This window comes from Phaseolus vulgaris, chromosome 5 (genome assembly GCF_051622355.1).
Source record: "Phaseolus vulgaris cultivar YP4 chromosome 5, ASM5162235v1, whole genome shotgun sequence".
Classification (NCBI taxonomy): Eukaryota; Viridiplantae; Streptophyta; class Magnoliopsida; order Fabales; family Fabaceae; genus Phaseolus; species Phaseolus vulgaris.
This window is the reverse complement of record NC_143502.1, coordinates 37,913,557-38,057,735: the sequence shown is the minus strand read 5'-3', so window position 1 is coordinate 38,057,735 and position 144,179 is coordinate 37,913,557. Positions and strand designations below refer to the sequence as shown.

Genomic DNA, 144,179 nt, shown 5'->3' with positions numbered 1-144,179 from the left:
CCCATCCCAGCCAAGGAGGATGCTACCCTCACAGATGACTTCGACCACACTATCAACGACTCCGATCCGTGTATATAAGCCTCGACGCTACCCGCGGATCCACCGCCGCGTCCGACGGAGACGGCGCCGTCGGTTTCTTCACCACCGCTGACGGCCGCGGTTCCCCTTGGGCGAGGGCATCGCGCGAAGCTGCCTTCCGTACGGTTACGCGATTTTGTCGCAGCCACCACGATACCGTCAAGCCCCTCTGTTCCGTCACCTCCTTCAACAGAATCCTCAGGTGTTTCGTATCCTATACATGATTTTGTGAATTGTGATTCCTTTTCTAAACATCATCAAAGTTTTCTTGCCTCTTTACACACCGAGCAGGAACCCCTGTTCTTTTCTCAAGCGGTCCGAGAACCCCGGTGGCGTGATGCTATGGCACAGGAGATTCATGCTCTCGAACTCAATGACACCTGGAAACTCACCGCTCTCCCTCCTGGAAAGAAGGCACTTGGGTGTAAATGGATCTACAAAATCAAATACAACTCGGATGGAACAATTGAAAGATTCAAGGCTCGATTGGTAATTCTTGGCAATCATCAAGTGGAGGGTTTGGATTACAACGAGACGTTTTCTCCTGTCGTAAAGACGGTAACCATTCGCACAACTCTAGCAGTAGCAGCCGCAAAAGATTGGGAGCTTCATCAGATGGACGTTCACAATGCGTTTCTCCATGGTGATCTTGATGATGAGGTTTATATGAAACTCCCTCCTGGCTTCCAAGAATCTCAACCAGGGGCAGTGTGCAAGCTTCAAAAGTCTCTATATGGCCTCCGACAGGCCCCCAGGTGTTGGTTTGCTAAACTATCTTCTTCTCTCACTCGTTACGGCTTCCAACAATCCCCGAAGGATCATTCCCTGTTTACTCTCAATAATAATGACATACAGTTGGTTGTGCTAGTCTACGTTGATGATCTTGTGATTGCAGGGAATAATGGTACTGCCATCCAATGTTTTAAAGGCTACTTAAATTGCTTTCATATGAAAGATTTAGGCCGCCTCAAGTACTTCCTGGGGGTTGAAGTTGCTCGCTCCCCCAACGGAATCTTCCTTTGTTAGAGGAAATATGCCTTAGATATCATTACTGAAGTCGGATTGTTGGGTGCGAAGCCCGCCACTACACCATGTGAAGAAAATCACAAATTGAGCTCCTTCTTTTCTTTCTGACCCGGCTACTTATCGTAGACTTGTTGGGAGGTTAATTTATCTGTGTTTCACTCGACCTGACCTTGCCTACAGTGTCCAAGCTTTATCTCAATTTATGCAAAATCCACGCTCCGAGCATTAGCAAGCTGCTCTTCGTGTTGTTCGATATTTAAAGGGGCATCCTGGACAAGGAATACTCTTTGGGTGGTGCGATTCTGATTGGGCAAGTTGTCCACTGACACAGAAATCTCTCACCGGATGGTTTATTCAACTCGGCACTTCCCCAATCTCTTGGAAAACCCAGAAACAACAAACGGTTTCTGCCTCCTCTGCTGAGGCTGAATATCGATCAATGGCTAAGACCACCCGAGAATTAAAGTGGATTAAAGACATTCTCGCTTCTCTACATGTTCCTCATCCTGACCCAATTCGTCTTTATTGTGATAGTCAAGCAGCACTTCACATTGCTAAAAAGCCGGTCTTCCACGAACGCACCAAACACATTGAAGTTGACTGCCACCTTGTTCGAGATGAAATCATTCACAAGCGCCTTCTTCCATCCTATGTGCCCACACATACACAACTAGCTGACCTTTTCACCAAAACTCTCGGTGCTAAAAAGTTTGGAGCCATCTTGGTCAAGTTGGGCATTCAAGACTTACATGCTCCAACTTGAGGGAGATATTACCGGAAAAAATCATTATTAGACTTAATTAGACTTAATTACAGGAATATAATCACTATTAATGAGTCTATAATTAGACTTAATTATAGGAATATAATCACTATTAATGGGTCTATAATTAGTCTTAATTATAGATGTTATGTTAGAAAAAGAATCTGTACGGTTCTGTACGGTTCTAATACTATGGTTATATATATGTATCATTGTTATAGATAAAAGACAGATTGAATAAAACAGAAAATATTCTTTCATATACGCTATTTAAGTTTTCATTCTTTTTAAAAGGATTGATAATAATTTAAACTAACACAAAAAGATTTCAACTCAAGAGACACCAATACATATTTGAACACCCAATGTAACACCCAAAACAGCATGAAAAACACAGAGCCATCATTTTTCTGGTCTCTTGAAAAGAGGTGAAACACGTAACCCTACAAAACATGATTTTCATATGATAATTTTCCATTACCTATGACCCACTAGCTTTTTTATGTGAAGCAGATCACACTATCAGTTATATTGCTACAATACTCAGTTCATATTAAAACAAAACCTACACATGATTATGGGTTTCGATCATATTCAGTTGCCAAGTTTACCACGTTTCACAACAATACTCATTCATGGAGGAAAAGTATTTTATTCTTAAAAAATGTTCCTTATTACTTGAAAACACAGAAATGTTCATGTATCTACATTTTTTTTATATATATAGTAACAAAAATAATTGACACATATACAAACTAAATTTTATATACAAATAAATACCCCCTAATCGAATAAATTTCAAAACATTAAAGTGGACATAAGTACTAGTTTGAAAAAGAAAAACTCGTCTTAGGATACCTAACATTGTAGTTGTGCTATTGTGAAAATCTTATGTGGGTTCACTATATCATTTCTAAAAGTTGTATTATTCATATGATTCCACTACCCCAAATAATAGCCAGTTTCATATTCCTTTTCAAAGATGATTTTTTGTTTATAATAGAAGCCTATATGAATTGGGTTAGATGCATTTTGGCATAATAGTATAGTCCATTACTATTTCGTACCCACATGTTACATCGATTCCAAACAAACATAGATTGCAATTTTACACTTGAAATGGATAAGAATAGATTATGATGTCTAGAAAAGGACTTTACTTGGATTCACACCTAATACACCAATAACATTATTATAAAAAATATTTAAACGATTTTATTTTAGAAAAAAAAAATTATTCATTCACAATGATGAAGAATAACTAGTGTAAAAACTTTGGTGTAATTAATTATATTCCAATTTAGAAACTATTTATCAATAATAAAAATTAATTTAAAAATTAATAATTTTTTAGTTTTTAAAATGGTCTATAATTTAGTCACTATAGTAACTTTTTTTTTTCTAAAATTGGTTTCTATTTTAAATATATTTTCTTGTAGTGATAGATATAAAAATAATAATTTAACCAACATAAATAAATAAAAATGGGTAGAAAATATGTTTTCTTTCTACTTATTTACCATTCTTCCCACTCACTTATTGCATTAAGAGTTGCTATTCTTAGCATGTAATTGATGCAAATATCATGGTTGCTAGAGAGCTTAGTTTATGCCACAATATTCAATTTAAAAAAAAAAATAGTATAAAATTAATGTAGGTTACACTAGATGTAGATGATGATGATGACATGATATTTTTTTTTTCTAGGTTACACTAGGTTACATTCTATTTTTCAAGCATGTTTGTCATATTTTCTTTTTTATATTTGGGAATCAATTAGCAGATTTCCATTTATGTTTACGAATTAAACAACGAAACACACAAATCTTATACCAACCAATCTATAACTAACCTTTTTTTGATAGATCAAATAATGGATCAACTGAAATAAGTCGACAATATTATCTTTTTTATTTATTTTTACTTAATATATATTGAAACTTCAATTTGGATGTTTTTGTTTATGCTTTTTCAAGTGGGGTTAAGCTGAATACTTTTTCTCTTCCAATTAAATTGGTTTTTCTGTTCATACATGGCATGGCATAGTTTTCATATTACGACAAGATACAAACATGGTTTTGGAAGGTGGAAGAAGGAAATGGTAGTGTCCAAATCAATGCTTGGCACAGAAAAGACTGACCCAGAGATATGGACAAATAAAAACCAATGGAAGGAAGACCTAAGAGTGCTTCTAAATTAAAACCATGTCATGTTACTTTCCATACCAAGAAAAGAATCTCCCAACAAATTAGGTCTCTTTCTAAAATATATTTTGTTGTGTTAATTAAAACCAATGAAACTTTGCCTTTTCAAGCCAATTTAAGCTCTGAATACATAGAGAAAATGTGAGATAAAAGAAATACTCTTTTCGTAACTACCAAAATAAATAAATTAAGACTCCAGCTAAGATTGGCCATGGGGTTTTCATGTATGAACATATAGTTGGTTGGTTATTGGTTGTTACTAAATAGACGAGGTGTTTGATGTTAATATTGTTGGATTCCTTGAGTGGACATAATTGGGAGAGTTAATAAATAATCTGAAACGTGAATTTAATGAGTTTTGAGTTATGAGTCAACATATTTATAGAAGATATTGACATCATCTTCAATCTAAAATCTTTAACGTATTATGTTTTTAGATCTTTCTCCTTTGTTCACCTCACTCAATTTCCCTCAAGTGTGAGTCTCCACATTGCAAACTCCCCTTCCACTTCGAAAGCATTCTATCCATGAGTCCTCTACATAGATTGTTGGGTTTCTCAAGTGGATGTACTAGGGAGAGTCAATAACTAACATAGGAGACTGGATTCAATGAGTCTTGAGTTATGAGTCAATCCATATATAAGAGACATTAACATCACTTTCAATTCAACCCGAGACCTTGTGCATTAGGTTTGTAGGTTTTTCTCCTTATATATTGTTCACCTAAATCATCTCCATGTGGGACTTCAGACTCCACGCTTAAAGTCCTTACAAATATAACGATAGAATAAAATAAAAATTGTGTTAAAAATATTATTTTGTTGAAATTATATAGGAACTAATTTTATTTAAAATATAAATTTAAATAAATAAAAATGTAAATTTATAAATAAAAGATATATATTTATTTTTTATTGTGTTAAATATGTTCACGAAATTGGTTTTTGTCCTTAGTTCAAACTTTAAACCATCCAAATACTTGTAGTATGGAAATGATTGGGAATGAGTTCTTCTGTATATGGAATTAGTTCAATTTAAGGTTCCACTTCATCAACCCATTAGAAGTAGTTACAATGAACATCAGTCTGCAATCAAAACAATAAGGAATTTTGAAAAAAACTATCAATTTTTAAAAAAAACTAGCAATCATTTCACATGCAAAAGGACCAATTCCAATAATTTTCATACTACAAGTACTTGAATGGTCTAAAGTTTGGACCAGGGATGAAAACCAAATTTGTGTTATAGTACAAAAACGAAAAAATATATTTAACCCTTCTTTATTTAATTAAAATTTAATTTCTAAAACTTAGATTTTCTAAACCCTCCATAAGTTTAGAGAACAACTATAACTTTATTCTTTTGTCGGATTATAATATTGAAGAGACAATAAGATAAGGAGAGAAATCAAAGTAACTCTATCTCATTTGGAATGCAATGATGATCAAGTGAAATGTGGTCGCTTTAGCAATAAGTATGACGATGTTACATGAGTTTTAGAATCTTGAAAATCATGATACTACATTAAAGCAGTTGGAAGGGATCCAATAAGTATATTGCTTAAGCATTACAAGAACACCCAATAATAAAACTGAACATGAGACCACTTAAGCAAGAAAGTATTTTATGAGATCGCTCAAACAATAGGAGCTTGCTCAAACAACAATTGGTTGTGTTGAGGGTGAATTATTTCAATATGGTTAATTGTACATATGGTTATATATATGATTAATTTTTTAAATGTATAATATATGCATGATGAGATGCTTATGGAAGAGAGTGATGTGATAAATCACATATTTGATATCTATTTTATATGTGACCTTTATGAGTGTGTGATTCTTTGTGGGTGTGTGTGATGAATACCTAGAATGGAAATGGACTTTAAAGGTTAAGAGATTGTACATGTAAGTCCATTAAGTAAAGAAAATATTTTGTGTTTATTAGAATATGATTATGCAAATTAAAATAATGTAGTGAGAAGCTAAAAGAAGTTGTTAATCTCCCTAATAGTAAGGTGTATGAACTACCTTAACCTAAGAAACTAAAATCAATTTTAATAAGTGATGTTTCCAATGGATTATGTATTAGTTTTTAATGAGAAATGCACAATCCTATGAGTATGTATTACGAAAGGTGTTATATATATATAAAAAATATATTATATATAATGTATGATCATGATGTATTATATGATATTACAACATACTAAATAAGGATTTAGAAATTATATATATTATTGTGTAAAAAATGAACTTTAGTTTGCTTTTTAATTTTAAAAATTGTAAAAAAAAGTATATAATATTTTTAATAAGTAGATTATGGTTGTGATTCAAATACTTCTAAATAGAAATATTATATGCATACCAACATAACGGGATATGAAGAATGATACCTATTATATCTTATAAAACGCAACAAGCAAAAATTTTATATTTCTAGTTAAGTGTGAAATAAAAATTCCATAAGATACCTTCAAGTTATAAAAATAACTTATAACCTATTATTCTAATCAACTATATCTTATTAAACCACAAAATATGTCCTTCAAGTTTAAGGTAAAACGTAGCAAGAAGAAATAGTATTGTTTCTTTATGGTGAAATTAGTTATTCGGAATGATTCAGATATCAGCTTTACATCTAAATCTCTTATTAAAAATTAAAATTTTAAATTTAATTCAACTTTATAGAATCAATTTATAAAATAATAAAATCTATCAGTACATTAATCTGCTTCTGTTGTTTTTTAGGTCAACCATTTGAAATGCCATTCATTACAAGTTTGCCTATGTACCATACCTGCATTATATAAAACTTTCCATATGATACAAATTAAGGATCTTTTTCATTCATAGAGTTGACATACTTGAAGATCATTTGAATTTCTTCAGTTAAGTGTTTGATATTTAATTATATCATAACCAGTTACACTCAATTCATGACTTTCGACAGTAGTAACATAATCATATATAGCAACAAAGTGTTCTAATCAGAAAATTTAGTCCCTAAAGAATGCTATTTATACATCCTTGAAGAAAGCTACAACACCAATGAAAGAAAGGAAAGAGAAAAGAACATTACCAACAGATTTCATGGACCCACTTTCTGAGATGATCTTGTCTTCTGCAAAAATATCATCACAGTCACCTTTGGGTGGAGGCAAAATTAATTAAACAAATGGAAGTAAAGTAAGAGAAAGGCTCTGTGCATATCAAGGCACTCACTGCACTCTTTTGCATGACACAAACACTTCAGCCCTACACCACAGTGGCCTTTAGGCTTTTCACACTCTTTACAAAGATCTTCCACGTGATTTCGCACATCAAAGGACATCCATGTTCTCAACACATACCCTTCAGCTTCACCATTTGAGGAGCTTCTATGCATCCAGATATAATGAGAGCAGTTCAAATGTTTAGGATGAAAGCCTTTGTCAACCTTTTCAAGATCTTCAATGACTAAACATGAATTTGGACTATTCTCTTGCTCTTGAATGGCTTCATATTCATCTCTTTTCCCTATAAATGCAACTCTTCATGAGGCTTCAGTTATCAGATTGTGAGTCATGTGGTGTGTTTTATCTCTGAGGATCACACTATATAACGATGCATAAAGGTGGATATATCGAGAATCTTCTGCTTTTGAAATCAAGTTCCAAGTTGGCTCAATAGTTAAAAGAGGTTTTACTGCTTTTGCAGGAATCATTGAGCTTATATTTTTGTGATTTTGCCATGTCTTTTGCCATGGAATACAACTAACTTGGATTCATCAACTATTGTTTATCATCAAGCTATGCATGTTCCATACCATTGATTCTCATTCTCTGCCATGTAAAAGTGGTTTTTCTATTTATGCTTCTTTAGGTAAGGCTAGTGATGATATAATCTGTGTCTTAGAATTTCTTTTACTTTTATATGAAACAAAAACTAAGTGGCTATTTGCAATGCCAAATACTAACTCCTAGAAGTATCCATCAATATAAGGCAAAAAAGTTCATCATTAATTATAATTCATAATCCATAATACTACGTGTTCAAATTGCAAGAGATGTAGTAATAACAGCTCATGACAGAACTACAGATAGCGAAACACAAGCAAAAACATACACTAAACAAATTTGAAGAGGGGAATTTTATTGCTGGAAATGTTATGTTGAAGATTATGCTGGAGCCTTGACAAGAGTAGATGGGAAATCCAGCAGCACAATGTTCTCAATGGCTGCTGAAAATGTTGTGGAGAACTCCACATGATTTGGGTGGCTTTGAAATGCAGCAAAGTCTTCTTTCTTGTTGAATGTCATTAGGAAGGCATGAGTGAAACCTTGTCTCAGCACATCTAAGCTTTCAATGTCACGCCCCCTGTTCAACATAAATGCAATCAAACATGATAAGACTCTATTCAGTATCAGAGCTAAACACTATAAACTTTTAGAATCTCCAAAATAACCAACATGGTGTAATATGATTCCTAGATGATTATATCTTTTAAGCATGTAGTTAGGGATTCAGTTCTTACCAGATTTATGTGTATGAAACAAAAAAGAAACCTTAAAAAAATCAAACTATGACTTTGGATACACAGAAAATAGTTGATGAAGTACAAGGTAACAAAACAGAAAACATATACCATTCAAAGGCCTTGACAGCATCAATCTCTGAGACCAACTTCTCCATCCCTTTTGTGAGCTCATCAACTGCCACACCTTCCTTGAACTTAACAATCACAAAGTGTTTGAATTCCCCCATTGCTAGCATACCCCAAAGCTTGTTCCTTGCAGCCACATATATATATTCACAATTTGGCTCACGTTCTTGATCTGTTCTTTGTCAGAACCCCATGACTCCTTTCATTGCTATACTAATCAATTTACCAAAAAAAAAAAGTGATGGGAGACAGCATCCACAGCTGAATCTAAGGAAAGGTACTGCTACTTTCACCTTTAGACCCACCAATGCACATCTTCTTTCCATGGCATAGTAAAAATTGTCTGGTGCCATTGTCGTGGCACATGAATGGGTCCTTGGTGTCATCACCCTAGACAAGTTTGAGTGATAATTGGCCTCATTTTGAATCACAAAACATCATGATTATACATGGAACAACTTTTCTTTCTTCACTAGCTTTTTCTTTTGTGCTATATGTGTGCAGAAAAGTGGTGTTACAGCCTCAACTTTTCTCCATGTCCTTAGCATGTGCACCGTCTACTGTAAATTATTGCCCTTGGATCAACATACTATTTCTCTACTTCACCTTTACGAATTTGAAAAATGTTACTTTCAAAATTCCAGAGACATCACTTTATAAATATAAATTAATCAATTTCAGTTTATAACTGTAAATTAATCAGTTTGATTAATAAAATCTCAAAATTGCTATATTTTACAACAAAATATCTCTCGTCAGATTGGTAACATATCAATATTCTTTAGTCGGATTGTTAACATATCAATGTTCTTTACAGATTTTACTGTCTTCAGTTTAACTTCTTCAAACAGAATTATATTTTAAATTCGTGGTAAAAAATTTAAATTCTTGTACAAAACTACTTTTTTAATATTCGTCATTTTTTAAAAATATTGAAGCTTGATATTTTATGTACTACAGGTCAATGATAAGGCTTTTTAGTATTTGTATACGGGTATTTAATTATTTTTTTTGATAAAAAAATACTAAATTTTAATCAAAAGCTTATAAATTAAACCGTAGATAGAAAGAGATACAAAAGTACAGAAAAAAAAAATCCAGTTTCTCATCTTATATTTGGATGCTAATTAAGTCTAGCATGACATTAAGGGTGAATTTCTTTACAACTGGCTTCAATCACATCCTCTTTTATTGAAATGACAACTTTAGTTCTATTATTAAAGTCTAAGAATTATTGTAACTTATTGTTAGATTTAATCAAGTTTAACCATTAAAATTTTGATGGTTAAATATCATTTTGTTTTTCATATTTAGCCTTTTCTTTTAGATTTACAATATTTAGCTGTAACTTATGTTTTAATCATTTAAGTTTACGTAGAATGATTTAAGAATACATTTTTAATTTAGTAGTCTTTTTTTTTATTGATTTATTGATCTTACATATATAACATGCCAGTAATATATAGCTTGGATATGAATATATACATTATTGTAAAATATATAGTGTAGTATATAGTTCACATATAAAGACCATGTCGCATTATACATAATCTTAACTGTAACAAATATTATATTTAGAACTCAGCTTCACAGTGAATAATAAAAGTTTATATCCTTATTTATTCATATATAGCTTAAATATTAAAAAAAATATAATTCAATTTTCACACTTTTAAATTTTATAAAAGTATTATATCAGATTAATTTGTTTAATGAATATTTTTTTGAGCATAATACACGATATTTAAAAATTGGGCTGGAAATTGAAGTAGTAAAAATACTATATTTCCAATTACTAGTTTCACCGCAGCTAAATTGTAATTGAACAATTAAGTTTATATTTTTTTCAATGTCATTGAACGTTTTCGATAATAAAAATTGAAAATTCGTATCAATGATTATCTTATATTTTTAAGATAAAAATTATTATTAATAATGTGATTCTAAAAAATATATTTTTAGTTTATTTTAAAATAGTTTAAATTAAATAAAAAAAATAAAAATGTATAGCTTTAACAATTAATAAAGTTAAAGTACCAATTCAGATAAACCTTTTAGTTTTGTTTTTTTTTAACTTATTTTTTTTTATGATTTGGACTAAGTTGTCCGGTTTACATAAAAGAAGTTACTAGAGATAACGAACTCTAAACTAAATCCTAGTGATGAAATCAATATCAATTTTTGAAATAATGGTAATATGTAATTACATTTTATATAAAACAAATGGAAGTATTTTATCTTTTTTTTCATCATAACAAACATGAACAATTAATTATTAAGTTGTATTTATATTTTAATTTATTGTGAAATATATTAAAGAACATTTATTGTCGAATTAAATGTACTTAGTGCATGATACGTCAGGCCCATAGTTAGTTGGTCTGCCAGCTGGCTCACCATTTTTTTAAAAATTTTATATTTAAAAAAAATATTTCTATATAAAATATATTTAATTATATAAATATTTTTTAAGTTTTAATTGATTAATTAATATCTATAATATGATAAATTAAAATAATAATTTTTTTACATATTAAATTACTCTAATATAATTAATAATTGAGATTTAATTTATAAGTGTTGATGATTTACGTTATCCTTTCTAAAAGAATTCATTAAATATATCTCACATATACTAACATTTAATTTAAGATTAAAATCAATAACAAGTTAAGTCGTTAATCTACAAATGTTACTATATGTAAGAACTTTCCATAAGATTCTTTTCATCTAACATTTATGTGACTTCGATTGTTAATGAAGCAAAGTAATCTTTGTTAAATAGTATGTTAATTTATTTAATACACAACAAAATTTAATGATTATATCTTCTCACATTTATAATGTCTGATTCCATATATGTATATCATTTAAATCACACTTTATTATAAGGCATCAAATTCTAAAAATAACTCATAAAACATAGATCATTATTATAATGGTTAAAAATAGTTATTTATATCGAGTTTCATTTATCCAATCATACTCACATATAACTCATAAAAAAGTTAAGACAATAAGTTACAAATCTTATGAAGACTTCAAGTTCTAAAAACAATTACTTAGCATAATTAACTGCAAAAACTTCAATTAAAATTGACAACTTCATCTCGACTCACTAAAATTATCAAAACTTCTATATCTCCTTTTTAGATTATTCCAAAGTTATGACAAAGCTAATATTTAAGGTTACAACTTTAATGAAGATTAGATAACCTAATTCATACAAATCCGTTATGTGAATTTTGACAAAAGATTTTTCTTTACTTTTATGTTTAAATTGGTTGAGCAAATTTTTCATCCATTGAAGGAATTTCTCATTGTATAACTCACTCTCCTCTCTACCTTAAATTTATTAGTAAATCTCTCTTTCTCTTTACCTTAAATCGACTAAGCGATTGAAAAATTCGACAAGAGGATTATGCAAAAAAAAATAAATAAAAAAAATAAAAATAAAAAAATAAAATTAAAAAATAAAATAAAATATATATATATATATATATATATATATATATATATATATATATATATATAAAAGTTATGCTAAGTTCAAATTACTTAAACACATTAAATTGACACCACCTTTTTTTAACTATTAATATATTGACATAAATTTTAAACAATAACTATTATTATTCAAATTAAGCATAACAACCTAAACTTAAGGAAAAACCAATAAAAAATACATATTTTCAACCCATAACATCCATTTAACATTTCTAACTCTATATTAATGGTTCCAAATAATATCAAAAGCATTTTACTATTAACATTGTCACCCAACCATCTAAATTAAAATTTAAGGATCAGATCAACAAAATAATTCATTCTAAATTTACTAACCAAACAATGCAATTCATATACATATTTAATTCCCAACCTATTATTAATATCAATTAATCTTAATCTTACACCAGCATTACAAATCCAATTTGAAAACAAAATTAAACAAATTAATTTCCCTTACCTATAATTAACTTAAAATATCACTACAAAAAAATTATTAAATAAAAATTAATTTTAAAAATAAAAAATAATTTATCATTATATTGACTAAATTAGATACTATTTTATAAACAATTTTTTTTATTGGTATCTAAAGTAATTTCTATTATTAATAGATAATTTCTAAATTGATATCTAACTAACTATCAAAGTTTTAGCTACCAATTTTAGAATTTAAATAATTGATAGCTAAGATATTGTAGCTAATTGGATACCAATTTAAAAACTATTTATCAATAATATAAATTAGTTTAGATATGAATAATTTTGTACTCTAAAATAGTATTTAATTTAGTCAATATAATGACTAATTATTTTATATCTTTAAAATTGGTTTTTATTTAATTATTATTTTTAAGTGTATAACAGATGATGAAGAACTAAGTATAGAAAAACCTAACCAAACTGATAACTATAAAACAGCCAAAACACAAATTAGAAACAATCTAATGGTCACTTGAGAATAATCAAAGTTCTCAACAACACAACTCAGAAAAAATATAAAAATCAAAGGAATTACAAAGCAAAAATGAACTTACATATTTCCAAAATTCAATTGCATAAATGTGCTTTGTATCTCGATATTGTCCAGAAAAAATGAAAGGTTATAAAGTTCATACATGAAGAACGTTATGTGAAAGTGATAAAAGAAAATTTAGATGAAAAAAGAAAGAAGAAAATAAAATAGACTCGGATTAAGTATGCTAGATTTGAGGATAAGATTGAGGTCCCTAGAGTTATTTCGGTAATTAAAGATTTAACTTGTTTGATGGAAAATTCGTCCAAAGCTTCAATGAAAAATAATATGTTGGATTTCAACGTGATTAAGTTTTTTTGGTATTAATACTCATAGTGGTAAAGTTCTTTGTCATCTTCTTGTCAGATGAAAGAGTTTCCCTCATCAGGCTGGGTTAAAATTAACATTGATGGGGTTGATAGGGGTATCCTGGTCTTGCTACTTGTAGAGGTATTTTCCGTGGGAGTATAGGAGAGTTTATTGATATTTTCTCTGCGTTTCTTGAAGTTGTTGAGTTTATCATACTACTATGGTTGTTGAGTTTTATGGAGTTATACATGCTACGAAGGAAGCTCAAAAGATGGGATTTACTAATGTCTGGCTTGAATGTGATTCTGCCTTGGTTTGTGCTGCATTTATTGTTAGGACTAATATTCCGTGGATGATTCATTATCGATGAAATACTTGTCTTTATTATTGTACGATATTGTACACAATTATATGTAATTAATTTAATAATCATAATATTCCATGATTACTTTGATATTAATTTAATAAAACCTAACTCTTTATTCATGGAATGCATACCGTATGCTATTTTTTTTTTAAAACATGTTTTTTCAGTTGTGTTTTATTGAAATATTTATAAAGGACTTTACATTACCCTTACCTTGCAGGTTCTGGTTGTTGCTAACCCAGCAAACACCAATCCATTGATCTTAAAGTTATTCGCTGCTCAATCATATATATATATATAATATCATGCAAATAGAATCACATATAGCATTTAAAAGGTTTAGTAGAAGAAAGTGGGAGAAAAAAATGTTATCCTTTATACAAAAATATCATACAAAAATTTTCGATGCATGCAAAAGATGAAGAATTGATTAAAGTTGAAGAGATGTGGACCATTATCAACCATGTCAACACTAAGGAAGGTAACTTGAGAAAAGTTTGCTACAGGGACATTGATTCTAATTCTAGCGTGTTTCGGTGGGACACAAGATATAGAAATATCTTTCAAAATGGATTTAAATCATGGCCATAAGGAAAACTCCTACATCTGTGTATTATAATTTAAATGATTTTGTTCATCATGGAGGCGAGCCACTTAATCCTGATAGGTCATCTAACTGACAAGATTTTGTCAACACAACTAACAACATTTATTGGAAACTGAGAATTCCCACTCCAATTCGCAAAGGAGGATCTCCACTCAAATGGTACCATTATAAGCTTTGTGCGTTAGGTGGTATATCAGTTTGTCATAGTTTTGGAGATAGTTATGGACGTTATGCTCATAAAGATGAAGGTCAGTACAAGGGACAGTGCGTGAGTTTATCCTATCGTGATTCATATACAGGGTTGGTTAATTTTTAATCATCTCATATTATTAATCACTAACTATAAGCTATTATATTGTGCAGGTTTGGGTGGAGATTATTGAACCAAAATAAATTGATTAAAAACAACTATTTTAATCCTGAAGGTCTAGTTACATTTGGAGTGAGAAAGTCTCTTGTATATATTTCCTATACATCTATACGCAATTATTGTATATAATTATTGTACGATATTATACGAACATTTGTTGGAAACCGAGAATTCCCACAACAATCTGCACAGGAGGCTCTCCACTCAAATTGTACCGTTACGAGATTTGTGTGTTAGGTGGTATATCGATTTGTCATAGTCTTGGAGATAGGTATGGACACTATGCTCATAAAGATGAAGTCGGTTTTGTGGGGATAGCGTGTGAGTTCATCGTGTCTTTATTCATATTTAGGTTTGTTAATTTTTAATCATCTCATATTATTAATCACTAACTATAAGCTATTATATTGTGCAGGTTTTGGCGGGTTAGTGAACTAAAATAAATTGATTAAAAACAACTATCATAATCTTGAAGGTCAAGTTACATTTAGAGTGACAAAGTCTCCATACACTTGTATATATTTCCTATACATCTATACGCAATTATTGTATATAATTATTTACGAACATTTATTGGAAACCGAGAATTTCCACAACAATCCGCACAGTAGGCTCTCCACTCAAATTGTATCGTTACGAGATTTGTGCGTTAGGTGGTATATGGGTTTGTCATAGTCTTGGAGATAGTTATGGGCACTATGCTCAAAGAGATTAAGTCAGTTTTCTGGGGATAACGCATGAGTTCTTTCTGTCTTGATTCATACAAGTTGGTTAATTTTTAATCATCTCATATTATCAATCACTAATTATAAGCTATTATATTGTGCAGGTTTGGGCGGAGGTTAGTGAACTAAAATAAATTGATTAAAAACAACTATTTTAATCCTGAATGTCAGGTTACATTTGGGATGAGAAAGCTTCCATACACTTGTATATATTTCCTATACATCTATACACAATTATTGTATATAATTATTGTACGATATTGTACAAACATTTATTGAAAATCGAAAATTCCCACAGCAGTCCGCACAGGAGGCTCTCCACTCAAATTGAATCGTTACGAGATTTGTGCATTAGGTGGTATATCGGTTTGCCTGTCATAGTCTTGGAGATAGTTATGGATGCTATGCTCATAAAGATGAAGTCAGTTTTATGGGGGATAACGCATGAGTTTATTGATAGACCTTTACTCATGCTATACTAAAACTAGGGTTATCATAAAAAACTTATGCCTTCATTCATAATGGTAAGTTTCTATATAGGGGTTTAAGGGTCATGGGCCTTACAATAGTTTTAAAATAAAGTAGCACATGAAACTGGAACAACATACTAAAATAAAATGGCATAGTAGTAAAAGCATGAGCTTAACCCAATATAAAATCTTTCATCCAATTGGGTTGTTTCTTGGGTCTTGTGCTGGTGTAATTTCTCATTCTAACATTATCCTATCTTGATTCATATATAGGTTGGTTAATTTTTAATCATCTCATATTATTAATCACTAACTATAAGCTATTATATTGTGCAGGTTTGGGCGGAGATTAGTGAATCAAAATAAATTGATTAAAAACAACTATTTTAATCCTGAAGGTCTAGTTACATTTGAAGTGAGAAAGTCTCCATACACTTGTATATATTTCCTTTACATCTATACGTAATTATTGTATATAATTATTGTATGATATTGTACGAACATTTATTGGAAGTCGAGAATTCCCACAGCAATTCACACAGGAGGCTCTCCACTCAAATTGTACCGTTACGAGATTTGTGTGTTAGGTGGTATATTGGTTTGTCATAGTCTTGGAGATAGTTATGGGCGCTATGCTCAAAGAGATTAAGTCAGTTTTCTGGGGATAACGCATGAGTTCTTTCTGTCTTGATTCATACAAGTTGGTTAATTTTTAATCATCTCATATTATCAATCACTAGTTATAAGTTATTATATTGTGCAGGTTTGGGCGGAGGTTAGTGAACCAAAATAAATTGATTAAAAACAACTATTTTAATCCTGAATGTCCGGTTACATTTGGAATGAGAAAGCTCCCATACACAATTATTGTATATAATTATTGTACGATATTGTACGAACATTTATTGAAAATCGAAAATTCCCACAACAGTCCGCACAGTAGGCTCTCCACTCAAATTGTACCATTACAAGATTTGTGCGTTAGGTGGTATATCGGTTTGTCATAGTCTTAGAGATATTTATGGACGCTATGCTCATAAAGATTAAGTCGATTTTCTGGGATAGCACGTGGGTTTATCATGTCTTGACTCATATACAGGTTGGTTAATGTTTACTCATCTCATCATATTATTAATTACATTAACTATAAGCGATTATATTGTGCAAGAATGGGAGAAGGTTAGTAAACCAAAATAAATTGATTTAAAACAACTATTTTAATTCTGAATGTCCGATTACATCTGGAGTGAGAAAGTCTTCATACACTTGTATATATTTCCTATACATCTATACACAATTATTGTATATAATTATTGTACGAACATTTATTGAAAATTCTCACAGCAATCCGCAAAGAAGGCTCTCCACTCAAATTGTACCATTACGATATTTGTGCGTTAGGTGGTATATCGATTTGTCATAATCTTGGAGATATTTATGGGCGCTATGCTCATAAAGATTAAGTAGATTTTCTGGGGATAACGCCTGATGACTTTTTATGACAAGTGCGCCGCGTTTGTCAAAAGTAATAATTTCCCTAAGGACGGATATCGATCCCACAATGAATAGTGAATTATAAGTACAATAATCGCTAAATATAAAACAAAACAATTAAAAGTGTATTTTAAGTTGTTGGGTTGGCGATGATCAATAAGAAAACAGACAAAGAATTAGTTGTTTTCAATTGGAAAAATAGGAATTAGGTTTCATATCTCTCACTCTCATGTATTTTGATTAGCATTTCAATATTAAGTTCTTTAATTGAAATTGATGACCGTATAAAAATCATTTATATCGATTCCTCGCATATAAAATCCTTAAGAACGTTCCCTAACTATCGATCCCTCGCATAATTATAAGAACAACTTAGAACGAAGCTCAGATGTTAATAGCAATTAACATTTCAAGTCTATTCCTAGCACTCAAATATGTTAAGTATTGTTGTTTAGGTCCAAACCCTAAAAATACCTCCCGGGTCAGATTTAAGATTCTCAATTTGTCACGGAAAATTAAAAGTAAAACAACAATACCAATAATCAATCAAGAACTGAATATTAATATATAAGATATCACCTCAATACATATTAATCAATCAAGAACAGAATGGGAGTTTGAGCAGATTACTCCCAATCCCAAATGGTAGAATTAGCCACGCATACTTCTATCACCTTCCATTCTCCCAATTGGGTTACAATTCACTCTATGGTGTTTTCCTTTCAATCTGGCACCCTAAGGTTGAGCTTCTAGCGCTCTATTTATCCTAGTTTTTTAGGGTTAGGTTGTTTATTGTGTCGCGCTAATGAGCTAAATGATAAAACATAAAAAAGGCCCAATCTTTTTTTGCATCTTTTTCCATTCTGGGACCTTCTATCTTTATCTTTTTAGCTCAAATCATTCATCTTTAATCCAAATCTTCAATCTTCCTTAGAACTCTGCAATTCACACCAAATTTGGGAATAAATACTCTTATTCAAATAAAGATCATAAAAAATGTAAGAAAGTATAAATTCATAAATTAGAGATTATTTTATATGTAAATTAACAATAAATCCTCATAAGTGCCTATATTTTAATATGAAATATTACTGAAATTAGACACTTATCACTCTCCCCAACTTATAATCTTGTTTGTCCTCAAGCAAAGTAAATGAATATATTTGAATTTAAATATCAAACAGCTTAATTCACTAAACAACAGATCAAATTAGAAACTTATGATGCTTCCAAATTCAAATATAGAAAATTATAGACACAATCAATTTCCAGGATCAAATCAAAACAAATAAATGACAATTCATCAAGGAATATCTTCTCATATGCTCACGGTTAAGTGTTTCTCTCTATTTTTCACTGAATCATAACAAATCACAGTTGCTTTTCATTTCATCTTCAAATCACAAACATATTAGAAACATGAATCTTGAGGTCTTTTACAGGGTTGTAATGAGGCTGGGCTTCCAAAAAATATTGGTTTTTCTTAGATAACAAAATGCACATCTTAAAGAAGAAGAACATACCTACAATTCAATTATAGAGAACATATATGTTATCTAATTACCACTTTCTTTCGATGTCACCTTTTTCCTCATTTTCTTTCTTTTCATGAAATTTTTTTCTATCTTTCTTTTTTTATTTCTTTTTTCTTCTTTTGTTTCTCTTCCTTTTTTTTGTTTTGTTTTCAATAATAGGAAAAGATTCTTCCTATTATCAACTTTTTGAACTTTCAAAATCATAACCAACCATTCCCTTTTCTATATGTATTGCATCTATGTTCTCCTTCCTTAGACATGCTAAAGGGTAGAAAATTATATCAATAAAGGTTAAGGTGCAATATTAACAAAAAATTTTTTGGCCCAAAGGGGATAAAAAAAAATGGAATTCTAATATAAAGGTTGGGTTTTTGGCCCTGGCTCCTAATTAACACAAACAAATGCCTCAATCATCTTCATGCTTTTTTATGATGCAACAAAAATAAAAATTAAGCAACCACAACTGTCAATTCATCAGTAAAACTGTTTAAGGTTCACACACTCACTTGGTTTAAATGGTCTCATTCCTTTTTGTCTTGTCATTATTTGTCCTAATCAATCATCCTGTTAAATTTTCATGTATCATAATTTTAACTACATTTGAATAGGGATTCAATCATATTTTCTTTTCTAACCTGTGTCTAATTCATCTCACTATTTAATATTTAAACACAAATTCTTTTTTTCACAATTCAAAATTAATATTCTAGCTCTTTTTTATTTGAAAAAAAAAACTAGAAAACAAACAAATTAAAACTGAAATTTAGTCAAGAAAGATAATTCAAGACTTAAAATTACCAAACTAATAAAACAGGAAATTTATTCAAAATAAGCAAAAAAAAAACAAACCAAACAAATAAGCAAATAAACAGAAAACAAAATAATCGAAAAATAAAATAAATAAAATACGAAAAAATTTAAATAACTGAAAAGAAAAGAGAATTAGAGAGATAAAACCATATTTTTGTTCAATCCTCTCTTCTTAAGAAGTCATCCAGCATTTTGTTAAAATTTTTATCTACAGTCTTGCTTCATTTGCTGGATCTGCCCCCCTGAATAATAGAACCTGTCTCCAGGTCAAAAATACATAACCTGCAAAATGATTAGGAGGCATATAGGATTTTTTATTTTTTATTTTTTATTATTATTATTTACTTTTTTTTTATATAAAATCAGCAAAGGTAATAAAACAACATAAAACTAAAATGTGGACTGGGTTGCCTCCCAGTAAGCGCTCTTTTAACGTCATATAGCTTGACGCCTATGTCTTTATGGTCATCTAAAAGGATTACCATAGTGAGTGTTTCCTATTCATTACCCAAGTAAGGCTTTACCCTCTGACCATTTACAACCCAACTTCTGTGTGCTTTTGGTTCTTCTAACTCTATTGCTCCATAAGGCTTTACCTCTTTCACAACATAAGGACCTGGCCATTTAGATTTTAACTTTCAAGGAAAAAGTTTCAATCTATAGTTGAATAAAAGCACAGATTGCCCAGGGTAAAAATTTCTTTCCACAATCTTCTTGTCATGATATTTCTTTGTGCATTCCTTATAAAGCTTTGAGGAACTATATGCGTTTAACCTCATCTCTTCAAGTTCATGGATTTGCAGTTTTCTCTTTTCCCCAGCCGCTTTAGCATCTAAATTTAGTGTTTTTAATGCCCAATATGCTTTATGCTCTAATTCCACCGGAAGATGACAGGCTTTCCCATAAATCAACTGAAATGGGGAAAGGCCAGTAGGAGTTTTAAATGTCGTTCTATACGCCCATAGAGCTTCATCAAGTTTGATTGACCAATCTTTCCTTGATGCAACCACTGTTTTCTCTAATATTTTCTTGATTTCTCTGTTAGAAACTTCTGCTTGCCCATTTGTTTGTGGGTGGTAGGCTGATGCTACTTTATGACTAACCCCATAATGCTCTAACACTTTCTTCAATTGGATATTACAAAAATGAGACCCACCGTCACTTATCAATACTCTTGGAGTGCCAAATCTGCAAAAAATGTTCCTTTTAAGAAATTTGATGACTGTCTTGGAATCTGCATGTTGTGCTGGAATTGCTTCCACCCATCTAGAAACATACTCAATTGCCACTAGTATATATTCATTTGAAAAAGAAGATGGCAAAGGCCCTATAAAATCAATGCCCCAACAATCAAAGACTTCAATTTCTTGAATATTTTGTAATGGCATCTCATGTCTTCTAGAAATGCTTCCTGTCCTTTGACACCTATCACATCTTTGTACTAATGCATGTGTATCTTTAAACAACGAAGGCCAGAAAAAACCTGATTGAAGAATTTTTGCAGCTGTCTTTTCCCCATTAAAATGTCCTCCATATGCTGAATTATGGCATTGCCATATAATTTTATTGGCTTCATCTGAAGAAACACATCTTCTCAGCAAATTATCTACACCCATTATAAACAAATGAGGATCATCCCACACATAATGATTGGCATCCTTAAAAAAATTTCTTTTTTGATGCTAGTCCAAATTCTCCGGGATTGTTCCAGTAGCTTTAAAATTGGCCATGTCTGCAAACCATGGCCTCTTTTTGATTATTAGTAGCTTCTCATCTGGAAATTCAGCAAGAACCTCTGGCTCTAATGTGGTTACCTCATCATTTGCTAGTCTTGATAAATGATATGCTACATTGTTCTCACATCCTTTCTTATCTTTGATCTCCAAATCAAATTCCTGCAACAAAAGTATCTATCGTATAAGTCTTGGCTTAGAATCTGCTTTATTCAATAAATATTTTATTGCAGCATGATCAGTGAAAACAATGACTTTAGAACCTATCAAATAAGATCGAAATTTCTCAAGTGCATACACTATAGCTAGTAGTTCTTTTTCTGTTGTGGTGTAATTACTTTGAGTTTCATTTAAAACTTTACTTGCATAGTGTATTACTTGAAAAATTCTTTCTTTCCTTTGTCCTAAAACTGCTCCTATTGCATAATCACTAGCATCACACATTATCTCAAAATTAAGTTTCCAATCAGGAACAGTTATGATAGGTGCAGAAATGAGTTTTTCTTTCAAGATATTAAAAGTAGTTAAACAATTATCATCAAATTTAAAAGGAGTATCCTTATTGAGAAGGTTGCATAGGGGCTTTGAAATCTTGGAGAAATCTTTAATAAATCTTCTGTAAAATCCAGCATGCCCTAGAAAACTTATGATTCCTTTGATGTTGACTGGTGGAGGTAACTTCTCAATGACTTCAATTTTTGCTTTATCTCCCTCCAGCCCTTTATGAGAAATTTTATGGCCTAAGACAATTCCTTCAGTGACCATGAAATGACATTTCCCCCAATTTAGCACAAGATTTGTCTCCACACATCGCTTCAGTACGAGATCAAGATTAGCTAAACAATCATCAAAAGAAGATCCAAACACAGAAAAGTCATCCATAAAAACTTCAATGCATTTCTCAATCATATCTGCGAAAATAGCAAACATACACCTTTGGAAAGTTGTTGGCGCATTACATAAACCAAATGGCATTTTTCGATAAGCAAAAACGCCAAATGGGCAAGTAAATGTTGTCTTCTCTTGATCTTCTGGATTAACCACAATTTGATTATATTCTGAATAACCATCCAAAAAACAATAATATTCTTTACCTGCCAATCTTTCTAACATTTGATCCATAAAAGGTAATGGATAATGATCTTTCCGCGTAGCTTGATTCAGTTTCCTATAATCAATGCACATCCTCCATCCTGTAACAGTTCTTGTAGGAATTAATTCATTTTTTTCGTTATAAATAACTGTCATACCTCCTTTCTTAGGTACCACCTGTACCGGACTAACCCACGCACTGTCTGAAATGGGATAAATCATTCTTGCTTCTAAAAGCTTTTGTACCTCCTTTCTAACAACCTCCTTCATGGAAGGATTTAAGCGCCTGGGTGGTTGAGCCACAGGTTTGAAATCTTGCTCCATGTGAATTTTATGCATGCAATATGCTGGGCTTATACCTTTCAAGTCAGCAAATGTCCATCCTATAACTTCTTTATTTGCCATCAACACTTTTATCAACTTTTGTTGTTCCTTTTTGGATAAATGGTTGCTTATGATAAATGGCTTCTCCCCATTTTCTTCAAGAAAAACATATTTCAAATGAGTTGGCAACTGTTTCAACTCTATTTTCTGAGGGGTGTTGGCTTTGTTCAGTTCTAATTCATCAACAATCCCTTGTTGAACTTCTTTTGTCTTTCCCAGCTCTAACAAACATTCCTTGACTTCCTTCTCCCCACAGTCCTCACAATTTTCATTATCATTTAAGACTGCTTTCATCAATGAATCATCTATAAATATTTCTCTGTGATTTTCCAAATACAGTTCATCCAGTGCATCCATCCTAAAACAATCATTCTAATCAATCGGATGTTTCATTGCTTCAAATACATCAAAGCTAACTTCTTCATCCTGCACTCGAACCTTCAACTTTCCTTCATCCACATCAATCATAATTTTTGCAGTCTTCATAAATGGGTGTCCAAGAATAAGAGATACTTCAACATCTTCCTCTATGTCCATGATCACAAAATCAACTGGGAAGTAAAATTTGTCTACCTTCACCAAAAGATCCTCTACTATCCCATGTGGATATTTTATTGATCTGTCAGCTAATTGCAGTGTCATCCTTGTAGGCAGAATTTCAACATCCCCGATTTTCTTCAACATAAATAGTGGCATCAGATTTATGCTTGCCCCAAGATCTAGTAATGCTTTGGCCACTGTAAAATTTCCTATTGTGACTGGCAAAGTAAAACTCCCAGGATCTTTAGATTTTTGTGGCAATGATTTTTGAATAATGGCACTACATCCTGCTTCTAGCTCCACAATTCCTTGTTCTTTTAATCTTCTCTTCTTGGTCAACAAATCCTTCATAAATCTGGCATAAGTAGGCATTTGTTCCAAAACTTCAATGAACGGAATACTTATCTCTAGTTGTTTTAGAATTTCACAGAATCTGATAAACTGTCCTTCTATATTCTTTCTGGAGAGAGCATGTGGATAAGGTAAATCTACAATTGGAACACTTCTTTTTTCATTCTCTTTTTCCTTTTTTTTTCTTTTCTTCCTGTACCCTCTCATTTTTTTCTTTCACTTCTCCCTCTTCACTCTTGTTTTTTTCTTCCTCTTCTTTTTTTTCTTCCCTATCAATTTTTCTTTCCTCACTCTCTATGTCTCTTTCCTTACTTTGTAGATTATCACCAATCCCCTTTCCTACAACTACTCCACTTCTTGTAGTGATTGACTTGCATTTCTCCCTGAGTTCCCTCAACCCTTGTGTAAGTTGCTTAATTTGTGTCTCAAAATTCTCAACGTTCTTCTGCACAACCAACATGGTGTGTGTAAATTTTTTTGTAGAATCTTCCATTTTGCTCATTATCTCTTGGGACACATGATCTAATAGTTGGAGTTGTTGAAAAGTTCCTTGCTTTCCTTGATCTTCCACGTAAAACGCTTTTTCTTCAAAAGAATTATTTTGGTAAGCACATTGCTCACTGGAATGCTCACCTCCACACAGTTCGCACCTTAATTCTTGATTCTGCCTTTGAATAACATGTAATTGTTGAGGCAATTTTGCCATTTGTGTGGTTAACTGCTCAACCTGTTGTGTCAAAATTTGATTTTGAGCCAATAATGTATCTTCAATCCATCCTTTCTTCCGAGTACTTCGTCCATCATACTGGTCTTGAGAATCTGTTGATGCCAATCCATTAATAATCCTTGTTTCTTGTTCGGCATCAAGAGTCACCATTGTGCCACCAGCTGCGACATCTAAGAGCATCTTCATATCAAATTTGAGACCATTAATGAATATGCTCAGTTGAGCAATGTCTTCAAACCCGTGATTTGGGCATTTTCTCAATATCATCTTAAATCTTTCCCATGTCTCACAAAAAGACTCATCTGCTCCTTGTCTGAACATAGAGATTTCAGACTTAGCTTTAATGTAGCGAGAGATTGGAAAAAATCTTTGCAGAAATTTTTCTTCTACATCCTCCCAGCTCGTCAGGCTCTGATTTGGAAGTGAACTAAGCCAATCCTTAGCTTTTCCTGCCAATGAAAAAGGAAACAAGTGCATACAAACATTATCAACATCATCTGATTCAAAGCCCATTACTCCCACCAATTCATAAAATGTATTCAAATGTGAATATGGATCTTCATGCTCCATTGCTGTGAATTGATGGGCACTGATAAGAGTAAGAAAATTGGAATTTATTTCCAAGGCCTTAGCGGTAGCAGGTATTGCGATACTAGAATAATGCCGTGGTCCTTGGTATATGACATAATCTCCAAGTGTCTTCTTGGCTTGTTCTTCTGCCATGTTGCTTTCCTAAAATATTAGTGGGAAAGAAGAAAAAAAATAGAATATATTTTTATTTTTATTTATTTATTTTTATTTTTATTTTTTTTAAGAAAAAAAAAACAAACAGAAATTTAAATTGCTAACTAAAATAAAATCAATAACAGCCTAAACTATAAATTAAACTTAAAATAAAACAAAACAAAACACTAAAATGACACTAAGAAAATAAAACAAAGATATTCAGAAAAAAAAATATATAACAAAAATAAAAATAAAAATATATAAATAAAATAAAAACTAAAACAGAATAGAAGGAAACAATGAAGACGAGAAATAACTAAAATCAAGAAATAAAAACAGAATAAAATAAATACTAGAAATAAAAACAAAATAGAATAAAACAAATAAAACAAAACATAAACAACTAACTAACTTATTTTAAAGATACTACGTAAACTAGCGTAAAAATAAAAGCTAAAACTAGTAATAGATAAATAATTAAAACAAATAAATAAAAACTACCTAAACCTAAAAAGAACTAAAATAAAATAAAATCAAAACAAAAATCAAACTAAATCTGAAAATAAATAGAAATAACTAAAATCAAAATAAGAATTAAAATAATAACAGCAAATCAGCAAACTAAAATAAAATCAAATAAATTGGTAAAAAAAAAAAATCAAAACAATTAAAATATTCATAATATTTAGGAAATTATACTCAACAAATCAAACCTGTTCTCTGGCGCCAAAAACTTGATGACTTTTTACGGCAAGTGCACCGGGTTTGTCAAAAGTAATAATTGTCCCTAAGGACGGATATCGATCCCACAAGCAACAGTGAATTATCAAGTACAATAATCGCTAAATATAAAACAAAACAATTAAAAGTGTATTGAAAGTGGTTGGGTTGGCGATGATCAATAAGAAAACAGACAAAAAATTAGTTGTTTCAATTGGAAAAATAGGGATTAGGTTTCATCTCTCTCACTCTCATGTATTTTGATTAGCATGTCAATATTAAGTTCTTTAATTGAAATTGATGCCCATATAAAAATCATTTATATCGATTCCTCGCATATAAAATCCTTAAGAATGTTCTCTAACTATCGACCCCTCGCATAATTATAAGAACAACTTAGAACGAAACTCAGACGTTAATAGTAATTAACATTTCAAGTCTATTCCTAGCACTCAAATATGTTAAGTATTGTTGTTTAGGTCAAAACCCTAAAAATACATCCCGGTCAGATTTAAGATTCTCAATTTGTCACAGAAAATTAAAAGTAAAACAACAATACCAATAATCAATCAAGAACTGAATATTAATATATAAGATATCACCTCAATATTGTGGATTATTGATTCTGGTGCCACGGAGCATGTTTGTCACAATTTGAATTACTACTTATACTAAAATTAAACCTGTCTTAATGAGTCTTCCAAATGGCCAAACTGTTTATGCCACATATTCTGGTTTAATACGTTTTTCCGATAAGTTTTATTTGTCTGATGCGTTATATATGCCTCATTTTCAATTAAACTTAATATTTGTTTCTAAACTCACACACCAACTTAAATGTACTTTAACTTTTACTTCAACCCACAGCATTATACAGGACAATCTCACCCAAAAGAGGATTGGTACAGTTAAAGCCACCGTTGACTTCTACCTTGTCACTACCTTGCCTGCTTCTAACCGTTCTAAACCGCATTGTTTTGCTCCTTTTATTAATTGTAATATCACAGACAAAACACTATGGCATTATAGACTAGGACACCCTTCACTTGAAAGATTACATGTCTTAAGCAAACAATACTCTTTTATTATTGTTGATACTCATCATGTATGTGACACTTCTAGTCGTGCAAAACAAAGAAAACTTCCTTTCACTTTAAGTAATACTGTTACCTCTGCTATTTTTTATTTTGTACACTTGATATTTGGGGACCATGTTCCATAATTTCTATGCAAGGTTTTCGTTATTTCTTGACTATTGTTGATGATTACTCGCGTTATACTTGGGTTATTCTGCTGCATAACAAATCTGAAGTGCGTCAGCACATCATTAACTTCACTGTTTTCGTTCAAAATCATTTCAAACTAATATCAAATTGATTTGCACTGACAATGGTGTTGAGTTTGCTATGTCAAATTTTTATGCTTCAAAGGGAATTATACATAAAAAATCTTGTGTTGAAACACCACAACAAAATGGCATTGTAAAACGTAAACATCAACACATACTAAATGTAACCTAGGCTTTACTTTTTCAAGCAAATCTTCCTCCTATTTTTTGGAAATTTGCTGTAAATCATGTTGTTTTCTTAATAAATGCTATTCATACTCCATTACTTAATAACATCACTCCTCATGAAAAATTGTTTGGAAAACCTTATGACATTTCCTTTCTAAAAGTGTTTGGTTGTCTCTGTTATGCTAGTACCATTACTGCACATAGGAAAAAAAAATTAGATGATAGATCTATCAAAGGTATTTTTCTTGGCTTCCCGCAAAATACAAAAGGTTATATTATCTTAAATTTAAAGTTTCATAGCATAGAGATATCAAAACATGTAATCTTTCATGAAAACCACTTTCCATATAAATTGGACAGTGGCTTGCCTAAGGACCCTAACACTTTATCTCTCCCTATTTCTAACGCATATAATTCTGCTTTTGATTTTTTTTCTGATACTGCACCTCCTGTCGAGCCATGTGCCTCTACTCCTGCACCCAATATTGTCCCTCCACCAGCCTCATTATCCTCTGATCTTCTAACAAATAGTGCCTCTGCTCCTGCATCCAACGTTGCACCTCCACCAGAATTATCATCGCCTGCATCTCCAGGAAGCACCTCACCCCAATTTCCAAGAAGATCAGCTCGTCCTCACCGACAACCTGCCTATCTTGCAAATTTCCACACTGCAACCAACACTGTAAGTAGTAGATATCCTATTCATAATTACTTGTCATACAATTCCTTATCTTCCAATTTTAGAAATGTTATTTCCTCTATCAATTCTCATCCTGAACCTCAGTCATATAACGAAGCCTCCAAACATGCTTCTTGGCAATCTGCCATGCAAGATGAGCTGCAAGCTCTTGCTGCTAACAATACTTGGCAACTTACCCCTCTCCCTCTGGGAAAGAAAACTATTAGTTGTAAATGGGTATATAAAATCAAATACTATTTTGATGGCACTATTGAGCGCCACAAAACTAGAGTTGTTTCCAAAGGGTTCACCCAACTTGAAGGACTTGATTTCTTAGACACTTTTGAACATGTTGCTAAACTCACTACCCTCCGCCTTCCCCTTACTATTGCCACTACCAAAAATTGGATTTTAAAACAATTTGATGTCAATAATGCATTTCTTCATGGTGATCTCCATGAAGAGGTATACATGACCCCCCCCCCCCCACTTGGCCTCTCTCTTCCTTCTCCCCAGCATGTTTGCAAGCTTCAACGGTTTTTGTATGATATCAGAGTCATTTCGAGCCTATCCTAGCGAGTATTTGTTGGGCTTATCAGACCACCCGCTATCGGGCTGCTATCGGACCACCCATAATATATAGTCTCACGCACGAGTTGGCAGTCTCGGCGTGAAGGGGGTGTGTTGGAGATCCCACATCTCCTAGAGATTATAGCCTTTCATTGTATATAAGTGGGTGCAAACCTCAATCTTATGAGCCGGTTTTATTAGGTTGAGTTAGGCTTAAAGTCCACTTCGTAATAGATTTTGTACGAGGATCATTTTATTGTGTGTGTAACAAGAAGATTTTTATTTTATATGGTTATGTGGTTCCTAGTGCATGAAAAGTGTGACATGGTACAACAATAAGCTTACTCTCGCAATTCGGTCACCAAGGAATTTGTGGAGTTTTCCACCAATATTTACCTATGAGATACATTTTTCTACTTCTAATGGTCATGCATTTTGGCATATTTTTAAACAAATTCAACGGCTTCCTTCATACCCACCTATATATATTGACAATGTCTTGCGTGCTCATCATATAAAAAAAGGCTTCTTCCCCTTCTTCACAAACATCCTCCATATAACCTTTATTTTGTCTCTGTGTGTTATGATTCTAGTATTTAATTATTGATTTTTTTCCTCTTTAGTTAAACCTAGAATGAGTGTACTACTTGTATATATTCAGACCATTTGTTTTGATTTCAATAACAAGAAAAAAGAGATAAGCCTAGAATGAGTGTACTACTTGTATATATTCAGGTGCGCGCCAAAACCCACTTGTCAGGTATAAAGGGTCAAATATTGGAATCCTTGATACCCCTCAATTAGGTCAGGAAGGGGCAAAATTGTTGGGAATCCCTCTTTAGTTTAATGGGAGATTATGATCAATGAATATTGGTAACACTGTTGTGGGGGAGCTGAATTATTGATACCCTCAATTAAGTCAATTAAGAGAGAGAATTGTTGGGAATCCCTCCTTAATTTAATGGAATATTATGACCAACTAATATTGGTAATTGATCCATTGAAATGATGGTCATTAAAAAGTTTTTTTGAATTGTAACTCTCTCTTGAAAATGTAATGAACATTAATATCTTTACGAAGAAGTCTTCCTCCCATTCTCTATATAAAGGGAAGGAAGAGAAAAAATGAAGCAAGAGATAGTAGATATCCACCATAGTGTGAGATTAGAAATCCTAGAGAGAGACTAGAGAGACATTTTTTGGGTGAGATTGAGTGTTTTTATTTCTCAAGTTGAGGAAGTTTTCCATGTTAAATTCTCAATATCATTATTCTATTTTTTGCTATATTTTCTATTATTTATTTATTACTTCCACAAATGCCCATTTTGTATCTACACCAAAGGGAAGAATTAATTCTGAATTTTCTGAACATTTTTTTTCTTCGAAACTTGTGACTATTTATATGATTATTATTGACTTACTATTATTGGGTCGGATTAGCGTTTAGGTCATAATTAATAGCACATTACCTAATGTTTAATGATTGTTTTAGGCTTGTTAACCCTTTGCTAAGTTTAACGGATTTAGTCATGTCGATCAACACAAACTGGATAGTGAGACCTACCATCCGGTATAGAATTATTTGGAAGATGGTGTTAAGATTTTATACTTGAATTGAGGTGTTTCGTCGGAGATTTTTAAATGATCAACTAATAATAAGATTTTTTACTATACAGGAAAAACTTAAAAGTAAGTGAAATTAATTTTATTTTAATTTCAATTTAGGTTATAGTTAATTTAAATATGAGTATTTACAAATAAAATTAGAATGAGTAGTTTTGTCGAATAATTTAGTAGGTAAAAGTAATAATTTTCTTAATTTACTCAACATATTAATTAATCCGTCAAAAAATTTAAAAATAAAAATTAAAAAAAAGGTATGTTGGCCGACCAACCTACTTGTTTGCAGGGTGACTAAAAAAGGTGATGATATCCCATTTTATCACTCCAATAAAAATTCTTGATTTTGAGATTTGTCTTATTATTTGATTTGTTGAAGGTCAACTGCAATTTTAGAATTTGAAAATTTATGTGAAAATATGTATTATTCTAATATACTTATTTTAAACATGGTTTGAGAGTTTGTTTTATTGCATTTAGCTTATTAGGTAAATAATTCTGGTTGGTGATAAATTATGTAATATTTGTCTTAATAAAATATGAAACTTTTTTATATTAGTATAAATGAAAAACCTCGCTAATATAAGAATGCATCGAAGATAAATTGGATAAAATTTGGATATTCTGTTCAAATTAAAATAAGGATTTAACTCAAGCAACACCATCTTTGTAAGATACATCATTCAAATAATATTCATTCTCTTTTTTATCTAAGTTAGTTTTAAATTATCTAAAAGTTGTGTTGTACAATTCTAATTTCCTTATTTAACGTGATTATGAATTAAAATTGTACTATGCGAGATGTGGATAGATAAATGTGTGGAACATTTATGCAATCAAATTATTAAAATTAGTGGGCGAAAATAATTACTATGCAAGTTATTTATCATTGTATAAATTGTATAAGTTAGTGTAAGCATTGGGTTATGTAATGTGTAGAATGAGATATTTAAAATTTATTCTTAACCTAAAAATCATGTAGAAGAAGGTAGTATGAGGAAACTGATGAAGATTCATATTATCTATTTGAAGGTAAAGAGTCACTAGGACTTTATAGAATTGAAAAGAGTCAACCCTAACATATGTTAGGTACTATGTAGGTTATGTAGGTCGAGAGACAACTAAATGCATTTGATTGAATGTATACAAGATTTTAAGTATAAGCTGTTTAAATATAATATACTTTTTTGGAAGAATATTTCTAATACCTATAATACTTTTGTAACTCTAGTGTGGGATGTTAATACAAGAACAAAAAGTAAAAAATGTATTAAAAAATATTATCAATTTTTATTTTATATATTGATATGAGGTGGATGACCAAGTTTTTGGACGAGTTCACTTCTTTGTTAATGAGTTGTCGAGCTTTGTTTTTGATAAAGATTGAGGTTGATCTACTTGCAGAAGACGCTCAAATTAGAAAGATGATAGAGATACATTAGTATTTAAATAATTGGATGAGATTGAGTGAGGACACTTTAGATAATAAAGCTATATTTATAAGTTTTTGGACCCTATATTAATATCCAATCAGGTTGTTATCAAATATTGAGATGATTATCTGGTTGTAATAAAATCAATTTTTAATTACATATCAGTTATTTAAATTTACATGTGGTTTAACCCTATCTCCCAAGTTTCGAAACCCAATTTTTAAGGTAATCCACTTTTATATTAAACATTTGCTTTGATGATATTTTTAATCGAGTTTCAAAAAATATCGTATTTTCACTAGCTATAAGATTTAAGTCAGATTACACAACTATTTATATAACCGAATTTAATGAACTTCATTTAATTTTAATATGAGGAGTTGAACTTAATGTAATTATAACTGAAAAAGTTTGAATTTCTATAAACATTAATGAAAAAAATTAATGAAAGATATTTATATTTAATGATAAATTTTAAGACATTATATGTTTTACCTAAATTACCTCATCAACCTTCTAAAAAAATTGAAACCATATTTTTTATGCTATACAATAGTCCGGTTAATTAGACACAAATAAGATAATTAGCAAATTATTCTAAATAAAATTATTTATAGTTAGATTAAATTCTGTGAAATTTAAGTGTGTTTACACGAAAAAAAGTTTAAAAAAATAATAAACATTAAATCTTTTACTCAATTTTCTAAAATTCTGTTAAAAAATACGATTAACATATTAAGATAATGAATCATTAAATTAAATGATTTTTATTTTTATTTTAATTACTATCAAAGTCTAATTATTATTTAAGTTTCCAATAAACTTTGTAATTGGAACCGACACTAAGGAGAATTAAACAACATATTTTTCTCAGTTTTTTGCTTTTTAATGAGAGAAGCCTCCACAAAACCAAACTTGATAAAATTGGTAAAGTGTTTCGTTCAGCTTATGTCATTTTCTGAAATGGCTTTTCGGTGCATCATCATTGCCGTCTATTTGTTTTATTGTGATTGATTTATAAGAAGGGTGTCTTTAGGTTTTGGACGAAAAATTCAAATCAATTTTTTTATTGAATATTGTGTGTTCATATATTTAATATTTTTTAATTGGTTTAAAAAAATCATCACAATAATTAAATTCTTTTTTTCCTAATTCAATTTAACTTTTTAATTAAAATTAAAATATCTACTAAAGCAAGTTGAATTCGGAAAACATTATTTTAGTAAAAATTGTCTAATTAATTTAGATTAAAATTGTTAAAAATTTAAATATGAAAAGTTAAAACAGCGTATTAAAAAAAATTCATAAATTTGTTAGTTTAACATTTTGAATTTGAATTTAATGTGAAATTAATGCTTTATTTGAATTTGACTCATAAATCATTGATATTAAAATTTTCCAATTTTTTTAAGAGAAAAATTACCAAAAATTTTCTTACTCGATAATAATATGATAACTTATGCTATAATGGTTTTTTAGTATAATCTTTATTACTTTTTAAAATAAAGTTTCAAATAGAAATTAGTTTATTTAAAATATCATTAACAACAAGTTTACTAAGAAATTCACAAAATTTAATCAAATAGAATACGAGATTCTTGGATGCAGGTGTAATCAAGGTTTTAAAAAATGTATGACAATTTTTTGTGAGAGAGACAAAGGAATGAAAAAAAAAAGATAAAAAATTAAAAAAAAAGAATATGTAAAAGTTTTTAAAGTTATTTTAGTATTTGAGATTATGATGATCTTAGCAACATTTATGTAAAAACGTAAAACAATGGACTAATATAAATAAATAAATAAATAAATAAATAATCTTAAATTAGAAGAAAAAATGTAGTAATAAAAAACAAGTATAGATACTTTAAGAATATTTTTATTATTAACTTTTAGTGATAATAATTGGTAGGAGAATATGGTTGACTTGACGAGATGGTAATAGGAGACGTTGACTTGAAAAAACATGTCAAAAGCATACATACTCATTACAAAAGTCAATGGCACACGTGGAGTTAAATTGGTAAGCAATTAAAATGGGACCACGCAGAGAAAATACGTTTTTGCTTTTTTTAGTGTTTAAATTATATTTATGCACACATTTTTGGGTAAGAAAATAGTGTCTTTTTCTTTTAGAACAAAAATTTTATTTAAGAAAAATTTAGAAGAATGTTTTACATATACTATTTGCTGTCGTTGACTTTAAAAGTCTGGTTCATCACGAATGCCACTATCATTCATCATTTTTTCATCAAATTGGGCTTTTATTCCATATTTGCATCTATATGCGACGAATCTCCACGCAAGAAACATAAACATAAACATGTGTAACTCTCATTGTTACTATAATTGTTATTATAATCATGTGTTTTTTCATAAATGTTTTTTTTTTCATAAAAACAGTATATTTTTTTTTCCTAAATTATGATTTTGGATATAAAAAAAATACGAAATAGGTAAGTGATATATTAGATGAATGATTGTAGAGTGAAACTCATACATAACCCGTACGATTATAGTGTAATAAAAATTGTATGATTTTAATTGTATTGTTTTATACTTAAAATTGTATATTAGGTACGAATTCAATTATTTTTACATTAAAATTGTACAAAATTATATATGTTACGTATACTTCTTTTAAAATTAATTTTAAATTCAATCAAAATAGTCAGCTTCTATTTGATAAAATTGGTAAAGTTGGATTTTTCAACCTAAAGTCATATACATATAATAATACTTTTACAAGTCATCCATATATGTAAGACTTACTGTTTTTTAAAAAATAATTTACTCAAAATTATAATTCATGAAAAAAATACACTACTTTCGTATAAAAACTATAATTATATCATTTATATTTTATGTATATTTCTTCATAACAATTAATATACTCATTTATATTATTATATAAAATTAACTTAATTATGTTATTGAGTTGACACCTGGGATAAAATAGCAAGTCAAACTCATAATTTTGATACAAAATTCGGCGTTGAAATCGGTTCAATTAGTCAACAACAAAATTTGGATGCCACATTCCTAAAATTGACGAAAGATCACACGCGTTGACATGATCATAGTATTTTGTATAAAAAAAGGTTAAAGGAATGTTTCCAACACCAATTTAACGTGGAAATTTTCGTATTTTCACGCTCCACTTGTTTTCCCTTGTAGTCAGAACCATTCACACCACGAGCTTGATGAGTCAGATTTCCGTGATGCTTTTCGACACAACTCTAACTATTTCGTATGCTTTTTTTTCTGTTTTCTACCTTCATTATGTATAACAAAATAAATAATATTATAACAAAATATTCTATGTATATATCGACATAACAGTAATCACATTTAGTTTTATATTTCCACTAAAGAATAACATTAAATTAGAGTGATAGGTAATTCAATAATACAAAAAGAATAAAAAAATTTAAAGATAAAAAAATTACTTATTATATTAATTAAATTAAATATTATTTTAAAATTAAAAGTTATTGATATATAAAATAATTTTTATTATTAATACATTTTTATTATTAAATTGATATGTAATATAATATCAATTCAAAAATGTATCCCTTCTTTTTATTGTTATCTTCCTTTACATTTTTTTTTCACTTTATGCTTCTACTTTTCTTTGTTTTTACATTTCTTCTTAGTTTTTTTTAATTGGTCTGTGCTTGGAGAATTGACATTACTATTACATAGACTAAAAACTAGTTTATAAATTTTATTAATAAGAATTATTTTAGATATTAATAATATTTTTAGTTTTTAAAATAATATTTAATTTATCAAAACATAGTGTTTCAAGTTGTTGGAGGAGCATCTTCCTATTTTCCGACGAGCTTTCCACGGTTTACGATCCTGCAGAACGGCTTCTGTTTTTTTCTTCTTTTTTTTTAGTTTTTAAACTTTTTGTTGGAGATCCCACATCGACTAGAGATAAGGACATTTCATAATATATAAGTGGGTGCAAACCTCAACCCTATGAGCCGGTTTTATGGGGTTGAGTTAGGCTTAAAGTCCACTTTGTAACATGGTATCAGAGTCATTTTCGAGCCTATCCTAGCGAGTGTTTGTGTTGGGCCTATCATAGTATATAAGTGGGTGCAAACCTCATCCCATTGAGCCGGTTTTATGGGGTTGAGTTAGGCTTAAAGTCCATTTTGTAATATTCTCCAACACTTTTCCCTTTGCCTAGTCACCAGACTACTCCAAAACACATAATCCAAGTTTCTTTATTTATTCTTTATAAAATATTTTTAGTGATATTCTCTTTAATTCCATTTTCTGATATCCTGAGTTTTATACTCTTCAAAAATTACTTATTAGTTTTGATATCCTTGTATTATGAAAAAAATTCCTATTACATTAGGCAGTACATTACAGATAAGTCATTACAAAATTACCACGCTTTAGAAAATCAACAGCTTTTATTTACTACAAACTTCTAATAAACTATAATTAATTTTATTATAGGATATTTTTTTTTATCGGATCATGTCTCAAGCAAATATTATTTTCTAAACGAGAAAAGAAGAAAAAGTTGTAACGTGTGTCATGCTCCGCTTTGTACCGTCCCATATTCTTGTCGGATGTGAAAATTAACTTTCGAGAAATGATATACTGTACATAATTTTTAATGTGGTTAATTTAAATATAAATATATATAATAAAAGATAAATTTATAATTAAATATTCTAAATAAATATTAAAATAATAATATTAAAAGTTGTAATGTAATTGTATAAAAAAAATAAAAATAGAATTGTGAATATATTATTACCTTAACTTTCTATCATATATTATTACCTTAACTTTCTATCATATAAGTGTACTTTCTATCATATAGATCGTCAAAGTATCATTTCCATCATCTTATAATGTCAATTAACATCCATATTCCTTTCCAACATAAAACAAAGTTTAGACTTAGAATTCAAGGTTCGTAAATAATTATGTCTTCTTCTGTTAACTTCATGCACTTGCAAGTGAATGAATTTGGTTCCATAAATGTGTAGCGCGTTTTCCTCGTGCTTTTTCCAAACCTAGTTAGCATATCTTTCTCTTTCCAGTTCTGTATATATTGGTTAAAGAGAAATGAAATTCTACTACTCTTCTTAGTGTATTTATATACATAACGCATTCTTCAACCTACTCATCTACGTCAACTCTATTATTCTTCATCATCATCATCATGGATGTAACCATGAACAGAGTGGAGACCGAATGTTCTTATTACTACTCTCTCTCTTCATCACCATCACCCACTTCTTCTCAAAGCCAACTCTGCAACCCCAATTCTCCATCGGACAATTCACCATTTCAAGCAGAAGCAACAAAACCAGCGTTGAGTTCTCACAAGAGGAAAGCTGGGAGAAAAAAGTTTCGCGAGACACGACATCCAGTGTATAGAGGAGTTCGTCAGAGAAACGGTGACAGATGGGTGTGCGAAGTTCGTGAACCCAACAAGAAATCAAGGATATGGCTTGGGACATACTCCACGCCAGAAATGGCAGCTAGGGCACACGACGTGGCTGTCCTAGCACTTAAGGGCACCTCTGCGGTGTTGAACTTCCCTGATTCTCATTCCGTTTCTCTTCTTCCAGTTGCAAAGTCATCTTCAGCTGCAGACATCAGACTGGCTGCAGCAAAACTTTCCGAGGTTTTTCCACCTTCTTCATCCTCTACAAATGATTCAAGGGTTAAAATTGAAACTAACCCTTGTTCACTGGAGGCTGTTGCTGATTTTGCCAACACTTTGAACAATGATGACGGGTTCAACAAATCAATGTTTTTTGACGAAGAGGCCATTTATAACATGCCAGGTTTGTTAGATAGTATGGCAGAAGGTCTTCTCATTACTCCACCTTCTATGAGGAGATTTGATTGGGACGAGGTTGATTGTGAAACAGATCTCACTCTCTGGACTTATTAACAACATTAGAGTGCAGATTCTACGTAGCATGTAACATTTCTGTCTGGTTATTCAGAGACTTAAGACCGTAGGTTAAATTACAATTTTTAAGTTGAGGATTTTCTGGCTTACAAGAATTTAACTAGTTATATTGCATTACGATCAGAGAAAGTGGAAATAATGACAGATACATGTAGAGAGCTTCACTTGAAGGATTTTTCAAAAATGTCAAATTCTTCACCACCATAATAGCAAGCAGTGCCATTGACAAATTCTTCACTACCATAATAGCAAGCAGTGCCATTGACAAAGATGACAACACAAATAATAATAATAATTTAATGCAAATTATGGATCACAAGGCTGATAGTATGATCAAAGTTTGCCAAACTAAAAGTGATTAAATAAAAAGTTAAATATCCTAATAATATAAAGCGAAATTTATTTTTTTTAATAATCCAAACTATAAACTTTATATTAAGATAATTATTTTGAACTAACCATTATAAAAAATATCTTGATATATCTTCATCGACATGTCGTATCGTATATGCGCCAGAATTCATTGAATCTATAATTAGTTTTTACAAATTAAAAGATTTAAGCAGTTAGAAAAACTGAAAATCATAAACACACGAATTGAAGGAGGGGGCGTTTGTGGTTATTACTTACCCAGAAAACAAAAAGACATTGTCGTAGGTGGTCCTCCAAGGAGTGGCCGGTGGATTCTATAATTGTGACACGAGTGGACCAGAAGCATCTTCCCTCATATGGAAAGCTTGGTGGCGATGTAAGATGTAATATCCCAAACTAGAGCAAATTTATTATTATTAATTTTCTTATTATTTTATCGTATAATCATACTAATACGTTCAATAAAAATTTAATCTTTAATTAATTTATGTTGACATTTATATTCCCCTTGTAGGTTAGGTGTGTCGAGTTTTGTCACTTGATTTGACACATTTGTCTGTTGGCAAAGATCCTGTTTAGGTATGTGGTACATGCCCTTATGCCCTTATTTTGAGAGTGTGAACTCATGGTGGGTCGACATAACTATACTTGTTGGATTTCTATTTCTCATACTGGTTTATTTTGGTTGATTTATAGTGTATCCTGGGTTGATAGGGTGTTAGGAAACTTGTTTTGAGTATTTTGTATAAGGGTTAGGACACCCTGAAGTGTCTCATTTTATTTTATTTATTTTTTCTGATAAAAAATAAAATTATATATATATATATATATATATATATATATATATATATATATATATATATATATATAGACACATGGATGTTAAAAAACTTATATGAAAACGTTTTTAATTCAAGTGAAAAAAGTTCGGTACTCAGATATGGTTCTAAGTTTCTCTTTGAAATCTATGCGTGTTTTTTTTTTTTTTTTACCAGCTGAAATCCATGGTTCAATAGTAGGGTTTGACATTTTCATCAGTTTGTCTAAAGATGTTTTGTTTTACTGGTAAAAACATTTCACATCTCCTATGAGATCTTGGTAAAATATCTCTTAGTCACACAAATAGTCAACTTTCATTATCAATAAAATCATTTATATCAGTATTTTTCCACACAATATGGATGAACATAGTTCTATGATGTAATTCATTACATTAGTGCACCTCTCACACGCGCATATGAACGTAGTCACCATTTTGTAGTTAAATCTCTACTACAGTTTATGTCATCTTGGGCCTATCCAGAATTTGGGAAGGGTCGTGATCATGTGGGTGTACGAAAAAATCCGTACATGATGTGAATTTTGAATGACTGTTATGTTGAATAATAATCAAAGGTAATGTTACAGGAAGGGATTCAAGCGATTAAGAAGTCACTAAGTAAAAAATATTAATCGCTCTAAAATCTCATCTAGAAGGAGGGATCACGGGAAAATATTCATTTTATCTCGATTGTATTTATGGAATAACAACCCTCTCAAACATAATTTTAGTAAAAGATCCATAACTAACTCTTTAGAAAAAAAATCCATAACTAACTCTTTAGAAGATAATTATTTTGTTTTAGTGCTATTTTTTTCTAGAATTAATGCAAGTTGTAGATCCTCTTTAAAAAGAAATCTCATTAAGGGAAAAAGAGATCGAAAAAATAATTATGGGTTGGTTCAAGGGAAAAACTCAACTCTTTAATCACTCTATAACTCAGAAAAGCCTTTGAACCAGAACACTCTTTTTTTTATATGAATATGTTGTTGCAAAAAACGGATAATTTTCCTATTAAAACAGAATCCTAACAGAGCTACCCGACAAATAATATTGAATAAACAGAGCGGAATAATAAAATAGATAAAGAGAAAAAAACACACCAGAAAATTGTTAACGAAGTTCGGCCAATTTAACTTAATCTCCGAGCACAGCTGAAACCGCGCACTTTTATTATTATGGGAGAAGATATTACAATTTGGGATATATAACAGTGAAGGAGGAGAGTTAAATTTATAACCCTCAAACCTCCTTCCCAAACAATGAACCCACCGATGTGGGACTTGGGATTAAGCCAAAATCAACAAATCTCCACATTGACTTAATTTCAAGTCCCACCTAAAACAAATCTTCTCAAAACATAACAAAAACAAACTTTGCAGTGCTTCAAATTTGCGCCTCCGGGCGCCAACTTCAAATGTGCAAGATATTAACCAAGTCTAAACAGTGTTCAAACTTAGTTCTTGTAACCACCTTGATGAGCATATCTGCAGGATTCTCCGTAGTGTGAATCTTCTGGAGAACAATCTCCTCTTCTTCGAGAATCTCACGCACAAAGTGATAACGAACATCAATGTGTTTCGTCGTCCGTGCATGAAAGACTTGATTCTTTGCTAAATGAATAGCACTCTGACTGTCAGAATATAACTCAAGTTGTTTCTGACCAACCCCCAAGTCTTTAAGCAATCCATGAAGTCAAATTGCTTCCTTCACAGCCTATGTAATTGCCATATACTTTGCCTCTGTCGTAGACAAAGCTACCGTAGACTGCAAGGTAGACTTCCAACTAACTGGCGCTTTTGCTAAAGTGAACAAATAGTCAGTTGTAGACCGTCGCTTATCCAAATCACCTGCATAATCAGAATCACAATATCCAACTATGCATTGACCAAGTGATTCATCTTGCCCAAATACCAATCCAACATCTAAGGTACTTTGGAGGTACCATAGAATCCATCTCACAGCTTGCCAATGACCCTTGCCCGGGTCATGCATGTACCTGCTAACAACACTCACAGCCTGTGAAATATCTGGTCTCGTACACACCATTGCATACATCAAGCTTCCAACTGCATTTGCATATGGGACTTTCGCCATGTATTCTCGTTCTTCATCAGTCGTCGGAGATAAACGACTACTCAATTTCAAATGAGGAGCAAGTGGGGTACTTACGGGTTTTGTATCTTCGTGTATACCAAAACGTTGTAGTACCTTCTGCAAATACTGCTTCTGTGACTGCCAAAGTTTTCCCCTCTCTCTGTCCCTGTTTATCTCCATGCCGAGAATCTTCTTGGCTTCCCCCAAATCCTTCATCTCGAACTCTTTACTCAACTGAGCCTTTAACATATCAATCTCAACTTGGCTCTTTGTTGCAATCAGCATATCATCAACATATAAGAGTAAGTAAATGTAGGAACCATCTTCAAGTCTGTGCAAATACATACAGTGATCATATTTGCTTCTCTTGTACTTCTGATCCTTCATGAACTTATCAAATCGTTTGTACCACTGTCTCGGAGATTGTTTCAGTCCATACAACAATTTGCTAAGTTTACAAACCCAATCTTCTTTACCAGCAACCTTGTATCCTTTTGGTTGAGTCATATAGATTTCCTCCTTCAAATCACCATGTAGGAACGCGGTCTTTACATCAAGTTGAGCTAGTTCCAAATTCAACTGTACTACCAAGGCCAACAAAATTTGAATGGAGGAATGTTTAACAACTGGAGTAAATACCTCATTATAATCAATTCCCTCCCTCTGAGCAAAGCCTTTAGCAACCAACCTTTCCTTGTAGCGAATGATAAGTGTCTAATTTCAGTAATATTTCATATTAAAATATAGGCACTTATGAGAATTTATTGCTAATTTACATATAAAATAATCCCTAATTTATGAATTTATACCTTTTTACATTTTTTATGATCTTTATTTGAATAAGAGTATTTTATTCCCAAATTTGGTGTTAATTGCAGATTTTTAAGGAAGATTGGAGATTTAGATTAAAGATGAATGATTTGAGCTAAAAAGATAAAGATAGAAGGTCACAGAATGGAAAAAGATGCAAAGAAAGATTGGGCCTTTTTTATGTTTTATCATTTAGCCCATTAGCGCGACACAATAAACAACCTAACCCTAGAAAACTAGGATAAATAGAGGGCTAAAGGCTCAACCTTAGGGTGCCAGATTGAGAAGAAAACACCATAGAGTGAATTGTAACCCAATTGGGAGAATGAAAGGTGCTAGAAGTATGCGTGGCTAATTCTACCCTTTGGGATTGGGAGTAATATGCTCAAACTCTTATGTATTGAGGTGATATCTTATATATTAATATTCAGTTCTTGATTGATTATTGGTATTGTTGTTTTACTTTTAATTTTCCGTGACAAATTGAGAATCTTAAATCTGACCGGGAGGTATTTTTAGAGTTCGGACCTAAACAACAATACTTAACATATTTGAGTGTTAGAAATAGACTTGAAATGTTAATTGCTATTAAACGTCTGAGCTTCCTTCTAAGTTGTTCTTATAATTATGCGAGGTATCGATAGTTAGGGGACATTCTTAAAGATTTTATATGCGAGGAATCGATATAAATGATTTTTATACGAGCATCAATTTCAATCAAAGAACTTAATATTGACATGCTAATCAAAATACTTGAGAGTGAGAGAGATGAAACTAATCCTTATTTTTCCAATTGAAACAACTAATTCTTTGTCTGTTTTCTTATTGATCAGTGCCAACACAATTAATTCAAAACTCTTTTAATTGTTCTATTTTTATATTTAGCGATTATTGTACTCGATAATTCATTGTTCCTTGTGGGATCGATATCCGTCCTTAGGGACAATTATTACTTCTGACAAACGCGGTGCACTTGCCGTAAAAAGTCATCAGCGAACATCTTCTTTATTAGGAAATCCTTCTTTCTTTGCAAATACCCATTTGCACCCAATTGCCTTCTTACCTTTTGGTAATTGTGCCAGCTTCCATGTCTTGTTCTTCTTCAAAGACTGCATCTCCTGTTCCATCGCACTTACCCAATTCCCACTCTCTAAACTCATAATGGCTTCTGGGTAAGTGGATGGAATGTCATCAACAACTGGAAGTGCATAGGCAACCATATCCATGAAACAAGCAGGCTTCTGAATATCTCGTCTCTGTCTTCTAACTGTAATTGGCGCTGATTGCTGTTGAGATTCTTGGGTAGGAACCTCTTCCTCATCTGACTCTTCTTCTGCCATAGGAGAGTCACTTGTGGTATTTCGTGTTGGGATCACCACTGTCGGCTCTAACTCCACCTGCTTCCGGGCACACTCCACCTGTTGTGGAGTACTATCAGTTCCTTCTGGACTTACCTTCTTTAACATGGAAGATTCATCAAAGGTAACATCCCTGCTAATAATCATCTTTTTTGCCTCTAGACACCACAAACGGTATCCCTTCACTCCAGGACTAAAGCCCATGAAAAGAGCCTTCTTTGCCCGTGGATCCAACTTTGATTCAATCACATGATAATATGCAATAGAACCAAAAACATGCAAAGAATCATAATCAGTTGCAGGTTTTCCAGACCATACCTCTAACAGGGTTTTGCAATCTATAGCAGATGATGGCAAACGATTGACGAGATGTTGAGCGTATGTCATAGCCTCAGCCCAAAACTCTCTGCCTAACTCAGCATTAGACAACATACAACGAACTTTCTCCACAAGTGTCTTGTTCATACGCTCCGACACCCCATTCTGCTGTGGTATTTTTCTAACAGTGAAGTGCCGAACTATGCCACAATCTTGGCATCCCTTCAGGAACAGATCACTCTTGTATTCTCCTCCATTGTCTGTTCGGAGAACCTTAATCTTCCTTCCTGTCTGGTTTTCAACTTGAGCTTTCCACTTAAGGAAAATTTCAAGCACATCATTTTTGTTCTTCATAGTAAACACCGAAACTCTCCTGGAAAAATCATCCACAAAAGTGACAAAATAATGCCTACCTCCGATTGACGGAGTCTTGGCAGGTCCCCACACATCTGAATGCACATAATCCAGAATACCCTTGTTATTGTGAATTGCAGTGCCAAACTTCACTCTTCGTTGTTTTCCCAGAACACAATGCTCACACAATTCAAGTTTGTAAGCCTTCGTACCTTTCAACAATCCCTGCTTGGTAAGAATTTGCAAGTATTTCTCTCCAGCATGTCCTAACCTCATATGCACAACTTCGTTGCCTCGACATCCTTCTTAGTGCTAGAAGTTGCTACCGCTACTGTCCCCACCACTCTACTACCTTGATAGTAATATAGATTGTTCTTCCTCACGCCTTTCAACATCACCAGTGCTCTTGAAGTTGCTTTAAGAATTCCATCTCGCATCGTCACAACTAAGCCTTTAGATTCTAAAGCCCCCAATGAGATGAGTTTCTTCTTCAACTTTGGCACGTACCGTACATCCCGCAAAATTCTGGTGGATCCATCATGATTCCGCAGCTTGATTGAACCTATCCCAGTTGTCTTACATGGATTATCATTACCCATGTAAATAACCTCGCCATCAAGTTCTTGAAATTCAAAGAACCATTCCCGAATAGGTACAACCTGAATCCAATATCCACTCATCTGGATAAGATGATGCTAAAAGCGAGACAATTAAAGAAATATCTGATTCCACATCATTTTTGCATTCTGCAACATTTGCATCTTGCGGAGCCTTCCCTTTCTTCTGTAGTTTTGGACAATCTTTCTTCTAGTGTCCTTTCTCATGACAGAAAGCACACTCATCTTTGGCAACGGCTCGACCTTTAGACTTAGACCTCCCTCTTCTCCCCTTTGTCTGGCTTTGCTGACGACCTCTTGCCACCAATGCTTCTTCTGATGTCGTTGATTTAGTTTTCATCTTATCCTGCTTTCTCAATTCATGACTATATAAAGCAGAACAAACAGCATCTAACGACACATTCTCCTTCCCGTGAAGGAGCGTAGTCTCCAAATGTTCAAATTCATCAGGAAGAGATGATAACAACATCAAAGCCAAATCCTCATCCTCAAACTTCACATCTAAATTCAACAAGTCTGCTACTAATTGATTAAAAATAGTGATGTGTGCATTCATAGTAGTACCTTGTTGGTAGTCAAATCGGAACAACCTTTTCTTCATCAGGAGCTTGTTCTGACCACTCTTCTTCAGAAACTTGTCCTCCAATGCCTTCCACAGTTTGTGTGCAGAAGTCTCGTTTTTTACAGCATACTTCTGCTCTCTGGACAGGCAGGATCGAATAATTTCGCATGCCAATCGGTTGATGATGCTCCAGTCTTTCTCCTTTACCTCTTCTGGTTTATCTCCTTCAATAGCAATATCAAAACCTTGCTGAAAAAGAGAGTCCAAGACCTCTCCTTGCCACATGCCAAAATGTCCAGTGCCATCAAATATTTTCACCGCCAATTTCAAAGTGGACACCGGGAACCTTGAACATGATGACGAGGAGCCCAACACTCTAGATACATCATTCGCTTATTCTTCTTGATTTGCCATTACAAACTCAAAATATAATATTCAATATTACAAATAATTTCAAACAACCCAATGGTGAACCTTCGGCTCTTGATATCACTTGCTGGAAAAACGGGTAATTTTCTCACTAAAACAGAACCCTAACAGAGCTACCCGACAAATAATATTGAATAAACAGAGCGGAATAATAAAAGAGATAAAGAGGAAAAAACACACCAGAAAATTGTTAACGGAGTTCGGCCAATTTAGCCTAATCTCCGAGCACAGCTGAAACAACCCACTTTTATTATTATGAGAGAAGATATTACAAATTGGGATATATAACAGTGAAGGAGGAGAGTTAAATTTATAACCCTCAAACCTCCTACCCAAACAATGAACCCACCGATGTGGGACTTGGGATTAAGCCAAAATCAACATATGTCTCTCACACTTATGAGATGCAATCATACCCTTATGCTTGAACCTTTGGTACAATTTTTTATGAGCGCATCTTTTACACTAATGTGGACGTAACCACGCCCTAGTGGTTGAAACTTTGATGTAATTTTCTATATGAGCATTCCTTCCACACCCATGTGGTTGAACTTCTGGTGCAATTTTCTACATGAACACTCTTTCCTCCCCATGTGGAATCAGTCACAACCCTATGGTTGAACATCTAGTGTAGTTTTCCATATGTTCATGCCTCCACACCCATGTGAACGTATACACCCTTGTGGTTGAACTATTGGAATTGTAGGCCTAAAACAAGAGGGGGGTGAATTGTTTTTAAACGTTTTTCGCAAACTTTGAAGGTATGAAGAAAGCCAATGAAGAATCAAAGCCACAAGTTACAAAACTGTTTTAGTTGATTTCCAGAAAATCAACCGGTTGTTTTTATTAGTAGTTTATAAAAACAATTTAAAACATATATAGTTGAGATTAGGGAAAGAGAGAATCACACAAACAAATTTATATTGGTTCACTCTTACACCAAGAGCTACATCCAGTCCGCAAAAACCATTAGGTATTCCACTATGTAATCAACCACACACACCAAAGAAGTGATCTTGAACCCCCAAGAACACACACTTCCTTTGGTAATACAACACACCACAAATCAAAACAACCTTTGACTCTATGAATCACAACTCTTTACAGAAATACAGATCAAGAGAGAATAAGGAAAGATTACACAATAGTCTTATTCCACTCTTGGCAAGTTCAATCAAAGTTTGATGTAAATCTTGGAGAAAACTGTTTTCAAAAGATTAATCTCATATCATTACTACCTGGAGCATTAAACAACCTATTTAAACTCCAAAAGGTAGTTAAAATCATTTAATGAAGGAGCCAAAACAGTTTTGAATCAATTAAAACAGATTTACCAAACTTAATATATTATGTTAAGAGTTTTCAAAAAACAATCGGTTGAATTGTCGAAATAACCGATTGAATTGGCTTGACAACAAAGTTAACCCATTTAAGTTTTGTCAAACCTGTTTCAAAAACACTAAGTGTCAAACAACCGATTGAAACGATAAAACAACTGGTTGTTTTTTCATTTCTTTGTAAAACACTCATTTCCAAAAGGATTTGATTTAAACCAACTTTGAATCCTAACTAAGAGTGGATTTACAATTCAAACTACTTAGAACACACACACAAGCTACATCCAGCCTTCAAGCAATCTATAGAGATTTGGAGACATCAAAGTCTTTTTCAACATGAACCTCTAATGTAATTTTATATACTAGTGCTCCTTCTACGTTCAGATAAACAGAGTTACACCCTTGTGATCAAACCTCTAGTGTAATTTTCTTTATTAATGTTAAAAAAGTGTAAGGTTGATATACCACTTTGTCGAGGTCAACTTATGTCTAACAACATATCAAACACACCAAACATTAAATATTTAACCTTTATAAAAGTGTAGTAGCTCTAAACTATATTAAAAGTTGTAAAACAATTATATTAAGAGTGTAATCACTCTAAATTGAACAACAAATTATATTGAGAGTTTGATCGCTTTAAATTATACTAAAGTAAAGTAGTGCAACAATTTATAGTAATAGTTTCATAATTTGAAGTTGTACAACTATTTCTATCAAAAGTTTAACTACTCTAAAATGTGTTAAAAGTGGTATAGTGATCTATATTAAGAATTTAATCTCTAAAATGTGTTAAAAGTGGTATAGTGATCTATATTAAGAATTTAATCCCTCTTTGGTGTACAACAATTTATATCAAGAGTTTAACTACTCTAAGTTGGACAGTAATTTAATCGTTCTAAGATATAATGATTTAATTGTTCTAAAGTTGCACTAAAATTGACCAATAATTTATATCAAAAGCTTAACTGTTCTTAATTTATGTTAAAAATTGTATATTGATCCATATGAAGAGTTTAAATACTTTTGATTATACTAAATCTCCAATTATTCTAAAAGTTGTACATCGATTTATATGAAAAGCTTAAATGTAATATTGTTGCAGTACTAAAGGTTGGTTGTACATAATTTTATATAAAGAGTACTCTTAATTTGTAAAAGTTGTAAACCATTTTAATACAAAGAGTTAAAATGCTTTTGATAGTATTAAATGTTATATAGTAATTTAAATATAAAAAAAACATAATTATTTTGTATGTAAAGTTTTACACTATCTATATCGAGTGTTTCAACAGGAGGTGACTGATGCATCTGAAGTGTACACTTTGATGTAAACTAAGGTTTGATCTTGGATTTCCGCAAAATTACATTCTGCTTCGTTTCCTTTTTCGAGTTGGTGCTTGGAACCTTTGGAATGTATGAGATTGATCGTTTGATGTGATGTTAGGATCTTTTTGTATGGTTAGCGTTAAGGGGTGTTAGGTAGGTGTTACGTGCCAGTCTCTGGGTACAGTTTTATGTATAAGGGTTGAACCACCCCTGAAGTGGTTCGCATTTTTATATTTAATTCTTATTATCGATGAAATAATGGAGTGTTTAAAATATTTTTGTTTTGTACTAAAAGTTGTACTATTTTATATAAAAAACTTAATCTGTTTTGGTTTGTGTTAGAAGTTTTAGCCAAACTATATAAAGAGTCTATAGACTTTCTATCATGCTAAAAGATGGACATTGAATAATAAAGAAAAAAAAGTCTCAAAAGCTCTAAATCATCCAAAAGTTACCAGATGATTTAAAAAAAGGTTGTGAATAGTAGAAATAATAGAAAGAAATGTGCATTCTCTATTTACAACGTCATAAACATATTTGAGTCAAACAATTTTAAAATGTTGGAAATATAAAGATACATGTCCTTTATCTGTGTAACCTTCATTGACAACATTAAGAGTGCTTCTTCCTGCACCTCCATCCCTTCTTCAGCCACCCCCATATACTTTTAAAATTCCAAATTTGTCCTTCAGTAAAAAAAGATAAAAATAGAAAATTTGTTTTACCTTTCTACGCATAGTGAAAACGAAGGTGTTTGGTGCTTGGTGCTTGCCGGTGGTGATAGTGGTGCTTGTGGTGGTAACCGTGGTGGTGGTGTTGTTGCTGTGCTGGGTGGTCTTCACTGCTCGTATTCTCCGTTCGTAGGTAAGTCTTCGTGCTTTAAACACTTATTTCTCCGGATTGGGTTAATCCGCTAGATCACCGGATTGTATAATCCGTGCAATGAACTTCATGTTATTCACCCCTATAATCCAGAATGTTTTTACAATCCGTAAGACAACATTAAAGTGTTCCGGATTAGTTAAACCGGGGGTAAACCGGATCCGGAACAAACATACTCACTTTTCCGGATTGTGTAATCTGATACATTAAAATGAACTATGGATTACGTAATTTGGAAGTCATTTTAGAACTTTAAATATGACTTATGGATTATGTAATCCGGAATGCAATTTGCTGTTTTAATTTGACTTATGGATTAAACAATCCGGAAGTCACTTTGAAGTTGTGAAATGCATTACGGATTATCTAATCTGGAAGGTACTATTTTACTTATGGATTACACTATCCGGAAGGGTAATTGAATGTTGTTTTTATTTTGCATACTTGTGTGAATTTATGAAAATTAGAATAAAATAGAAATTTATGTTTTATGAATGAAGGTGTAAGTATGGACATGGAGGTTGGATTGATTACAAAAAGATCGGATGAAGTAGAAATGATATATATGGAAGAATTAATGAATTTTGTGCATCAACATGAATTAGTTGAAGAGGATTATGGTACTCATTTTACAACAGATGAGGTGAGTAAAATTCCATTCTATTTATGTTTATTGCTTTATAATTTGAAGAAGTGTTTTTGTAATATTGTTGGAATAACTTTGTGTAGGTTTTTCCTTCGCGAGAAGACTTACTTGAATGGGTCCGTAGGGTTGCTTATATACTTGGTTTTGTTATTGTCATTATTAGGTCTGACATAGCAAATGGGAAGCAAGGGAGAAAAACATATGTCTTGTTAGGTTGTGAAAGGGGGGGTAGTTACAGAAAGTATAAGGATGGTTTGGAGGTTACTGTAATTGGTACTCGAAAATGTCAATGTCCCTTTAAATTGCGAGGTAAACCTATTGGAAAGGGTCAAGGTTGGGTACTTAAGGTAATATGTGGTACTCATAATCATGATTTGTATGATACATTAGTTGGTCATCCATATGCGGGCAGATTAAAAGCGAATGAACATTCCATGCTTGTTGTTATGACTAAAAGCATGGTTAAACCGAGTAGCATACTACGTACTTTGAAGGAGAATAATGAGGATAATATGACAACAATAAAGCAAGTATGCAATGCAAAATACTCATACAAGAGATCAGTTAGAGGACCACGAACTGAATTACAACAATTAATGATGTTGTTAGACCGTGACAACTATCTTCACTGGAGTACATGTCATGAGTCTTCCAATATTGTTAGTGATATTTTTTGGACTCATCCTGATGCTGTGAAATTTTTGAATGCATTTAACATTGTATTCTGGATGGATACGACTTACAAAACAAACAAGTATCGACTGCCTTTGCTTGAGATTGTTGGTGTGACTTGTACAGGTTTGTCCTTTTCTGCTGGTTTTGCATTCTTATCTAGCGAGAAGGAAAATAACTTCATATGGGCACTACAAAAATTTAGAGGGTCACTTTTGACATCGCATGTGGGGCCTGAAGTCATTGTTTGTGATAGAGATCTTGCTTTGATGAATGCCATCAATATTGTGTTTCCTAAAGCAAGAAACCTTCTTTGTTGGTTTCATATCAATAAGAATGTTAAAGCAAAGTGTAAAATGTTGGTTGATTCTGTCGAGGCTTGGGAAGTTGCGATGGATTCATGGAGGACTATCATTGATTGTACAGATATTTCTCAATTTGATGAGTTTGTTAAAAGTTTTGAAACTATTTGTTCACCGTGGCCATTACTTGTGAATATGTGAAGAACACATGGATTATTCCGCACAAAGAAAAATTTGTAAAGTGTTTGACATATTCATTAATGAATTTGGGAAATACAACATCAAACAGGTGTATCAATGCCTTTACTTTGTTTAGAACATGTATAACGTCTAATTGTTTTATGTTTTATACTTATACAAGGTTGAATCAGCTCATTGGTCTTTGAAACGAATATTACAAAATAGCATGGGAGACTTGTGCTCATGTTGGGATGCTATCAAGCATGTTATTTTACTTCAACATAACGAAATCAAGGCATCCTTTGAAATGAGTCTACATGTGATAGGACACACATTCAATGTGCAGTTGTACAAGATGTTGGTTGGCTATGTATCTAAACATGCTTTGATTCTCATTGCTGAAGAGTTTGATCGGGTCAATGATGTGGGGTTGGATAGTGAATGTTGTGGATGTGTACTTAGACGGACTCACGGATTACCATGTGCTTGTCAATTAGCCAGATATGTTATGGGTGTCATTCCTCTTAATGAAGTTCATGTTATGTGGACGAGACTAAGCTTTTCAGATTTATCTGAATGTGATTCATCATCTGAGTTGTCAATTCAACAAGAATGGGATGTCATTCTATCCCGGTTCAAACAGGTTGACATGTGTGGCAAAGTGACAATTAAAAACAAGTTGCGTGAAATTGCCTACCCAGACATGACAACATTATGTGCACCACTTAATGTAGTCAAGACAAAAGGATCCCAAAAGAGTCAAACAAACAAATTTCAGAGGTCTACAAAACGCATCCCTTCATATTTTGAGCATGTAGATCGCATCCATATTGTAAATGATAGCTCATCATCTTTGAAGACTCATAAGGGAAAGGTTAAGGTGACGACCAACACCAATGCAATTCCCATGCTTAATCAATTTCATCCGAAATGTCACCCTTATATTTTGGATGTAATAGATGTTAAAGCAGATGGACATTGTGGGTTTCGTGCTATTGCCTCCTTGTTGGAGATGGGTGAAGAGTCATGGCCACTTATCATAATGGATTTATTCAAAGAAATATCTCAGTGGCGTGAAGAATACGCAACATTATTAGGTGGTCATCAACGGATAGAACATATCAAGAGATCCCTACTAGTGGATGAGTTGTCAGTGGTAAGTGTATATTCATAAGAGTCATGTGCATTGATTAATTGAACTTGTATGCTATCTAATTTCATTATTCTATTTTGCAGGCTAGTGTTGACAAATGGATGACAATACCGGATATGGGATACTTAATAGCAAGCAGATACAATATTATCTTAGTTTGTTTGTCTTTGAAACAAAATATTACTATTTTCCCATTACGTACTTTACCCCCTACCGATGTTGGTCTACACCGATTACTATGTATTGGTCATGTATATGATTCACACTTTGTGCAGGTAAAAATGGTTGATGATTGTCCCATACCTACCGTTGACATTTTATGGTGTACACATTGTTACCCAGAGGCAAGGTTATGGTCATCATATTACGTTGGTAGGATGTAATCTTTTACCCAATTAATTAGTATTAGTCCGACATATGTGAACCTTGGAGACGATTGATGTAGACATAATTTATAATGTGGGGTTCTTATTCATAATTTATTACTTAACTTCTGATTCATAATTTATTACTTCATTTCCGATTCATAATGAATTCGTGTTTATGTCAAATAAAAATAAAATAGCAAACACTACAACATAAATTAATTAAACCATATTGTACACATACAAAGTTATTATTATTACAATCATGTAATAAAACAAAATATCAACGACGTCCACGAACATTACGTGATCGTATAGTGTACACCGCCCCGTCATCTGTCACGCTTTAGGCTAAATGCAGTGCTGCCTCTGTACTCTCATATGCGTTAGTGCCTTCAGTGACCTGACGACAATCTATCATGCGTTGGAGAATACTAACAATGCGCCTAAATATACCCTGCACCAACTTCAAAATAAATTAAACTTCTCAAATATATTGTTTAATCACATAACAATAAAAAAAAAACTTACCGAATGTGCACGCTCATCTTGAGACGAGAGACCTGCCTGCTCAGCATTTGGACTACGAAGGCGACGACGTGGTACAACACTGGGTCGATCTCCAAGCTCACCTCTGCGAATGTATGGATGTGACACCGTCCTGAACCAAGACATGTACTCAGGAACACATGCAGATGGACTAGAAGCAGCCGTCAAACCTGTCACCAAGTGGTGATCAAATTGCAACCACCTTTGATCAATGACATGTGCACCAGGACTCTCAGTCGACATCGGTGATGGTGGAATGCTCTTCTCATAGCCAAATTGGCGCAACACACGCTCGGGCATATGTCTCTGTGATAAGCTGCCCAATCGTAGGTGACCCAAGAATAAATAAATGGTCTCAAATGGCCTGCTCAATCTGTGGTCCTCATATGGAGTCCAGATGACGTCATCGTGTGTGAGCCCATCCAACTACACCCGCACATCACCAACCGCACAAATCTGATGGGCAACAATGTATCGTGCTGCCCGCGGATGTACCTCGTCATATGAGGGATTAATATCCCTTCTTCCCATGCCCGAGAAGTGCTCATAAATCCATGCCTGCGTAATTCCATTATATTAATTATAAAATATTTAATACAAAAAAGTATGGAATGTAACATGTGATTGCTAATTATTTGTATGGTTTCATACCTGAACAAGTGTCACATAACTGCCCAACTGCTTTGTGTTAAAGTAGGAGGCATCCTTCAACCGCTCATATAGATGTGTAAGTGTTGCTGCTCCCCATGCGTATCCACCGCACATACGAAGATTGTTGAATAACAACAAGTACGAAACAGATACAGATGTGACACTTTTATCTACAAAAATAGTGCATCCAACCACATGCAATAAGTAAGCTCTAGCAGCACACTCCCAAGCCTCTTGAGCGCAACATTCCGCATATATATCTCGAAGCCAACTCAATCATACGTGGACGCCTCGACACTGCCTCATCTCAGCCTTCCCACGAGCCTCCTCCACCCCTAATAACTCAGTTAAAATAGTTGCAGCTCCGTTGTACTCTAAGGGCACATACGTAGGGAATTGACCCAAAATGGGGAGGTGCAAAAGAGAAGACACATCATCAAGTGTGATGGTCATCTCACCTATGGGAAGGTGGAAGGAGTTTGTCTCAGCATGCCACCTTTCAACAAAGGTTGAAATCAAACCCCTGTCCCCCACCTCATAGCTTATATTGCACAGACTAAATAATCTAGAATTTTGTATAAGAACTTCAATCTCAGCATGAGGCATCCCAAATTTACGTAATTTCCTACCGTGGGATACCAATTTAAGTTCTCTCCGATCCTAATACAAAATTTGTATATATTTAATATAATTAAATCAATTTAAAGAATAATTAACAAAAACAATTTAATTGAAGGTTTTTTCGTTCTTACCTCACCATCCCAAAGCTTAACAGCAACATGGTCAGCAAAATTTACCAGCAAAGACATATCAGAAGGTCCTCTAGGAAACCCTTCTCCCTGGTCCATTTGCCTATCATCATGTAATTCTTGTTGATTGTCATTATCAATATTAACATCACCAATTCTTTCCTCGACAACACCTTGATCTCTTCTACGGACGAATGTCGTTGGTCTTGTTCGATCATGACCTTGAGATCCACCACCTCTTGTTTTAGCCATATCTGTCATAGGTGAACCAGGGCACATAATCTAAAAAAAAGTTCTTCAACTGGAAACAAAATAAACTAAACAAGATTGCATAAGTGAAACTCCAAAAAAAAGTCACTTCCGGATTAGCTAATCTGAAATCCTAAAATTAATACTACCGGATTATCTAATCCGAAATCAACAATTAAAAAACACATACCGGATTATATAACTAATTAATCACTACCGGATTATTTAATCCGAAAACCTATGTAATCCGGAACTATTCAAAAAGACTACCGGATTATTTAATCTGAAAACCTATGTAATCCGGAACTATTCAAAAAGACTACCGGATTATTTAATCTGAAACCTATGTAATCCATAACTATTAAAAAAGACTACCGGATTTGGAACTATTGAAAAAGACTACCGAATTATTGAATACAGAACTTAACTACACACTACCGGATTTAAAAATCTCTGTGATGCGGAACAAAATAATGCATGCTTTAAAACAATTCCTTTACAAAAAAATCCGGAACTAACCTTTTCTGTGTTGGATGAAGAGGCTCAATGCTTCAACAATGATTTGGAGTTACAATGGAAGTGAATGGTGACGAGGATGGGGCTGCTGGGCGAGAATGGAGGTTGCTGGTCGTTTGAAGAAAAGGAGGTGAATGAGAGGGGTGGGTGCCATCGCGCCTTCTGCTGTTGTTGTGAAACGAAGCAAAGAGATAAAACAAAGTGGGTTGGGGTAAAATTAGGTTTAGTTTTAATTTTTTAATATTATTTTACTGAGGGGCATAATAGTAAAATCAAATTTACTATGGGGGTGGCTGAAGAAGGGATGGAGGTGCAGGAAGAAGCACTCCAACATTAATTACACGTTCTACATTTATTTTGCAATAAATTACTAGACCTTAATTTGTTGCTCAACCACTTAATTCAAGCTCATTCATGATGCAATTCTCCTTGGCTCGAATGCTTGCTACTGTGAGGAGAAGTGCTAGAATGGAATTCGTGGAAGTGTGAACAAAATATAGATGGAAGGGAGTGATTTAGTGTGGAGTATGGTTCATAATTTACAAAGAGGTTTGTCCAACACATTAAGGTTCAACATAGTTAGATCAACTCTTGATACACTACAACAAAAACATGAAATAGAAACCAATTTTTAGAGACTAAAATAATTAGTTGCAACAGTAACTAAATTAGAGACCATTTTAGAAACTAAAAAAAAAATAGTTTATATTATTGTTAAATAGTTTCTAAATTGGTATCTAATTAACAACCAAACTTTTAACTACCAATTATTTAGTATCTAAATTTGGTCTCTAAAACCTTGGTTGCTAATTAGATACCAATTTAGAAACTATTTAACAATAATAGAAACTAATATAGAAACCAATTTTTTTTTAGTTTCTAAAATGGTCTCTAATTTAGTTACTATTGCAACTAATTATTTTGGTCTCTAAAAATTGGTTTCTATTTCATGATTTTCTTGTAGTGATAGGATTCTAGGCTAGCTTTAAGAAGAAGAGGTAACCTAGAGGGAGCTAAGAAGTTGAATACCAATTTTTGCAACAATTCAACATTATATTATTCCATGTATATGTGTGCCTTAATTATAGGGTTAGGAAGCTTGTAGCGCAAGCTTCAAAATACCCTAACCATAGGCATAATGAGCATGAAAGATAAACTTGCACCACAAACTAGGGTAAATACCTTAATTTAATGCACAAGTAACTCATAACCCTACCTTGACACTCAAGTTAGAGTTTCCTGAGTGAGAATGAGTGTCCTCTCTCCTAAGATTAGGTTTAATTACCTGTACTAGTCTTGGCTCAAATACAAAGTTCCAAAATAAATTCAACACTAATACGACTTATAATACAAAGCCTAAGACATTTATTTTCAAGACTTTTCTATTTAAGGTTGAGTTTTACCTCTCAATGTAGTTCCTCACTCAAGTCTTCTTATTTCAAACTAGTGGTAATTGGCAGGATTGCATTAATTCATCTTCCAAAAGAAGGAAGATAAAATCATCCACCTACTTATCAAGATTTATTTAGATATATAGTAGAAGGATTTTTGTGTCTCTATTCACACACAAGTATTTCAAATAATATTTATTATAACAATAATTAGTTGCTAATTTTATTAGTCATGTAATAATTTGTTTGTAAATAATATTTTTATTATTATTTTATTATGTATTGTTAAAGCTTAATCCTAAATTTTTTTAACATTCATCTTTATTTAAGATCCAAAGTTTATATAAAAAAATTATCCCAAAAACACTCATGTCATTACTCAAATTTATTTTTTTACATATTATTCTTTAATATCTTATTTAATTCATAATAAACAAGATTTCTTCACCTAGAATTTTATTTGATATTCGCGAACAGAACTTTATTTTCTCAAAGTTGAACAAAAGTTTCATAAATTAATATAAGTTGTTTTGAAAAAAATTAATATTAACATATAATTGAACTAACTTTAATTTATATAACAAATTTGATTTGATTTCAAAAAAATGGTTAATAAGAAAATTACAAATAAACTTATGGGTAAGGACTCAATTTTTTTTAGTCAGTCAAATTTTACTGAAGCCTTCTTCGCAATTTTGGGCTTACAGGTAAACGGGTAAGACTCCAAAAAAAAAATTCTTCTCACTTTAAGTTACATAATCACGTTCAGGTTTTTATTATTATTATTATTATTATTATTATTATTATTATTATTATATATACTATTTTTTAACAGCAATAAATTAATTGTAAGGATTTATTATGTAAACTAAATTATTTATGATTAATTGGGAACAAGTCTAAAATCAATTCTAATTTTATAAAAAAACATTATGTATATGATTAAATATAATAATAATTTATTATTATAATTTAAGATTGGTTATCATAATAGAAATTATGATAATAAAAATAAGTCTATTTCAATCTAAATGATTATTGATTACGAAATTATTATGAATATAATATTAATAATTTAGATAGATTAAGATACATGTTATAATATTCATATATTAATATTAATATATCTAACTTGTTAATTTATATATATATATATATATGACATAAATATGGATATCATCATTAAAATAACTTAAATCAGATTTTTGAATAATTAATATTATTTTGAAATACCAATAGAATTTAAAAAAAAAAAAATTAAATGAGGGAATGTCAGATATAATTAAATACTTGTAGAATTATTAATTATAGGAAATGAATTTCAGTTTTATAATAAAATGAAAAGTCTGACTATTATAAATTGAACAATATAAAATATTTTTTAAAATTATTTATGATAAGTTAATTTATTGGAGTTTAATATTTATATTATATTATATATTTTAATTTAAAATGTAAAATTTAAATAAAATATTATATTATTTTTTTAATATTTATTTAAAATAAAATAATATTAATATTAATATTTTAATCCTTATTCAAAAATAATTTTAGAGTCTATGATCTAAATGTTACCTAGAACCAAATGAATCTCTGCAAAATAAAGTTATTAAATAATTTTTTACAATATTTCAAATTTTAATACAAATACACTCTGACTTCCGATATTAAGCATATTTGAAATCAGATTTTTCTAACATGGATATATTAATGTACTTCATAATTCAAATTTTATGACTTTCGATTATATGACTGGTCTATATTAATATTATGGTTAAAACTTGACAATAAAATATTTTAAATTAATAAATTAAAAAGCAAAAACATGTTTAAAAATAAGCTTAACCAAAACACACACAAAAATACTAACAATATACTTTTATAAGCTTTAGTATTCATTATCATTGAGAAAATTATACTGTTTAATTTTTATTTTTTTTAATAATACCAGTACGGTATTTATACTTTCAGTAACACCACATGAAATGGAGAAACACATGAACATCCAGTTATTTACACACAAGTACTGAATTACCATTACATTATTACATATTCATTCCAAGTTTTTCGGTTATCAAAGTCTGAAAATTGAAGAAATTTGTAAGGCACCAAACATATAAGCAAAGAAAGTGCAAGTCATTCTTTCTTCCCCATTCCATGTGACATGTTGTAGATCCCTCTTCCCTGAGTAAAAGGTGCAAGACAATGTTAAAACTAAATAAGAGGAGACTAATTGAATGCTATTGATAAATTCAATCTGCTTATATGAAGATTATGAAAAGTGATAACAAACAAACTTACAATCAGATACAGTGAAGATGCTGCCAATGCAAATGGTATTGCAACAGAGGTAATCTTGTCATATGGCCCTTTCAAGTAAGTGTGCTTATGGACACTCTGAAAATACTTTTGCTTCTCAATAAGCTTTTCTCGTGCTCTAAATGGTGGTTCTGACATCCTGCATAATGTACTCACTCATTAGCTTCACTTATCATCTCATAAATGGTTTTCCCATTACACAAAAGGGGAAAATACTGTGATATGGCATGATAAACAAACAAAACTCCCTTGGATTAAAAAAACCCTTCATAACTCCCATATTTAACAACTTGAAGCCAACATAAACTCAACACCATACTACCATACATCAAAACTACCTCACCCAACCATGTTTTTTATCAACTAAAGTAGGTAATTGTTTGTGGTGTGGCAACCAGCAACAAATATTATTCAATTCATTACTTGTCCCAAAGCAAAAGTTTCATGTAATAAATCTAGCATAAATAATATCATAAGCTATTATATTAGAACAACATACAGAAGCAAATATGTCTGAAGCAATTTGTCAAACACCTCTTGAGGACTCTCTCACAAGTTGAATGACAATCAAAGCAAAAAACTCATAAATCCAAGAAATTATCTTTAATCTAAAATCTTAAAGACAATATGTTGATCTATACTCAATGTGTTGAACTCATCTTGAATTTCTAACATTGTGTCACAAGTTTACAACAGAACAATACATCCTAATCTGCATAATTCCATGCTTTGCACCTACCTTGCTGCTAATAACATATACCCTCTCCCCAAACTAAAATGCTAATCTCTCACTCTCACCACCTATGAATCAAATTCTTGACTTTGGTATCAATTTGATATCCAAATTCTGTACATAGTAATCAATTTGGTTTTTAACTTCAGACAACAAAATTGGCTAATGGTTGTCAAATTTTACTCTATGATTAAACATTAAAGACATCAACAAAATTGAGACTTCCGTAATTCATGATGTTCCTTGTGGTCTGTCTATATATCAGATGTTGTTATTTAGCATCCAATGAAGGAAGTTGCAGACAACTATAGTTCACACACGTCAGCCCTTTAGTACAAGTAACTAATTCTTAGCTAGCTGCTCTGTTTTATGCAAATACCATAACACTTTGTAACTTCTCAGGTCATTAAATTACACCAAATAGACCAACTAACATGACATTTTCCAAATTTACCAAATTTTCTGATACTGATTTAAGAACACTGGATGACTCATCGAAACACACGCTATTACGAGGAGCAAAATTATAAAGAAATCAAAGCATAAAGAACTACAAAAACGATGAAAATCAAAACGAACAGAAAAAGATTTGGATACTTACTTTGAAGAAAGGGTGTTACTGTAAGAGAGGAAGTGATAGCAGGATTGTGAACTGATGAGGATTTTACAAAGCTTAATTGAAATGTCACAATATCATAATCTCATGCTCTCAGTGCTTCCTAGAATCTTCTAGTATTTCACTTCCATGGCCCAATCCTGTTTTTACTAACATTCTATTTTTTATGTTACTTTATTTTCAAACACTCTTTATAATTTTTTTCTTATTAAGTATTAATTATTGGATTTAAATTTATTTTCTTTATTTTTTTTAGCCCGTGCTTAAATATTTTGCTCGATATTAGTGCAGTAAACTATTTTGTAAAATATTTAGAAATTTCAAAACAGGGTTTTAAATTCTTTATAGATGGAATTAACCTTCTCTTACGTGTTTTTTATTGAATTTTTTTAATATCTATTTTTTCAGTTGATGATTTAGCTTTTGTAATCTGCATTGAATTTGATTGATTTATAAATAATACTCTTCGAAATACTCTGTTGACATAAAAGAATTGATTGGTCGAAGACACTTTTTTCAAGCAATATCAGTAAAAGTAGTTTTTTATATTGTTTGGTCAGACACGTTTTATTGATTTCGGACATAAAATTAACATAGGTGAAAAAATAAAAAATAATCATGTAAACATTAAAGAAAAAAAACTCTAACATATATCAATCGATTTTTTTTATTAAAATTAACAAAAAAATAATATTGTCGTTATTGACCTATAAAACCATAAGTAACATGAACTTATATAGATGAAAAAAATAGTCTTAATAATATTATAGATTGAAAAAATCTTGAATAACATCAACAAAAAGATGGTGATTGAGGTCAATACAAAAATTTATAAGGATGCCACAGCTTGAAAAACCTCTAATTAATGTCAGTAAATACATAATTTATAATTTAATTTACTTTTAATTTCATATAAAAAGTGATTTAAGATGCAAGCCTAACCAGTTTGTTGAGAAAAAATACATTAAAAATATTTACAAAACTGATTATTTTTTAAATAATTCTCATAATAAACACAAAATTTGCTTTTATAATATTAATATTGTTAAAAAAATCATAGCTTTATTCTATCTACGCATATTAGTTTTATAAATTTCTTCTCAGTTTTAAAGTTATAGTATATTTAATTTATAAGTTTATTTTTCATACACCTATATAATAAACTATTTTTTCTCAACAAACTAAAAATAAGTCCATCTTAGAGTAATTATTATAAAATTGTGCATTGGTGATACTGTTACGGTGAGTTATTTTTGTAATTTTCAGAAGCCACCAAAGAAGAACATGCTGCCATGAAAACACTGTATTTGAAATAAAACCTTAAAGAATAAATTCGGAATTTCAAAAAAATGATGGGTTGCAGGTTGTGCAGGAACGAAAAGCCTATAAAATTTATCAAATTATAATACATCACAATCTAGACAGTTTCTTCCTGTATTCCTACAATTTTTTTTCCTGCACTCTCAAAATGTTGTGTAAAGAAAAAATCATTCCTATTTAAAAATTGTTCATTTATTTTTTCTATTTTGAATTACAAAATTCAGTAAATTTTCAAATTGATACTTCTGATAAAATTTTGGATTGGCGCGTCTGGTAACCTCTTGGATTAGTGTTTCCGGTAGTACATGAATGACAGTGTTAATTTATAATAAAAAATGTAAAATATTCATAAATAAAAAAATCATTCTGTAATTAAAATTATGCATTCTGGATTCAAAAATCCATAATTAAAAAAAATCATTATAGATCCACCAATTCGTAATAGAAATTAGGCTTCCAAATTTAGCAATCTGGAAATCAACAATTTATGCAAACTTTGTTTTTGGAACACCTTCTCAATGAAAAAACAACATGATTCTCTTCTGGATTGATAAGTCCGTAATACACTCCCAAATCCTAATTTCAAATAAAAGATGAAGGTCAGTTTCGGAATTTAAAAAGTTATGGGATGAAGGAAGAAAAATGTAAGGATGCAGGAAGAAACTGCCCACACTCTATTATGTATCAAATTCATTGTATGGATTGGGCCAGCAACGAAGAAGAGGACTTGAATAGAAGATGTCTAAGATTTTTATGGAGGTGCAGAAAGAAAAAACCCAATCGAACGTGGGTTATCCGTTAGAGTTATAAACGACGTGCCGTTTTAGGGTTTAGATTGCTTCAGTATTTTTCACTCTCTCTAGTGTTATAACTCTTCAGTAGAAGATTTCGCTCCCTCACTGAAACTTCTGAATTTAGAGAAAGCTATTTAGATTTGTTGTTCTTCCTCATTCAATTACATCGAAGTGCTGCGTTTGAAGATGGAGGAACACGAGAATGGTGCCAACGCAAGCGAAGAGGAAGCGTTGATAGGCCCGGGCCCGGCCCCTCGGGCTCGGCGCAAGCGACCCCTTCAGTTCGAGCAAGCCTACCTCAATGCTTTACCCTCCGCCAACATGTCAGTTTCTGCGCCAACGTTGTAGTTTTTGAATTAGGGTTTTCTCAATCGAGAAATTTCGCAACTTCAAAAGTGAAAATCTCGTGAAAGCTATGGATTTCTACAGTTTCTTATTGCTGCTTTCGATGCAGGTACGAGAAAAGTTATATGCACCGTGACGTGGTTACGCATGTCGCTGTTTCAGCTGCGGATTTTTTCATCACTGGAAGTTCCGATGGTATTCCGAATTCGAACTTGTGATTATTACTTTTTTGCCAGTTGTAAGTAGCATTCTGAAAGTTTGGAGCTACATAGTTGAATAGAGTGATGCTATTAGTTGTTACCTCACCGCTACTTTTGTCCTTGCTTTTTTTCTTTTTTTTTATAAAATTATCTGTGCCATGTAACCATGGAAGCATCGATACAGGTGCAACCGTTATGCACATGAGAGCATATGGATGTTATTTGAATTAGCTTAATCTTTGGGATAGTTAATATGTCTAGAATGACTTTGTGGCGTACTTATTGTTGTCAGGGCATTTGAAGTTTTGGAAGAAAAAGCCTATTGGCATTGAGTTTGCCAAACACTTCAGATCTCATCTTGGTCCAATTGAAGGTCTAGCTGTAAGTTTGTTAACCCAACGTGACTCTTGCTTTAAATTTTATATAATTTGTTAAATTAATTTATTCTTGCCTGACTTCTGTGATATATTATATTATGAAACAATATTGTCTGATTTGCTGGGCACAGAAAGCGTTATTACGATTGTTTTCTTGCTGTATTATGTATTTATATTTTCAAGGTCTCGTTATGCTTGTCATCAACCATGACTTATTTCAGCTATGCAGGTTAGTATTGATGGTCTGCTTTGCTGCACAATATCAGATGACCGCTCTGTAAAAATATACGATGTAGTCAACTATGACATGATGGTCATGATTCGCTTGCCATATACTCCTGGTGCTGTTGATTGGGTTTACAAGCAAGGGGATGTTAAAGCTACGCTTGCTATTAGTGATAGGAACTCATCTTTTGTGCACATATACGATGCACGAGCTGGTTCAAATGATCCCATCATCTCCAAAGAGGTTCCAGTTCTAAACTAACTTTAATATACGTGACTCTTCAAAAACAATTACAATCTTTTTGGTGATATTTTGCACTATTTAATTGCATATCTGTATCATTATTCACTCCTTTGTTCAGATACATATGGGTCCTATCAAAGTTATGAAGTACAATCCTGTATATGATTCTGTACTTTCAGCAGATGCAAAGGGGATAATTGAATACTGGAGTTCTGCAACACTTCAATTCCCAGAGAATGAGTATGTGCTTATTTTTGTCTTATTATAGTTATGCCTCCGTCCTTTTTTTATTAATGAATATCATCATGGTTCAAATACTGATGTCCTCCTGTTGATAAAGTTTCCTGTCTCTTACATTACATGTATGCATACAACTATGTTCAAGCATCGACAAATTGCAAATTTTGGGTAGCCATACCATTTGTAGGTGCTCCCTCTTTAATTGTTGTGCTGAATGGATTAAGACAATTTAAAACCTACAAATTCTGAAGATTCATTTTAAATTTTTCTCAATGAATTCTTCTAAATACCAGCTGTAATAAGCCAAGAATATGGTCAGGATTATCTCTTAAACTCTTAATAGATTTGGGCATTGTTAAAAAAGGCTACTGCATATTCAATTAAATCATTCTTATTAATTTCTATTGACTGGACCCATGGCTTTAGCTGTGGATCAATTTGAAGTGAACTCACATGTTTAAATTTGGATTTATTAGAATCTGATTCACAATTTCTACCATAGGATGCTTCACTGAAATCCTGTCAGACAATACATTTGCTATTCTATTCAGAAATGGCATTTTTTCTTAACTTCTGTTTAATGGTTTATAGCCTCCCTGCTGGCACCATTGTTGACCACTTGGCCAATAATCTAAGGGTTTTTAGTTGGGTCACCAATAAGTTGCTAACAGGCCTATCCTGTACAAATTGAATCAGTATTATCAGCAATCGCATGAAGTGCCAATATTTCAAACATTTTGTGGTTATCATACATTTGCAATTTGTGACTGATAGTATTTATTATTCTATATACTACTATATAGTAAATAACAGTTCTGAAAATTGTCAAATGCATGAGTTTTGATGTTGGAATTTGTGCAGTTACTAATGCTCTTTAATGATTTCCTTGGTTTTTTGCAGGGTCAATTTTAAACTGAAAAGTAATACTGACCTCTTTGAAATTGCAAAATGCAAGACTTCTGTTTCAACTATTGAGGTACTTCAGTTGTATGAACATATTTCTGAACTTAACAGTTGATTCATAATTCAACATTATGTTATTTAGGTGGTTTATGAAAGCTAGATATCTGGTGTTTAACTTTGATGGTTTTATTGACTGTATTGCATCATCTTATTTAGGTAAGTCCAGATGGTAAACAGTTTTCCATTACATCACCTGATCGAAGGATACGTGTGTTTTGGTTCAGAACGGGTAAATTAAGGCGAGTTTATGATGAATCCCTGGAGGTAACAGTTTTATCAGAATTTCACCCTTTCTCTTGTTGCTTTGTGGACATAATAATATGGTAAATGAATTGCTTTATTGATAGGTTGCTCAAGACCTCCAAAGAAGTGATGCTCCATTATATCGGCTGGAAGCTATTGATTTTGGTCGAAGAATGGCTGTTGAGAAGGAAATAGAAAAGACAGAAAGTGCACCACTTCCAAATGCAGTCTTCGATGAAAGTTCCAATTTTCTTATATATGCAACCTTGCTTGGGATAAAAGTGAGATTTTTTCCTTACTAAAGGTTTACAAACAATCACTCCAGTTCCTTCTGTAATATTACCTTTCCGTTTTATTACTTTTTCTTCACTGTTCTCTAATACAAATGAGGTGACTAGATGATACTCCATTTCCCTTATGTGTTTACATCTTCTATATGCTTGTAGATTGTTAATCTGCACACCAATAAAGTTAGTCGAATACTTGGAAAGGTGGAGAATAATGATAGATTCTTAAGAATAGCTTTATATCAAGGTGATCGGAGTAGCAAAAGAGTAAGAAGGATCCCTTCGGCAGCTGCAAATGTCAATGAGAGCAAGGAGCCTTTGACGGATCCCACTCTTCTGTGTTGTGCCTTCAAAAAGCACAGAATATATTTATTCAGGTAAGAAAGTAAACTGACCATTTTACCTCTGCTTTGAAGTCCAAAGTCATGTAGTTTTGTTATTTGATATATCATATATGGATATTTTGTTGGTAGTGTGTTTTTTACATTGGTGCATTTTTTTTAAAGCATGTCATCATTAATAGTATCTCATGCAATTAAAATCCACGTTATCTAAGTTGTGAAATTTATCATGAATCAGTCGTAGAGAGCCAGAGGAGCCTGAAGATGCAACTAAAGGAAGAGATGTGTTCAATGAAAAACCTCCTGCTGATGAACTTTTGGCAGTTTCAGATATTGGAAAGTCGGTTACAACGTCACTTCCTGAAAATGTGGTGAGTTATTTATCTTTGTTTGCCTTTAAAGTAGGTTGAGCATTGACACTTACACTCCAAGAGCTTACCTTTTTTATGTTATTTGAGGGGCCTGGATATTCAAGCTTTTATGTTAATGGAATGATTAATTCCTATTCCTAAATTTTTCTACTGCCCCCATACTGTAACGCTTGGGGGGTATTGGGTAACTCTTAATAGAGGATCATAGATAGATTGGTTCTATAACAGACTACTACTACAAGGGATCTTTCTTACTCTACTATTATTTTATTTTATAAAAATCATATGATGGTGTAACTCCCTCCATATCTGGAAGAAAGCATATTCAACATAAAATAGTCCTCTCTTCTAAGTACTTGTCCTTTTTCAGCTGAAAAGAACAATATCCTATACTACCACGCAAAAGATTTCTCATTACAATCCTGGTATATACTAGAATGTAGACCTTTAGCACCATTGTGACTGGCAAATAAATTCATGGATGCTTTTACATTAATTAACATCTTAGAAAACAAAGTTGTCTAAATTACCTCTAAATTAGAAACAATATTTGTTTTTCACCTTTATATCCGATATCCTTGTGAAGTTAGCCAGTAGAAGGAAACATATTCCCTCTTGTTTCTTATATCTGAGTTGGTTTTCTTATATATATATTTTTCTTTTATAATCACATCACATGGTTATCTCTCTGTTCCCAAAAAGTAGCTTTATAATACCAATTTTTCTTTTGCAGATTCTACACACCACAATGGGTGATATTCACATGAAATTATACCCAGAGGAATGTCCAAAAACTGTGGAGAATTTCACAACACACTGTCGAAATGGCTATTATGACAATCTTATTTTTCATAGGGTCATCAAAGGCTTCATGATACAAACAGGAGATCCTTTGGGAGATGGCACTGGTGGGCAATCTATTTGGGGGAGAGAATTTGAGGATGAATTTCATAAAAGGTAATGAAGTTTGTTTATAAACGTACTGTCATTATATGCAAGAAATTTCATCACAATTTCAGACAACTGATGATTATTTGGGGGTAGTAACGAAGCACAGATTTCGATACAAACACAACACACATAAAAGATTATGACTGCATTAAAAATTGTAGGACATAGGGACACACTATACATACATGTATGAGTATGTATGATCAAATATCACTATAAGGTGTTTACAGTCATATACGATAATAAGTCTCAAACAAAAGTACTAAGACATCTTATCTGATAATTAAGAAATGTAAGGGAAATTGTAAAGAAAAATCCAAAAAAACTATCAAACTCCTAAACCATCATGGAAAAGAACCAATACCGTACTTCTAAAGAGTCATGAAAAGAATTGCATAAATATAAAAATCCTAAGAATTATAAAATTCATCCCTACCCAGCCCAGCACAAGATTGTAATCATTGTAAGCAGATTAAACCTTAAAAGCAAAACATTAATTAAAACTAAATCAGAAAAAGAAAACATTAATCAAAATTGAATTGTAAAAAGTAAACATTAAAATCATCAAAGATTACACAAAAACATGGGGACGTTTCTTAATGAAGAAGGTGCAGTGGTTGGTTGGCTGGTTTGTTGTGTGGTGGTACAAAGGCAGATGGTTCAATGCTGAATGGTGGCTGATTTTGGGAAAGTGTCTGGTTCAACATGTGATGTTTCGATGGCAGATGATAGCTGATTCAATGGATGGTGTTATGCAAAATGGAATTTAGATTAATGTTTTCTTTTTAAGATTTTGAGGAAACTTCCTGTTAAGATTTTGATTCAGATGGAATTTAGAGTAATCATTTTTTTTTGTCTTACAGCTTGAGGCATGATAGGCCGTTCACAGTATCAATGGCGAACGCAGGCCCAAATACAAATGGCTCTCAGTTCTTTATCACCACAGTGGCTACTCCATGGTTGGACAACAAGCACACTGTATTTGGTAGAGTTGCAAAGGGAATGGATGTTGTTCAGGTAAATTTGCTTCTATTTTTGCTTAACCATTTAGGAGAATCACGTGATTCAGAATCACTCAGCAAATAATTTCCATATTTGTGGTGTGGGCTGTAGCATCACCTGATCACATCTTTTTGAAATCCGTCATTCTCAATTTCCTTTTTCCCTATATATATGGAACTTCTGATAAATGTTTCTATTTTAAGTTTTCTTCTATGAAGTGTCATGTTAAAATATGTTTTAGGTCTTATTGATTAAAGTCCAATTGAGAACTTTTAATGTTGGTAGGGCATTGAAAAAGTGAAGACAGACAAGACAGACAAGCCATATCAAGATGTTAAAATTCTCAATGTCACTGTACCAAAGTCTTGAAGGTCCTTGGTTTGAATGGCTGATGCAGTGATCACTCATACATGTACCGGTGATTCATGCTGAAGAAGTTTTAAATGGATTACTTGAAGCTTCTTCCTTTAGCTTCATTGGTTTCCTATGAACTGAGGCAATTATTCTTAACAGGATGGGTGTTGTTTTTCATGCTTACACTTTCATCACGGCTTCCATCTTCCTTTAAGACTAATGGTTCAAGCTTACTGATGCTGTCTTCTGTGTCCTGCTCTGCCATTAAAATGTGCTTTGCATGTCAAAAGAATGCCGTATGGCAATATCACTTGACATCTAATTTTTTCCGATACAATACCTGATGTAAGATATTCCTGCCTTATTTATAAAACTGTTTTTAAGTGTGGTATAAATTGTTTTACCCTTGATTTTGCCAGGCTAGTAATTTAACTCATAAAACATGGACATCACTGTTCCATCCATCTTAATTTGAACTCCAATTTGTTAAAACAGTCTTCGACAATCCTGGGGCTCTGGCGTAGTTGTTAAAAGCTACACCTGTAATAAGTTGCAAGTGTTTTTAGACAAAAGGTGTAGTAACGCAGTAATTGGAATTTGTTTGAATTTTAATGTTATCGGTTATGCTATGTACATAACTGAAGTTGTTACTAAAAGCGCAAAAACTTGTGATATTTGAATTGAAAATATCTAGTTAGAACAATGTTATAGTTCTTATCTGTTTTGTTGAATATATTTTAACGAGGTTATGTTTTTCAATTTAAAAAAGTATCATTAGTGATCTTAAAATTATCATTTACTTAATTTTATTATTGTGTTGCAAAAACTATCTTATTTCAGAAATGAAAGTAAAAAAACATTTATATAAAAGAAAAATTAGTTTAAGTTTTATAACAAATTATCTTTTGACGAAATTCATGTAGAACTTTTTAAAATAATGACACTTTTTTTCTAGTAAGCTTGACCGCGTCTAAAGTATTAAAGAAATTCTGAATCCAAAAAATAAAAATTAATAAAAATGAAAATGAATCACTCACATTTATGAAACTAATTTTAAATTTTAAAATAAAGAACTTGGTATATAACATGATTTGAATAAAATAATATTTTTTTATGAATAAAAATATTTTAAAAATCAATCTATTTATCGGTATAAATTTACATAGATTGAAGACAGAACAAAGTTGAAAATTAAGTTCTCAATTTAGACATTCCATGTATAAACATTTTTTAAATATTATAAATTTATACGATAATAATCAAATTTATTATAAATTTTCTAAATATATTATTATAAATTTATACTGTAATAATTTAATTTATTATAAATCTATGTGTATCCAACATATTTAATGCATGATAGAAAAATTATTTAAAAATAAAAATATTGAAATGAAGTATTTGCAACAATAATTTACAATAAAGTACTACAAACATTTTTTTTTTAGTTTTAAGATGATGCATCAATTTTTAAACCTGTGTAAAAAACACAATAAATGTAAAGAAAATGAAAGAAACAGAACAAAACTAGCAAAAAATAAGAATTTAAATTCAAAATAATTATTACAAAGATTAATTAAAACATAAGAGAAAGATAAATGAGAATGAAAGTGTATATGTGAAAAAAAAGAAAAAAAGCAAAGAGTGAGAATGAATAAGAAAAAAAAGCAAAGAGTATACAAATTGGTGTTACAAGAGAAGGAAGGAAAGAAAGTGGTGTTATAACTAAACAAATGAGTTATTAAATGAATAACTGTTATATTTTCAAAGATAAAATTGAAAAAAAAAAAATGTATACACACAAAATCGGTTACAAATAGAATCATCATTTTAACAATATATTGTTATAGATGAATCCATTGCTTCAGAACTAATATATTGATTTAAGTTTAAAAATTAATATTAAAACTTAGGCAGACAATGATGAGGACCTAAAAAAACAAACAAGAAGAATCTCAATTCTTCCTTAACACATGTACGGAAATATAAGGGTGGTAAAGTTACTGATGATAATGAAATTCGCAAGAACAAAAACAGTTTATGTAGTTATTGTAATCACGCTGAAAACATTAACTAAAACATATTCTAATATAATAATATGACTGGAAGATGAGTTATATAAAATTATCTGGTTATATCTGTCTAAATGAGGGGCTACGGCACAAATAAAACAACTTCAATCATTTACGGTAAACTTTTTATATTAACTCCTTCAAAAATAAACAGAATGCTTTAAATTTTTATAACCTTAACCTTAAATTTGTACAAAAATTAATTATGATTAACGAAGAAATACTAGTTGAAAAGGAGATGTTGACAAATCATACTTTCATTTTTACCCTGCTAATCCGTTTGCAATAACATATCATTCAAATGACTAAAGGTTAACAAGATAAACAACAAGTGCAGCAGATAATGAAGAAATACATTTGAAGGTGGAAACAAGAGACTTCAGTTCAGATTTTCATTAGATGGCAGAAAATAGTACACCATAAAATAGTAAAAATTTGATTCTGTTTTCATATTCTTATCATTTATAAAAGTTTAAACAAACATACTTGTAAGTTACTTTTTCCAAATAATATAAGTATTTTCTTATGAAGAAACAAAATCATATTCAGCTAAATAACCGGTCAAACAAATTAAATCCAAAAGTTACTAAATTATATCAGACAGTATGATAGCATTACATCGTCTCCAATGTGAAAAAGCAAATCTCATAACCTAAAACAATATGTAACTCGAGTAACAAAACCTTGGGATTGAGCTAAAATACTAAATGAAACTGCAAATGTAAGACATAAAAAACACTTCAGACCCTTTTAGTCGAACAAACTGAAACCCATATCCTGCAAATCAAAGATAAACACATTCATCAGTAAAGAATTATGATTCATCAAACAAAAGCAACAAGTGACACAAGTTTGAAACTTACATCATCGGACTCCTCCTTCTCTTCAACTTTCTTTTCTTCCTTTGCTTCCGCAGCAGGTGCAGCAGCACCACCAGCTGGTGCAGCAGCAACAGCCACTGCAGCACCACCACCGCCAGATACAGCAGAAATCTTTTCCCTTCCGCTGGCTAGTAGTTCGTTGAAGTCTTTGCCCTTCACTTCCTCTAAGAGCAACGCAATCAACTCCTCCTCAGCATCAGCTCCAACTATAAAATTGGAAAGAAAATGCAGAGTTAGTATTACAAAACTATATAGATTAACCAAATATTCAACAAAATATCACATTCTCATAGTAATTTTTTGGTTTTTAATTCTAGAAACCAAACCTCACTAAATTTCAAATAAAAAAATGTGATTTTTCCAACATTCTAGTATCCAATACAAACATTGTGCTAATACATCCTCATAGTATGATTTCCGCATTCTGATAATTAATTCTACAAACCAAACCACACCAACCTTAAAATTAAAAGAAGAAAAAAATATCTTTTTGCCAACATTCTAGTATTGAATACAGAAATTGTACCCTTACAAATCCACTTCAGAAATCTAGAGTAGAAGACTAAAACCTACAACATCGTACTGGATTCAACCATCGACACAGAAAACAACAAACAATCCAAATAATAGCAACTAAAAAATAATATTATTAACAACAAAAACTGTGGCAGGTGAAAATAAAGCATAAAACTACGGCAAATGGAAAATCATGAAAAATAGTGAAAACCTGCGCCAAGAATGTGTTTGATATCAGTGGCAGAAGGAGATGGGTTCCCTCCCAACACTGCAAGCAAATAAGCAGCCACCACCTTCATATCTGGATTCAAGAAATCACACACCAACATTACATTTGTTAGTGACACAGATCAACAACATAACACAACACGTGCAAAATGAAATTGGATGTGAGAGCAGGAAAACCCACTTTCTGAATTGGCGTGATTTCGCTTCTGAGTTTGGGATTAGGGTTTGTGCAGAGCGAGAGGCGCAGAATGAGAATGCAGAGACCTAATATATAACTAGGGTTTTCAGCTCTTGAGGTTTCATCTTTCTTATTTCCCGTAATGCCCCTCCTTACAATTAGGTAAACTTCTCATTATTATTTTTTCATTTTCTCTAATATGACATAAAATCTTCAAGAAGAAATTATATAAAACAAAAGATCAAACATAATTCTATATAATTCTACAAAAATAAGACTTAGTATTCTTTCTATTTTTTTAAATATTTATTTTTTAGTTGTGTCTGTTTTTTTATGCTACGGAAATATGTTTTTAAGTCCTACAAAAATATTAATTATGTTCTTTTTATAGCAATTTTTGCTTTTTACTTCTCAAGAAACTGAAATTTTGTATATTATATCATATACTTTATGTGGTGTAATGTAAACCTCTAATACTTAAAAAAACAAATAAATCCTAAAGCAACTTTTTAATCTACAAAACTTCACATACCAACAACAGTATTAATTTTAAATAATTAAAATTAGCGAAAAATATTTTAAAAATATCGAAATTCTAAAAAATTAAAAGCAATAGTATATTTTTAAGGAATGAAATAAAAAATATAAGAACTAAAATTAAATTCGTCCATAGCAATTAGAAACATAATTAAATTTATTATTTTAATCCCTTATTTTAAGTATCAATATCTAATTCTTTATTTTGTAATCCCATGTTTTATACTTCTTTTTATCTAACTTTGTAAAGTTATTGTAGTTTAAGATTTTTATGAAGATAATTTGATAATATAAATTTATTTACCCATATGACTTAATATGGTTTTGTAAATAACAGTGTTCACTTATGTGTGATGTGAGAAATTAAATTTCAAGTTCATGGTCTTCAACTCTAGTAAACAATATCAAAGGATTACCCAAATAATAAACCATCATTTTATATTTCAAGATACCTTCAATACATTTATCATATAGAAAGATATCATGTGCCAATATCATGTTCACGAAAATATATAAAATACTTAGTAATATTAATTCAAATTCAAATCAATCAGTTTTCATTGATTCAGATTTAAAAAAAAATATTAACTAAAACTCAATTAATTTTATGCAAAAATATAAAATTCTGATTTGAGAAAAAGAAAAACACATTTTTTTTCTTCAAAAAACTCAGCTCATAGTTTTATTATTTGAAGAAGATATAGCAAACACTTTATGCATAAAAATTAATAAAAAAATATATAATTTGTTTTATTCAAATTTAAAGAATTTGTAAATTGCAAATGCCATATCCAAACACCACTCATCTTCGAATTTGGTTGGTTTGTTTCGGATTGAATCTAGATAAGCTAAATATTGGAACTAATTCAATTGATCTGGTTTACATTCATAGGTTGGTTGAATTGATCCAACTAATAAACACTCCTAGCAAACACCCAAATGGTCACATCCAATATTTTATCACTCAACCTCTACATGCAAATGCAAATGCAGATTACAAACTCAACCTGAAACTTTTGGTTGATTTATCATTTTTGAATATTGGATTAAAGAAATCCAAGGTGAAAAAAGTAAAAGAAAGGTTGTAATTTTAAGATATTGGGAGGACGAATAAAACATGGTGCAATCCTCATGCTGTTCAATCTTCACATCAAGAGACAACTTTTGGTAGTTGATTCTCCAATGCACTAATCCTTTTTTTTTCTGCTATCTATACCCTGCTTTAAGAACTGCAACCTATTTCTGCATAAAATTTACATTACCAGAAATCAACGACAAGAAAATAAAACAATGAATGAATGAAGGGCATTAAAAAATACGAAGACCAATGTACAACTGTTAAACAGTAAAATCCATCTAATCAGACTACTGCTATAGTTTCATATGGGTATTTACACAGTAAGGACAGGTCAAAACCATGCTTGATAGCAAAAATTTGATGAAAAGATATTTAAAAACTGAAATTCCAAGATCTATGTATTACACATCTGCTAAGCCAAGAACACCAGTCCGCATGACTGACAAATAATATGACAAAGGCTTTTCATGTATAGCACGGGACACAGGTAAAAATATTGCCAATCAAGTGATGATGAACCTTACTTGGAATCAGTAAGGCGGCCATGTAGGCTCCATCTTTGGCGGAAACCTTCAATGCCCTCAGCTCCACTAGCAAGAATTAGGCGCCTGTACATATGAAACGAAGGTACATAAGATTTCTACAGAGTGAAAATTCTACACATCACACTCACACACCCAAATGTCACACGATATTGAATACAAAAGTATTGTCAACAGTTTGAGTGCCAAAGTGAGGAAATAAGGTCAACCAATACAAGTATATAAGGGAATCCAAGGGCACTTATGAATTTAGTTTCAAGTTATTAGTGCCTAAAGAGAATTTATTTCATACAAATTCACTACAAACCTCAATAAAATAAACTATGTCCTTAGATAGTGGAGACAAGTTTGAAAGAAAAAAAAACTTAGTCCTAGGTTTTGATTTATATTTTAAACATCTATTAGAAGCCTAAATAACAAACAATATGAACAAATATTCTTCTCTACCATCATAGATTTTGGAGATGAGTACAATAATATCTTTAGAAGAGTAAGATACAGCAGCACCTTCCTCAAAATAAAAGCAATGAAATGTTTAGTCATACAAGATAATCATGTCTACAAAAGTTAGAGTTTCCGTGGTTTGAAATCTTAGGAAAAATCATTCTTCGAGGATTTATTAAAAGCTTGTTTTATGCTCCTTTAGGATATGTAAAGCAAAGAAACATTCTAGACAAATTACTAAACATGGACCACATCATATGACTACTTGAACATACCTCTCCAATGATGTAACTTCTGCCTCTAGCTGTGAGGCCCTCCCTTTGGCTTCATCTAGAGGCATTGATAAACCCAATTTCAATTCACTATCTTGAAGTCGCTTCCGTATCACCTTATCCTGGAGTTTTTATTTATATTAAAAAAAAGGTAAAGGTGATGATAATCTAACAAACTGATTGTCCTAAATCTTTATCTCCAACAATAACAATGAGTAAAGATCATTCAAAGAAGATTATAAATGAGTTTAGTGGTAAAATGGAAGAGATGGAGTGAGGAGGAAGAGAAATAAACGAATATTCATAATTCATATGTGGTAAATGGTCTCACCCTTCGTTCAGCACATTCCTTATATAAAGCAATTTCTTCTTGACAAAATGGTTCAATGTCATTGATTTGCAAGCCTGCAAGATATAATAAAGCTCATAAGATGTTCAGATAAAAAATGCTGTAATAGACAATCATCTCGTTAACATATTGCACTATTACTGAACCATGTTGAAGTTAATCCTTTAACTTCTCCAGTCTGGTCATACCAAAAAAGTGTTGATTTTGAATACCACTAAGGCTACCCACTTTTTTAACATGTAAAGTCAGAAAAATTCCGTGACTGATGTTCCTACATAACCCTAATTCTAATTACAAAACAACTGCTTAATGCATGCCATAGCACCTACTTAGAACTATCAAATGAAAAATAAAAACTTAGTAGATCTCATCTCAGGGCTTATTTCTTTCAAAGTAAATCTTATGATACAAGTTCAATTTCCAGAATATAATACTTTACCATAATAAAAGTAGAGAAAAACCAAGTATATAAATAAATTACTCTTATTTTCTTTTCTACACAGTTAATTTCCTTACTTTTTATTCACATTAATTATTAGGATTCTAGACGTTCTTCCTTCTCTATGCCACTGTATTAGAATTGAGACAGAAGAATTCACTACATTTATTCACTTAAAGCAAAGGTTTATATATACATACTCTACCGCAACAAGAAAAACAGAAAAAACAACAACAAACTAACAACCCAAAACCAATACCAAAGAAGCCTAATAAATTGTGTACCTTGAACAAATTGGTCCCTAATTTTATGCAAGCAAAGGAATTAAAAAAAAAAACAGTTGCACCTGGTTAATGAAAACGAGACTTACAGAGAAATAGATTCCTGAGAAGTCCATCACACAAATCAACACCTTGGAGTACATGGGAGGCTATTTCCGGTGGTACTACCGGCGATGGAGGGCCGGTCATTAAATCATCACCAACCAAAATTGTTTCATCCATCGTTGGCTGCGAATCAACTGAAACCCACACACAAGTTTATCAGCATTATTCATCTTCCAAACATTTTGAACCTCTTCATTTTGATTTTAGGTATGTGACCTAAAGCAAAACAATTTAACAAGCCAGTAAAGAGAATATAGTCAGTATGACAGAGGTGACGTACCATCCATGGTTGCTTTCTGGTAATCCTTCCGCAAAGAAAACCCAACAATTCTGGTTTTTTCTGTTCTTTTTCTTTTCTATAGCAGCTCACAAGATACGACTGCTGAAACAAAATTAAGCACGGATTACAATAGTATATTATAGTTGGTATGTTATTGGTGAGCCAAGGCTGTACCAAGGGAACGGTTGATGGGTGTAAAACTGCAAGTGCAAGGGTTTCCCGTGGCCTTTGCGATTGTATTCTTTCGGAGGTGAATGGAGGAATAAATGGTGAGTAAAATATGAAACAACGAAGCAATGTGATTAAAATTTTTAAAGTATATACCAAATGACTAAACAAGTATTCCACCGTTATGGATTTAGTGTTTCAACATTTCCACAAACACCTTATGAGCACATATAATTTCTACAAATACCAAATGGAATGATCATGACACAACATTCTTAAGACTGTGAGGAAAGTGAAATACGAGCGTGTACCGGAATCGGAGGAGGTTGATGATGGAAAGATGCAAAAAGTTGCTCTGTTCTTAGTTAGATTTGTGATTTTTGTGGAATAGTAGTACTGCTACTTTCCCCTCCTCTAATGCTAATCCTTAACAATGTTTCTCATTATTCCGTCATTTTAACACTCTTATTGATCCATAAAAAAAATCATAAATTCATAAAAAAAACTATATCCAAATAACATATTTTATTGTAAATTATACCAAATTCTTTATAAAAAAATTATTTTTTTGGAAAATCATTATCTGAACAAAAGGTGTCTAAATAAGAAAATTCATAGTGATTTTCTATGGTTATTAATTCTACAAACCAAACCACACTAAACTTAAAAATAAATAAATAAATCCAAGTTCGAGGAAATCAATTTGGAGCTCTTTGAAGAGCGCACGAAGAATGTAGGTAGGTGTTCTACTGATGCTAAGATGGAAAAGAGAAGTGTACATGATGTTGTCCTTGTTGGTGTTTCTTCTAGGATTCCCAAATTGCAACTATTGCAGGATCTTTGCAAGAGCATCAATACAAATGAGGTTGTTGCTTGTGGCCCAGGCTGCTTTGTTGAGTGAAGGCATTAAGAATGTTCCAAACATGGTACTATTGGATTTTACACCACTATCTATTGGGTTTATCCTATATTCTTGTAAGAATTAATCTGTTCGATGAATTGTGTATTGATAACGAAATCTTTGAATTTAATAGATAATGCTTTGTAAAACATTATATTATACATGATATTGTTTATCTGAGGCAAAAAGATCACACACACTGCTTAAAGCAAAGCCCGCCCGATGGATAACTAACTACTTTCTTGATGCCTGAATCAATTTAAACAGAGGTAATTGTAATTCCTGTTCATTGATTCACCAAAGTTTTCATACTTCGACATAGCCAATACGTGAGGAAAGTTTGCAAAAATCTGACAAAATATGCTAGAGAATACATTACTTTCTCTTTTCATTTACTTTGTCTTTTTACCAGTCGAATACATACAAATCTTCAACTGTCACAAAATTAGGCTTGAACACTTTCCTCTGTCGCCGACCACCCTTTTCACCATCTTGTACTATATAAATTAAACGCAGCATTTCACCAGTTTGATAACTCAACATGACTCATGCACGCCTGTATTCATCTCCACAATCACCAATCACTTTTAGCAGATCCTTTCCTTTCGCCGTGGCTTCTCGTATGCTGCCCACATCATCTTCGTCAAGAGCAAGAGAAAATATAGCATTGACGTCTTGTATATGTTCTGACAAGCCAAGTCTGACACCAACCATTGATCCTCCTACCGCAGGCTGCATGTTTGACAAGAGGCAAAATAAAAGGGATATATAGCAGGTCTCATCCAATGTAATATGAGAATGAGATTTCATAGTAATTAATAACCAACCACATCAAACTCTGAACAAATCAATTAAGAAATTCACCTGATCTAATATATACTTCACAGCAACAGTTGCAATTGAAACACCATGTTTAGAAGCTACTTGTTTCAGAGTCCGAAGCAGTCCCTGGAACAAATTCCATCCTCCCCAAGCATCTACCATCTGTCAACAGATGCAAAGTATAGTAAAACGCATGATTATTAACTAAGTTATGAGGACAAAAATCCAAATCATCAACTTGAATTGTTATATACATATTGATTCAGAGTTATTTGTCATCAATAATTTCCCCTCATCTACCTAAAAAGCTTATCTTAGTTTTACAATGTAGCATATTTAGAAGGAACAGAACCTTTCTCTAGAGCACAAAAAGGTGCTAAATGTTTCTTAAACTACCTCCAAATAACGAAAGGTGGTCAGGAAATCGTACCCTTTTGTACTTTTGGAGGGAGGGAGTGTTTATTGCAGGACCAGCAAAAGGAATAGCTATGTTGGTGTCAAGGAACTTCTCAGACAATAGACCACCCATTACCGTTCCATACCTGCATCAGAAATTGATCTACTGCATCAGAAATTGATCTACTAAGTGGAAATTTTTTTAGATTACTTCTACTAAACTTTCATCTTATATTTGGAAGAACTATTTTCTGTGGCTGAAAATTCTTTTTCTTCCGAGAGAGAGAGAAAGAGAGAGACGTTATCAGTTTGACTCCTGTATGCTGACAAAGCTCTGCCATTCTCTGCTGAGGACGCATATCGACAAGTGAATGTTGCACCTGACATCAAAATACCAATAAGGTTCACGATCTATAAAGAATTATTAAAAAGAACTAAAAAAATTAAAGCAGTTGGATATACCTGATTGCTTACAACAGGAATCTCATTTTCAAGAATAATTTGTAACCTCTCTGTATCAAAATTTGTCAGAGCCACAGTCTTGATTTTACCTGTATCAAATTTTGACTGAAGTAGTTTGATCAAAGCAAGAAATGTGAACTTATATGTGAATTTGTAGCCGTCAATCAGAAACAAAACTAACCTTCTTCTTTCAAGTCTGTAAGGTGTTTTAGCGCATCCAAGTAGCCTGGATTTGAATAATCCCACCTAAATCCAATAGAGAGATAGAGGTGAATTGTCAGAAGAATCCTAAACTTCTGAGAGTTAGAACTATTTACAGAAGTAGTTTAGCTAGATAATGTGAATCCAGTACTCATTTCACTATACAGAAGCAAAATGGATGGTTTTTTATATGATGGTCTCATGGTCATGGATGATGGTAATGGTTATGACTTTCCCTAAAAATTTTAAGAATTGCAAAATGTGGATAAATAATTATGCTTTTTGAACCATGATAGTTAGTACATCAAATAAGCACAATATAGAGGGATTAACTACCAATGGAACTGAAGCATGTCCAAGGATTCCACATCCATCCTCTTCCTTGAAACATTGATGCTGTCTTTTACATAGCTAGCAGTCATCTTAACTGGCGGAGGCACCCACTTAGTGAGACTGCACCAAATGATACAATGGATAATAAGAAAATACTTTCCTTTATATTTTTCAATAACAATTTGGAAATATATGGTAGGACAGCCAAATACTATAAGAGTATCTGCATCTTCTTCAAATCTTCAAAATAGAAGAAAAAATTATAGAAGAATATGAAGTTACTTGATCAACTCACCCTCTGACCTGTTCCAATAATTCTGGAGGACGCTCACGACGAACTCGATTGATGAAAATCCCATATAGATCTTCAGCAGGTCCATCTGCAAAGCTCGAAGAACACAACAATGAGAACAATCCTCAAAACACATAACTTCTAAGAAGACTTGCAAAAAGAAGCTCATGTTGGGAAGAATCCACATCTAATACATCCGATAATCACATAACAGTCAAATTTGAACACATCAAATCTACTGTCACCCTCTAATCCTCTAACGAATAACTTCAGTGTGCAGTCCAGGAATTTCCTTAAAGGGGTACATTATTTCAAACAGAAAGCAAGTAGAAGCAATTAATTAAGTTGCATACAAATATCAGCCATATCAAAAGTGGTGAGTCCAGCATCAGCATATTTAAGCATAGCATCAACAGCATTATCCCTATCAATTCTGCCCCACCCGCCACTGGTCTGCCACATTCCATTCACAACCCGGCATATATCCAAAGAATCATTGCCATTTTTCACGACAGTGCTTCGATTATCCTGTGTGTACACACATTGAAACGGCCTCAGATGCCTATATTTTTGTGTTACTACTATTCCTCTCCTAGTTGGTGTTCCATTTGGACTGAAAGTGAATTTGCCCAAAGAATGCCGCAATAACTCAGACATTTCCAAATTGCTCAAGAACCTATAAGGCTATAATAACTCAAGGATATACACGAAATAAAAAAGCTCCTTTCAGCAAATAGACGTGTCGCTCTAACAAGAAAAAAATAGAGTCATGGTCACAGTGCAGCGTCGTCACTGCTTTATCCTATATCAGCAGCCTATTACTCTCCACCATACGTTTTCATCATTTTTATTGGTGTAAATAAATCTGAAGTCCATAGATATTTTTAATAGAGTTTCTACTTAAAATTTTTTTTTTATTAAAGATCTAAAATTTACCAAGGCTCTTCTCGTATTTAAAATTTATTTATTCTTGTCCAACCGCTATTCTCGCACGGTGAAGTTGACGTGTTTATATCCGAATTTTTTTTTTAGCATTTAATTTATAAAAAAAAAAAAAAAACAATGTGGTGGACTAGGTCAAACAACATTAAGCCTAACGTCAACATCTCAATTTCGAGGGCAATTCTCTAACCTCGAGCAGAGTTGCAGCCACTGAAGAGTGTAGTAGTTGCTGAGAAAGAAATAGCTTTTTTTTAGAAAAGAGGTTGGTGATCCTGATTCATGGTTTGGACCAGACTTACAATAGACAGACAACATCCCAAACCAGATAGAAATTAGAACCCTACCAAACTGTCATCCGCTAAACAGTGTAGATACATCTAAGATACTCAAAATTCCAAGTGCAAACGGCACAAACAAAAAACCTTCCAAATAAAAAGCGGATCAAGTAAAAAAAACTAAAGAGTGGTTTTCACAGTTTTCCTCAGACTATTCCTATGGGCCAAAGTTTTCCCATTCCGGCGGCCACCACCTTGGCCTAGGAAAAGTGATCCCACAAGCTTCGGCGACTTCAATCAAACTAAAATCATCAAGATTTTCCTCCCCTTCATTACTAATATCTGAGAGAGCTCTCAACACATCAAACACATTCTTTTTCTCCCGACTATTCCCAAATTCCCCTCCACTCGCTGCTGCATTCTTCAAACATTCCGATTCACTCGCTGCATTCTTCAATCGACTATTCCCAAATTCCACTCCACTCATCTTCAATGGACCACGCTTTGAGGGTGATTCACTCGCTGCATTCTTCAATCGACTATTCCCAAATTCCACTCCACTCATCTTCAATGGACCACGCATTGAGGGTGGCAACACACGCAGCACCCCTTCCTCATCACTCTTCTTCTCCACACCAGAATCTTCCACAGCACCATCACTTGACTTGCTCCCCTCGATAATGCATTCCACTTTCTCCGATTCACATAAACCAAAGTTCCCAGCTAGGGTTTCTAAATTTTCTGCAGAACAGTGATTTTCATCTGAAATTTTTTCTTCTTCAGAAACCAGATTCCTCTCGCAATTCCCCACACCCTCTTTCACTTTCTGCGATTGAACTTCCACACAACCCCCTGAAGAATCAATACCCAGATCGCCTTCTGAAAGTTTCGGTTTTTTCCCCGGCGACTCGTCCATTTCAGACAATTCCCTATCGAAAACTGCAACTTTATCGAACCGGCCATCACGAATCTCGCCCAAAACATCTCTTCGTGCACCGTGCGAGCATTCATTGACGCCCATTTCCTGCGTCAGCTGAACTTCCGAAAGCCCTAATACGGAACCCATCCCCAAATCAACAAACTCCGACTCCTTACAGAAATCGACGAACCCCGGCGTCCCAGCGTCAACATTGCCTTCTCTGGCGACCCGCGGCTGGTCACAGAAAGCGGGGGTCGAGGTGTTCCCCGGCGCCGTGTGGGAAACGGAGTCCTGGGAGTCGGGCGGCGACACCATGACGATGGCGTTGGAGTGCGGCGGGGAGTCGGCGGAAGCGGGTGAGGGTGAGGGTGAGGAAGAGTGATGACTGTGTGCTCCGACAGAAACATCGCACAAGAATGGTTCCTGCGGTGTGGAAACATGGGAATGATGGTGGTGAGAATCCGCCATTTGATTGGCTATGTGTACCGCCAAAATCACATACTTGGGTGACTCACTGTGAGGGGATTTGGGAAAGGATTCCGTTTTAGGGCTTGTGGAGATCGAGCTGATATATATAAGGATACGGACACTTTAACCACAACACATATCAAGTATTAAATTCAAAATATTTATTAGATTTTTGATAATTTTAATATGGTTGCGACATAATTTAAACAAATATATTATTTTTTAAAAATTAAAATTTATTATATAAATTTTTATTAAAATTATAAAAGTAAGAAATAATTTTTTTAATCAATCATTAAAAAACATTTTTCTGTTTAAAAAAACTCTAATGGATGGAGAAGCTCACAACCCAATTCTGATTCATTCACTCTGCTTCAATTCCTTATAATTCCAATTTGGTCCTTGCTTCTCCTTTCTCACATCTCTCTCGGCCACTGTTTTTGTTCATTTACTTAACCTATTAACTATAATGATATAATTGACCTTAGGTTTTACAGATGAAATGAAGAATGCCAGAAGGAGTATATGGTTGGATGAAGCAGCGAATCCACTCCTTCCTGATTTTTAAAATTAAATACGAAAAATAATAGCCAAATTTTAATAAAAAATTAATTATACTCAAATTTATTGTTAGAGTAAATAATTCATATACCTACGTAAAATATACCTACATAAAGACTTTTCACAATTTTTACACTGTTACAAATAATAAAAATGGACATATAAGTAAAATTTTACAAAAATATCAAATGCTTGTCATTTAATATTTTAAAGATTAATTTAAGAAGTAAGCAATATATTTTATGTCTGTATTAATTCAATTTTAATACTTTTCATCTTAAAAATAAATGCAATTCCTAAAACATAATTATCAACTGGGAATCACAATTTAAGAATAATTCTAAATCGAATTTTAAATAATCCTTTAATTTAATAAACAAAGATGAATTAATATTTTTATATTTTGAAACATTAAATACACTTCGTTTTATTTAATATTTTTACAATATAAAACGCTAGTTATACTTTTTATTTAATATTTTTATAAAGTGCCTTGGAAAATTAATAAAAAAATTAATATTATTTAATAATAATAAACTCTTAACATAAAAGGATTCCAATCCAATGCATATTTCTACACGTATATAGTAAGAAGAGTAAGAAAAACTAAGCTTATTTTTAATAATTCAAAATATTTACCGTTATAAAATATTTTTAATGTTTTTAATACCATTTACTTATACATGGTAAAAAAAAGTCGGAGAAAAAAAAATGTGAATTTCGCATTCAATTAATTCGTAAGTAACGGAAAACTCAATAACAAACACGAATATTAGGCCAATCGGAAATGTCCACATCAGCAGAATAGCAGCGAGTAGAGAGAACGTAAACGTACAGTGATCGGCCATGTCGAAGGTGGATAAGCCGGCGTCGGCGTAACGGAGCATGGCCTCGACGGCGTCGTCTCGGTCGATTCGGCCCCAACCGCCGCTGGTCTGCCACATCCCGTTCAGCACTCGGCATATCTCCAGCGAATCTTTCCTGTTACTCACCGTCACTCGTCGATTCTCGCTCGTGGCCGTGCTCACGTCAGCGCACCGAACGGAGTTTGCGCCGATCCTCCGCCGCCGCGAGTCTCTGGTGGCGGATTTTAGGCGCGTGGTGGTGGAGAATATGCGGTGGTGGTGACTTACTATAGCTGCCATTTCCAGTGGACTGAGTTTGACACAGAAGACGCGAACGGAAGAAGAGGATAAGGAAATAGACTCAACTATTCAGAATGAATGGTTCGTTCGTTCACCCGTTTTTCAAAATTCATGGGCCTATACCTGCAAGCCCAAGCCCATACATATTCTCAAACGAGCCTCTTTTTTAACGAAAGCTATGTCATAAAATTTTCAATTCTTTTCCAACTTTATATAAATTAGAATAATTATTTTAATTAATATATATCTATAATCTATAATTTATTTCTATCAATAAATAAATTTTCTATTTAATAACTGTTTTTTGACATACACATTTTATTACCACTTTTACCTTTTCAACATAACCTATCCTATTCATTTTACTATTTATAAAAAATGCTTACATAAATAATAATTATCTTCAAATACCACATAATTAAATATTACAAAAGTTAAAAAAGAATAATTATTTACTATGTTATTTTTTTATAACTTCAATGTAAATTTAAATAATGATTTTAATTTTAATAACCATTATAATATCTAGCTTTTAATTATATTTTTATTATAAAAAATGGATACTATGCGCCTATGTTTCACTAGTTAATATAAAAAAAAAAAAAAAAGATATCATCTCTTACTGTCAATTTTCTAATTTTACCATTTACTGAATTAAAACAATTTTATTATTTAATAAAATACATGCGTATACATCTCTTTAGTTAAAAAATAACCATATAACCTTTCATTTTTTTTCTCATAAAACTATTTATTTTCTATATTTAAAAAAAAAATTAAATAGAAATACAAAAGCTTTTCTGCTAGTAAATAATATATTTTTTAATAAAGTTGCCTTCAAAAGTTGCAAAAGCACAAAATACAAACAAATATAAATGTACATGGTGTAATGTGATAATTGATTTTGGTTAAATTAAATAGCAACATATTTTTTAGAAACTGAATTTTTCTGAGAGTAAGAACATGATATAAACTCTATATTGGTGATTGAGAAGTAGAGGCTGGTGATTGAGAAGTAGAGGCTGGTGATTGAGACTTCTCAAGTCGTATAATCCTTTTCTCCATCTGTGAATTAAATAGAATAATCAAACATAATAAGAGTTTGAAAAATCCAATAAAAAAAACTAAACTATATTATTTTCATAACCATCATGTTTATGAGAAAAATGACAAAGGATACTACATATACCTGAACAAAGGAATTCAACTTGTTCTTGGTATTGCCAAACTCCTTTTTTAATAAGATTAAACCTCGAGAAAATCTGAACACCAAAGTTTATACACAAAAATTAGTATCAAACTTAACAATAAAACTGAATATTGTAACAAAGTTATATACTTTAAAAATCTAAGAATGATAAATAACACATAAAAATATAAATCAGATTATAATCTTAAACATAAATTAAAATAATGAACTCTCTTCTGCATGCATATGTTCAAACACTATATTATAGATTTAGAAGTTTTGTTTTATCAACAACTCAATCAATTATCATTAGCAATGAGGCTAGCCCTTTAACAAACAAGAAACCAAAAGATTAATCAGAAAAAAAAAATATTAATTGTATAATATTTATGTGTTATTAACCATAGATACTAAATAAATAACCTAAGTCATTTCAATAACTAATAAGAAAACTATGAATACAAAAGTAGAAGTGGGTGTACTTCCTTCTATACCTCAATCTTATAATAATATGTATTAAGAAGTGGACTTTAAGCTTAACTCAACCCCATAAAACCGGCTTATAGGGTTGAGGTTTGCACCCACTTATATACAATGAAAGGCTCTAATCTCTAGTCGATGTGGGATCTCCAACACACCCCCCTCACGCCGAGACTACCAACTCGTGCGTGGGACTATATATTATGGGTGGTCCGATAGCGGCCCGATAGTGGGTGACACGATAGGCCCAACAAACATTCGCTAGGATAGGCTCGAAATGGCTCTGATACCATATTAAGAAGTGGACTTTAAGCCTAACTCAACCCCATAAAACCAGCTCATAGGGTTGAGGTTTGCACCCACTTATATACAATGAAAGACTCTAATCTCTAGTCGATGTGGGATCTCCAACAATATGTTTTATAACTTTTTTTTTTATACTCTCTACTAAAAATAAATTCATATTTTGTCTTTTTCTCCTATTCATACATCAAAAGACCGACCCCTACATATAGTTCCATCATTTCCTAAACTTTGATATCATCTTAGTAACTGAATTTATATATAACACAATCTCATAATCAGTTTGTAAAACAAAGTTCGCATCACACTTATAAACTATAACTTGACTTTATTCTTAATCATGTAAGATCTTAAAAAATAAAATAAGACATTATCTTGTGATTTCACATCCAGCATAAACTTACTTGTTGCATCACCCTCTCTCTTCAAAAATAGTCTCTCCAAACAAACATTGATTTCTTTCTTTCCAAATCTTCTATACACAAGGTGTTGCAATATTTACATAAAAGACGGTGACCCTATTAATATCCTATCATAAAACATGTGATATAAGATTGAACATGCAAACACCTATTCACATCCAAAGTCTTATTCAATCATTTCCAATAAAAATGTTTTAATAGATAAAAAGTGTATTGTATAAATGATTAAAATACAAAATAAAGAATGAGAAAGAAAAAAAATACCTTTGTTGGTGGTTCTCATCACAAGCTTTGATGACATCATAACATGCAGCCTTCATAAGCTCTGCACCGATTCTGCAACATCAATCACAGATATAAATATAACTTTAAAATGATAAAAATAGGTAATATAAATGGGAAAATTCGAGGAGTGATATCATACATAGTTTAAAAACTCAAGTATTTGAGTGTTTGCTTAAAGGTAATGTGACATTTTATATGTATTGGCTTAAAACCATGAGTTAAGATCAACTTATTCTTTTTGGATTTTTTTTTTACAATATTAAACTTGTTTTCTTTCTTATTAAAATTGAGAAATTATAAAAGTTTAACATATGGAATATTGTCTTCAATATTCAAAATAATCATTCATGCTTAATAACGTAAAACTATAACACACTTGTTAAATGAAAATGAATCATTCTTTAAATTTGTTTGCTTGTTAGTAATGTAAGGTCTAAAATTGAGTAATCAAATGGAAACAAATTTAACTGTAATATTAATGTGAACACTTGTGTATACATATGTATACTTGAACATAGAAATTAATTTCAAATGTTTTTTATGTTACCAAAACCAAAGGAGAAATTATGAAGGACTAGATGTATTTATAGATAATTAAATGCAACAATAAAATTTGTGTGAGCTTATAATAAATAAACTTAAAAATACAATATTTTGTTCAACTTTCATACCAAACTTGTTCTCGTCCTCATTAAGACTAAGCAATAGTGTGTGAAAGATTTATGTGTCTAAATAATGCATTATATAAATTTAATTTTTTGCCTATTAATAACCTCCGATCTAAAATTTGATTACTAAAGCGGAAAACTTCTAAACTATAATACTTATATGAAGACTTGTGTATAACACATGAATGTTTGAGCATGGAAAGTAACATCAAATGTCTTTTTATGTTATTGATTAACAATTGTAGTATATGAGACAACTTTCATGTAGAATGTGTTCTCTTCCTTGCTTAAATTAGCAATGTTATGTAAAAAAATAACTTTTTAGAGATTTTATTTTTAATACCCATAATATTTATCCTAACATGCATGGTAAAAAAAAAACAAAACATTTGTTAATAGTACGAAAATGGGAAGTAACATTGTGTATACTATATTGATTATTATAAAACTGACATAAAAAAAATAATAAAATGAAATTTTTATAAATAAACACTAGCATATTACATTTGTTCTAATAGAAATTGATGGTTTATGTGTCCAACTTAAAACATTGATCTTATTAAACTAATGTAATATGTCTTGCATACTACATCAATTATAATACGAATCAATGTATTATATGGGCATTATAAGGGTACAAATAGGTGTGTTTTCACATTTTGCTATTTTTATCTTTGAGCATCATTTTCATGCTTTCCATTTTATCTCACAATGTTGCTCTTGTATGAAATTTCTCATTACAATCTGTGAAACCATTTTTGTATACGAAAACCATCATGTAAAGCCTTTTTCCACTCATAGTAACAACCTTATTCTCTCTTCTTCTTCACGATGTTGCCTCCTTCAATCATGTAAATCCAACACTCCTCACAAAAGTCTTCATCCAACGCTACCACCTTGTGTATCTCTCCTTCCATAATTTGTAATATACTAATAATTGCATTTAATATGTTTAATTTTTTTAGTTTGTGTAGCCAATAAATTCATAATTTCCTATGATAAATGGTTAAATTTTTCTTGATTTGTATCTTATTTGGATACAAGTTTTTTTTACTTGTCCATGATATTATTGTACGCGTTCAATTATGTATAAACTCTTAATTATAACACTTTTGATAAAATATCACATGTGAATTATAGTCCTATGATTCATATTTCGCTCATGTAGTCATTGTAAATTATTTATGCTTCATGAATGAATACATGAATGTTAATGACACTTTCTACTTTGGATCACAAAATCAATGTCAAATTGTCATTTGCTTATGTTTTTGTTGAACAATTGAAATGTAACATGGTTATTTGGATAACTAGTGTTTTATGTGAGACTTTTTTTGCATGGATTGTAAATTGATGTAAAAATTCCACAGGTTTCTACATTGTTTGGATATGATAAGTTGTGCAATTGATATAGAATGTCCAAAATAATAATGTCAAAAGTTTATTTTCTACTAGTGTAATTAGTAAAAATGGTCCATATATCTAAATAATGCATGACATATCTTATATTTTTTGCTTGGTTATAATCTAAGATCTAATATTGAATAAATAATGAAGAAACTATCAAACTCTAACATTGTATATATGCTTACTTTCTTAAATATAAAAATTAACAAAAAATGTTTTTGTATGTTGTTAACACAAAAGGGAAATATACAGTGATTAAACCTAATTAACAATAAAGAAATTTTAAATTGGAGCATTCATGTTCAACTTTCATACCAAACTTGTTTTCTTTATTATTAAAATTAAGTTATATTGTATAAAAGTTTGACTTTTGGAAGATTTTTTTCTTGAATACTCATAATAGTCATTCTAGCATCCATGATACAAAAAATACAATATAGTTGTTAAATAATATTTTTTTTAAACAATATAGTTGTTAAAGAAAAAATACAATATACATTTTTTTTTCTTTATAGTGATTTAGATTAAAAATTTGAGTGAGTTTGGAAAACTTTCAAACTGTGATGTTTATACAAAGACCTGTGTATCCTCATGAATACTCGAACATAGGAATTAAGGTCAATATTTTTTTATGTTATTTGTACCAAAGAGAAAGTTATGGATGATCAAATATAATTATTAATAACTAAATGCAATAATATAATTTATATGTCATTATAACAAATAAATTGAAATTTGTAGCATCTCATACCAACTTTTATGTAGAATTCATTCTCCTCCTTACTTAAAATTAAGCAATGTTATATAAAAGTTTAACTTTTTTTTTAGGAGAGTGTCTTTAATACTCAAAATACTCATTATAATATTTATAGTAAAAGAACAACAATACACTTATTGATAGTGTGAAAATGAAAGATGAGAATGCATATATTGCATTGGTTATTGTGAAACTATCATAAAAAACAATGCAAAGATGTTTTTATAAATAAGGCATCACATACTACATTGATTCTAACAAGATTCGATATAGCATTTCACATACTACATTAGTTTCTACTATAACCATCAATTATAATAAGAATCAATGTAGTATGTGGGCATTATCAGGGTACAAATAGATGTGTCTCTTGACACTATGTTATTTTTGTCTCGGAGCATCATTTTTATATTTTTTGTTTGTTTTCATAATATGCTCTCGTATGAAATACCTAATTGCAACACATCACATCCATGTGAAGTCGTCTTTGCATGCAAAATCCACCACGCAAAGCCGTCTCACCATTCATAACAACAACCTTGTGTTTCCCTTCCTTTTTGTGATGTTTCCTCATTTAATCTCGTGAAGGCAACACTCCATGCAAAAGCCACCACTCGACATCGTCACCTTGTGTCTCCCTCCTTTCGCAATCTACTAATAATCACATTTAGTATATTTAACTTTTTGGTTCGCAGTAGCCAATAAATTCATACTTCCTTATATAAATGATTAAATTTTGCTCGGTTTGTGTCTTGTTTGGATTAAAGTCTTTCACCATGTTCGTGGTCTTATTATGCGCATTCAATTATGTATCAAATCTTAATTCCAATGTTCCTAATAAAATTTAATATGTGAATTATAGTCCTATGAGTTGTATATGGCTTATGTAGTCAATGTAAATTGTTCATGCTTTAGTAATTAATGTTTATGACACTTTTCACATCGATTGTATCACGAAATCGATGTGAAGGTATCATTTTGCTTCTATTTTTTGTCAACAAGTTATCAACTAATAACATAAGTTTGTTGTGTAACTTGTGTTATATATGAAATGTTTTGCACCTCTTATCAATTGATGTGGAAACTCCACAATTTTCTATGTCGATTGGTTATATATGATGTGTACAACTGATATAAAATATTCAAAATAATAATACAAAAAATATCTTCCTACTAATATACTATTTCGTGAAAATGGTTCATATATCTAAATAATGTATTATGTATCTTAAAGTTTTGTTTGGTAATAATCTAAGGTCTAATATTAAATAGATAAACTAAAAGACTTTTAAACTCTAAATTTTTTATAAATTGTTTACATACACTTGCATGTTTAAATATGGAAATTAAGATAAAATGCATTGATAGGTTGTCACTACTAAAATATGATGACTAAGTGTGATTTTGAATAAGTAAAAGAAGCAATAAATTATGTGTAGCTTATAATGAATAAATTGGAGACTGGGTACGGATAAAGGAGGTTTGTGGAAAGAGATTCTTGATTCTAAGTATGGTGGTTGGAGAAGTTTGAGAGAAGGCGGTAAGTCTAGTAGGGGCTCTCTCTGGTGGAAAGATTTGAAGGAGGTGTGGGATTCAGAGGGTTGGGGTAGAAGTTTTGAAGATGGGTTTAAGTGGAAAGTGGGGGATGGTAAGGAGATCTCTTTTTGGGAGGACAGTTGGTTGAGCTGTGGTACTTTGAAGGGAGTTTTTCCGAGACTTTTCTCTCTAAGCTCGGCTAAAAACACAAAAATGGCTGAGCTTGGGTATTGGTATAATGGTGAATGGGTGTGGAATTTGGACTGGCGTAGATCCTTTTTCGACTGGGAGAAGTCTTTGGTTGAACAGCTGTTTCAAAGTTTGCAAGAGGTGAAGTTGGTTTTTGGGGAGGCGGACAGTTGGGTCTGGAAGATTGGGGAGAGTCAAACTTTCTCAGTCAACTCTGCCTATGTTCAGGTAAGGCGGGTTAGAGGAGGGGAGTATTCTCCTGTGTATAGTAAGTTGTGGAGGTGCAAAGCCTTGCCATCTGCTTTGTTCACTGCTTGGAGGGTGTTGGAGAATAGGATTGCCTCTAGGGTTAACTTGGTAAGGCGCGGAGTGGCGGTAGAAAATCTCTTGTGTTGTTTGTGTGGGGAGGAGGAGGAGTCATCTTGTCACTTGTTCTTTGTTTGCAGGTTTGCTTGGCGTGTCTAGTGTCTGTGCTTTAAGTGGCTTGGTGTGTCGTCTGTAATTCACAAGGATCCTAAGTCAAATTTTTCACAATTCTGGATGAGTCAGGCTTCTGTTTCGGATAACGAAGTTTGGGGTACAATTTGGGTTGGCATTGTGAGCGAAATCTGGAAACATAGGAACTCGGTCATCTTCAATAGAGGTGTGGCAGATGTGTCTGAAGTGTTCGCTTCGGTGCAAGTAAAGGTATGGTCTTGGATTTATGCAAAGTCTCGTTCTGCTTATTTCCCTTATTCTAGTTGGGTTTTAAATCCTTTGGCTTGTATGAGGTTGATTCATTAACATTGGTTAGTGTTGGTATGGTTATCCCTTTGCTAATTTGGTAGGCGTTCTAATAGGAGACTGATGTCAAGTATTTCTGTATAAGGGTTGGACCACCCCTGAAGTGGTCCCTATTTATTTATTTATTTTATTGCTGATAAAAAAAATGAATAAATTAAAAATTGCAATACTTTAAATCAATCATCTCATGTTACCTAAGAAAAGACAGGATTAATGCTTCCACCAAATCAAGTAACTATATTAACAAGAAAATGATATAATGTTTCCCTTAGCATAATTTCACTTAATATTCTAAAATTTGTTTTCAAATATTAAAATATTTTTTACGTCTTTGCTTAACAACATTAGTTTTCTTGTCAATATTTTGTTTTCACAACCAAAGTAAAAAAATAACAACAAAAGTATCAAAATGCACAAGTCTAAGTAATCATTCATGTTTAAAATCCAACATTGTAATAGATAAACATTGCAAGCTACCTTGTGCTTTTGTCCTCTATTTCACTAATCAAATCAAGTAACTATATTAACAAGAAAATGATATAATGTTTCCCTTAGCATAATTTCACTTGATATTCTAAAAGTTGTTTTCAACTATTCAAACATTTTTTACGTCCTTACTTAACAACATTATTTTTCTTGTCGATATTTTGTTTTCACAACCAAAGTAAAAAACAACAACAAAGGTATCAAAATGCACAAAGTCTTAAGTAATCATTCATGTTTAAAATCCAACATTGTAATAGATAAACATTGCAAGCTACCTTGTGCTTTTGTCATCTATTTCACGAGCAAGAGATGTCAACTTACGTAAGTCGCTTTTTTCATTCTCTCTGCAAATGTAAAAAAAAAAGACAAATATTTAATAGAGTGATGATATGTTGACAACCATGCACCAAATTACAATTGGAAAAAGAAACACCTTTTTGCTAAAATGGAATAATTTTGAAATTGTATTGGTTAAATCACACTTGTAAACTTATGCATTTAAATTTTTGCAATTATCAAAGTAACATTTTTCTATTTATTATGAACATAAAGTAAATTATAAATGGACTTATAACATTACACATGACGAAAAAGCTCAAACAAGATCCTTTCAGCATCTGCCAGATATGTTTCTATCAACTGCACAACATGATTTGGTTCCCCAATGCGTTTCAAAGCCATGATCACGTTAAATTGATCGTTCACCACCCCCTGCATGCAATAACAATATAAAACATCTCAACAACAGTTTTTCAAAATAGTACTCTCAACTAAATATTACATTCATGTAAAGTTAGGATATACTTAGGTTAACTTATGTAGAAGACTTTTATAGGAGAAAATTTTATTTAAAAACTCTCATATAAAAAGATCTTCCGAATAATATAAAATGGGAGAAAATTAATATTTTGGACAAATAAACAAAGAATAAATGAATTGAGAAAAAATAAAAAACTAATTAAGGTTTAGTGGTTTGGTAGAGAAGAAATATGCAAGAAATAAAGATAAAGTATTTAAAAAATGTATAACTCGATTGAAAATAAAGAATACAAATGTAAGCAATAGTATAATAATTAATAAAGATTATTTTTCCTTTTTTCTTTCTCTCTACCAAACACACAAAACATTTCTCCCTTTTCATTTTTTCCTCTCTAATGTACCAAACAAACTCCAAAATAATAGTTTTTCTCATATTTGTATAAAAGTAATCAATTACTAAATGTTTATGTATCCAAAAACCACTATAGGTGGAATAAAACTTATGTGAGTAGAACTTCTAGTCTATCCAAACATGTTTTTGTTTTGTAAAAAAAATTGTTAAATCTCTTGAATTTTTGTACTGTATATTATTTTTTTTTCAAAGAAAAAACAATTTGAGATGATTCAAAGGAAAAAAAAATCAAACACAATTTGAATCTTTAAGATAATGAAATAAATTGTAAATGACTCAATCTGCAAGATCCAAGTTATCCTAACACAAGAAAATAAATAAATGAATAAATAAAGCAAAATTTTTAAGAGATTGAGAATCCTAGAAAAAATCACCAATAAATAGTTAAATGCATGTGAAAACTAAATTAATTTGGAATAGAATTTTCTTGCCTCATCAAACAAGGATTTGGTGTATCCTTGCAAAAGTCCTCTGAGAATTCGTAGAGACATTTTTTTTCTTCTTTTTCTTTTAGAAGAAGCTGAAAGTATCTCCTTTGGGGAAGAAGCAAATGAGTAAGAAAAATTGATACATTAGATGAAATATGCTTTTTTATTTTTATTTTTTTTTATTTCATAACCAAAATGCATATAGAAAAAAAAAACGTTGTTAAATAAATGAGTTAAATGAGTACAGATAGAAATTAAGAGCAGTTACCTTAAACTCAGCATGGAAATATGTAAAAATGTTGCAGGTTGTAAGGGACAGTTTCTTTTCTTTGTATTTCTCAGAATGTATTTAGTGAAGGAATTGTTAATTTATTTATGGAAAATGAATGAAGTTTTTTTATTAAAATATTGGAAAAATATTAAATACTAACCAAAAGAGATTTTAAAATTACCAAAAACAACATTTATAATCATTAAAATAGTTTTTGGTCAATGCATTTCATTAAATTTTGAAAAAAATATTAAATTATAACATAGAAATGTATTCAATTTATTTAAGAATATCATCTAGAGTCTTTTAAAAATATACCTAATACGTTGAATGCTAAATGTATTAATTTAATGAAATAGTAAGTCTCACAAGTATACATTTATTGAATAAATAACAATGGAGGCTTAGACACATCTCTTAAATGGTGTCTTCGTGTCAGATACATGTTTAAACATGACACTCGTACAACACTTATAGAACACACACTTATAGAACACGTATCGGTGAAATGTACAATTCAAAAAATATTTGTTAGATTTATAACAATTCTAGCACGGTTTTACACAATTTTAAAAAGTAAAAATACATTAATTTTTTAAAAACTCAAATTTATTGTATAAATTTTTATTATGACTATAAAAATAAGGAACAAAACCTTTTGAACTAATCGTGAGAAACATCTTTCTGCTATAAAAGAAGAAACTAAAACATACTTGTGGACTGTGGACATAAATCTTTATTATCAATTTATATAATTCATAATTATATAATATATAGATCCGTATACCCGTATCTTATATTTTAGAGATTATATGTATCCGTATCGTATCCGTGTCTATGCTACATACACAAACATATGATTTAGTTGATTAAAAAGACTTAAAAGATACAAAATAATTACATTACAATTTTAAATATACGTATATAGATAATATTTCACAGTAAAGAAGTTAAATACGAATATAATTTAATATAACATTGTAAAGGAGTTAAATTGTAATTTTTAAGCTTCTCATTTTCACATTTCAATAAATATTCCAAGAAATTAAAAAAAAATCGAAATCACCTCCAAAAATGGGCCGCAGACAAGCCCATGGGTTAAGGGCCCAATCGTGAGTAACTGTCATATCGTTGGAACGAACGAACCCAAGAAAAAACCGCCATCTAGGGTTTTAAACTAAACCCTGCAACTGCTATTCCTCAGACCAACTTCTCAGTGTTGCGCTTCAATGGAGAATCCAAAGAAGAAGAGGAAAACCAGTCAAAATCCCGAGGCAAAGTTCCAATTCGAGCTAAACTCATGTTCCAAGGCCAAGGACCTACGTGGCGCAATATCCCTCTATGACGACGCCGTATTGAACAACACGCGCCTCAACCAACACCACTTCAATGCCCTCCTCTACCTCTGCTCCAATTCCGTCGCCGACCAATCGCTCAAATCCACCGCACTCGATTACGGTTTCCGCGCCTTCCGCCACATGTCCGCTCTCGGTGTCGTTCCCAACGAAGCCTCCGTCACCGCTGTCGCGCGCCTCGCTGCGGCCAAGGGCGACGCCGATTATGCCTTCGAGTTGGTGAAGGGCATAGGTCAGTACAACAACGCTTCCCCGAGGCTGCGAACCTATGATCCCGCGTTGTTCTGTTTCTGTGAAATGCTCGACGCGGATAAGGCCTACGAGGTGGAGGAGCACATGAATGGCGTGGGGGTGAGTTTGGAGGAGGCGGAACTAGCCGCGCTTTTGAAGGTGAGTGCGCGGAGTGGTAGAGCGGACAAGGTGTATGAGTATTTGCATAAGCTCAGGAGCTGCGTGAGGTGTGTTAGTGAGTCCACGGCGGGGGTTATTGAGGAGTGGTTTCGTGGTGCCAAGGCCTCGGAGGTTGGTGAGGTGGAATTTGACGTGGGGCGGGTCAAAGAGGGGGTTTTGCGGAATGGGGGAGGGTGGCATGGTCAGGGATGGGTTGGAAAAGGGGATTGGGTTGTTAACAGAACGAGTGTTGGTGCTGCTGGACATTGTTGTTGTTGTGGGGAGCAATTGGTTTGTGTTGATATTGATGATGCGGAGACGGAGAAGTTTGCTGGGTCTGTTGCTGGCTTGGCCATGGAACGAGAGGTCAAGGCCAATTTTAGTGAATTTCAGGTGTTGTTGATCTCCCCATTCATTACAATGCAGCACAATTTTAAATGAGATAAATGATGATATATTATCGTTGAGTTTAATTTCGGTGGTACGTATGAATCAATCAGGAATCTTTATAGGTATGACTTTTAAGGTAGTTATTGTTAAAGTCGACAAACTTAATATGCATGACAATTTGTGATTGGATTACTACATTAAAAGAACCCTTTACAATATTGATGCATACATTATTTACTCTTGATATTGTTACTTAGTTATAATAGCTTGGTTTTGATACTTCTCGTTGATCCTTACAGGCTTGGCTTGAAAAACATGACTCTTATGAAGCTATAGTGGATGGAGCAAATGTTGGGCTCTACCAACAAAATTTTGCTGATGGTGGATTTAGCATTTCTCAGGTTGTATGCCTAAGTTATAGAGTTCCTTTAACTTTACTTTCTGAACAAGTTGTGTAAGTTTTTTTCGCTCTTGCATGATAATTTCACTTGATTGCTTTTGCAGCTAATTGTGTTTGTATTGTTGATTTTGTAATAGTGCAGCTTGATGATGTTGTGAAAGAACTGTACAATCGGAGTGGGAAGAAATGGCCGCTCATTGTGATGCACAACAAGCGTCTAAGAGGGCTGATGGAAAATCCTTCCAGTAGGAAACTAGTGGAGGAGTGGATGAAAAATGGTGCACTGTATACAACTCCAAATGGATCCAATGATGATTGGTAAATTTCCAAATAAATGTCTTAAGCATTGCATTTGTTTTCACTTTTAATCTTAAGACAATAATATTGTTTCTTGGTCTATTTGACTGTTTCTTTAACTTACATTCAGAAATGATTATTTATTATTTGGTCTTAAAAAGGTTTCTCTTGGGCCCTTATTATTATTTTTTTCAACTGTCCTTACATTTTTTTTTGGCATTTAGTTTTGTGTGTATGCATTTATTTTTATGTTGGTCTAAGACTCTAAATTACAGCATGCATCAGTTTTAGAACTTGAATTTATCATGTCATCTATGCAATACCTATAATTTTGTTTGTGGCTTAATTCACATTCGATTTCCCATGTACGAGACCTTTCTGCATTAGACAGCTGAAGCTCTTGGACAGAGACTTGAATAACCGAGAAGGTCTGAACGAAAGCCAATTTTTTAAGGACTAAAATGTAAATGGTGGTAACCTTTTGAGGTTCAAATTTTTAATAGTTAATCTAGTCAAAATTATTTGTTGTGTTATTCATGAATATGTTATAATTTTTTTTTTCTGTTGGCACTGATTCATATGTATTTTTAAAATTTAGTTTGAATCTGTTAAATTTAATCACTGATTACTTACATATTAATCTGTTGGGTTTCAGGTATTGGCTCTTTGCTGCAGTAAAGCTTAGGTGCTTGCTTGTGACAAATGATGAAATGCGAGATCACATATTTGAACTTATAGGAAGCAACTTTTTTAACCAGTGGAAAGAAAGACATCAGGTAAGTTATTTATTTTTCTGGCTTTGCTTACTTTAGCAATATGAATGACTTGTTACCGGTTCACAATTTGATATGGGTCTTCTATGGGAATTTTCCCCCTATAAATTTAAGTTTTCAAATTTTATTATATCTAAGTCATGTTTGGTCACTTTTCTGAAATTGATACTTAAGACTGAAAATATGATAAAAAGAGCTTAAGAGATTGATTGTCTCTTAGTTGATCTTCGTTATTTACAAAAGAAAATTACATTAGGAACACCAAAAGGTACAAGACTGAATTCAAACTAGGGTATAAAAATTGTATGTACCAATCTTGCAACAAATAAATTCAATGAGGTTTCCTTAAGGATTTTGTTAACACAGTTTGCAAGTTGATCGTTGGATCCGACAAACTTAGTACAAATTTCGTTAGATAGTAACATTTCTCAAATAGAATGACACTTAAGTTTTATGTGTTTAGTACTCTCATGGAATATTGGATTGGAAGCAATGTGGAGAACAACTTGGTTATCACATTACATCTTCGTTTGTTGGATCTCACAAAATTTTAGTTCTTGAAGAAGTTGTGTTTCACCCATACAAGTTCACAAGTGAGAGACGTCATTCCCTATATTCAGTCTTAGCACTAGATTGGGCAACCATGTTTTGTTTCTTGCTCTTCCATGAAATAATGTTTCCTTCAATGAGAATACAATACCCCGTAGTGGAATGTCTATCCATAGGAGAACTTGTCCAATTAGCGTCACAATACCTAGAAATTTGGGTATTCCTTTTTATCTTCGTACAATAGACCTTGCTCTGGAGCCTTTTTGAGGTATCTTAAGATGAATATGATAGCATTGTGTTCACAACATCTTCAAGAACTAAAATACATGGATTTTGCATAAACTGACTAATAACACCCACTGCAAAAGATAAATCAGGTCTTGTAATAGTGAGATAAATAAGTTTCCCTACAAATCTTCCATATCTCTCTAGGCTAGAGAGGTTCCATTTGGTCTATCATTAACTTTTGATTTGGATCCATAGGGCTATCTATTGGTCTATAGTCAATCATGCCTATTTCTTCTAGATATCTAAAGCATATTTCCTTTGAGAAACTACAATGCCTAGAGAGTATTTGAGACTTCCAAGGTCTTTGGTTTGAAAGTGATTACATAAGTGTTCCTTGAATTGCGATATTTTAGTAGCATAATTTCTTGTAATAAATATGTCATCAATATACACAATTAGGTAAACACATTTTCTAGGAAAGGCATGACAATAAAAAATTGAATGATCTGCCTCGTTGTGTTTCATTCCAAATGTTTGAACAATGTGATTGAATTTTCCAAACCAAGCACGGGGAGATTGCTCGATACCATAGAGAGACCAATGTAACTTACAAACTAAACCAAACTCTCCCGGAGCAACAAAATCAGGAGGTTGCTAAAAAGACAAGAATAACCTAAAAAGACACATTTGATAGCTCGGGTTGTAAGTGTATCCAAACCTGGAGACACATCATGTACAAAACACACAACCAAAGATTCGATGAGAAATGTGAAGTAGAGGTTCATTCATAAACACAACGGAATATAAAACTTTATTATCCATAGAAGAAGAGGGCATTCTAAGATAACAAGTAGCAAGAATGGTATCACCCCAGTGTTTGGACAGATACATTGGCACCAAGCAGCAAGGTATGAATAGTTTCAACTAAGTGTCTATTCTTTTTTTCTGCTTTACCATTTTGTTGAGGTGTATGAGAACACATGGATGCCATGTGAGTTTAAAAGAGTGAAAAATCAGAAGAAAAATATTCTTTGACATCATCACTCCTCAAGATCTTGATCACTTGGCTAAATTGGTTTTTGGTTTCATTAAGGAAAAACAAAAAGATATTCAAAAGTTTAGACCGATCTTTCAGTAAGTAAACCCAAGTACAACGATAATATTCTCAATTTGGACCCCAAATATCAGAATGAATTATAGAAAAGACAAAATTGCGTATTGATTAAGTTCTTTTTGGAAAAGAAGATTGAATGTGTTTTTGAGAATCATCATTTTTAATTTGATAAATGTGGATGACCCAAGCGATTATGTAGAAGCTTAGCAGATGGGGGATGCCAAACAAGACATTGATGGTCTAGTACCTAGATAGTAGGGTTTCCTAGATTCATGTCCTTCACCAATCAATTGACATGTACTATGTTCTTGTATAACAAACGAATTTTGCATCAAACGTTATAAAACAACTTAAAGATTTAGTTAATTGGCTTAAGGAAATTAGGTTGAAAGGACAATTAGGGAGAAAAAGAACATGCCTTAGGTTCAAAGATGGGAAAGGGAGATTTGACCAACTCCTTGAGAAGTAACATTTGATCCATTGGCTAAAGTAACAACATGAGAAATTTTAGGAGGAGAAATGGAAGAAAATAAGGAAGCATTGCCAGAAATGTGATCGGAAACACTCGTCAAGTATGGTCTTTGACATTCCAAGGTTTGAGAGATGCAAATTGTTGACAAACTAGTGAAAGACTGTGCTTGGCTGCTGAAATTCAAACGAAGATATTATTGATATTCTTTATTAGAAAAATGTGGTTCAACCTTATTAGATTGAAAGAGGTTTGCTGTCTTGCAATGAAAGCCATGAAGAAGAAACATTTATTTTGAGAGTGTGGCCAATTCTCTTACAAAAGTAACATTGTGGATACAAAAGGAAGGTATATTGAAGTTTGAATTCACCAACAAATATAATTACAACAATATGCACTTCACAGCCAATACAATTGTAAAAGACGACGAACAATGGTGGAGGAAGAGTATGAGAGAGAGGAAAGAGGAGAGAGGGGCCTCTCAACCAAAACCGAAACCGGAGAAACAAGGGTTGAAACAAGGACATTGAGTTCACGAGCCTTGTGAAGAAGATGCGGAGTTGTTATGGAAGCGAATGGAGATGACGTGTGTGGCAGTGCGTAGCCCAAAACCAAGGGACGTGACTAGGTGGGTTGGACGTTAGACAACGAGATGTATCAGATTTGGTGGTCGTCGGAGGAAAAGGTGGCTTGCGATGGTGGACGGTGGATGGTAGTGGAAATGAGATGAACTAGACTACATGTTTGATATAACAAAACAATGACCAAGGTATGATGAGTTTAGGGTTTAACAGAGGATGATGGTGGACGGCAATGGACAACCTCAAAACTAGCAGAGCGTTCCGATACCAACTTAATATTGAAAATATGATAAAAAGAGCTTAAGAGATTGATGATCATCAAAAACACCAAAAGGAACAAAAATTTAATGCCAACCAGTAAACAACTCATATTGTAGTTTTCCAAGACAACTACTTACAACCTATATATATCTAACATTAGTCAGGAGATTTTTCATTTGGATATTTTGATTTTGTGTTCATTATATTTTATTGTACCCGTTTTATGTGGGATTGGGTATTTTCCAAGAAGGGTGTGTGTAGTTTTTGAGAAAAAAAGGTTATGCATAATTTTTAATTGTTTGTTATTCCTTTTAGGACATTTTCCTATGTTTGACGTTAGAGTAGTTGTATAGTCCAAAATGTGATATGTAGGTTGTTCAAGATTTATTTGGCTTACCCTTGTTTTTTGTTAAAGTTAACTTGTTTTCTGTCTACAGGTTCACTACACTTTTATTAAAGGAAACCTAAAACTTCAGATGCCTCCATCATATTCATTGGTTATCCAGGTAATGATTGGAGTGGCCGCCACTATACTGTTCCTGCTGGGATGTGCTTGTATTCTGTTCTGTGTGACAACTTATGACAAATGTCAAATGACAAATCCCATAGGAATTTCAAGATGTCTGAGCACGATTTTTAACTCCTTTTTTATGAAGTGCTTGTTTTTACCTCTTAATTAGTTTCATATTACAAGAATAGCGTAGAAACTGGTGAAGTTGTATGGAAATTTAATAATTGTTATTAGTGAAACCAAACAAATTGTATAAGAGCATTGAAATTATTCACGTGGGGCATCTAAGCTGAGCTTGCAAACATAAGAATCCTAAATACTTCAGCATCCAAAATTTTGTATACCATGCCTCGGCAAATTCAGAACTTCTTTGTTTCTGGGCTACTGTTTCTAAATACTGTTCTTGAAATGTTGTGTTTCAGGAATCGGAAAAAGGTTATTGGCATGTACCTCTAGCACCAGGCACTAGCGGTGAGTGTTCGAGATGTTGGCTTTGCATTACCCGGCCAAGTGGTCATGATGCTGTCGCTACTATTTCTAATGGTATAAGTACCAACTTGGATTCCCAAGTTGATGAAAACAGTGCCACTTCCATCAGTGGTAAAACAAAGGAGAGGTTTCCACCTTCATGATAAATCTTTCCATGGGCTTGCCCTTTGTTTGGCCTGTCCTTTTAACTGCTTTGGGGATAATGGTGGCAAGATAAACGGCAGCAAATTGTCTCGTGGTTATTGAGCTTCTGCAAATGATTTTATTATGCTAATGAAAAAGGTATAATTTCAACCCTCCACCAGTGGAATCTCAATCCATTATTTACTGTTTAATCTCATTGTTGTAATTATCTAAGGTTGTGGGGGGTTTGAGTCATGGTTCCAGAGAGTTGGTTAGCTAATGGCTGATACACCTGCTGCTGGACCATACTCAATGAAATGAGAAATCATCTAGTCCAAATATGAAGTTAGTTACTTTGTTCAAGAACTAAATGTTCAACAATTTTACTTTAATTTTTTAATATTAAACGATGCTTACTAACTTAACTAGTATCAATTAATTTTCTTTTACTATTATTTGACATTTTGCCAAAGTAAATATAAAGCAGATTACTTCATTTGGTAGCAAAAATCATGGATTAGTGAAGTGACTATTTCAGGACCTCCTAATGTGGTACGTGTTTTTATGGAACAATGATAGTAAGATCATACAATCTAAGGGTTTTTTTCCCATCTAGCAGAAATGTCCCAGAAAATGATAACATTATATTTATATATACATTTAAATTTTTGAATAATATTGCTAGTTATGTTTTCAACATTGAAAAAAATAAATGAAAATTTAAAATTAATATTAAAAACGTAAATGTTATTAAGATAAAAAGGTGTTGTTTGTCTAAGGTTGGTGAATAAGGCATATGTTTAATTTAAAATTGTGCCTTTTTACCATGTTGGTTAATATTATTTGCATTTTCAGTATATATTTTGAAATTTCAATAACGGAAACATAACTGTTAGTATTACTTTAAAAATTTAAAGTATTGACTTAATTATTTAATTTAATTTAATTTGTAACCTAAATTTTCAATTTTAATATTGAATCTTTTGTCACAATTAAGTAACTTAAAATATTAATTATTTTTAACTCACAATATTTTATTATAAATTCATATTTTTCAGAAATACTATAGAACTTTAAAAAAATCATCAAAACAATTTCAATAAAATTGTTAAGCTAATTTAATATACTATTGAAAATGGGTAGCACAAATTATCCATATATTATATAATTAACCTAATACATATATTTAAATTGTGAAAATATTTAACAGGTTATAAAATATTACCAATTTTCATTAATATATCCATTAATTTTAATAAAATTACTAAGTTAATTTAATATATAATTACTTTCCATGTACATATTATTTTATATCTTATATAAATAACTTCAATAAATTTATTTAATAATAAATTGATTTGTAAAATATTAGCTTTTGCAATTAATTTGAAGATTTTTCCTTCATTTTCTGTTTTTTTTAGAAAAGGTAAAAAACTCAGAATTTGGTTTTAATACTTCGTCGATTCCGAACATTTGTAATGTATTTTCTGGGTTTACGTTTTAAATGTGTTCTATGTCTGGAATTGTTGCCACTTTCAAAGATCTCTGTTTTGTTCACTCTTCATTTAATACTTTTATTTACGACGAGAGTTTGCATTATGAATTTAATCATCAAAATTCTTTAATAAATTAAAGAGTTCCTTTTGATAAAGCTTGCTAGAAATTTCTACAATTTTCTCTATTTAAAAATTTTAGTGGCTTAATCAGTACCTGGTGTTGAAGGAAATTTTGGTACATCGTTGTTGTTATTATTCTTTTACTACAGAAAAGGGAAACACAGAAACCAGCATATTTGATCCCCTTGATAAACCCATCTCCTTTTCTAATCCACTCATAAACACTTCTAAACTCGCCAGCACTAATTTGAATGCAACAAATTCAAGCTTCATATGATAAACTCTAAAATGGGCACTGCAACCACCTATTTACGCATCACTTGAAAGCATACTTTATGATTCCAGGAAAATGGATATTCATGAAATAGTCTTCCCAATCAATCACTTTAGGGTCAAAGTAAAACAATTCCGTCTCCACTCCACCTTCTCTTGCCTTATATAATAACTTTTCTGTATTCATATCATCAAATCTGTGTACAAAACATGCATTCTCACGAGTTAATCATATATACCAATTACTATCAAACAAGTTTTTCATCATCCTATCCATTGTGTGCTGCTAATAATTAACTTACACCCCATTGAAGAACAAGTAAGACTTGTAAAGGTCAACCAATCGCATGATACTGCGGATCTTCCTATTCAAGTCCAGACACGTTTCCTGAAAATAATGGCACGAAGCTGCATTCACCAGCTCTAGTCCCTATCAAATGCAAACAATATTTATCAGATCCTTCTTTTGCTAAGCTCTTGTAAATTCACATGATGTGGTTACTTGTGAGAAGCGATTGTATGAAAATCACAAGGTACGTGAATTATAGAAATTAAGGATTTGAAGTAATAACCTTCAAGGGAAGCTGATAACGAATGTACATATATTTATGGAAGCTAGCAATGCTGCTCATTATGGTAATTTTTCCAACCTTCACAGCTGTTCCATCCTTGTTTATCCAAGGTTTTTTCATGAAATATCTTTCCCCGTACTCTCGAATATTAAGGTACCTAACTGGATTTGCAACAGAAGAACCCACATGATATATGATGTCACTAGGTTGATTTGCATGAGCCACCATGCTCACCATGATTGCATTCACCACCATGTCTGCTGGTATCTGTTTCATTGGTTATTTGAACAAAACATTTGTCACGTACAACGTTTTTTCACTAAAAACAGTGATTCCAAACTCATCAACATTAGTATATTAACTTTTTTGAAAAGAACTAGAGGAAAGGTTTCACAAAACCAATAAAAAAAGAAAGGATTTGGTTACTGACTTACCAAGTCAAAAACAGCCTTAATATCACCAAGGAAGCAAGTTATCTTTCCTCTACCATAAGCAACAACCAAGCTGTCTATGGTTCTGTCAAAAACTCCCCATTAGTAAGAAAATTTTGGTTACTATGAAGTGTTTCCATTTCTTGATACCACTTCCATATATATGTATGAGATTTGATTATATATTTACCTTAAACCTTCTATCCAACCAGGGAAAGGTTCTCTGTAAGTACTAGTAACGATTGTGGGACGTACAATTACTACATTCATGTTTCCCTTTGTTGTTCCTACCATCATTTCTCCCATTGCCTTTGTAAAGACGTACGTGTTTGGCCATCCATACATCCTTGCTCTGATAATTATTCATGAAACAACCATCATGGTAATTGTAAAAAAAAGAAAATGTTACATGATATGCAGAAGAAATTATAGATAAACTTATGGAGGTTATTTAAATGGGTGAATCAACAGTAAAAACATACCTTTCACATCTCAATAAATTAATATTTTAGTGTTAAAGAAACATATTCCTATTTAAATTGTTCAACAAAAAGAAGGTGGTGTCATTAAAGTGGAAGTAGTAGAATTGGAACAAACCTTTTAGTTCCCAAGTCCTTCATGGCCAATTCAATATCATGTTCTGTGGCTCCCTCCTCTCTCAGCTCATTCAATTTCTCATCTACCATCTTCTTTTCCATATCAATGTCTAGTCCAGTTGCTCCATTCAGTGACACACCAAACTGATGTGGATCCTCTAGTACGAGTCCTCCTTTTTCTCCACATACATAAGCTGCAACATATGACAACAAAGAAATTCTTGGGAATTTTCCATGGACAGTGGTTTTAAAGAATGATTTTTGTATATTTCATAAGCATTAGTTTCATGATGAATGAAAGATATAGTACAAACTGCAACAGCTTGGAAGATTGAAGGCAAGATTTGATTCGCTATCATTCAGATATAAAGTCTGCATCATCATGGGCATGATGCAGACATACTAACCTGTTGATACGTGGACAAGCACCTTCAGCTTTACACATTTTTTGGCAAAGCTCATCACATGCTTAACTCCTAATGTATTTATACCCAATGCAACATCGTATCTGAATATTTGATGAGAAGAGAAAAAATATTTATAAAATTTCATCAACCACAGAGATTAACTATGATTTACACATATACTCGTATTTTAAAATTAGAGTTTAATTTGAAAAAAAGCTTTATACTAATAATAATCTATCAGAAAATTCGATAGATATGGTTTTTAAAATGATTGCAACAGTTAAAAACTTTATCATACGTGCACCAATTGTTTACTATAAAAACTCAAAATATATATACTGTTTATTCCAAAAAATTGTATCACCTTGAACATTACCTTTCATCGAACTTAGTTGATGCAGCTACATTAACTATAACGTCTGTTTGGTTGCAAATTTCTTCCCACAGAATGGAGTTCTTCAAATTCAAGTCCTCATGAGAAATGTCTCCAGGTACCACAGTGAGCTTTTCTGAGACAAAGGAATTGAATCTTGTACCCAGTTTTTCCTTCAGCAATCTAAACAAGTCCTTCCCTAAGATCTACAAGGAATCATCAATAGGGTGTGGCACTTGAGAGTTGCAAGACATTTAAATACATTGGAGAGCTTATGGTATAAGTTAAAGAAAGTTATAATTAATATATTTGTACATTCACCTCGTTTTCTAAGCGTTGAGTAGCGGATGCAGTATCTTTAACTCTCAAAAGCAGATAAAGTTTCTTCACATTTGGTTGAACCCTCAATATTTTTTCCACAAAAACTACATAATCATGCAAGGAAACACACAGACATATAGCTTAGTATCAGTATCAGTATTAGTATCAGTAGAAGAAGCATAATAAGCAAGCTTAGAAGGAGTAACAGAAAGAGACAGAGATTGAGAGAGACTTTTTGCAAGAAAACCGGTGGCACCAGTGACTAAAATGGTCTTATCCTGAAGGAAGTGAATTATGCTTCCCAATTCCATTGGAGATGGAATTATGAGAGAGAGAGAGAGATTTGAAAGCTTGATCAAACAGTTAGACACAACACAAACACAATGCTGTTGTCTAATGTAATGTCCCAAAATGGCCATATCATGCATCTATATATATAGTACACATTACATAAAAGGAAAGACATGTTACAAGTGTAATGCAATAACTTGTCATGACACAGTAAGCATTAATTGTTGGAAACACTGAAATGTGAATATGAAGCTTTTTCAACCTCCCTCACAGTTTTCAACATGTCAATCTGAAAATGCGTACATTAATATTAACTCTATTTTAATTGTATTAATTAATGCGTACTTTCTGCAACACTGTTCTTGACTTCTCGATGGGTCTTGAATCATGAAGCTCAACTGTTGTAGATTTCAAGGGGCATCTGGGAATATACAGAAAATATGACAGCGATAGATAACGCCATAAAAACAATGTATATCTACTTTGATCTTTAGAAATAAATATCAAAGTTAATATAAATATGTTCTATCTTGCAGTGTGGGATAGGCTTGCAAGTCTTACAAAGGTTAAATGTATAGTTGGCTGGAATGCAGTAATTCTGCTGTAAATTCTGTATCAATTTTTTGAAAGACACTATTTTCCTAGTGAATGATTCAGAGTTTTAGTTCTCCACGTTATTGTGGATGGTATATTAGTAGAACAGTCACTCTTTTGAAGGATATGATATAAGATCCTTGTTGCGAGGTCTGTAGGCACAATGCGAATTAGTTTTTGTACAAGGATTGTATAAATAAAGTGGGTTTAGATAGTAACTGAGATTGCTGTTATAATTGTTGTTGGTGTCGGTCACTCTTCCAGTAGTCGCTCCCTCACGTTCGATCGTTCATTTTTTCCTACTTCATTTCTTCAGCTCTTCCACTCAGGCTTCCACCCTTCAACTCCTTAGCTCTTTAGTGTTCGATCATGAGTAAACTTGTAAAAGATTATTCAACGATCAAGTAATTACTATGTATTAAAAGTATATATATAGATAAAAGCGTATTTTGTATAAGACTTATTTATAGTGTTTAGTAATGTATCATTTGATTCATGGATCATAGCGTATATCTTTAATAATTCAATGTTAGCTAATTTTTCGGGGTATCACTTGGATTTGTTAGGAAGATTACCCTTATTTATAAAATGTTTCTTTACTTGTCATTTATTGTTAATTGTTTTTTAATATGATTGATCACCTGGTCGGTCGGTCAATGATGTCAAGTGACGTAACTCAATTGGCCTTCATCGGTGAAACATCTCTTAAATACAATAATGTATTTAATTTATTATTTATAGATAAGAAAAATATATTCTCTTTCCAATAATATATTAAAATGAAGAATATCTTAATATCTTAAAAAATATGTGAAATTTACGTCTGAATACATTTTAGTTTAACTTGTAATCTCATGCAAATTGAGAACTTTACCTACTATCCATCATACTAACATCATCACTCTAATCAAATAAAAAGGATGCAAAAGTGTGGTCCTTAATTCAACTTTTGTTTTAAACAAGGTTTATATCAGACCTATAGGTACATGCACATGTTAAGAAAATATTAGTAATATGTTACGTATAATTTTTACTCTAATTTCATTTAGAAAAAAACAAGAGAATAACATGACGAGAACTACTACCATTATCACCAATGTTCTAATGGTCAATTACTTCTTCAACTACGAAAATGTTGAACAAGCTTTGTGAATTCTTTGTCTTGTCTTATGGAGTTGTCTTCTTTTGAAAAAGTTACATTTTACTTCCTATTCATGTTTAAAAGATATTTTTATAGTCAATCAAATATAAAGGATATATACCTACTCATTATTTTAAACTTCATATTCATACTCAAGAAACTTGTTACACCAATTGCATCTTTGCCATGACTAATAGAAAAGAGATCTTCTTTCTCCTCAAATTATACCATAAATTCATATTTTAATAAAAATAAGATTCATTGTTAAAGATTCTAAGTCAACTCAAAATAAGGTTATATAAGTAAATACAAATCTTATTTCAATTTTATTTTATAAAATTAGGTTAAATTTAAATAATTTTTAAGATGGTATTTGAGTCAATTTTATTCTAAGGACTTCATAAATATTAGTGAATTAATGAAAAAAATGTGTTAAAGATCTTAAAAAATTAACTTGAAGTAAAATCTCGAACATAAACAAATAAAGTTATCTTCAAAACCTACCAAAATTATAGGAGAACAAAAACTATTATTTCTTATATATATATTTTTTTAAAAGGATTCAAATTTGCTTATTTATTTAACTTAAATATGTTTGGATTAGTTTCTTTTGTTACTCTTTATAAGAGAGAGAAAAAAAATTGAATTCTAATATATAAACTAAAATTAACTTATACATAAATTAAAAAAGTATTTAAAAAAAAATCTCTCTCATCAAAAGAACTTGTATGCATAAAATGTGGATGTCCTTTTACTTGCTCTTAGAAGTTTTTCTACAAAAAATAAGATAGTGTGAAGTGAACTTTAGATGACATTTTAGATTGATGCCAAACTCAAAACGCAAAAGCTTTCACTTTCAAAGCTTTCAACACAATAAAAAGGTCAAACCAAACAAATTATTTAGTTGCCGGCTTTGAAAAACGTAGTTTTTTCACGTTTTTGAACCACTTTTCGATTGATTGGTCTCGTTCACCAATATTTTGAATTTAATAACAAACACTATCATTCTTAAACATTTTCTATCCCAAAAAGGAAAACTTCTTAACGATACGTTTGTTTACCTCTCGTTCAAGAAACTATTTTATAACTTTTAAAGAAAAGTCTTGTTAGAAAAACGATCATCTTTTACCATAAAAAAGAATAACTTCTACAGAAAGACATTATAAAAAGATTTTTCATTTTAATTTGAGTTTCATTCCGAATTAGTTATTAAGAGATAAATTTTAAAACTCGTAATATTTGCACCATTTATATTATAAAAAAAATTATGTATAGTAAATAAGAGATATCATACATTAGTTTTTAAATTTATAATTTTTTACACTTTTAGTCAATTAAAATATGTCCTTAACATTCTTTTAAATGTACTTAATTACACCACGTGAAATATATTATTTATAATTAAATAAGCATATAAATATATCGTATAGTATTATCAATACTTACATATTCTTTGTTCTTTCAATTTTATTCAAACGTTCACTAAATGTTTTTATGAGTTATTTGGACAATGTTCATAATTGATAAAATAATTATTTATTTTAACACGATGATGTGACATAAGTATTACGACACCAAATTGTACATGAAACTGTGATAGTATTTTTAACATTCTTAATGTAAAAACGTAAAAGGGTTAAACTTAAGCACGTGAAAATAGTATGTTTGTTGCTGTTTTTTATGTTAATAATAATGTAGTTGGCACCAACAAGCCATATTTTATGCTTATTTTCTTTCCTTTCTTCAATTCTTTCACCTTTTTAAACCCAAACAAAACTTGTTTGAACAAAAAATAAAAAATGCTTAAAAAAATATTTCTTTTACCAATAAATTTTCTCAACATGAAAACTATAATAGATATTTTAATTCTTAAAATTAGTACATTTGAATTTAACTTTAAAAATAAAATAAAAAATATTTTAATTTTCGAAATTGTAATACATGGCATTTTAATAGAGATTTTAAATAGATAAAACAATATAATTCAAGTCGAGTGGATTAGATTTTTTATCCACGTAAGTAAGGACTCAATTTCTTTACTAATTAAGGATTCAAATTATTTTCTTCTTCTCTTTGGATGTTTTTGCATAAGAGAGATGTTGTTGGTATAAGATTTGATATATGTTCATCGGGTCACAAACATCTGTATCAACAAGCTCTAAAGGAAATTTTGCACGCCAAGACTCTTTAATAAATGGTATCAAGAGCTAGTCTGTTATCATGAACTCTACCCAATTATCAGTCTCTATCCTTAATGGAAAAAATTACAATCGGTGGTGTGTGCAAATGAGAGTTTTGTTTGATTATCATGAGTTATGGGATGTCGTTGAGAGTGGAGTGTCTGCATTAGGTGATAATGCAACTGAGGCGCAACGAGTAGCGCATCGTGATCAGAAGAAGAAGGACAATAAGGCTTTGTATGTCATCCATCAAGGGATGAATGACGAGACGTTTGAGCAGATAGAAGGAGCAACAACTGCCAGTGAGACTTGGATCATTTTGTCAACCAATTATAAAGGTGATGACAAAATCAAGAGGGTGCGTCTTCAAACCCTAAGACGCCAATATGAATTGCTGCAGATGGAAACCACAAAGACTATTGATGTCTATATAAATAAAGTTATTGCCTTGACAAATCAGATGAAGACCAATGGTGAAACACATTCGGAGCAGGCAAAAGGTGGAGAAGATTTTGAGATCTTTAACTCCCAGATTTGAACATGTTGTTGCCGCAATTGAAGAGGCCAATGACATTTCAAAAATGACAGTAAGGTTATTGTCTGGTTCTCTACGAGCGCATGAGCAGCGGATGAATGACAATAAGATTGAAAAACCAATTGAATAGGCTTTACAAGCACAAGTCTCAATTGGTAGCTCCTATCGTGAACATGGTAGCTATTTCAGCAAAGGTTGTGGTGGCCAAAATCATGGAGGCACTTGGCGCGGGGAACGTGGTCGCGGAGGACGAGGAGAAATTTATAATAAATCAAATGTTGAGTGTTATAATTGCCATAAACGTGACCATTATGCAAATGATCGCAGATCAAAAGGTGATAATCATGCTGCCAATTGTGCTCAAGAAGAAAGTAATCACGAACAAGATGAAGAGGATCATGCAGTACTAATGGCAGTCACATCAAATGAAACTCCAACCAATCAGACTTGGTATTTGGATACAGGTTGCACAAATCACATGTGTGGTAAGAAGGAGTTGTTTGCAGATTTGGATGACTCATTTCGCACAAAAGTGAAATTCGGTGATGGCATGTTCGTTCCGGTGACTGGAAAAAGGCGAATTCTTATCACATTGAAGAATGGTGATCACAGGTACATCTATGATGTTTTCTATGTACCTGATATGAAAAGTAATTTGTTGAGTATGGGACAGCTGGCCGAGAAGGGTTATGTGATGCACATAGTTGAAAATAAATTATCAATTTTTGATAAAAAAAGGTAGTTTGATTCTTAAATCCTTTTTATCAAAAAACCGCATGTTTCCAGTAGATATTCATATGGGTGATTTCAAGTGCTTGAATGCAATAGTGAATAATGAATCGTGGTTATGACATTTACGCTTTGGGCACTTAAATTTCCAGAGTTTGGAAAATCTTTCCAAAAGAAATTTAGTGAATGGTTTACCCCATATTCATCACCCCCTGATCAATTGTGTGAGGCTTGCATTTTTTTGCAAAGAATCACAGGATACCATTTGTTAAGGAGTCTTGGCGTGCAAAATTTCCTTTGGATCTTGTTCATACAGATGTTTGTGGCCCGATGAACATATCATCAGTTGGAGGTAATAAATATTTTTTAACCTTTATTGATTATTTTTCAAGGAAAACCTAGATTTATGTATTGAAGAGCAAGGATGAGGTATTCCACTGCTTTAAAATATTTAAAGCATTTGTTGAAAGAGAGAGTGACAGACAAATTAAGATGGTGCGTAGTGATGGAGGAGGTGAGTACAAGTCTAATGAATTCAAGAGGCATTGTGAAGAACTTGGGTTGCAACATAACATAATTTGCCCCTACACACCTCAACACAACGGAGTTGCTGAGAGAAAGAATAGAACAATCATGGACATGGCGAGGAGCATGCTTAAAGCGAAAGGTATGCCAAATTATTTTTGGGCTGAGGCCGTAACATGTGCGGTATATTTGATAAACAGATCACCCACTCGGAGTGTTCCTAACACAACTCCGAGTGAGGCATGGAGCGTAATCAAACCCAATGTGCAACACTTGAAAGTATTTGGGTCCATTACTTATGCCCATGTCCCTAAGACAACAAGATCGAAGTTGGATGATAAGGCAGTGAAGACCATTTTCATTGGTTATAAAAATGGAGGATACAAACTGTATAATCCAATGACAAAGAAGGTGATTATTAGTCGTGATGTTACATTTGCCGAAGACGAGGAATGGCAATGGAATGCAACAACTGAAATGGATTCGAAAAAACGATATATTTACGTTTTGAACGATGATGTGGAAGATGGAGTCACTCTTGAAGCACCTACAGTTCAACCTGAAGCTGTAGTTCAACCTGAAGTTGCAACTCCAATTGCAACTATGATGGAGCGACCAAGAAGGCAGCAGCGACAACCTGTACACCTTCAAGATTGCGAAGTAAATCTTGATGATGAAGTTGATGACAATGGAGATTTGGTTCACTTTGCTTTTCTTGCAGAATCAGAACCTGTGAGACTTACCAATGTCATTCAACACCCCAAATGGCAAAAGGCTATGAATGAAGAATTGATGGCGATTGAAAAAAACAATATCATGACTCAAATTGGAAAGGTTGTTCCAAATCAGAATTAAGGGAGGATGTTGGTTATTCAGATATTATTATTATTAATTATGATTTTATTACCCTTAAACTATTTTACCGTTATATTGCATTAATGGTCATTTTACAGGCCTGTTAGTATTTCTATCTTATAGCGTCCAGTAATTGTAATTTTATTATATATACGATTGAGTAAATCAAAATGAATAAGATCAGTTTTGCAATTTTGTGCAATTACGTTCAATCAGTTGCTATAACCTTTTGCCTTCTCTTATTTCCTTCCATTAGTTCCTACAATAAATGGGACTAATCACAAGTGCAACTGGATTTATGAAATTATATAAAGGAAAATTTGTTAGTAGACATGCTACTTTTATATAAGAGTTAGTTGTGATGTATATTTCAATTGATCATTAATTTAAATATGTGAAATATATTAGGTTAGAATGAAATTACATGTTGAAATATGATTCTATATATATTGGTTGTGTAAATGGTTGGAGGAGATGTGAAATATTAGAATCAAAACAGTATTTTGGGATTATTTAAGGCATACTATAAATGTTATTGGGGATATTTTTTTTATGAAATACTTATAAAATTTTTTCCTAGGTAATATCACTCAAGCAAATAACTACTACTCAAGCAACATTGAAATAATGAGTAATGATTATATGTGTCATTCACTAATGTTTAAACATTAACATAGACACTCAACTAATATATAGAGTGTATAACTTAAGTAATAACTTGAAGCTTGAGAGAAAGACCAATACTCTTTTTTATAAAACAAATGACGGTCAAGAAACAACCAATGCTCTAATCTCTAGTCAATGTGGGATCTCCAACACACCCCCCTCACGCTGAGACTGCCAACTCGTGCGTGGGACTATATATTATGGATGGTCCGATAGCGGCCCGATAGCGGGTGGCACGATAGACCTAACAAATACTCGCTAGGATAGGCTCGAAATGGCTCTGATACCATATTACAAAGTGGACTTTAAGCCTAACTCAACCCCATAAAACCGTCTCAATGAAGTGAGGTTTGCACTCACTTATATACAATGAAATGTCCTTATCTCTAGTCGATGTGGGATCTCCAACACACCCCCTCACGCCGAGAGTGATAGATAGAAGCTTGTGCGTGGGATAACATATTATGGGTGGTGGCCTGATAAACCCAACAAATACTCACTAGGATAGGCTCGAAAATGGCTCTGATACCATATTACGAAGTGGACTTTAAGCCTAACTCAACCCCATAAAACCGGCTCAATGAGGTGAGATTTGCATCCACTTATATACTATGAAAGGCTCTAATCTCTAGTCGATGTGGGATTTCCAACATGGTGCTTGGTATTTTGGAATGGTGAGACTATGCAACAATGTCATTGCTCAATCGATGATGTGTTTGCTTCAACGTTGGTGAAGTAGTGTATTCAATGCTTTTAGAACTTGTTTGGTGACACAACAAGTGCATCACTCAAGTGCTAGGTTGACGCTCACTGGTCGTTCAACATTGAAAGAGCATTTGAGTGAGGGAGAGATAATCATTTTTTTTTATCTAGAGTTATATTGGTTAAGTAGTGTGAGATCACTTAAATGAAAATGTCTTCCTCAATTTCAAGAAGTCACAAGTGTGATAATAACTTATTTTAACATGCTAATTGGACCTCTTAATTTGTTTGATGCCATATATCTTGTTGATTCAACGCCAAATTTATGATTTTAACACTTTCTTTGCAGGGATAAAAGTGACTACATTTTTTTGTATAAATTGTAGGAAAATGGAATCTTGAAGATGAGAAGAAGTCATTTCAAGATCTTCTCGCCCAACGGGCAACACCCTTGCCCAACGAGAGGAGCACTTGATCAGCTAAAAGGTTATCACCATCGCTCAACAAGAAAGAAAGGGAAAACTGGGGAAGAGATTGTGGTAAGGATAAGTACTAGGAAGACTTTCACTCTAATCTTGCCATCCTCTTAGCTATTTTTTGTGCTATCCATGTATAAGAGTGGCTAACTTTCCCTTCCATTTGGGTGTAATAAATCTCATCTTTAATTATGTAGCACTACAAGAAAATCACTAAATAGGAAAATCAATTTTAGATACTAAAAATAATTAGTTGTTATAGTGACTAAATTATAGACAATTTTAGCAAAAATCTTAGTAGTTAATTAAATACCAATTTAAAAACTATTTATCAATAATAAAAACTAATTTAGAAACCATTTTTTTAGTCTCTGAAATGGTCTCTAATTTAGTCAATACAGTAATTAATTATTTTTTATTTCTAAAATTGATTTTTATTCAATGATTTTCTTGTAATGTAGTATTTTCTTTGCAATGAAAATGTATAAATGACTTTTATTTTCTTTCTTAGTATTTCATGTTGCATGATTGACCATTTATGCTTTTGGTTGTATCTAAATATTGAAAAATACTTTTAGAACTTAATTTCAATATTAAACAATTTAAAAATATGAATCTAAACATAATTCTATATCTCTTGACCATTTTAAATATTTATCCTTCATGTTAGGGGGATTTGTTTTCCTCTAAGAAAATGAGATTCAATTTCCAATAACTTTTTTTTTCAACCATGCAAAATTGTTACTGTTGAAGTAATTGCTTCAATGATAAGAATTCACGATATTTTAAAGACACAGATTGTTACAAATTAAAAACAAAAATAATTATGACGTAAACTATAGTTTAGAGATTTTAGAAAAAAAGTATAAGCTAATTATCATGCCTTTTTTCAATAGACTTTTATGTCTGTTTATAACTATAAAAATCACTTAACAAAAGTAATCAATTGGTTTTATGAGAATAATATTCAAAATTGTGAGATTTTAGATTCTTTTTAACTTCTGAATATTTTGAAAATGTCTCTTATCGAAAAAAAATAACAAACAGTCCCCAGTATTTAGAGATATATTAAGAAAATTTATTTTAAATAGGCTTTTAGATTATTTTTCGTATATAATAAATTAGTTGGTTTATCTTATTAATTTTGAAACAAAGTGTTGAGTTTGAACATGAAATATATAAAAAAATCTACCAAAGTAGTTAGCCTCATTAAAAGTCTTAAGAAAACTTTATGAAATAACTAAATTTAAATATTAGATTTAAGAAATTAGTCAAATGTATTTAAAATAAAACCTGTGTTGACCTAATTCCAACCATAAACCTATGTACTCAAATTACGGGCTGGCATTTCTGGTAAAGCCCATTTGTCTAGGTAATGTGTAAGAGCAAAACTTTATAATTTTTTATTAAATTTAATTGATGTATAAACTAATTTGTTAAAAAAAATTCTCATGTGTATTTTTAATTTTTAATTTTAATTTATGTGTAATTTAATTCCAAATGCGAAATTTATTATATTATATTTGTATTTTTTTCTCATAAGTTTTTACAACATTTTTCTTCTTCTTCTTCTTCTTCTCAACTGTAGATTTTTATGGAAATAATTACGTATTATCGTTTAGCAAAGATTTCAATTTTTCTGTAAGAAAATTATCCCATTCTGTACATTTAATCACCTATAATATTGTATAAGTCTGTCATAAGGTTTGTTCTAAATTTATTAGGATTGTATAATTTTGATTTTTTAAGTTAGACTGGATTATCTCAGTATTATAACCGAATATTTTTTTAATACTTTATTAACTACTTTACATATTTGATTAAATATGGGTTTTATGATTATTTAATACTGTCAAAATAAACGTGTTAAATATTTAAGAAAAATGTAGCAAATGAAATATGATAGTAGTTAAATTAAATTATTATAGAGGACTGAACGATTTCAACAATTGATCTCATATTTTTTTTATCGATTGTTTTTTTTATCTTTTTTTTAATATGCAGGTTTTGATTTCTCGGTTGGAAATATATTCGTAAAAAACGTTTAAGTATTCTATCAATAAAAACAATAAATATTGTAATAAAAAATATATATTTACTTTATTTATTATACCTATTTATATATGATTGTGATGTTATCTGTAACATCCCTAATTTTTTATCCATATATAATAAAATAAAAGTAAAATAAACACTATCTACTTAACATATGAATATATATAACTATCTCTTAATTGTATCTAAAAAAAATATCCCTCTTCATAGGAATTTTAATATATACATCAAAAGTTTTAAAAACAAACAGAGCATTCAAATTAAAATTTTCACATCCTCCAGTCTCTATTACCTGCAATCTCGTCTGCTCCCGTGTACCATACGATCATCACAGATAGAGAAACAAACACAAAACGAATAACAGGGTAAGCTAGCTATAACAAAATTTTCTATATAATTTAAATTTCAAATTGATACACAAAATTCATAAATTCTCATACAATTCCTCAAACATTTCACATAACCATCAAGTGTCTATCACGTTCATCATCCACATTACTCCTATCAGATTTCTACTGACTCACATACTCAGACACTTGACTCTACTTCCGGAAGACTCGTGTATTGAAATTAGCATCCAGAGACCTGCACCTGTCATACTACTGCTGTGAAGCCCACACAGTCATGCACATAATTATATCAATATCTCATCATCTCATCGTCTTCATATGACAGGGTAAATCCATTTGATCTGCTCTGATCAGTTCTTTCAAACCTCAGACTCAGCCAAATGAACCTCCTTCGACTCTCACCAACTGAATAACTTCATCTATCTGATTCCACTATATCAGTAGAATCAGGATCATCTCATTCACAGGACACTCACAAATCAATACACCCTAATAACAATCTCAACACGGTATTTCCTTTCCTGAAAATACTATGTCTTGATCACACTTTAACCTCATTACATACATCATTTAACATATCAATGCACCACTTAATCACATCATATTTAAACTTTCTAAACAATCCAAATATTTCTTTGAGGTTTGAAATTAGAGTGCAGGTACAATTCTGTGTATTGCAATTTATTTTATTGCAATTTTGTATTTGCAGAAAAATTACGATTTATTTTATTGCAATTTTGGTCTCCATTTTATTCCTTTGTATGTGATCTTGCTCTTTGTTTTTTTTTATTATTTTAGTCTTTAATTTTTTAATGAATTTCGTCTTAATTTTGCATAATTTTTTGGTTAGTACTCTTTGGATGATTGTCAAAGTTGAACTTGCAGTTTTGGGCCAAAAGTGAAGTTGGGCTTACATGTTTGCAGAGGAGGGATTTCTTTTTGCACTCCTATGCTTTCCTCCTACACTCCAGAGGGGTGTGTGAAAGACAAAACTAACCTTAGACATCCCTGTTTTTATTTCTTCTCTCTCCACTTCCCCTGTCTTGTTAGTTCTCCCTTGTGATCCAGGATTTTCCTAACTTATAGAATTTGAAAATGTTTTTTTAGGAAGAGTTGCTTCCGTATATTGTAAGTCTATTCTAAATTGTACAACATAAAATTAATTTTTTTTAATTTTTTATTTTTTATTGTAAAATTCAGAAGTTATTTTAGAAGTCTAATGTAAATTATATAATTTAAAAGTCATTTAGTTTTATTTCAAATTGTATAATTTAAAAGATATTTTTTATTATACAATCCGAAAATGATTTTGATTGAGAAGCCTAATTTGAATTGAACAAGTTTTCGTGTAAGAAAGTAAAAAATAAAATTTTAATTTTTATGGAAGTGCACAAAATAAAAAACATATATGCAGAGGCAATAGCAGGCCAACTGAAGTCACATGCCATGAGAGCACCCCTTACCTTTTTTTGGCTAATTTTCCCTGCACCAGATCAAACTACACAAAATGTGTTGTATATTTTGAACAAATCTTTACAAATAGACTATAAAATTTGTTTCCATTGTATGTATAGGCAATATTTTGATAAGACGTATAATTATAAATAACAAACAACAGTGTCTCTGAATATATATCTAAAATTTTGTGCGGAAAGATTTTTTGTTTGAGTATCCTGTGACTGTGGCTTAGTTATATGTATTTTGTTAGTTTTGAACTTTATTATAATTATAAATATGAAGTTGATATTATTAAAAAAAAAGCATTTATGTGTATGCATATTGAGTTTTTAATGGTTTGGGATGTTTACAGGACGCACCCTGCCAACTCCAAAAACATCCACCGTGGAGGTTGGGCCAAACGTTTCTTGCTTATCCAAAAAAGAAGAGGTTACATTGTTGATTAATTATAATATTCATATTATTATCTTGTATTTTTAATTATTCAAACTTTAGATTTAATTTTTAAGGAAAATAAAGTTTAACCATAAGTAACAATTGATTTGGGTCAGTCTTTAGGTTTAACGTGTTTCCTTATATTTCTTTTATAAATGTTAATTATGCTTTGAGATTCATTTATTTGTTACCATCTTCTCTCACCAACAAATATACTAGCTATTCTTCCAAGAATTTCACTTGCTACCTCCAAGTCAAGTTTTGTAACTTGTAATTAATTCATATTAAATTGGAAGAGAACAAGTATTTATTTTCTTTTATTCTTATTATTCTTCAAACTTATTAATTATTTTTTATCTATTAGATTAAAGATGGTGGACAAAGAGTGGACTAAATTTCCAAGATTTAGTAAAGAGTATATCAATGGTGTTGAGTTATTTTTAGATTTTGCATACAGTAGTGGAAGAGCTCAAGGGAATGAGATTTTATGCCCTTGTTCTAAGTGTAGAAATTGTTGTTGGGCAAGAAGAGATGTGGTCTATGATCATTTAATAGCTATAGGCTTTTTAAAAGGATATAAGATTTGGGTAAACCATGGGGAGGAAATATCATCATTGCCTATTGTAAATGATGATGACATGGAAGATGATATTGACGGCTTATTGCATGATACATTTAGAAATGTGATAGAAGAAAATGGTGGAAATGATGGTCCTAATGAGGAAGCAAAAAAATTCTACAATTTGATTAACGAGGCAAAACAAGAGTTATACCCTGGATGCCAAACTTTCTCCACTCTTTCTTTCATAATTCGATTGTATCTTTTGAAATGTCTTCATGGCTGGAGCAATGCCTCATTTTCTGACCTATTACAGTTATTGAAAGAAGCCATGCCGAATTTAAACATTCCTGAATCTTTTAATAAAACAAAGGCCATGATTAAAGATTTAGGCCTTGATTATAAGAAGATTCATGCATGTCCAAATGATTGCATGTTATATTGGAAGGAGCATGAGACTGACAATTTTTGTGAAAAGTGTAAAGTTTCAAGGTGGAAGGAATCTTGTGATGTAAATTTTGAGTTACAACAACAAAATGAACAAAAAGTGCCTGCAAAAATTTTGAGGCACTTTCCATTAATTCCTAGACTTCAAAGGCTATTTATGTGCTCAAACACTGCAGAGTCAATGAGATGGCATGAAGAAGAGCGGTCAAAAGATGGTAAATTGAGACACCCTGCTGATGGTGAAGCTTGGAAAGACTTTGATAGACTCCATCCTATTTTTTCTTCTGAGACACGAAATGTAAGACTTGGTCTAACAAGTGATGGATTCAATCCATTTAGGACTATGAGTATATCACATAGTACTTGGCCAATCATGACGGTGGTGTACAATTTTCCACCATGGTTATGCATGAAACCCGAATACACAATGTTGTCACTATTAATTCCTGGACCACAATCACCGGGAAATGATATTGATGTTTACTTGCAACCATTAATTGAGGAATTAAAGGAATTATGGGAAATGGGTGTAGAAACATATGATGTGTCAAGAGATCAAAAATTTCAAATGCATGCAGCTCTTTTATGGACTATCAGTGACTACCCTGCATATGCTATGTTGTCAGGTTGGAGCACTAAAGGAAGGTTGGCATGTTCATGTTGCAATTATGACACTCATTCATCTTACTTGAGACACAGTCATAAGATGTGTTATATGAATCATCGTGTCTTTTTACCAGCAAATCATGCATGGAGACTTAATAAAAAGTCCTTTAATGGAAAGAAAGAGCTTGGGTCTGCACCAACTATGTTAGAAGGGATTGAAATCCTAGAAATCTTAAAGTATTTCAACAATGATTTTGGAAAGAATAAAAAAAAAAAAAAAAGATGACCCGTGGAAGAAGAGATCAATCTTTTTTGAGTTGCCCTATTGGTCACAAAATAAATTACGACACAATCTTGATGTAATGCACATTGAGAAAAACATATGTGATAACATTATTGGAACTCTTTTGGACATTCAAGGAAAGACAAAGGATCATGTTAATGCACGCTATGATTTACAGGATATGGGAATTAGAAAGAATCTTCATCCTAAGGAGATTGACGAAGGTCGTGTACAATTTGCAAGATCTTGTTTTTCAATGAATGCACATGAAAAGTCAATTTTTTGTGGTGTTTTAAAGGCTGCCAAATTACCGGATGGGATTGCATCAAATATTTCAAAGTGTGTGAATGTTAGTGAAAAGAAAATTAGTGGTTACAAGAGTCATGATGCACATTTCATGCTACACTACTTGTTACAAGTTCCTATAAGAAGCATAATGCCTCATGTAGTGGCTAACCCTTTAATTCATTTGGGGTCCTTTTTTCGCTCTTTGTGTCAAAAAGTTATCCAGGTGCATGATTTGGATTTCTTAGAAGCTGATATTGCAGAAGTACTTTGTCAGATGGAGACAATATTTCTTCCTAGTTTTTTTGACATAATGGTTCACTTGCCTATCCATCTAGCAAATGAAGTAAGGTTAGGTGGGCCGGTGCAATTTCGATGGATGTATCCAATTGAGAGATATTTGTGCAGACTTAAAAGTTATGTTCGAAATAAAGCTTATCCAGAAGGTTCTATTGCTGAAGGGTATTTAGCAGAAGAAGCTTTGACACTTTGTTCAAGATATTTGCATAAAGGCGTAGATACAAGGCTAAATAGAAAAGGGAGAAATTATGATGATAATGATTTATGTGATGTAGATTTGTGTGATTACTTTTCAAGTAGCGGTCGTCCTTTGGGGGGGGGGGGGGGGGGGGGAAAGGTAAACCATTTTCTTTGGATTTCAAGCACATCGATACCTTTTATTCAATTGTGACGAACTAGACATATACATCAGGTATGATAATAGTTTTTTTTTTTCATTTTCTCATTTATAAATTATAATTCAAATCACTAACAAAGTGTGTTTTTATTTATAGAGAGTATGATGAGATTTTAAATAGGAAGACTAAAAGAAGAAAGTGGATTAAGGCCAAGAACCAAAGTCAAGATTTTAGTGAATGGTTCAAAGATAGAGCCATGAAAGACGACATATCACTTCAACTTAGAGAATTCTCTTGTGGTCCTAATAATGTTGCAAAGAGATTTTCAGGTTACCTCATCAATGGTTATAGTTTTCATACTACAAAGAGAGATGCAACACACAAAACTCAAAATTCTGGTGTAACTTTGGTTTCATTGACTCCAAGTTATGCAAGTTCTAAGGATGAAAATCCTAGGATAGAACCTGTCACTTATTATGGGGCAATCAAAGACATAATTGAGTTAGATTATTATGGTCATTTCAAATTTGTGATGTTTAAGTGTGATTGGTTTGAGGGTGGTGAAGACAAATATGGACTTACATGTGTCTACTTTAACAAAAAATGTTACCAAAATGACCCCTTTGTGTTGGCTTCTCAAGTTCACCAATGTTTTTATGTTCAAGATCCTTTTGACATAAATAGACACTATGTTTTGAAGACAGTTCCAAGAGACTTATTCAATATGGGTGACCAATCACAACTAAATGCTTCTGATAATGATGATGAACTCAATTGGGTTAGGGAAGATATGCCTGTCACTATAGCTGAGAAACCTTCTAAACATTTGGAGAAAAATTATTCTGATGATCTTGATTTTGATGACACTTTGTTTGACTACATGGATTAAGAAGAAGATTGTTAATGTTGATAGGAGGATTGTTCAACACTTTCAAATATGCATTCAAAAACTAAACTTTACTTTGTAAATACCACCTTCTCTTACATATTTAAATTTCCTGTTATATTCTATATCTACCTTCTCTTACATATTCAATTGTAAAAATGCATGCGTAGATAAACCAGCGGTTGGATCAAAGTTTGAAACTAGAGGAGATTGACCATATTGAAGACAAAGTGTTTGCCTTTTAGTTAGTACAGGTTTGAAATGCAAAATTTATATTTTATTGTTTCATATGTACTATTATCTACTAATGTTACACCTTTGTTGTTTGATTGTCCTTCATATAACATGTTAATAAGATGACTAATTATGTTTTTTGCTTAACTTCCATGGTGCTATATCAAATTATTTTTTTCAGATAATGAATATGGAAGCAAACTTAAAACGACAGATAAAAGCTCAAGACAAGATTCAAATGAGTGCTGCAAATTTGGAACTTCCTCAAGTAAAATCAAGCAAAGAATTGCTAAGGAAAATGCAAATCAAACGTGAAAAAATGACAAACAAAGAATGTACCACTGCACCCACTATTGCTGCCCAAAGACAAGTGTACTTGCCTAATCTCAAGGTCAGTGACATGACAAATTTGGACAGGAGGTTTAATTCAACAAAAAAAAAAATGTTGCAGTTGCAGGTTCTGTTCAACATAAAATTCATAGTCAAAACAAACTCCGATTGGAAGAATTGACATCTAAGAGCATCGAACATAGACAACTCCAAGAACCAAACCGAAAACTCATGAAAAAGGCAGCAATTGCAAATGATAAGTCAAAGGAAAGGCTACAAAAACTTGAAAGAGCATTCACTCAACTTAGTAATTCTAATGCCAATGAACAACTCAAGCAGCAAAAGGCAGTCCCACAAGAGGATAATTCTAAGAAAAGACAATTGCATATGAAATCAGTACAAGCTGAAGTTGATAGTTCAAAGGTAAAAGGTCAACTTAAAAAAAAGACGAGAATGATGGATGACAATGAAAAATCTAAGAAGAGAGTAGTGATTGAAGATGTTGAATCAATGACAAAACAACAAGATGCTCCTAGTAAGTCACAAACAAAATTTTGTCCATCAATGTCAATAGATCAATTTCTTAAAGAAAATGGAAACAATGAAGATGAAGAAGAAAATGTTCAAAATGGAAGTGAGGATGAAGAACAATATGTTGGAGAAGAAAATGCATACCAAGATGAAGATGTTGAAGTGAATATGATAGAATGTAAATGTTTTATTATTACAAATTGACATTTTGTTTTCATATTTATGTCTTCTTTTTAATATTTTATTTAATAAGTTCAATGTTAAAATAGGAACAATTAAGAAAAAAACGCGAGGACCAACTCAATGTTTAACAATACATGGAAGATCTACTCAAGAGCGTCCAGAAGTTATCTTAGACAGTGATGGAGAACCAATTGGTCCCACTGACAAGATTGTAACTGACTTAAGTTATTTCCTTGGCACGATAGCTAGGAATTCCACCTTTTGTCCATTGATTTACACAAATTTCAAAGCTTTGTTGAATGATAAAGATAACAAGGCTCGTATATGGACATATGTTATGGTATGAAAAATAATTTTATATTCATTTATTGATCAAATATTTATGAAAATACAATCACTCTAATGCTCTTTTTTGTAGGAAAAGTTCATCATTAGTGATAAAGGAGAGAAAGCGATATTTACTCGCATAAATGATGCATGGAGACGCTACAAGAGTTTTATCAAAAAAAGACACTTTTTAAAGTACTCCACATTGAAGGATCGCCTCAAGCATCGTCCATTATTCATTTCTGAAGATCATTTCAAACAATTGTTGAAATATTGGAACACTAGCACTATGAAGGTTAGATAATTTAATGTCTAATTATTTTAAAATTTCATTATTATATAAATTCATTGTTATTTTTATCTTATTACAATGTAGAGAATTAGTGAGCAAAATGTTGCAAATAGGGCACAACAAAAGTACATTCATCGCATGGGACCAACCAATTTTGCTAGAATTCATGCTGAATTAGTAAGATACTTCTAATTATGTTTGAATATTTTAAATCCAAACAAAAACATTCTATTACTTTTTTGTTATTGTTTTTTAATATGTAATTGTTGTAGCGTGCCAAGAAAAATGTAGGAGAAAAAGTTACCCAAGCTGAAATGTTTATTACAACTCGTCAACGTCGAGAAGGTCGAAGAGGAAAAGAAATGGATGAAGAAACATATAATATCATTGTAAGTTTACAAACATTTATGATGTACATATAAATATATTCTTTTTAATAATTAAAGTTCATTGTCTTTTATTAGACTAAGCTTCAAGGTTCTATAGAAAACTCAAGTGAATCTGCGGAACAAGCATTTCAATCAATATTTGGTAAAGAGAAACCAGGGAGAGTACGATGTTATGGAAAGACTATGACACCATCAACATTAAGAAAAAAGGAAGAAATTCTTGCTATAAGAAATGAACATGCAAATGAAGTGAGTGGCATGGCTAAGAAAATTGAAGTTTTAGAGGAAATGGTAAAATTTGTGGTAAAGCAGCAAAATCCAGATTTAGAAGAGGATGACATAAATAATATGATGACACGTGTTTTAACTAAAGAAAGTAGTGGAGTGGGGCTACATTCATCTGCATCCACTCATGATCCTCATTATGAGCAGGTATATATAATTGAAAATTGTTTACTGGACTTTGAGAAATATTTTCAAGTTACAAATGAAATTGCTTTGATTTGTGATGTTGGAGGAGTACATTAAGTTACTGTTTTGTCCTTAAGTTTCGTTTTTTTCATACATAATCATAATCATATTGGAATTTCAATCATGTTAATAAGTTTAGTGATATGGATTGGAATATGTGGTACTCTTGATTTTGTGTTGTAAACACATACATGCAATTGTCTAGTGTTACATCAAAGTGTAATGGATTTGATTAAGACATGTTACTAACTATTTATACAATTATATTTTGGTAGTTGTTATATTTATTTTGTTTGAATTAGATTTAATTAGTATATATTTATGTATTTTTTGCAGCTTGAAGGCAATGAAGACTACGAAGACAATCTTGAAGAAGAATGAACTTATTGATATGTAGTAAAGAAACAATAGACTATGTTTTTTTAACTATGTTAGTAGTTTTAACTTTGAAGACATGATTGTTATCAATATACTTTAAAAAAGTTTTTGATTATGTAGTTGGAACACATATATTTAAATATGTGAGATTTCTTGTTGAGATATTTCAATACACATTATCCTTCAATATTTATTCTTGTTATCTTGAACCTTTATATAAGTAATTCTTCTAAAATTAAAGAAATGTATTGTTGTTTTTGTCAATACTTTAAGCAACGCTTTTAAAGTTGTGGCTGTTATCAAGGTTTTAGGCAACGGTTTTAAAGTTGTTGTCTTTATAAAAACCGTGGCCTATTACCAACAGTCACGCTCACCTAGACCACGGCTAAAAAACCGTTGCCTAAACTTTTGGCCACGGTTTTAATGCTTTAGACCACGGTTTTATGTTGTTGCCTAAAGTAATAATTGTTGTAGTGACACATCAAAACAAACCTTCATGAATCATCATACAATCGAAACACAATCACCACTGTAACCACATAAAACAACACAATATCAAACTTCAACAGGCCATATCAAATGTAACATCCCACATACAACTTATTTACTCTCCATAACTTATATGTATCTGAAACTAAACCTTGACACAATTAAATCTAACTTGCACTTGCTCTACACTTATTGGGTAACTATCCATTTTACTTTCTAGAGATTTTGAAACTATTGTTTTATATTCCTATTCCTATAAAATGAATTTGATAAAGAATCAATTCATTTAGAAGATAACATCTAGATCCTACAAAGACAAGCGTCTCAAAATCATATAGAATTTGAGTTTATCAACAAAATCATAATACTTTTAATATATAAAGCATTACACCAAAATAATTATTAGTGTAAAACTTTTAATCTAAAGGACAACTTTCAAATAAATAAATAAACACTTAATTAAATAAAATATAACACACAAGAATAAAAGAAGCAAAGTTTCAACATAATACATTATAGCAAGCTTAGAAAACCACTTTTGTTAACTTCAAACAACATCCATTACTTCAGTATTTATCACAGATGAGAAAGTTTCTTGACCAATGATTTCTAAGCATGATTGCATTTGTACATATTTAAAATTATTTAAGATGCTAAACTAAGATAACAAGCAATACACAAAAACAAGAAAACTTTTTATTTATTTTAAGAAACAAGGAATGTTCCACCTATTTTTTATTTTACACTAGTTCCATCTTGCATAGAGATTATAAAAGCTGAAACACAAACAATCTATATTTCCATCTTGCATAGAAATTATAAAAGCTGAAACACAAATAATCTATATTGAATCACGAAAGAGAACAACATAATTAATTGTGTCAAAACTATGGTGCTAATTGTATATCTTAGGAAGTTTTATATGTTATTCTTCCTGTAATTTTCTTCTCTATAATAGTCATATATCGCTATTAATTAATACTAAGAGTTTATGTATTAAAAACAATAATCTCAAAATCACAGGGATTTGTCTCCTTAAATTTAGTTGTTCAAATTTCCTAAAATAACTAGCAGGTTCATATTCCTTATGAATTTGAGATCAACATAAAGCATCTTCTTCTTTTAATTGTATGCAAGAGACCCTTTAACCACACAATGACCACAAACTCAGATTTACAATATCACAATTTTTGTTTATTTATATTTAAACCAAAATAAAAGTAAAACAGTGCAATAGATGTTGAAGTTTTTTTTTTTTTTCAAGATCTTTCATTCTTAATACTAAATTTTTTATTTAAAACATACATTTAACTAGAGCACAACAAAGAAGAAAAAAAAAACAATTTTTTTTTCTTTAAATAAAATAATCAGAAAACTTTTCATTATATTTCTACTTTAAACTCAAACAATAATCTATTAGCAGAAGAAACACAACGAACCCACTACCCTCAGGTCACCTTAAGGATGAACTGCTCTGATACCAAATGTAACATCCCTAATTTTTTATCCATATGTAATAAAATAAAAGTAAAATAAACACTATCTACTTAACATATGAATATATATAACTATCTCTTAATTGTATCTAAAAAAAATATCCCTCTTCATAGGGATTTTAATATATACATCAAAAGTTTTAAAAACAAACAGAGCATTCAAATTAAAATTTTCACATCCTCAAGTCTCTATTACCTGCAATCTCGTCTGCTCCCGTGTACCACACGATCATCACAGATAAAGAAACAAACACAAAACGAATAACAGAGTAAGCTAGCTATAACAAAATTTTCTATATAATTTAAATTTCAAATTGATACACAAAATTCATAAATTCTCATACAATTTCTCAAACATTTCACATAACCATCAAGTGTCTATCACGTTCATCATCCACATTACTCCTATCAGATTTCTACTGACTCACATACTCAGACACTTGACTCTACTTCCGGAAGACTCGTGTATTGAAATTAGCATCCAGAGACCTGCACCTGTCATACTACTGTTGTGAAGCCCACACAGTCATGCACATAATTATATCAATATCTCATCATCTCATCGTCTTCATATGACAGGGTAAATCCATTTGATCTGCTCTGATCAGTTCTTTCAAACCTCAGACTCAGTCAAATGAACCTCCTTCGACTCTCACCAACTGAATAACTTCATCTATCTGATTCCACTCTATATCAGTAGAGTCAGGATCGTCTCATTCACAGGACACTCACAAATCAATACACCCTAATAACAATCTCAACACGGTATTTCCTTTCCTATGTATTGATCACACTTTAACCTCATTACATACATCATTTAACATATCAATGCACCACTTAATCACATCATATTTAAACTTTCTAAACAATCCAAATATATCTCAAACTTTACTTATATACATAATTAATTCCAAATATATGCTCTGTAAATCAATCATCATTTAAAATCAAACAACCACTTCTCATCAAACATCTCATTAAGTAATTCAACAAAATATTCTAAAACAAGTTCAACTCATTTATATTATTATTCAAACACTTTCAATTCTCAATCACAAACACCTTCAACAACTTATTCACCTTAAAATCAATATAAAATATTCAAAGTCAACTATTTTAGTCAATATATTACTTTACTCTTCAAAAGAGACAATCCTGCAAGCAAAAACAATTGGAATTGGTGACCACGTCACCCCACATCCAGAATCTTCTAACCTAGGGTTTTAATGAAAAGAATAAGACTAGCTTCCCTTACCTGGACTGGAGTAGATGCTCACTAAGAGCTCCAACAACCAAAATCTTAATCTTAAGGATAATCTAACCTGCACCACAAAGTTCTGATCACAAATCTAACTATATCACTATGACCCTGATCTAACAGAGACTAATTCTAAAGATAAAAACCTCACATGCAAACTTAAACTAGAAGGCACCCTAACCATATCAAAACTAACTCAGAAAATGAGCCAAAAATGAACTTACTCTATCTAAGATTCTGATCGGGCAATCTCGTAGAGTTCACTGCCAGGAATCCAATGGCAAACTCCGATCGTCAAACTGATGAGCGAGGAGATCAGAATCTTAGAGTGAAGGGAGAGGAAAGAAAAAGGGGAAAAAAATGAACTTACTCTATGAAAGATTTTGATCGGGCAGTCTTGTAGATCTCGCTGCCAGGAGTCTAATGGTGGACTCCGATCGTCAAACAGATGAGCGAGGAGGTCAGAATCTTAGAGAGAATGGAGAGAAAAGGAAAAGAAAACTTCTAGAAAGATGGTGGTTCTTTTAAAATGAAACCTGAATAACTAATTTTCTATTTATATAGCTTTTTCACTTTAATAATAAAATATTCAGGTGTCATTTTAATTGTACCATTTCTACTCTAAGACTATTTTTCTCGGTCCTTACATTATCTAATTCTTTATACAATTTAACATGTTTTAAAATATTTATTTTATTATGACATATTTTGTACATATTAGTCAATCAACCTTCGATGCTAAAATTATCTCGTCTAGTCTCGACCGGTAAACATTATAATATTTAGATTAAATTTTTTATATAAAAAAAAAAAACTAAATTTAAAAGAAACATTTTAGAAATGCCTCAAACCTTTGTACAAGTAAAACCTTATACGAGTGTGTAACTTAAAATGAGATAATTATTGTTTAGTTAGGTTTGAATATTAAGTTGACAGTTGGAACAGTAGATGTATATACGTAGGGTCCTGTTAGTGATGAGGATAGGGCCAGAGGCATATATATAGTGTGGCACATGCAATGTCGAAGCCTACTGATTTGATGGTATGTGCAGGAACAGTTTGGAAGCTTGTGAATCAACAACATTTCATGCTTAAATTATGTTCTGTACTTTGGTCCATTTGTCACCACCACTTTAGCAAATGAAGCATGTAACATTTCATGCTGTTACTTACTGCATTATCTAACAAACACGGTTTACCAGCTACCAATGTTAAAGCCAAAACTTCCCTACTCATGCAATGGTAGATTAATTGCATGTCTTCACCTCCATCCAATCAAAACAAAAAAACCTTTCCCATTCATTTACATTTTATTTTTTTTCAAAACCCAATGATTTGATTCACATTGTCAAACCGACCAAATCGTACCAAAATCAATTATTTAAATATTATTATATTATTTATTGGTTTACTAATATACAAAATATGTATGTGAGGAAAGAACCAATATATTTAGCTTAATTCATGTTTAAAAATATGTGATAGAAGAGTTTTCACATTTTTTATTAGTAAAACTGTAAATTATTATGAAATGTTTTAAGAATATCTCAACCATAACCTCAAAAAATGGTTATATGTGTGCAAAGTTTTAACATGTGAAGCGGAAGATAACATTAGAGTTAAATATATTTTCCGTTCCTGTATTTTATGTGAAACTGATTTTTGTTTTTAATATAAATTTTAGACTTTTTAGATACTTGTATTAAGGAAACTATTAAAATGAGTCTGCACTGTATCAATTTCAATTGCACCCGATTTTCTACTAAAATAACGAAAATGCTCCTATAAAATGATGAAAGTGACCTTAAATGAAAGAAGGGTATGAATAAAAAATACTTTCGGAACCTCTTTTTCGGAATACATTTTTGGATTTGGATTTCTAAAACACATTTCTGAATTCTTTTTCGGAATACATTTCTAGAATTTGTGTTCCAGATTTTCTTTTCCAAAATATTTTTTTCATTACGAATTTAGTTTTTCAGAATGAGATTTTGATTTTTGAATTCGGGATTTTCAAATTTGAAACAATAGGATAATTTTGAAAGATGATAGGGTACAAGTTCAAAATCATATGGTGCAGGAATAAATTTTTGTAATAATAGTATCATATAGTAATGTTGAAATTTAAATTCGATTGTTACGTCATAAAAGAAAAAACATTATTAAAAATTCATTTTAATAATTTTTTTACTATAAGAATGTCTAAAGTTTGCACAACTGACAAAACTAATTTAACGTATATGGATGGATGAAAAAAAATATTTAAACCTTAAATTATTAACCTTGAGAGGGAAAAAAATGCTAAAGCAAAATCAAATATTATTGGAAGAAAACAATATAGAGTGACTATAATTTTGATCTCTATATTTTGAAGAATTTCGTACAATATTATATACTTGTCTAGAATGTTTGTTAGCCTTAAGGGAGATAGATATTAGGATTTAATATTTATGGGCAACGTATATAAATACAATATACAGTATAACTATTCTTTTTTCTTTGTTTGTCTTTTCTGTAAAAGTGTGGACACAAGTTGTACTCTTATATTTTATTTTTTTGTTTATCTTTTTTTGTAAAAATGGAGATACTAGTTGTACCTTTATATTTTATGCTAGTTGTTCTACTTATAAAAAAGAATTTGTTACTAAGTGTAAATAAATTATTTAATATTTTACAGAATAACGAATATTTAATTAAAGTAAAGAAGGGAATAAATATTAGATCATAATGTTGTTGAAAAAAAGTTATAAATTAAATTAGAATAATGATGTAAAGATTTGTTTAATTTGATTTGAATTTTTTTTACATTCAAACCAAACCAAATCAAATTGTATAAATTTTTATGTTTATTTAAGATGTATTTTATCTATAAAAATCAAATCAAATTGTGAACACTCGTTAGTATTCTTGTGGGAATAACATTTTTAATCACTTTCTTCTCCTTTTTCAAGAGGATTTGGAAGTCTTTAAGCACACATTTGGTTAACATTTTTTTCTATGTTAACATGTTAGTGAAACCGATACCAAGTTTGTGACGGAAAAAAGCAACCAAAACAACACAAACTCCATTGAAGACCATTAATTGTACAAGAGAAAAATAAAAGCATTTGCTACACTTAATCAAACCTTTCAAACTTAATTAGCATTTAGCCAGTACCAATTACACTGATCTTAAGAAATAAATAGCACCAATGCTGTCCCTGTTGCACAATTTTAAACTTAAACATGTTTTTGATAAACTTCTCCGTAAAAACTTAAAACAAAAATAAAATGGTAACATTTGATGAACTTGTCTATGAAACTGAAATCAGTTTAGCTTATTCATTTTGACTAAAACTCTTTCATTTAACCATTTTTAAGTGAAAATACATTTAAACTGATTTAGTTTATAGAAAAACTCAATTCATTATTTTATCTTATTATTTTTGTAAGTTTTATGGAGAAGTTTCTCTAAACATAATCTTAATAAAGTTTACTACTCTCACCAATCACCTAAAAGTAGAACATCACTTAAAAATGTACTTGACAACACCAGGAAGATGGGTCTTCATAAAGTAATCCTCCCAATTAATTTCTTTTGTATCAAAGTAAAACATATCTATCTCTGTCCCACTTTGTTCTGCTGCCATTCTCAACTTCTCTGTGTTCATATCATCAAATCTGCATGCATAACATTCTCTGCCTCAGTTAATACCTCATGAAGTCAATAACTAAACATCTTAATGTGGTGTGTCTATGTTACTAGCTACACATAAAAAATGTGCATTAAATCTGAAGCATGCAAAGTTCCTATTGCAGTTTACAACACTTACAGGCCACTAAAGAACATGTAGGGTCTGTAAAGTTCAACCATCCGCATCACAACTTGGATCTTCCTGTTCAGCTCGAGATACGTTCCCTGAAAATACTGGCAAAGTGCAGTATTGGCAAGCTCAAGTCCCTATTTAATGGAAAACTTGTCAAACAAAGCCTTGTCATGCACCAATCATGTCAAAAGCTTTTAGTTGAAAACAACATGTAGTTTTTATACCTTATATACCAGTTGTTATGAGGTTGAGTTGCATGTAATGAACTAATTACCAAGAAGAGTTTAGGTTTAATATATACTGTCTTAATGTTAGATGATTTTTTACACTAATCACAGGTCATTTCACTGTCAAACAATCTTGTTAAGTTAAATGGGAGTGATGATTGTCATGAACCAATTATGTGACAAGCTTAAGCTTTTAGCTGAAAACAACATGAAGATGTCATGTCATGAACTATAATTATTCTAGAAAGTTTGATAATATATTAAGTATGTTGATTATGGATAAGGAGGGGAGGTAAACTAGAGAAGAACCTTCAATGGAAGGAGGTAGCGAATGAACATGTATCTCTGAAAGCTATCCATGCTGGTCAATACAGTTACTCTGCCAACTTTGACCGGTGTACCATCCTTTTTTATCCATGGTTTTGCTGTGAAATATTTCAATCCAAAGTCTTGGAGATTCAAGTACGTGACTGGATTTCTAAGAGAGGAACCCACATGGTATATGATATCACTTGGCTGCTTTGCATGAGCCACCATGGCCACTAGCATAGCATTCACCACCATGTCTGCTGGGACCTACACATTAAATTCATAGGTTTTTATGAGATGGAGAAAAATTCATCACAAAACCAGACAACAAACGTATTTTGTGCAGCAACTCACCACATCCACAACTCCATTGATATCTCCAAGGAAGCATGTTAACTTTCCTTTCCCATAAGTCACAGCTAAACTGTCAATGGTTCTGTAACAAACAAAAGGGAAAATCGTCCACTTTGAGCTCATATATCTTCACTTCCACATGTCCATTCTCTTTAAACCAAATGCATGTTTGTTTCATATTCTAACTATTTCCTTAAACTTTTTTATGGTTAAATGAGCATGATTAGTTGGTGATACTTAATTGAATGCAAGTAGTTGTTTCAGTCATTCATTGGTATAGATCAAAACTGTATACATGATTGGACCACAATAAACTCCTTTATCAAACCAGTTCCACTCTCTACTCAATCATGGCACTTATGTTTATTCATAGTTACATTATTAACTGAACAATATTCTTAACTAAAAATTTAAGTCACCCCTTTAAGAGAGATTGAGTATTTACTATTTGGGAAGTGAAAAAGTAAAATTTTTGATTTACCTGATACCCTCAACCCAACCAGGGAAAGGTTCTTTCATTGTGCTTGTGACAATGGTAGGACGCATAATAACAACAGATAGGTTTCCTTTGAGTTTTTCCACAAGCATTTCTCCCACTGCCTTTGTAAACACGTATGTGTTTGGCCATCCATACACCTTTGCCCTGATCATAACACACACAACAAACATAATAATTATGGTAATTTTATTTCCTTATTATAGTTTTCTACATCTCATTAAATAAATAATATTTTTACAGAAAATATGCAGAGAGAATTATAAATTGAGTCAGAAAAAATAATCATAATATATAATATATCATGGATATTTTATTCCACTCTTTCTATAATGTTTCAGCAAAATAATAATGCTTATTTTTTTAACAATTTTATTTAATGTCTTAGAGAACATGGACCAGCCTTTTGGTAGAGTCACTGTCCTTTCCATTCTCTAGAAAGATCTTGATATCATAAGCCCTTATGGGGCCAGACAGTAAAATCGTATATGCAACAGTTGAAGAGTTAAGTATTTTAAAGAATAAATATTATTAATATTTCTTAATATCTTTTCAATTTTTTATATATGTTTTTGTTGATCTTGATTTCACTTTTTTTTTTAAATATCACACTAACATATTTTAATTGTTTAAAAACATCACATTGTCTTTTTAAGACAAATTATTGTAAATATTGAAAAATATATAATTATGTAGAATATTCTAAAAAAATAGTTGAGAGGCATTATTTTAACTTTGTATTTGTAAATAAATTATTAGATATTTTTAAAAAGAGGGTAAAGATTATGGGCTGTTATGACTAAAACTTGTTAACTTGAGCCTTTAAATAGAAATCTGTAAATACTTGAATTTGCTATATATAAAGAGAAAGACAAATAATGTATTAATAATTTATTGTTTTTTCCCTCATTTGTTACTTCAATTCAATTAACTCCTACCTAATAATAAGCTTTCTCATAGTAGTAGTAATTTTCCTTTATTAGCCTATGGAAGCATAATTTTTGAGGTAGAATAAGAAGCACACATGTAGGCTTCTAGCTACTATATAGTCTCCATCATGATGCTTCACGTTTGGGGGTCTAAGTTGTCACATATGCATCATAAGAACTATTCCTTCAACTCTTCACACGTGTTTCTGCAGATTGTTTCATATTATCCATCGACCATAGTCATTGCACATTTCAGATGAATTGGGAAATAATATTATTTTGCATCGATCTAAGAGCCTCCTATTATTATGGGGTGACACGTACTTTCTTGATAGTTATAATGTATGTGCAAATGGTACTCATTAACATCCTTTTATACCCTCAGAGTGTGTGCCAAGTGTTTATGTGTGGGCCTGTAATCACTTCTGCATTGAATTGTGATTTGTCACACTTCCATTATTAACATAAAGGTAAAAATATTCACCTCAAATTCATATCTAGTGTAGAAACTATTCACTTTCATGTTGAATAAATATAATTTTCCCTAAATACAACTGTGTTTATGACTAATAAGACACATGTTAAAGCTAAGCTGAGTTTGAAAAGGTGGTTGAACTTGAACATCACTTGCCTGGACCATGTACTGTTCGTGTCTATTCAGAATTAATGGGAAAGATTAATACCTGATTTACTCTATAAGGTTTTAAAGAAAAAGAGAACTAGTGAAAAAAACTGTGACTTTTCTGAAAATAGCTAATCACAGAATATAGTTTCTGAAAATGATATGACAGTATGCTAAAGCATGTAGGGTTGTGATAACAAACCTGCTAATACCCAGATTCTTCATGGCTATTTTAACATCACGTTCTGTGGCTCCTTGTTCTCGTAGTTCATCCAATTTGTTACACACTATTGTCTTTTCTGCATCGATGTCTAGGCCAGACACTCCATTCAGCGTTTCACCAAAGTGATAGGGGTCTTCTAGGATGAGTCCACCTCTCTCACCACATACATAAGCTGAAATATTTGACATGTAACATCACTGTGTGAGGCTAATTAATGTTTTTCATTTTATTTTATTCATGAATAATACCCTTTTAAATATTCAGATGGATTGACACTGACACTAATTGTTCCTAACCTGTTGATACATGAAGAAGCACTTTCAGTTTAGTACATTGCTTAGCAAAGTTCATGACATACTTGACCCCAAAGGTGTTTAGATCCAACGCTATATCGTACCTGCATTTAATTTTTCATGGAAGAAAATTAAGGCAAAAGAAATATCCAACTGAGTTATGCAAATATTAAATTAGCCCAAAAAAAGTGTAACCTTTCATCAAAGTTGGTAGTTGCAGCCAGATTGACGATAACATCAGTCTGATTGCAAATCTCTTCCCTCAGAGTTGAATCCTTCAAACCCAAACCCTCATAGGTGATGTCCCCCGGCACCAGAGTCACTTTTTCAGCAATGAATGACTTAAAATTTGAACCCAATTTTTCCTTTAGCACAATGAATAAGTCCTTCCCTATGATCTAAAATTGTCAAAAGTATATAATAAGCACCAATTTTAGCCACAAATTCAATGAAATGAAATGAGACTTCTTGTGAGAAAAACTCAAGCATGCTCATTCATTAATGATTGGGACAAGCATGCTCACTCATTAATGATTGGGACAAACTTGAAAACATGATGTATGAAGCAAACCATGCATCTAATTGAAGTCCTTAATCCGATGCTTAATTATAGTCATAAATGCTCTCAGGCCTTTTGAGAAAGTCACAAGACAGTTTTTGATAATGAACCATAGAGATCATGTTAACAACTGTCTGTGTTTGTTTGATTAAGTTTATAAGGGCCAATCAATCACACTCGAATCCATACTTATGAACATATAAGGGTATGATCATTAATATAATGAGAGAGCGAAAATTCAGAGAATGGCAAAGACTTTACTGCACCTGCTGAAACTTAATTATCATCACCACCATCATGATAACAATAATAATATAATATTTGTGCATTTATTATCTGTAATATACCCTTCTGTATAAGAAAGTATGGTTTGCTTTCCTTTACAATGACTAAATTATATGTATAGTAATATAGAAAACATAACCAAATATGATCTTATGAAAGGAAGTAGTAAATATGATAAGTGATATGATATAAAGAGATAAAGAGTTAATGAGATGTTTGATAACAATCCATAGATAATGAAGGAAAGAGAAATTATTGGTGTAGTATTTGTTCATATCTACCTCATTGTGCAAGCGATAAGTAGCAGAGTTGGCATCGGAGGCTCTTAAAAGAAGGAAAATCTTCTTAACATTGGGTTGAACCCTCAATATCTTCTCCAGTAAAACTGAAACATGCATACACCAAAGACATCACCAATATGGAAAAAAGGTGCAGTTAACACTTAGAAGGAGAGAAAGAGATAGAGAGGAAGAGAGCTTAGTTACTCTTGGCAAGAAAACCAGTGCCTCCAGCAATTAAAATGGTCTTGTTTTGAAGAAAGTGAAGAACACTTCCTACCTCCTCCATTGGAGAAAATGTATTGAGAAAGAAAAACAAAGGGGAAGTGGGTTGGTTCTCAAGAAGATGCAAAGTGGTGTGAGTTGAATCTAAATCAAGGCATTTCATATAAGAAGAGAGACAATCATGGAGCAATTATGACTTATGAGATGGGTTGTGGGTAAGCTGTTGGTGATAGTGAAGTCAAGGCTTCAATTTAACAAAAAAAATATTAAAAATCTCTCTCATCTTAAAAAGTTAAGTAAATAAATTTTTTTAATATATTTAGATTACTTAGGTGATAAATAATTGAATTAATTGTTATATGGACTTTAATTAATTAACTATAGAAATTATTTTATTACTAAAGGGTTTAAATGTGCCTATAAATCCCACCACCAAACTGAGATTGATATTTGGTCCTTGCACATGAAGAGCATGAATCAGCTCAACGGTCCTCTGGCTCTGCCCTACAAAAAGTCAGAACTCAGAAACAATGACACAGCCTTAAGCTCATAAAATTATAAAGTTGGTAGAGTAACTGCTCTACTCCAATACTATATATATACATATCAATCTAACATTTCATCCTTGCAAATTAACATCAAAGTTTGGATTCAAAATAAGTCACAACAGACATTATCCTTTTTTTTATCATTTTAAATTTTTTATCAAAATCATGTTGTAACACACACACACAAAAATACCAATAGAGAAATCATTGTGTCAAAGTATTGAGGGAGGAGAAATTTAAAAAGTATCGCTAGAAGTAACAAGGAGTCTCTCTGTTCGAGGGACTTAAAGAAGGTTTGGTTGTCGGAGGAGTGGGGAAATAATTTTGAGGATAAGGTCTCATGAGAGATTGGTGAATCCAAAAATATTATGTTCTGAGACGATAAATGGGTTGAGGATGCTGCTATAAAAGCCAGGTTCTCAAGATTGTATTCGGTTTCAATATCTGAAAAGACATATTTATACCAAGTAGGGGAGTTGGAGTGATCAAGAGTGGAGCTGGAAGTTGGAATGGAGGAGAGATATGTTCGAGTGGGAATTGGGGGAACTAATTTAGTTGATGCAACAGTTGGAAGGAAAGACTTTGATTAAGGAAAGTGAGGATAAATGGTTATGGAAGAAAGATGAATCGTTATGTATACGGTTAGTTATGCTTATAGGATTCTTAGGAACGAACTGAGTAGTGAATAGGACATTGTATGGACTTTTCTGGAGTATTAAGGCATTGCAGTCAGCGTAGGTCATAACGTGGAGGGTGTTAAAAAATAGACTAGCAACTAGGGATAATCCAAGGAGGAGAAGAGTGGTATTGGATAACAATGAGTGTGTAATGTGTGAGGTGGAAGAGGAGGTGACAAATCATGTTTTCTTTGATTGTAGAATAGCCTAGAAGGTGTGGTGTTTGTGTAGTCAGTGGATTGGGGAGGAGTCAGTTAGTCACTTTGAAACCAACACACACCTTGTGTTTTAGAATATCATGGGTAAATCAGTACGCGAATAGAGTATGGAAATGCATGTGGATTGTAGTGATATGGGAAATTTGAAATTAGAGAAATAGAATTATTTTTTTTAAGAATGATGGAGTAGATTATATTGAGATTTTCACTTTGGCTCAACTAAAGGTTTAGTCATGGATTACATGTAAAGAAAGACTAGCTGCTTTCACATATTCCAATGGTGTATGGACCTTATATCCTGCTTGAAATCCATTAAAAATTTAGGAATAGGTAGGGATTGTATACTTGATGTGTTGTGAGAAGGAAGTTAGGCGTGATGAGGTTAGAAGTTGGTTGTTGTTAGGCGTGATTGTCTCTTTTGATGTCTTTTATGTTGCAAGTACAGGGATGATTGTAAGATGATGGTGTTGTGTTTAAGGTTGTTGCACATACCCCTCAGCTGGAGCGGAACAGTTGGTGAGAAATTGTGTCTTTGGTGGTGTTGGATTGCGAGTTGATGTCTAAGGAGAAGATGAGTTATGTCACGAAGGAAACCATAGCAACAAAGTTGTCAAGGAGGGTAGTGTAAAGAAACAACTGAGAAACTAACATAGTTTGTCACATTTGACGCCTTCAAAAGACATAGTAAGCATGTCTCACAAAAAAAACTAGCACATGGCCCATAAAAAACATATTAAAAAATTCTTACTCAACTTCTTATGTTAATATGGTTTGATGCACCTACATTAGTCTCATGCACAAATTTCCTTCTTATTTTCACCACCTGATATTTTAATCTATATAATCTAAATTATCAGTAAAACTAAGATATTTCTTTTTCGTAATAAGTTTTATACTGAATACTACGACTCTTTAGCTTATACTACCATCTCAAGTATTATTCAGTTGTACATTACTTGAACAAGCTTGTCTCACTTGAGAAACTTTGTATAAATTATATTAATAATAATATGTATAAATTATATTAATAATATGTATAAACTATATTAATAATAATATGTATAAACTATATTAATAATAAGTATAATAAAAATCATGATAATACTAAAGAATTTGTTTGTGGTAGTGGTTAAATTTTCTTTGATCAGTGAAGGAATCTGATTTTGAATCTCATCCACTACAAATTTTATTTTATGGTGCTAAAGTTACATACAAAATGTAATGTTGATTTTACATACGGATTTTGATAAAATCCGTATGTAATAATCCGTATATAATTCGCGTTTTTTTAGTGAATTTTAAATAATATATAATTAAATAAATATTAAAGTTAACTCTCCTCACTTAAAAGGTAACGTGCTTACTAGATATACAACTCAATCATCTTTATTGGGTATTAATTGCTCCCACTTTCTAATTTTTTATTTATTTATGTTCAATATATTTATTTTCTACATGCTTTAGATAGTACATTTCTACATGCCATACATATATATCCTTTTCGTTGGTACTTTTATTGGGAAATGAAAAGATGATAAATGTTTTTTTGTTGTGTGGTTCAAGGATCCCAAAGTCAAGGAAGGAGGCGCACTGCCTTGGGAAAATGGTAACATATATTATAAAGAAAATTTGGTTTATGATTTATTTTGTTTCTCAAGCTTTTGTTAATAATATTGCAATTCATAGCTTTTGCACAAAACATGATGTTTTTTCATAACAAAAACTGAGAAAGAAATCACCTTAACTTGTACATTAATTATAAAACTTAATTTTCCTACAACAGTGAAAATGATAAAGTAAACTATAATCTAGACCATGTTTTTTTATACAATCAAGTAGTTTTCTTTCATTCAATATTTAATTTTTATTCCACAAGAAAATAAGGTTAATTTAGTAATTAAATTACGCTAGCACACTTAAAAAAATCAGTTTTACGGAGAGATCCATACATAAATACTTGGTAGGTAAATTTTGTCAGTGTGTAATATTTACATATAAAATAAATTTGTATATAATATCTATTAATATTAAAGATATTATTTTTGTAGAACCTATAATTACTATACCACACAAACTTTATTTGTTATATTATAATTATTATTATTTTTATTATGTTTATTGTTATTAATAAATAAAAAATTTGTTATTATAAAATTTTAATTATTATTATTATTATTATATTAATAATAATAATATTGCTTTTATTATTATTAATATTTTTAATAATAATAATATTGCTTTTATTATTAGTAATATTGTTAATAATAATATTAAAATTTAAGAATAATATTAATAAATAATAATAATAATAATAAAATTAATAATAAGAATAATATATTATTATTAATATTAATAATATTAGTAATATTAATAATATTAGTAATATTAATAATAATATTATTAAAAATTTAAATACAAAAAATATTTTCATATATAATATTACATACAGTCCTTTTCGTAAATAATCACTACAATGTTTATTAGCATGGATGAAAAGGGACATTAGCTAGAATAAATGGACGCAAAAGTGTAGTTATCATTAAAATTTGGAAACTAATATGCTTAACATAAAAATAGTGGAAGGTGTGTGGGACACAAGTGATGTGTTTTTTTGCGTAGGTCTAGCCTACATGCTCCCCACACAAAATTATATTTTATATTGTTTATTTAAATAAGCGTGAACACATAATTTTTAAACAAGCATGAGCTTAGCTTATATGTTGCCCCCACAAAATTATATTTTATATTATTTATTCAAAGAAGCGTGGACTTGGTCAACGGATTGGCCACACAATTTTTAAACAAACGTGGACTTAACCTTCATAATTTTATTACATATTTAAATTTAATTTAATATATATATATATATATATATATATTATTATGTTTGCGTGGGCTTAACCTACAAAATTTTAAATTTTTATTATTATTTATTATTTATAGTTTCAGTTGTGACCGATCACACAATTTTTTTTCTTCTTTTTTTTAGTTTATGTCCATATAACCCACACTTTATTTTTATTTTTTTAAATAATGAAGGCTTAGTAAACACTATTTAGAGTTTTTAGCATCACCTTCAATTTCTTTTACAGCTAATTCTACTTTTTGATGTAGTGAATATAAAAAAAAATTCATGTAAGTAAATTTTTAATATTATTATTATTATAATTATGACTATGACTATTATAATTATAATATTAATAATAATATAAAAATTTACATACGAAAACATTTCCATATGTAACATCGACAGAAAAATATGTATCTAATTTTACATATAAAAATATTTTTATGTGTAAATTTTTAATTTTATTATTATTATTATTATTATTAATATTAATAATAATAATATTATTATTATTATTGACATTAATATTAATATTATTAATATTATTATTATTATCAATATTATTATTATTATTTATTTTTAATAAAAATAAACAAATATTATTATTATTATTAATATTA

The 144,179-nt window shown here is 31.6% G+C and overlaps 12 protein-coding genes and 4 pseudogenes across 20 annotated transcripts; 7 read left to right on the top strand and 9 right to left on the bottom strand.

The window, feature by feature from the left end:
* Positions 1–8,050: 8,050 nt before the first annotated feature.
* Positions 8,051–8,984, bottom strand: LOC137835645 (Stress responsive A/B Barrel Domain-containing protein). Its single transcript, XM_068644243.2, has 2 exons — positions 8,698–8,984; positions 8,051–8,429 (listed from the first exon to the last, which is right to left on the bottom strand). The coding sequence occupies exons 1-2, from the start codon at positions 8,823–8,825 to the stop codon at positions 8,231–8,233; spliced, it is 327 nt and encodes a 108-aa protein (XP_068500344.1). The 5' UTR covers positions 8,826–8,984; the 3' UTR covers positions 8,051–8,230.
* Positions 8,985–20,191: 11,207 nt separating this feature from the next.
* Positions 20,192–25,474, bottom strand: LOC150027619 (uncharacterized; annotated as a pseudogene).
* Positions 24,987–25,092, top strand: LOC150027620 (small nucleolar RNA R71; annotated as a pseudogene).
* Positions 25,475–37,185: 11,711 nt separating the features above from the next.
* On the top strand, positions 37,186–38,052 carry LOC137834524 (dehydration-responsive element-binding protein 1B). The gene has a single exon (XM_068642551.2). The coding sequence runs from the start codon at positions 37,213–37,215 to the stop codon at positions 37,951–37,953; it is 741 nt and encodes a 246-aa protein (XP_068498652.2). The 5' UTR covers positions 37,186–37,212; the 3' UTR covers positions 37,954–38,052.
* Positions 38,053–49,767: 11,715 nt separating this feature from the next.
* LOC137834401 (uncharacterized) lies at positions 49,768–52,652 on the top strand (annotated as a pseudogene).
* A 6,016-nt stretch (positions 52,653–58,668) lies between these two features.
* LOC137834523 (uncharacterized) lies at positions 58,669–60,475 on the bottom strand. Its single transcript, XM_068642550.2, has 3 exons — positions 60,336–60,475; positions 58,984–59,140; positions 58,669–58,866 (listed from the first exon to the last, which is right to left on the bottom strand). The coding sequence occupies exons 2-3, from the start codon at positions 59,137–59,139 to the stop codon at positions 58,819–58,821; spliced, it is 204 nt and encodes a 67-aa protein (XP_068498651.2). The 5' UTR covers position 59,140; positions 60,336–60,475; the 3' UTR covers positions 58,669–58,818.
* A 2,020-nt stretch (positions 60,476–62,495) lies between these two features.
* On the top strand, positions 62,496–69,002 carry CYP71 (cyclophilin71). 2 transcript variants are annotated; one of them, XM_068644251.2, is made up of 13 exons: positions 62,496–62,787; positions 62,919–63,004; positions 63,302–63,390; positions 63,616–63,855; positions 63,974–64,095; positions 64,996–65,071; positions 65,215–65,322; positions 65,406–65,582; positions 65,748–65,965; positions 66,168–66,300; positions 67,034–67,257; positions 68,115–68,268; positions 68,539–69,002. In XM_068644251.2, the coding sequence occupies exons 1-13, from the start codon at positions 62,651–62,653 to the stop codon at positions 68,620–68,622; spliced, it is 1,848 nt and encodes a 615-aa protein (XP_068500352.1). In that variant the 5' UTR covers positions 62,496–62,650; the 3' UTR covers positions 68,623–69,002. The 2 variants fall into 2 exon arrangements, with proteins under 2 accessions (XP_068500352.1, XP_068500353.1); XM_068644252.2 differs by having other exon boundaries at positions 62,508–62,787; positions 63,608–63,855.
* A 2,247-nt stretch (positions 69,003–71,249) lies between these two features.
* Positions 71,250–72,547, bottom strand: LOC137835649 (large ribosomal subunit protein P2B). The gene is made up of 4 exons (XM_068644250.2): positions 72,486–72,547; positions 72,288–72,377; positions 71,543–71,766; positions 71,250–71,456 (listed from the first exon to the last, which is right to left on the bottom strand). Exons 2-4 carry the CDS (start codon positions 72,373–72,375, stop codon positions 71,430–71,432), a joined length of 339 nt encoding a protein of 112 aa, XP_068500351.2. The 5' UTR covers positions 72,376–72,377; positions 72,486–72,547; the 3' UTR covers positions 71,250–71,429.
* A 1,427-nt stretch (positions 72,548–73,974) lies between these two features.
* On the bottom strand, positions 73,975–77,419 carry LOC137835648 (uncharacterized). The gene is given in 8 exon segments (XM_068644249.2): positions 73,975–74,220; positions 74,222–74,261; positions 74,622–74,705; positions 75,359–75,477; positions 75,687–75,760; positions 76,514–76,663; positions 76,810–76,908; positions 77,289–77,419. Coding segments are annotated over 7 exon segments (525 nt in total). The 5' UTR covers positions 76,817–76,908; positions 77,289–77,419; the 3' UTR covers positions 73,975–74,169.
* Positions 77,420–78,148: 729 nt separating this feature from the next.
* On the bottom strand, positions 78,149–84,879 carry LOC137835647 (NAD(P)-linked oxidoreductase superfamily protein). Of its 5 annotated transcripts, none has more exons than XR_016520891.1 (9): positions 84,385–84,788; positions 80,388–80,472; positions 80,096–80,212; positions 79,740–79,804; positions 79,559–79,663; positions 79,397–79,476; positions 79,131–79,242; positions 78,743–78,862; positions 78,149–78,610 (listed from the first exon to the last, which is right to left on the bottom strand). XR_016520891.1 is itself a non-coding variant. In XM_068644245.2 (9 exons), the coding sequence occupies exons 1-9, from the start codon at positions 84,692–84,694 to the stop codon at positions 78,425–78,427; spliced, it is 1,164 nt and encodes a 387-aa protein (XP_068500346.2). In that variant the 5' UTR covers positions 84,695–84,879; the 3' UTR covers positions 78,149–78,424. The 5 variants fall into 5 exon arrangements, 3 of the variants coding, with proteins under 3 accessions (XP_068500346.2, XP_068500347.2, XP_090158279.1); XR_016520892.1 differs by lacking the exon at positions 84,385–84,788 and adding an exon at positions 80,738–81,165; XM_068644245.2 differs by having other exon boundaries at positions 79,559–79,647; positions 84,385–84,879.
* A 775-nt stretch (positions 84,880–85,654) lies between these two features.
* On the bottom strand, positions 85,655–94,895 carry LOC137834398 (histidine-containing phosphotransfer protein 1). The gene is made up of 6 exons (XM_068642454.2): positions 94,802–94,895; positions 93,780–93,910; positions 93,475–93,543; positions 87,353–87,424; positions 85,884–85,956; positions 85,655–85,759 (listed from the first exon to the last, which is right to left on the bottom strand). The coding sequence occupies exons 1-6, from the start codon at positions 94,859–94,861 to the stop codon at positions 85,670–85,672; spliced, it is 495 nt and encodes a 164-aa protein (XP_068498555.2). The 5' UTR covers positions 94,862–94,895; the 3' UTR covers positions 85,655–85,669.
* A 1,301-nt stretch (positions 94,896–96,196) lies between these two features.
* On the top strand, positions 96,197–103,424 carry LOC137835646 (proteinaceous RNase P 2). 4 transcript variants are annotated; one of them, XM_068644244.2, is made up of 6 exons: positions 96,197–97,207; positions 97,504–97,605; positions 97,747–97,922; positions 98,557–98,677; positions 102,314–102,382; positions 102,810–103,424. In XM_068644244.2, exons 1-6 carry the CDS (start codon positions 96,299–96,301, stop codon positions 103,017–103,019), a joined length of 1,587 nt encoding a protein of 528 aa, XP_068500345.2. In that variant the 5' UTR covers positions 96,197–96,298; the 3' UTR covers positions 103,020–103,424. The 4 variants fall into 4 exon arrangements, 1 of the variants encoding a protein (XP_068500345.2); XR_016521093.1 differs by having other exon boundaries at positions 96,218–97,207; positions 97,742–97,922; XR_016521092.1 differs by lacking the exons at positions 102,314–102,382; positions 102,810–103,424 and adding an exon at positions 98,274–98,364 and having other exon boundaries at positions 96,219–97,207.
* A 1,291-nt stretch (positions 103,425–104,715) lies between these two features.
* Positions 104,716–108,157, bottom strand: LOC137835644 (fatty acyl-CoA reductase 3). The gene is made up of 10 exons (XM_068644242.2): positions 107,821–108,157; positions 107,589–107,692; positions 107,271–107,473; positions 106,895–106,995; positions 106,489–106,681; positions 106,082–106,243; positions 105,895–105,976; positions 105,461–105,727; positions 105,191–105,318; positions 104,716–105,085 (listed from the first exon to the last, which is right to left on the bottom strand). The coding sequence occupies exons 1-10, from the start codon at positions 108,014–108,016 to the stop codon at positions 104,932–104,934; spliced, it is 1,590 nt and encodes a 529-aa protein (XP_068500343.2). The 5' UTR covers positions 108,017–108,157; the 3' UTR covers positions 104,716–104,931.
* A 12,794-nt stretch (positions 108,158–120,951) lies between these two features.
* On the top strand, positions 120,952–124,287 carry LOC150027618 (uncharacterized; annotated as a pseudogene).
* A 415-nt stretch (positions 124,288–124,702) lies between these two features.
* Positions 124,703–127,422, top strand: LOC150027617 (uncharacterized). Its single transcript, XM_090302953.1, has 8 exons — positions 124,703–124,938; positions 125,001–125,541; positions 125,633–125,902; positions 125,981–126,184; positions 126,266–126,358; positions 126,454–126,570; positions 126,646–127,002; positions 127,378–127,422. Exons 1-8 carry the CDS (start codon positions 124,703–124,705, stop codon positions 127,420–127,422), a joined length of 1,863 nt encoding a protein of 620 aa, XP_090159079.1.
* Positions 127,423–133,708: 6,286 nt separating this feature from the next.
* Positions 133,709–139,493, bottom strand: LOC137835643 (alcohol-forming fatty acyl-CoA reductase). Its single transcript, XM_068644241.2, has 10 exons — positions 139,251–139,493; positions 139,047–139,150; positions 138,117–138,319; positions 137,925–138,025; positions 137,608–137,800; positions 135,840–136,001; positions 135,359–135,440; positions 135,005–135,271; positions 134,475–134,602; positions 133,709–134,322 (listed from the first exon to the last, which is right to left on the bottom strand). Exons 1-10 carry the CDS (start codon positions 139,429–139,431, stop codon positions 134,169–134,171), a joined length of 1,575 nt encoding a protein of 524 aa, XP_068500342.2. The 5' UTR covers positions 139,432–139,493; the 3' UTR covers positions 133,709–134,168.
* Between the last annotated feature and the right edge of the window lie 4,686 nt (positions 139,494–144,179).

What these genes read in the sequence shown, in the direction of transcription:
- LOC137835645 (XM_068644243.2), bottom strand. Translation starts at nt 8,825, where the DNA reads ATGCTAGCAATGGGGGAATTCAAACACTTTGTGATTGTTAAGTTCAAG. An exon ending in GCTGTCAAGGCCTTTGAATG is followed by an intron (nt 8,430 to 8,697) that starts GTATATGTTTTC and finishes TATGTTGAACAG; the next exon opens with GGGGCGTGACATTGAAAGCT.
- LOC137834524 (XM_068642551.2), top strand. Translation starts at nt 37,213, where the DNA reads ATGGATGTAACCATGAACAGAGTGGAGACCGAATGTTCTTATTACTAC.
- LOC137834523 (XM_068642550.2), bottom strand. Translation starts at nt 59,139, where the DNA reads ATGTCAGAACCACCATTTAGAGCACGAGAAAAGCTTATTGAGAAGCAA. An exon ending in CATCTTCACTGTATCTGATT is followed by an intron (nt 58,867 to 58,983) that starts GTAAGTTTGTTT and finishes CCTTTTACTCAG; the next exon opens with GGAAGAGGGATCTACAACAT.
- CYP71 (XM_068644251.2), top strand. Translation starts at nt 62,651, where the DNA reads ATGGAGGAACACGAGAATGGTGCCAACGCAAGCGAAGAGGAAGCGTTG. An exon ending in GCTTTACCCTCCGCCAACAT is followed by an intron (nt 62,788 to 62,918) that starts GTCAGTTTCTGC and finishes CTTTCGATGCAG; the next exon opens with GTACGAGAAAAGTTATATGC. An exon ending in TTTATGATGAATCCCTGGAG is followed by an intron (nt 65,323 to 65,405) that starts GTAACAGTTTTA and finishes CTTTATTGATAG; the next exon opens with GTTGCTCAAGACCTCCAAAG.
- LOC137835649 (XM_068644250.2), bottom strand. Translation starts at nt 72,375, where the DNA reads ATGAAGGTGGTGGCTGCTTATTTGCTTGCAGTGTTGGGAGGGAACCCA. An exon ending in CAAACACATTCTTGGCGCAG is followed by an intron (nt 71,767 to 72,287) that starts GTTTTCACTATT and finishes CCAATTTTATAG; the next exon opens with TTGGAGCTGATGCTGAGGAG. An exon ending in AGAAGGAGGAGTCCGATGAT is followed by an intron (nt 71,457 to 71,542) that starts GTAAGTTTCAAA and finishes TTTGATTTGCAG; the next exon opens with GATATGGGTTTCAGTTTGTT.
- LOC137835647 (XM_068644245.2), bottom strand. Translation starts at nt 84,694, where the DNA reads ATGGCAGCTATAGTAAGTCACCACCACCGCATATTCTCCACCACCACG. An exon ending in TTATTGGAACAGGTCAGAGG is followed by an intron (nt 80,213 to 80,387) that starts GTGAGTTGATCA and finishes CATTTGGTGCAG; the next exon opens with TCTCACTAAGTGGGTGCCTC. An exon ending in ACAGGAGTCAAACTGATAAC is followed by an intron (nt 79,243 to 79,396) that starts GTCTCTCTCTTT and finishes TTTCTGATGCAG; the next exon opens with GTATGGAACGGTAATGGGTG.
- LOC137834398 (XM_068642454.2), bottom strand. Translation starts at nt 94,861, where the DNA reads ATGTCTCTACGAATTCTCAGAGGACTTTTGCAAGGATACACCAAATCC. An exon ending in GATGAGAACCACCAACAAAG is followed by an intron (nt 85,957 to 87,352) that starts GTATTTTTTTTC and finishes TTTGGTGTTCAG; the next exon opens with ATTTTCTCGAGGTTTAATCT. An exon ending in AGTTGAATTCCTTTGTTCAG is followed by an intron (nt 85,760 to 85,883) that starts GTATATGTAGTA and finishes TTTAATTCACAG; the next exon opens with ATGGAGAAAAGGATTATACG.
- LOC137835646 (XM_068644244.2), top strand. Translation starts at nt 96,299, where the DNA reads ATGGAGAATCCAAAGAAGAAGAGGAAAACCAGTCAAAATCCCGAGGCA. An exon ending in AATGGATCCAATGATGATTG is followed by an intron (nt 97,923 to 98,556) that starts GTAAATTTCCAA and finishes GTTGGGTTTCAG; the next exon opens with GTATTGGCTCTTTGCTGCAG. An exon ending in CATATTCATTGGTTATCCAG is followed by an intron (nt 102,383 to 102,809) that starts GTAATGATTGGA and finishes GTTGTGTTTCAG; the next exon opens with GAATCGGAAAAAGGTTATTG.
- LOC137835644 (XM_068644242.2), bottom strand. Translation starts at nt 108,016, where the DNA reads ATGCATGATATGGCCATTTTGGGACATTACATTAGACAACAGCATTGT. An exon ending in AAGGACTTGGGAACTAAAAG is followed by an intron (nt 106,244 to 106,488) that starts GTTTGTTCCAAT and finishes AATAATTATCAG; the next exon opens with AGCAAGGATGTATGGATGGC. An exon ending in TACTTGTTCTTCAATGGGGT is followed by an intron (nt 105,086 to 105,190) that starts GTAAGTTAATTA and finishes TTTTGTACACAG; the next exon opens with ATTTGATGATATGAATACAG.
- LOC150027617 (XM_090302953.1), top strand. Translation starts at nt 124,703, where the DNA reads ATGAATATGGAAGCAAACTTAAAACGACAGATAAAAGCTCAAGACAAG. An exon ending in AAGAAACATATAATATCATT is followed by an intron (nt 126,571 to 126,645) that starts GTAAGTTTACAA and finishes GTCTTTTATTAG; the next exon opens with ACTAAGCTTCAAGGTTCTAT. An exon ending in ATGATCCTCATTATGAGCAG is followed by an intron (nt 127,003 to 127,377) that starts GTATATATAATT and finishes TATTTTTTGCAG; the next exon opens with CTTGAAGGCAATGAAGACTA.
- LOC137835643 (XM_068644241.2), bottom strand. Translation starts at nt 139,431, where the DNA reads ATGAAATGCCTTGATTTAGATTCAACTCACACCACTTTGCATCTTCTT. An exon ending in GCTTCTTCATGTATCAACAG is followed by an intron (nt 137,801 to 137,924) that starts GTTAGGAACAAT and finishes CAAATATTTCAG; the next exon opens with CTTATGTATGTGGTGAGAGA. An exon ending in AAGAATCTGGGTATTAGCAG is followed by an intron (nt 136,002 to 137,607) that starts GTTTGTTATCAC and finishes TGTTATGATCAG; the next exon opens with GGCAAAGGTGTATGGATGGC.